The sequence below is a fragment of the Symsagittifera roscoffensis genome, chromosome 10 (assembly GCF_963678635.1).
Source record: "Symsagittifera roscoffensis chromosome 10, txSymRosc1.1, whole genome shotgun sequence".
NCBI lineage: Eukaryota > Metazoa > Xenacoelomorpha > Acoela > Convolutidae > Symsagittifera > Symsagittifera roscoffensis.
Genome location: NC_087071.1, coordinates 37950654 through 38066385, shown reverse-complemented (window position 1 = coordinate 38066385; position 115732 = coordinate 37950654). Strand labels below are relative to the sequence as shown.

At 41.6% G+C, this 115732-nt stretch overlaps 3 protein-coding genes across 3 annotated transcripts in view; 2 read left to right on the top strand and 1 right to left on the bottom strand.

Moving 5' to 3' along the window:
- The window catches only part of LOC134855596 (UDP-galactose translocator-like), a 433562-nt gene extending 393699 nt beyond the window's left edge, over positions 1-39863 (bottom strand). Inside the window, exon 1 of the mRNA XM_063872132.1 lies at positions 39843-39863. The gene's annotated coding sequence lies outside the window, so the exon portion shown is untranslated. The remainder of the gene's footprint in view (positions 1-39842) is intronic.
- Positions 39864-58910: 19047 nt separating this feature from the next.
- LOC134855595 (ATPase family AAA domain-containing protein 3-like) lies at positions 58911-113192 on the top strand. The gene is made up of 15 exons (XM_063872131.1): positions 58911-58920; positions 92048-92184; positions 92902-92989; positions 93732-93945; positions 97350-97444; positions 98592-98671; positions 99919-100074; positions 100495-100650; positions 107301-107357; positions 107930-108055; positions 108495-108619; positions 109424-109555; positions 110170-110284; positions 110820-111023; positions 111945-113192. The coding sequence occupies exons 2-15, from the start codon at positions 92056-92058 to the stop codon at positions 112131-112133; spliced, it is 1866 nt and encodes a 621-aa protein (XP_063728201.1). The 5' UTR covers positions 58911-58920; positions 92048-92055; the 3' UTR covers positions 112134-113192.
- LOC134855307 (uncharacterized) lies at positions 74945-75826 on the top strand. The gene has a single exon (XM_063871797.1). It carries the CDS (start codon positions 74972-74974, stop codon positions 75737-75739), a length of 768 nt encoding a protein of 255 aa, XP_063727867.1. The 5' UTR covers positions 74945-74971; the 3' UTR covers positions 75740-75826.
- Positions 113193-115732: the final 2540 nt, after the last annotated feature.

Below are 115732 nucleotides of genomic sequence, written 5' to 3'. Positions count from 1 at the left end.
CCGACATCCTGGCCAACCTCACACACTTGGGCACAGAGAAAAGTTGGTCGACCAATACCTGCTGTGTCCTAGCGTCCATCACCACCGTGTGCGTAGGGTACCTATTTTTGCAATATGGTGCAGAGCTCGAAACCACCAGATATTTCGAACCAGTAGGTCTATGATAGGCCTCACTGTCCTTCAAATTCATCTCGCTCTCCAGAGCATCTCGCCACCCTCCAATCTTTTGCTCAGTCTGCAACGCTCCAGGGAACACTTCCACATTAAGGGACGTAACGAGCCCATGGGCACGCTCTAGACTTTCCAGTGACTCTATAGAGCTTGTCATGCTGCAAAATCCCAAGGCAGTGATCAAGTTCACTTCCGTTACTCCATCACAGTCCGCAATCAACTCCATTCCACTCTTGTCCGACATGCTCAACCTCCCAATCAATTGAGCCAGTTGGCGATGCTGCTCACTCAGCGTATTAAGGCAATGCCCTGCGTCGCACACGTGTCCGTCCAGTCCATTACCGTGGGCTAGACAGGTGCCCGGTCTCAACCAATCACCGGAGGGATTTCCCTCGGACGGTTCCGTGGATGGGTTGCTCTTCTGTTTCGTTATTTTCAGGGCCAGCAGATGGTGTGTCATGGCCAAATCGTGTAGACTCGCATCATCATCGAAGTCCAATGTGACATCTGCCGTCATATCCTAGATTAAACCAGCGTTTGGATGTGGACACCAAGAAGGCTTCATGAGCTCCCACATGGTTACTAAGCTGGTCTTCAAGGGACGTCCCAAGAACCACAATCAAAGCTCACTTGCCCCTTGAGCTCGGGAACCGAGGGTTCGACCACTCGTTCCTCCAAAATGATTCCCAGCTTGGGTTGTTCCATCATCAACATGCCAGTTTCCTTGACTCGCTCGACCCAGAAATCAAGTACCACAACTTGCCCATAGTCAATGTATGCTTCCTTGGCTTCCTCGTTCACGAAGGGATTGTACGCCATCCCTGGTATGCCTGACACATATTGGAATGATAATTTCCCCAGTGTTGCATAGTCTTTTTGTACCCAGACTGCTTCAATTAACTCCCGGCTCACTTTCAACTCCTTGTTGTAACATCTTCTCACTTCTTCCAACCTGCGATAGCTTTCCATGTCGTTCAATTCCTTATTTGGTATGGGCAGCGGCATGTCCTGATATAGCTCCAGGAGTGCCCTCAGAAAGTTTCGTTCACGATCAACTCCCCCTTGCCGAATGGTTTCTATGTTTTCTTCCAACACGGGAGTGGGGATACGATCCACCACGAATCTCACAAAGCAAAAGGCATCATTCGTGTCACCTATCTTTCTATCGTGTATATCTCATCGTCGGGTTCTTTCTGATTTTTAAAATTCAATAAACAAAATTGGATCAATCAATATCTAAAAAGCAAGTCACGACTTAAAACCATCATTTCATGCCGTTCCATTTCCAGGATAAAACACCATTGTCATCTTTTAAAAATGATCCATTGAAGTTCTCTTTTATTCTTGATTTAAAAACTAGCACCAGGGTGGATCGTCCACCTGCAACCTTATCAAGATAACACAAATGAGCGCTGTCACTTTCAGTGCCTGGAGTGTTCCAGGTCTCTATGATACAGACATCGCATAAAACATACCCTAACAAAAACATAACACATAAACATCACATATTGACATTATTACATAAAAACATAATACCTAGTAGCTAACCTAAAACTTAATCCTAATGCCTATAAAGTGAACTTAATAAAAACCACTTATCGCCGAATGTAACTCCTAGCATATGCTCAGATAGTACTTTTTATGTAAATAAACATCTATGTCAGTTTCCGAAAATATCATATGTACAAGGGCATATAACTCTCTCGGATGTAGCTTTCCCCAATTGGGATCATAGAATGGTAACGAGAGGGAGGTCACTCCTCTCTCAACCAGAAAATCCCTAAGTCGAGTCGAGGACAATAACAAGCTCTCTGGATTCACGTGTTGCTTATCAGTGGCCTTAGTAGCCAGGAAACACAAATATTTCCCTGGTATCTGTGATGCAACAGGGGGCAGCGCTTTTCATCCCTCCCACACCAGGCCTCTGTTTCCATAAAAACTCGATATTCTTATACTCTGTTAAAGTCAGCCGCTAGTGCTGTTTTGAAGCTCACATCCGCGGTTATCGCTATAGCGCATGTACGTTCCGTGAGTATGAAATCGCTATCTGTTATGACGACTTTGTTTGAATAGTGGTTTGGTAGGTCAAAATAAGATTCAAAAATTCGTCCAAAAGTGGTTTCTTAGCGTTCTCGCCCTCCGTTTCCAGTTCTCCGGTTTCCCTTGCCGATTTTAATTTTTTAATGATCAGATTTTTGGTGTGGGTGAGTCCTACCCCCACTCTCCGGACAAAAATATCCAACGACGTCCCCAAAGTCGAGCAGATCGAGGTTGGATTGCGGAACGCGCAGAGAGCCATCTGGAGCGACCCATTTGGACTCGGTATTGTCATGGCTGACGCAATTGATACCGTCTTTATCGACATCCTGAATCGTCAAGATTGTCTCTTTAGGATCTGCCGGCAGATCATGGAGCCATTCGAGCACTCGCAAGTTTGTTAATTCTTGCTCATGAGTCTGCTCCACCGCTGGTTCGAACTCTACTTCTGGTTCGGAGCGATCTTTGATCCAATCCTGATCCATGTCATTGACCAAGTCGATCTCTTGTGGCACCGCTACCTCATCCAGTCCCACCAGCGATTCCATCATGTCGCTCAAAATTATCCTGTCTATGACGAAATCCTCGCCATACGGGTTGTGCTTTTCCTTGTTCCTTCCTTTCTTGCTATGGCGTGTTTCCATGGCGTAAGAAAAGTCAGGCTGCACTCGTTTGTCAATTTCAGTTTGTTCTGGGCAGTCGCAGTCTTCTTCTGCATATGGAAGAGTTTCGTCGTCAACTTCCACTCTCTCGGTTAACTCCAGATCTAGTGGCAGATCGCAATTATCTACCACCTCATTCCCGTCGTTTTTGACGCGCGTTCCTCTTTCATTCACTTCACAAGCAGGATACACTATCAAATAGTCTCCCTCCTGCATGTCCGCTGGGATGCACCAGTCCTCTGATGAGGCATTGTGCGGTTTGATATTTTTGTAGTGAGCTGCTCGCCCGGTACACAATCAATAAAAACGACCTCGTTGGTGCACTACTGTTATTTGAAATGGGCCGCGCCACTTTTTTTAGTAATTTTTTTAGTTCCTTTTGGTTGAACTACTTCCTGGAACACCCGGACGTAATCGTCAACTGAGTAGGCGTTTGCATCTGCGGTCCTTTTATCAAATCTCCTTTTCTGTCTAATTTGCGCCTGTTGCGTGTTCCTCCTGCATAAGTCATTGATTTCCTGCTGCCTTCTAATAACACCACGCACGTACGTTTGCGGTGCTGTTTTCTGCCCTTCATACTCAGGGTAGAAGAACATTAACGGAAGAGCTTTTTCGTGACCAGTTAGCATCAAATGCGGACTTATTCCCGTGGTGGAATGTTCTGTGCTGTTGTAAGCGCCCATCACTTGCGGCAAGTGTCTATCCTAGTCATCCATCTGTCGTGAGCAATAAACTCTCAACATGGAAACCAACGTGCGATTTTGCCTTTCAACTAGGCCATTATTTTGTGGGTGATAAGTGGTCGAGTGGGCCTCTTCATTAATTCCTTCGTGAGGTCACCCAAGAATGCTTTGCCATTGTCTGATTGAAATGTGATGGGGCAGCCGTGCCTCGCTATCCACACATTTATCAAGTGATTGCACGTCTCTTCCGCTGATGCTGCCATGCAGGGGGCTGCCTCTGCATATTTCGTGAAATGATCGATCATTACCAGCACTTAATTGTAGCCCGTGGCTGTCATGCATGTCTTCTGATGATCAGTTTGCACTACTTCGTTGAATATCGATGACTCTATTGACTGCAGGGGAAACCTTAGTCTCCTGGGGTTCTTCGCCTGTTGACACGACAAGCATGCAGAGATCCATTCCTCACAAGCTTTGTTCAAACCAGGCCATTCGAATCGTTTCTGTATCCTGTTGTACACTTTGTCCACGCCGTGATGGCCCATCTGATCATGTGAACGAAATAGCAACTCGGTCTGGTATAACTGTGGTAATAATATTGAATTATATTGACAAAGAACCTTGTCCTCTTCCTTGCGTTTACAGGCAACGATCCCGTCTTCGTTCAGGTACAACAGATTTTTTTCTCTTCATGTAAAATTGCTTCAAGATCTTATAGCTGTCTTCCTCTAAATCTCCTTTGTCAGGTGCGCCATTCTCGATCCATCTGATGCTGGTGCTCCATTGTCAGGTGCTCCCTTCAGATTGCTCGTCATTCTATCATTTCGTTAAGCCCTTAGGAGATCCGACAGCCGACATCTGGCTTTCACATACATCTTTACCACGTTCAATTGTCCGCTGATTACCTCCGGGGCATGGGCATCATCCATCAACTTGACACACTATATCTTCTTCAAAGATGTTGCTTCCTGCACAGATGGCTCCAGGTTGGTACGGACGACCGTACCATGTGGTAGTAATCTGGTTGGGCGTTTCGACACTTCTATCAAATCAAGCTTATCTGCGGCATTATCCACTACAGTGCCCTCCTCATCGGAGGTATATCTGTCTCTGTCCGGGTCCTGGTGCATTTCCCGGTCCAGCCCGCGCTTTTTCCAATCCACCAACAAGGAATGAATCGCAATTTCCGAAACATCAGAATTGGAAGTAGTCTCAGATGTGTTCTCCCAGGACTGGGGCTTCGAGCCATCACTCGAGCCGATGGATTCCACATCATCATAATCCAATCTGTCTGTGATATTTCTCGACTCCCCGGACAAAACTTTGTCCCTCGGTCGCTTTGAATCCGGCTCCCCGGACAACATTCTGTCCCTTGGTTGTCCTAGCATTGTCTCCCCGGTCAAGTCGTCCTGTACGGGATCGAAACTGCCTGACTCCCCGAACATTGTCTCGTTGCAGGATGAACAACCCGAGCTCGGCTCATACTCGTCCCTTGCTTCCGTAAAATGTAATTTTCTCGTAAAGCTGGATTTCGACCTGACCTTGACTTCCTCAGTGGCTTGGACATGGGTCGATGTCCGATGTTCTGTGAACGAAGTCTTCAACAAGACATCTTTCGGCATTGAGTTCACCAGCTGGTTCAGTATCGACCGGCAATCCCGTTCAACATCTCCATTGCGAATAGTCACTGGCCTCTATTCTGTTCCCTCAGTGACGGTCAACCGTTGCATGGTTTTATCCACTCACGATCATGCCTATCCACTTCTCTACCTAGCAAGTCTTCCCCAGTCGTCCGGCACCACGTTCCCTGTCCTATTTAGCAGGGCTATGCTGTTTATACCCAGCCTGGTAAGCTCTTGCTGCACCAGATTGGATCTGACTAGCAGATCCAGCGGGACAGGATCATCCCTGACCAATACCTTTAGTTCAGCGGCCGTCTCCACCGGAAGTTCAAGGTGTCCTGGCATGGGATGCCCTGAATTGTCCAGCCACCTGGTGAGTGGTAGTTTATCCATGTCGTTCAATTCCTTATTTGGTATGGGCAGCGGCATGTCCTGATATAGCTCCAGGAGTGCCCTCAGAAGGTTTCGTTCACGATCAACTCCCCCTTGCCGAATGGTTTTTATGTTTTCTTCCAACACAGGAGTGGGGATACGGTCCACCACGAATCTCACAAAGCAAAGGGCATCATTCGTGTCACCTATATTTCTATCGTGTATATCTCGTCGTCGTGTTCCTTCTGATTTTTTAAATTCAATAAACAAAATTGGATCAATCAATATCTAAAAAGCAAGTCACGACTTAAAACCATCATTTCATGCCGTTTCATTTCCAGGATAAAACATCATTGACATCTTTTAAAAACGATCCCTTGAAGTTCTCTTTTATTCTTGATTTAAAAACTAGCACCAGGTTGGATCGTCCACCTGCAACCTTGTCAAGATAAATCAAATGAGCGCTGTCACTTTCAGTGCCTGGAGTGTTCCAGGTCTCTATGATACAGACATCGCATAAAACATACCCTAACAATAACATAACACATAAACATCTCATATTCACATTATTACATAAAAACATAATGTCTAGTAGCTAACCTAAAACTTAATCCTAGTGCCTATAAATTGAACTTAATAAAAACCACTTATCGCCGAATGCAACTCTTAGCACATGCTCATTTAGTACTTTTTGTGTAAATAAACCTCTATGTCAGTTTCCGAAAATATCATATGTACAAGGGCATATAACTCTCTCGGATGTAGCTTTCCCCCATTGGGATCATAGACTGGTAACGAGAGGGAGGTCACTCCTCTCTCAACCAGAAAATCCCTAAGTCGAGTTGAGGCCAATAACAAGCTCTCTGGATTCACGTGTTGCTTATCAGTGGCCTTAGTAACCAGTAAACACAAATATTTCCCTGGTACCTGTGATGCAACAGGGGGCAGCGCTATCATCCCTCCCACACCAGGCCTCTGTTTCCATAAAATCTCGATATTCTTATACACTTTTTTAAAGTCAGCCGCTAGTGCTGTTTTGAAGATCACATCCGCGGTTATCGCTATAGCGCATGTACGTTCCGTGAGTATGAAATCGCTATCTGTTATGACGACATTGTTTGAATAGTGGTTTGGTAGGTCAAAAAAAAATTCAAAAAATTGTCCAAAAGGTGGTTTCTTAGCGTTCTCGCCCTCCATTTCCAGTTCTCCGGTTTCCCTTGCCGATTTTAATTTTTTTGATCAGATTTTTGGTGTGAGTGAGTCCTATCCCCACTCCCCGGACAAAAATATCCATCGACGTCCCCAAAGTCGAGCAGATCGAGATTGGATTGCGGAACGCGCAGAGAGCCATCGGGAGCGACCCAGTTGGACTCGGTATTGTCATGGCTGACACATTTGATACCGTCTTTATCTACATCCTGAATCGTCAAGATTGTCTCTTTAGGATCTGCCGGCAGATCATGGAGCCATTCGAGCACTCGCAAGTTTGTTAATTCTTGCTCATGAGTCTGCTCCACCTCTGGTTTGAACTCTACTTCTGGTTCGGAGCAATCTTCGATCCAATCCTGATCCATGTCATTGACCAAGTCGATCTCTTGTGGCACCGCTACCTCATCCAGTCCCATCAGCGATTCCATCATGTCGCTTAAAATTATCCTGTCTATGACGAAATCCTCGCCATACGGGTTGTGCTTTTCCTTGTTCCTTCCTTTCTTGCTCTGGCGTGTTTCCATGGCGTAAGGAAAGTCAGGCTGCACTCCTTTGTCAATTTCAGTTTGTTCTCGGCAGTCGCAGTCTTCTTCTGTATATGGAAGAGTTTCGTCGTCAACTTCCACTCTCTCGGTTAACTCCAGATCTAGTGGCAGATCGCAATTATCTACCACCTCATTTCCGTCGTTTTTGACGCGCGTACCTCTTTCATTCACTTCACAAGCAGGATCCACTATCAAATAGTCTCCCTCATGCATGTCCGCTGGGATGCACCAGTCCTACGATGAGGCATTGTGCGGTTTGATATTTCCGTAGTGAGCTGCTCGCCCGGGGCTCAATCAATTAAAACGACCTCGTTGGTGCACTACTGTTATTTGAAATGGGCCGCGCCATTTTTCTAGTAATTTTTCTAGTTCCTTTTGGTGGAACTACTTCCTGGAACACCCGGACGTAATCGTCAACTGAGTAGGCTTTTGCATCTGCGGTCCTTTTATCAAATCTCCTTTTCTGTCTAATTTGCGCCTGTTGCGTGTTCCTCCTGCATAAGTCATTGATTTCCTGCTGCCTTCTAATAACACCACGCACGTACGTTTGCGGTGCTGTTTTCTGCCCTTCATACTCAGGGTAGAAGAACATTAACGGAAGAGCTTTTTCGTGACCAGTTAGCATCAAATGCGGACTTATTCCCGTGGTGGAATGTTCTGTGCTGTTGTAAGCGCCCATCACTTGCGGCAAGTGTCTATCCTAGTCATCCATCTGTCGTGAGCAATAAACTCTCAACATGGAAACCAACGTGCGATTTTGCCTTTCAACTAGGCCATTATTTTGTGGGTGATAAGTGGTCGAGTGGGCCTCTTCATTAATTCCTTCGTGAGGTCACCCAAGAATGCTTTGCCATTGTCTGATTGGAATGTGATGGGGCAGCCGTGCCTCGCTATCCACACATTTATCAAGTGATTGCACGTCTCTTCCGCTGATGCTGCCATGCAGGGGGCTGCCTCTGCATATTTCGTGAAACGATCGATCATTACCAGCACTTAATTGTAGCCCGTGGCTGTCATGCATGTCTTCTGATGATCAGTTTGTACTACCTCGTTGAATATCGATGACTCTATTGACTGCAGGGGAAACCTTAGTCGCCTGGGGTCACCCAAGTTTTGTTCAAACCAGGCCATTCGAATCGTTTCTGTATCCTGTTGTACACTTTGTCCACGCCGTGATGGCCCATCTGATCATGTGAACGAAATAGCAACTCGGTCTGGTATAACTGTGGTAATAATATTGAATTATATTGACAAAGGACCTTGTCCTCTTCCTTGCGTTTACAGGCAACGATCCCGTCTTCGTTCAGGTACAACAGATTTTTTTCTCTTCATGTAAAATTGCTTCAAGATCTTATAGCTGTCTTCCTCTAAATCTCCTTTGTCAGGTGCGCCATTCTCGATCCATCTGATGCTGGTGCTCCATTGTCAGGTGCTCCCTTCAGATTGCTCGTCATTCTATCATTTCGTTAAGCCCTTAGGAGATCCGACAGCCGACATCTGGCTTTCAGATACATCTTTACCACGTTCAATTGTCCGCTTATTACCTCCGGGGCATGGGCATCATCCATCAACTTGACACACTATATCTTCTTCAAAGATGTTGCTTCCTGCACAGATGGCTCCAGGTTGGTACGGACAACCGTACCATGTGGTAGTAATCTGGTTGGGCGTTTCGACACTTCTATCAGTTCAAGCTCATCTGCGGCATTATCCACAACAGTGCCCTCCTCATCGGAGGTATATCTGTCTCTGTCCGGGTCCTGGTGCATTTCACGGTCCAGCCCGCGCTTTTTCCATTCCACCAACAAGGAATGAATCGCAATTTCCGAAACATCAGAATTGGAAGTAGTCTCAGATGTGTTCTCCCAGGACTGGGGCTTCCAGCCATCACTCGAGCCGATGGATTCCACATCATCATAATCCAATATGTCTGTGATGTTTCTCGACTCCCCGGACAAAACTTTGTCCCTCGGTCGCTTTGAATCCGGCTCCCCGGACAACATTCTGTCCCTTGGTTGTCCTAGCATTGTCTCCCCGGTCAAGTCGTCCTGTACGGGATTGAAAGTGCCCGACTCCCCGGACATTGTCTCGTTCCCGGATGAACAATCCGAACTCGGCTCTTACTTGTCCCTTGCTTCCTTAAAATGTACTTTTCTCGTAAAGCTGGATTTCGACCTGACCCTGACTTCCTCAGTGGCTTGGACATGGGTCGATGTCCGATGTTCTGTGAACGAAGTCTTCAACAAGACATCTTTCGGCATTAAGTTCGCCAGCTGGTTCACTATCGACCGGCAATCCCGTTCAACATCTCCACTGCGAATGGTCACTGGCCTCTTCTCTGTTCCCTCAGTGACGGTCAACCGTTGCATGGTTTTATCCACTCACGATCATGCATATCCACTTCTCTATCTAGCAAGTCACGGAGCTTCTACATAACGTCCGGCACCACGTTCACTGTCCTATTTAGCAGGGCTATTAGGTTTATACCCAGCCTGGTAAGCTCTTGCTGCACCAGATTGGATTGGACTAGCAGATCCAGTGGCCGTCTCTACCGGAAGTTCAGGGTGTCCTGGCATGGGATGCCCTGACTTGTTCAGCCACCTGGTGAGCGGTAGTTTATCCATGTCGTTCAATTCCTTATTTGGTATGGGAAGCGGCATGTCTTGATATAGCTCCAGGAGTGCCCTCAGAAAGTTTCGTTCACAATCAACTCCCCCTTGCCGAATGGTTTTTATGTTTTCTTCCAACACAGGAGTTGGGATACGGTCCACCACGAATCTCACAAAGCAAAGGGCATCATTCGTGTCACCTATATTTCTATCGTGTATATCTCGTCGTCGTGTTCCTTCTGATTTTTTAAAATCAATAAATAAAAATGGATCAATCAATATCAAAAAAGCAAGTCACGACTTAAAACCATCATTTCATGCCGCTTCATTTCCAGGATAAAACATCATTGACATCTTTTAAAAACAATCCCTTGAAGTTTTCTTTTATTCTTGATTCAAAAACTAGCACATAGAATTCTGTCTTTTTACTGAGGCTATCGAATAGGTTTTCAGCCAGGCAAGAGCACCATTATACACACGCAAGTTGAAGGGAGCACTCCCCAAGTAGGCTCTGTATTTTTCCACGAAAGTGATCACCGCGAACATTTCCGCGTTGGTGCGCCGTACTTCATCTCAGTATCGCTCAGGACTTTACTTCCATAGGCTATTGGACGGAGAACCGTTATCCCGTTCCACTCTTGCTCCTAATGAAGTATGCCCGATATCGCAACCACTGATGCATCCGTGTTTAAAACAAACATCCCCTTCTCGGTTGGCATGCCGAGGACCGGTGCCTCGCAAATTTAGCGTTCAATGTTTTCGAAAGAGACTTGTGCCTCATCAGTCCAAGTAAATTTTTTACCCTTGTTCCTCATGAACTGCTGCATGGGGTATATCTTATCGGCGTATCCCTTGATGAACTCTCGATATAAGTTAGCAAACCCCAAAAAGCTCATCAATTGCGTGTCTGTTTTAGATGCCTTCCAGGTCAAGACCGCTTCGACCGCTTCGGGATCCGGTCTTACTCCATCCTTGTCCACAAGGGGGCCCAGATACTTTATTGAGTCTCTGAGGATTTCACACTTGGAGGGTTTACACTTCAGGCCCGCCTGTTTCACGCCAGTAAACACCTCATTCAAAATCTCTAAATGATCCTCCAGCGTTGGTGTTGCTATCACGACATCATCGACATAACACATGATTAGGTTACCGTATTTCTTTGTTACATTCGTGAGTGCCTGGGCCATCAATCGCTGGAATGGGGCCGTCGCGATGCAAAATCCAAACGGCATCCTCTTCCACTGGAGAAATCCCAGCTCGCACGCGAAGCCCGTTTTTTCCCGATCTTGCTTTCTGAGTGGCACTTGCCAGAACGCAGAGCCCAAATCCAACGTCGTGAAGAACTTCGCTTCCCCCAACTTGGAGAGGCTCTCATTGATGCGGGGAATCGGGTATGCGTCCTTTATTGTCACTGCGTTCCAGTAACGGAAATCACAACAAAACCTGAGTTGCCCCCCTTTCTTTTAAGCCATGACCACGCCACAAGCCGACGGGGACTTCGAAGGCTCGATCATGTCGTACTCCATTAACATCTCGATCTCTTTCCTGCACGCCTCTGATTTGTGTGGGGTCATTCTCCTCGCCCCTTCCCTATGAAGTACCGAGCCCTCTTCTATCTCAATCTCGTGTTCTACAAAATTGCAGCAACACATGTCAGCCTTATGTTTTGAAAAAACGTCTGCATTCCGATTTAGCGCCGCCCTGAGCGATTCTAGTTCCTATCCGATATTTTACCCTTCAGATGTTCTATCTCGGGCGGGACATCTTTATTTGCTGATAACTCTGTTTCTGTTGGTCTCTCAGGAAAATTTGAACAGCTAGACAACCCATCATTTGTCTCCGACGTCATTGAAAACAATTTCTTAGAAGATTTCAATTCATTTATTCTCTTCAGTATACATTCTTGGTTCGCGTGCAAGGGAAATTTAGTTACATCATACTTTTTCAAGTTTTCCACACTCTGAAAGTCTGTGTTCAGAGGCAATGCGTAGCCAAGTTTCTTTCCCCTCTGTAATGTCACTGTGGTTGCTTCAGTGTTTAACAACACACTCACACACAGTCCGCTCTGAGTGAGTGAAAAAGTTCTTCCTAAAATAGCCGAGCTCTTACTGTTTGGATTTGGTACCAGACACACCTGTCTGTCATTACCGAGTTCATTCAAGTTTCTCGTCCTAACGTCACTACTACGGTTTAGCTTCAATCTAACATTTCGATCCAGAAAAATTGGCACCTTTGCCTGGTTAATTAAGATCTTATTAAGAAGTTTCTTTTCATACTTCCTCTCAGGATCTTTGATCCTGATCAACCCGTCGCTGAGGTCGATCGTGACATCAAAGTGGCGTACGAAGTCCCTCCCCAGGATGAATTGATCGGATTCGTCCAAATTTTCCACCACCAGGAAGCTCATCCAAAGTTGTCTTCCTCCAAGCTGCAGTGATATAATCGGGGTCCGTCCTGTCACATAGATTACTCCCTGATTGGCAGCTGCCAATCTGATGTCTGTCGGTATCAGATCTGACATGTCGAAGCCCATATCAGTCCAAGTGATGACTGGCATGACGCGGACCACTCCTCCCGTGTCTAACAGTCCCTTTACTGAAAGTTGTCTGATCTGCATATCCAGCACATGTGCTGCCAGATCGGCTTCGCAACCTATGTGAACAGCATCCTGTTCAAGCATGGCGTTATGTCCGATTCGTAGCACCTTAAGCTCTTCTCGACCAGTGTATATCCGGCCTACTTGGTCACTTGCATCAGTCACGTGAGACTTCGTGTAGATTTTAATGCCGTCCACATTCATCAGAATCGGATATGGGCCATGGACTTCAATGTAATGTCCATCTACTCTCAATAGTCTTGGACCTCCTGTCATGAGCAGCGCTCACACTGCCCTGGAGTCCAACTTGGGATCCTTCTCTCTCAGGTAGTCCGCATAAATGTCCAGGTGTACCAGCGTGATCTCGGACGGTTCACTCAAATTCTTGACCACCTGGTGTCCTGCGACCGAAATAATGAACATTATTTTTGTTCCTTCTTTCTTCATGCCAAAGTTTTAGTCCCTGTTTTCTGGGTACCTGCTTGTCCTCTTCTTTCGTTGTTTTCCCCAGAATGTCCATTTTTTCCCGAAGATCTATGCTTTCTAGTTCCGAACTTACCCAATGCTCAACTTCATTCGTAGCTAGCTCCTGCTGGACATTCTGCAATGCAGTCCGTGCCACTAAGCCATAATCCACCTTGAGCGGTCCGGCCGACTCTGCCTCCAGGCTCGAGGCTATCACCTCATCGGGCAAGGTCTTCACTTTCTTAGTCGTAAATGTGCTCGATGTCGTCTCTTTTCTCCGAGACTCAGCTTCGTTCATCAGACGTGCTCGACTGGCTTTGACGCCCAAAAGTACCTCTTCATGACGGGGATGTTTTGCGTCCGCCACTGCATCCCAAATTTGAGTGCAATCCGACTTGAAGTGTCCCTCCAAAATGCAGAAGAAGTACCTTGGTCCATACTTCATTATGAGTCCTCTCACATACTCTTCGTGGTCCTCGTCGGTTGCATCAACGTCATCGAAAAAAAAGCCTATCGCTTTCATGTTCTGCATGTAAGTAGAACAGGCGGAAACTTGGCGGTCCATCGAGCCACAATTCGCACATGACCTCCTCTTATCCATGTCGTCACGAGGTCTGTACCAACTGGAGTTCGCGCCAGTGTTTGTTCCGCTGTAGTTGCCATAATTGCTGTAACAGTTTTGCGCCCTCGGTTTTATGAGCAAGTACTCACGTTACTTCATACGCAAATCATCGGGCGTGGGTACCTGGTCAAGCGACAGGGTGAAGTGTGTGGCCAGCATCGTTTTCAGCGCATCACCTTTTACTCCATCCATGAACGAGGCCATCGCCAAGTTTCTCTCCGATATTCTCTCATCGGGATGGCTCCTCCTTCTGAGTAGTTCAAGGTCGTCCAAGAACTTGTCTATGGATTAGTCATCTCTTTGACACCTCTTTTCAAACTTCACTATGGTTTGATGCCCTTGTACACCAGAGCCAAAACGATTCAGCAAGATGTCGATTATCTTGCGAGCGCTGCCTCGTTCATTAGTCCTTTTCGCCATTACACAACTTAGGGCAGTACCCTCTAGGTTGCTCATCAATGCGCTGCGTTCTTGTTTCTTTGAGAGATTCTCGTCTTCAAAGTGCAACTTCATCACCTCTATCCAAGTATCGATGCAGCCATCTGACTCCTCCTTGTATGACTTTGGTTTTTTGAGTGTCATCCTTGACCTCTCTCCTCTCTCGGTTGACTTCGAGAGCTTGGTGATGAATGTCTCAAGAGATCTATTCAGAGGCTCAAACATCGAAGCATACATCGTTGTGTCTTGCGAGACTGTAGTCAGATCTGTAGAATGTAGACAAAGAGTAACCTCGTCTCCGGGGTGGCATCCGCCTCCGGCAGGACCGGGTTTGTCCAACCTGGCCTCGATGGGGCTGCCCTGGGCCGCTCCATGTGTACAGATTCGTAATTCGCTCTCGAACCTGGCTGGGCCCCGGCATAGCTGCGTGCTCCGTCTCTATCATTTGCCTGGCGTGAGCGCTCCCTTGGGAGGGAACGCTCCTCCCGATTACTCCCGTTTAAGATTTCGTCAACCTTCCGCATCATCAGGTCAGATTTCACATCCAACCTCTTCGCCATGCTAGTCATGGTGGTAATCGGGTCGGATCAGCAATTGCTCCCCTTCCTCGAAGGGGTCCGTAAGCGTCTCACTCGCCTGTCCGGTCTCACCACTTCGCCCTTGATCGTCATCTAGGTTTTTTCGCTTCTCAGTTTCATTCCGCTCACTGAAAGATCAGCGTGACCTTTAGTCTTTGCTTCATCAGCAAAGTCATCGGAAATGTTGCTAACCGTAGATTGGCTAGGCCGTGTTTTGAACTTTCGTGTAGTCCCCGTACTCAGCCTGGGAATCTTAGTTGTTGCCCCTAACAAGTCTCTGCGCTGCATGCTACGTGATAAAAAAAAATTTTGACGGCAATGCACAAGTTTCAAACTTAAATTCGAAAAAATTTTCTCAAGTCTACTCACTCAAGTCCTCTAGTATCAAAAATATACCTTCGATCGCGTAGAGATAATATAAGTGACTCAGCTCAAGCTACACAAAGGGCCTACTTAGTGTTTAGATATTACCGACCGACTCTACTCAACTGCCTAGTGTAACAATATCACAAAATTTTCAAAAGATATAGTAAATACACAAAACACAATTGATAATCAGATAGGTAGCAGCGATCTTTCGTTCAGTAATAATTTTACCGCTACACCCGTATCAAACCACTGCCTCGTTTAAGATCAAACAATATTTGATAAAAAAGCAGTGTTGTTTTCAGTAACAGATAACTAAAACTTAGTCTTAAAGAAAAAGACTTCCCTCAATTGGAACAGTCCAAAAGAACAAAGCCCAGGACACTGCCTTCTCAAGTGAGTGTGTATTTGCCTAGTACAAGCACCGAGGTCTTCTTTTAGGTGTCCTACGATTGCCCGAGCTGTCCTACTAAGTAGCTCAAGGCAACCTCTGATCGAAAATTTCTAAAGTCTATGAAAAAGCTCTCCCACACCTCTTCGGGTACTTCTGATAAACCCGATCCAGAATCCAAAGTTGATCACAAATTTCCGGGTCTTTTGGGCTCCTATAACCCTAATATGCACGCTCTTTGGTAGTTGTCCTTTTATTCTGACTCTAATTGGCTATTTTAGTTTTTCAAATTGCCCTGGAAGGTACCCCTAAGTTTTCAATAAGGAGGGTTGTTAAGGGGTTTCAGTCACCCCGGAGGGTTAATTCGGAGGGTTGTTAGGACACTTAACTTACTTCGGAGGGTTACTTCGGAGGGCACCTTGGTCACCCAATTGACTTCGGAGGGTCCCCTTAAACTCACTAAGGAGGGTCAATACGAGGCTTAATACGCTCGGAGGGTTAATTCGGAGGGTTCATTCAAAATTTTAAATTTTTCATTTCTCATTTATGAGGGTCTCCAACTATTCTCAGAAAGTGTCAAAACAAGTTAAATTCTCTGTGATGGCTTGTTTTAACTTCTTCGGAGGGTTTCGTGGAAAATTTTTATTATGGAGGGTTGCTAAGGGGCTTAGCTGACACCGAAGGGTTGCTTCGGAGGGTTCCTCAAAAATCAAGAAAACGGATTATTTTACCGCTGTAAAGACTCCGAATGCGGTCTAACTGACTTAAAACTAGGTTGGCTGACTCGGTCAACCTTTCCAGTTGGATAAAAAGGTGATCTTATAAAATTTTCTGACGCTCGGAAGGTTCCCTAAAATTTGGACCCTCCGAACCAACAAATTCTAAACAATTTTCTTTCCTGAGATTATCAACCTTTTATCGACCTTTTACAAAAGTTTTGATCGAAAAAAGTTTGTTTTCGCCAACTTCTACTAAGTTTTTTTCCGCGCGGTTTCTTTAGTTAGGGGGATCGAACTACGTAGTAGGTGATTTTACAAAAGGTTTTTGCTGTTGGGAAAAACTCGGATATTTAAAATTTTGGGGTTGCATAGTTTGGTCAAAATCAGTAATTTTTGACAAAATTGGGGTGTTTCTCGGGTATAAATAGGAGATAAGCAAAATAAAGTAAGGTTATTAATCTATGAGTAGTCGTTAATCAATATTAATATGCCCTCTTTTGCACCAAAATATCCGAATTAAGACCCTTAACGCGGAAATTCGCAATCGATGGAGGGTACAATCGGACCGCGCCAATCGTGCCCCCACCACTTAAGTTTCAATGATATAGTACCCGAACGATACTAAAATTGTGTCAAAGATACCCAACAGTCGTTGTGGATGTTGTCCCTGATGTCCCTGTTGAGTCTGGAACACGTCGGTCAGCTTGCCACTCTACCCTCCGGTCACCGCCAAAATCACCATTAACGTGCTTAAATACTCAAATAACACTCAAGGGAGGGTACCTAACCCGCCACCAAAACACTCAATCTTTCTATCAGAAAAGATATAAGTCAATCTGAAAAAACAACAAATTGGAAGGTCAGATCACATCTCGTCCGGAAATAACATATAAATTGTCACTTTATGTTTTTTATTGTTTTTGGTCTATTTGGATTTTTTTAAACTGTTTTTTGTACTCTTTTATTTTCAGATAATTTTTTTTGGCTTTTTCTTGGTTATACAGTATTTTTGTTCGGTTTTACGCTTTCTCTTTAATTGTTTTTGGCCCCGGGACCTTGGGATCAGCGGAGTCATGACTCACCACCTAACCCTCCGGCCCCCGGAATTTTTGGTGTTAACTAAGTTAAAAAGCTAAATAGGCAGAGGGTCGGCAAGCACCTTCCCCCTAGTACAACGAAGGTCATTAAGGCCTCTAACTCGGGCATACGCCCGGAGCGGAGGGTTCGTCGCTGAAACTTTTGCTGATCATGATGGTCTTATGCCTTTAGCAGGCCCACCCAGGAGCGCCATAAAAACGTCTATGTAACATTCGCCCAAAAACTACACAAAGACGGAGCGTAGCAAAAGTTCCTATATACGACTGGCTGGCGTCAGTTACCTAGAATCTACTCGTTTTTCACCGTCTCGACCTAGCCAGTTGATTTTCTGGATTTGACTGGATAATGTAATGAAAATTAGTTTTTTTCTAATGTCTTTTTCAACTTTTTTCACAATATTGTTATCTTCGCGTGCCTGATAACAGTGCTTTTTCGGATCAAGCCGTCCACAGCTTTGTAACATTCGCGCAAATACTACACAGTGACGGAGCGTTGCAAAAGTACCTATAAACGACTGGCTGGCGTCAGTTACCTAGATACTACTCGTTTTTCACCGTCTCGACCTAGCCAGTTGTTTTTCTGGATTTGACTGGATAATGTAATGAGAATTAGTTTTTTTCTAATGTCTTTTTCAACTTTTTTCACAATATTGTTATCTTCGCGTGCCTGATAACAGTGCTTTTTCGGATCAAGCCGTCCACAGCTTTGTAACATTCGCGCAAATACTACACAGTGACGGAGCATTGCAAAAGTACCTATAAACGACTGGCTGGCGTCAATTACCTAGATACTACTCGTTTTTCACCGTCTCGACCTAGCCAGTTGATTTTCTGGTCTGTTTAGGGCTAAGTAAAAAGTTACTATTTTCAGGCCATCAGTCAAACGACTTTTATTCATCTTTCGTTTACATGCGAACACAACCACATAGCTGGGTCTCGGATCCTGAGACAACGTGATTGCTATTAAAAATACGGCTCGAATATCCTATTTTACTATGTTTTTGGTGACAGTTCTATATTAAATCAATTGGAGATGGATTGACCCTTTCCTCTTTCTAGCCACTCATATTCTAAAATATCAATCAAAACCGGTGTTAATTCAACGTTTTATGGCACCAGAGTAGCTAAAAAGTCAGTTCTTTATAGTCCTTTACCATATACTGTCTCTGGGGGCCGAGCCTCCGCTTCCGTGATTTCACTGTGATAACGTCGTTAATACTCCCAATTCGTGGCACGCGAGGGTACTGCTCTTTACTCCTTCCCCACCGAAGCCTCCTTTCCGCCTGTCGTCTCTAATTAGCTGTCTTATCGTGCGTGATCGTCACGATAGGAGGCTTTGTTTTTTCGATCGTTCCCGTTTGACAGTTTTTCATTATTTCAGCTGTTGTTCGGTTTTTTTGCCACTTCTCAGCCAAAATGGCCGTTTTTCGTATTTCTCAGATATGTGACGTCACAATTCGAATTTTCGAAAATTAAAATTTCAGAATATTCCGACCCTCCTTTTCATTAATAATTGATCGTTAAAGCCTCTAATTCCATACTAGTGTTCAGCCGGAAGGTTACGCTGTGCCAATCTGGCAGAATGGCAAAAACTCCCCGGACAGTCCCCATCAATGTCCTCATTGATCGCATAACACCGGGTTATCGTCAAGTAGTGTTCCAGATCACTATAATCAACCTTACAAATCGCTTCAGAAAATGAAATTTATCTACTCCAACTCAACTCACTACGTGTCATAAATGGCATCATACTATATCTCACTGCCTTTCAACATTTTCACTCAATTAAGACTTTTGAGATCTGAAATAAGCCAGGCGAAAGCGGATAGTATTAAGGCATCGGGTAACCTGGCGAGGGCAAGGAAGGTAGTGAGAAGGAGTATAGATGAGAAGTGGTGGCCTTCGGTATTAGTCTATCTAAACCTGCAAGCAAGGTGTACTGTCAACAACTTTATTTGCCGACACAAAAAAGGCTTGAAAAACTTTCGGCAAGACAGGATAGACAATGAAAACACTTGGATGATAGGTCAGTCAGAATCTAATATGAAGCATTTTTGCCGCAGTGAATGCGTGAATTTTTTAGTTTTGCACCAAATTATCCAGTACGAGACAAATTCAATGAAAATCACTTCCTTGCGGATTTTGATAGTTTTTTGTCTGAACTGAAGTTAACTAGAATACCCGGAAAAAATTTATGTGAGATTTAAGCAGTTGCAAAGAGATATGCTAAGAATGTGAAACAGACCCCTCTGACAAAGTTTTTGAAGAAGCCAAAAAGGTTTTGAACACAGTCTTTTGGCAGTGCCGTTTGATGACGGGGTAGGTTTTTGTATAATGAAAAAAGAGATATATAAGAAAAAACTGAAAAATATTTTACAGACAGAATAGTTTACTGAAAGGAAGAATCTGACAGACAGCGTGATTATAAAAATTGAAAAAAACATAAGCAAAGAAATACTCGCCATGAAAAAGAAAACGAGATAAGCGACGCGCTATATACTAGGTTAAGATCAACGGGGGCGCAGCGGGTTAGGCGGTATGGATTAGCAAAATTGCACAAACAAGGCACATCACTTCATCCTGTCCTTTCTTTACCTGGTAGCTCATATGATCACCTAAATAAAACATTGACACAATACTTTGACAATTTTGAGGGGGGCAAAATGGAAACGAGCACTCATATGGCCAGGGAGATCTTGGAGAAAACAGAATTGGACTCTGATGAGAGTATAATTTCCCTTGATATAAAGAATTGTACACTACTGACCCACTCAAGGAATCTGTTGAATTAGCCCTCAGGAGATTATATAAGCAAATCAATCCTCCGAAAATAACTCGGAGGACTATGAAAAAATTATTAATTTTGGCACTGAGTAAGGTACACTTTATATGCAATGGTTTGTGGTATGTACGAAAAGACAATTCAGCAATGGGCGCCTCCCTTGCCCTAATACTGGCAAATTGGTGGCTAAAAGAAATCGAACGTGTATTAATGAAAGAAGTACCAAAACTGACTGTGTTAAATAAGGATAACACGGAAGTCTGCCCTGTATGACAGAAAAAGGTGACATATCGAACTAAACGGGTAGAATGCGAATCTTGTTTGAATTGGTACCACTAAGAGTGTGGTAGCATATCGGAATCCAAATTCGCAAACATCGCTGAAACAGTATGGTATATCATGACTTGCAAAAAACAACAAGAAGCAGATCGGACTGAGAATGGTTTTGAAGTTTTTCCAAGATATTTGGACGCCATAGTTATAACTGTCAAGGAAGTCCTGTGTTAGTCCTTGAGACTACCAATAGCTTGCGTCTGAACTTGCAGTTCATCAAAAAAAACTTGATATTAACGGTAGTTTGGCCTTTTTGGTTTTAATTGTTAACGTGGACTCCGGAAAAAAGGTCACTAATGGGTGGTACCAAAAACCCACTGATACGGGAACCATTCTGAGTTTTAGAGGCTGCGCTCCTTTGCAACACAAAAAAAATTTCTTTTGAAAGGACGGTTCAGAGTGTTTCCTGAAGTACCTCAACGTGGGATAAATTTGACCGCGCATTGGAGAAAAATCGGGAACAATGGATTGAAAGTCAAAATTGGAAAAATTGTTCAGACAGGGTATTGTTTGAAACTTTTAACAAGATCCTTGAGGGAAAAAAATTAGAGGTGACGGCATCAGAACCGAGAAATGAAAAATGGTTGAAAGTCTCACCCCCTTTTTAAAATGCAATATCGAGGCAATCCATCCCAACTGTTAGCAGCAAATGTTCGGCAAATATCAGGGGCAGAAATAATTTTTACAAGAAGAAAATTGAAAACATGCTTGCCAGTTGAAAACAGGACTGGGTAGGGCAACACTTGTTACAATGTAATAAGGATGTAGGCGGTATTGCCGAGCTGAAGTCAGTTTATAGACCAAACAGCCAACACTCAGAAGCTGCTCACACAAGAGGCTTTGCATTTTTGGCAGGAATGGCTGAAAATCAACACACGCGATGAAGTCAGGAGCCGGGAATTAACACTTTAAGTATGGTCCATGTATGACATGGTCACATTTCAAAAAAACTGATTCCTCATAGTCAAAAATATTCCCAAATCGAAATTTCATAACAATGAAAGAACAAAAAACCTAATAAAAAAAATTTGCAGGAAAATGTTATTAATGATTACTTGATTGATTAAGTAATACAGTTGTTAAAGTTTGATTGGTCAAAAAAGTTAAGAGCTTTTATTAGAAATGTTTGTCTATTTTTCAGATCTTAAATATTGTAAATATTGTAAATATTGTAAATATTATAAGTATTGTAAAAAAAATTTAATCTTGATGCACAAAATGTGCAAAAACCTTTGGATTAACATTTTAAAATTCTTATAGCAAAGCTGTTACAATTTTAAATATTTTATAACAAAGCTGTCACTCAGACGTTTTTGCTCCTTTAATGCCTGGGTTTGCTGTTTCTTAAATCTTGATTTTTTAATCAACATATTTTTTCTCTCGATATTAATTGATAAAATGTGTGTTCAATACAAAATAGTTGAAAAAAATGTGATAGTCGGTCATATTTGTATATTTGACCTTGAGTTGGAAGTTGACCTTGAGTTTGACCTTGAGTTGGAAGAGTCTATCATGCTCAAGTTTGTCGTGACATCTAAAAAAGACAAGAAAAACACGCAGAAGACTAGAGTTAGAACTGCGGGAGTCCTTTTTTCCTTGAGTCCTCATTTATTTTCAAATCCAGGATGGCCAAGTTCCCTAACTATCTGGTTTCTCAGGAGTAAACTCTAATTTTGGGTACCGTTTATTGCTGCCTTTAAAACATTTTCTAGGTCACTACACAGTTCTCAAAGTTTTATCTACAAATCTTAGGAAATCTTTGAAAGTCACTTCCTTTTGACGTTGTTCTATGCATGCCTTGCAATAGCAGACTCTGTCAGATATAATTGCATATTCGGATTCTGAGAAAACTTCCACAGTTTACTTGATACCAATTCAAGTAAGCTTCGCATTCAACTCCGTTTGCTCTATAGGTCACGCTTTTTTGAAATTGAGGGCGAACCCCTTTTTGTTCTTTTAATGGATTGCTTAAAAATGTTACCACCTTTTTAGCACTAGAGTGAACTCTTTTAGCCACAAATTGGCTAAAAAGACGGCATGGAAAGCACCCATAGCTATAACGTTTTTTGTAGATACCACAGATTAAATCACTTAAGTATACTTTACTTACTAAAATATTTAGGGTTTTTTCCTTGCCCTGCGTGTCAATTCTGGCAGCGTAGTTTGTTCGTACCCTTTTCATTGCTATTTCAGCCAAATAGCAATAATTGAGCTTTCTGGAAAACTTTTTAAAATAAAAATACAGTCCAATTGTAGCTAAGAAAACTATTTTGTCCTAGTTTCAATGTCAACGAAAGTATCACTCAATTTTTTGAATGTTTCTAAATTCCTACTAAGTATTAAAATCGAAAATTAAAATTGAAAAAATTTTAAACATCTTTTTGAAACATTTCGTTAGAATTAAATTGTATGAGAATATCTGATAAGAAAAATGTCAAATCACATAATTGAGCTTTAAAGAGTTAAATAAAATAAATATATTGGTCGTTTACAAAGTTTATATTTGAATTTACACAATCAAAAACAAGGTTACCGAAAAATATTGCGGTCATAAACAGAGAAGCTATATTAGGCAGTGGAAACGAAAGTCTAGAATGTGCAAACTTTAAATCGATTGTTGGCGAAAACCGTGGAATATTTATCTAATTCCCTGTACCAGAGTAAATAAAACAAAATAATTGAAGGGTGAAGTATAACAGACCGAAACCCTCCCTCCTGACACTATACTACATTCATTTGAAGGTAGCAGCAATGAAAAGAAAGTTTAAGCTCTTAATCGGTATCCTGAACAAAAATTAAAATGCGTTTTTGTTCAGAATGGGACCAACTTTGTTCTTAAAAACAAATTTCTAACCCTGATGATTTTTTTTTTAAAGTCAAGAAAATATTGGGGTGTAAAGTACCAAATTTAGCCCAGATGTGGTCGTTGTTTGTGAAATACCGCCAAAATTAGCTAAAAATGATGCCAATTGGTTTTGAGGAGCTTTAATTGAACTCACAGATGAAGGGTTGACAAGATTACAGGTTTTATTCTCGGACAAATTACAAAATGGTATTCGCCTCATCACGGGGTTACGCGAGTATGCCAACTGCTTTACAGTTCGTTTACGCCATGTTAATTCTGATTGCAGAGGTAAACGGAATGCGGATGCTGATGGTTGCCCCAAATCGTGAGCTAGAGCCGGTTAACCTGAGAATCTTGAAGTCGGAAATGGCGGCGGCGTGAACGAATGTGTCCCACGCTCTAAAAGACTTTTACGAGCTTGCGACATCCTGATCGTCTTGGACGAGGTCCTTTGTCTGGAGGTGTCGAACCTTGCCCGGCAACTCAAGTACAACCCGGAGGTGGGGATTGACCATCCTGTGATAACTTATCTGACAGCCAGCCTGTGGTTCCGGAGTATGGAGCCGACGATCACGAGTTCCACTAGCAGGACGAGTGGGCAATAGAAGCCGAAAAACAAGTGGAATTGATTGCAAAACGTCTAACACAAGAGAGAGGAAGATGGCCGTTCCTGACCCCGAGACCTGGAGGAACAGCTGGAAGTAACAGAAGAGAGAGAGGGAGATGAAGGTGGGGAGATTCGTCACGGCAGCAAACAAAGTGACTATTGGAGGCTTCTGGAGGGAGCATGCGAAGGGCGAACTGAGGACCCGGAGGTCACACGAGATCTTGAAGTTCTTGACTCCTTGTTGGGAAAAAGAATACATGGACAAGGTGTTCTACGCGGGAAACGCGATCTTCGAGGCGTTCGTGCTGGTACTCTTGAGTATGCCAATCAACATCCTACTGGCCTTGTACTTGGTATACCCCAGGTACCTGTTCAAAATGGGCCCAGCATATATGTTTAGCAGAGGCGTGGAAATGCTCCGAATTGACGGATACTTGACCCTAATACTCCTGACACATGGGGAACTGACTACATTTCATCAACTGATCAAATATGGGGAACCCCTGTCGGCGAGGAAGGCCCACACTAGTCCAGGGACTTATTCCTACAAGTGTGCTGCTGGACTGAAGACGCTGCTAGTAGAATAACTCCTGATGCAGAACAGGCATTTGACAGGCGAAGAGAGAAGCGCAAAGACAATACAAGAAGTGAGGGAGGCGAATGGAGGAATACCTCTCCTGTCCGACTTGCGCTTGGCCATGAGATCTGATCCCGTGGGGATGATCAGGGGACTGGGAGAGGTGGTGACCTGTAGTTATGGGCCAGCCGTGACGTACGCCTTCCCGGATCCGCTTGTGGCAGCGTACCGACACTCGGTGGTCCACGTGAGCCTGAACAGCGATCTGGATGGGACGGCACTAAACTGGTGCCGACAAGAAGACTCGAGAGCGCGAATGAGTGAGACAGTACTCTTCGGGAAGATAAAGGACCCAGAGCTATCAGTGCTCAATTTCAGGGGTCAAATGCAAGGCAGGATGGGGGGAAAGCGAGAAGTCTATCCGAAATTGTGGAACTTGAACCCAAAAGCAAAAGACACGAGGGAAGTTTTGAGGATCCCAGCCTGGACGAAGAGCTTCGAGATTACGAAGAGGGAGCTGGAGACAATACTTGAGCGGGACGTGTTGCCCGCCGCGATTCCTGAGTTCCCGACGGTGAGGCGGATGACGCTGAAGATGAATAGCCCCATAGTAGTCTCTTCCCTACACGCGAGAGCAACGGTAGAGCAGCAGCAAAAGATGTTCACGGAAAGGTAGGACCTCTTGTTCATCGGGTATTCGGCAGCGGTGTATCTCCATACCTGTGAAACCAAGATAAGTTCGTGGACCACGCAAGCAAAGAAGATGCGAGGTTCGATGCCTCCAAAGTATGATGTTCGGGAAGTGCTGAAAAATCTTGAGAAGGCAGGACTCGAGAGCAAGCTGCCCATCTATGATGACGGAAGGATGATCGTGGAGGAAGGTCACCTAGCCCTGAAGGATGAAATGAAATTTGGCACGAGACAATATCGGGCACCCTATGGATTGCAGGAAGTAGACCTGCAACAGAAGGGACGAAAGTTGGACGCGGCAGGAGTTCTATACGTGCCCCTCACTGAAAAAAAGGGCAGCATATCCGACGACACCTTCACCCCTATCAGTGGGAACCCTTCCACAGGAACAGAAGAAACCTTCCACTGGAAAACAGATTCACTGACGCGCTAGAGAGGATCAGACGGAGTCAAGGAGGGGGAGAACATGGACTAAACAACCCTCAGCGAAGCTGGAGAAAAAATGGAAGTGGGGAATAAGCCCGACGGAGGGGCAACGAACTGAGATTTCAGTCCCGGCACTACACGTGAGCTACTACAAGATCTGAGTGGGGACAACTGGGCAAACACGGCCACCCCAACTTTGGGGTCTCCCCGGAAGAATCTTGAGCTGCCACTAACGAGTGAACCATCCAACATGGGAATGGTGCTCCTGACCGATGAAGTAAGGGAGAAGAATACCTTTGAAGGCAACAAAGAAATGTTCTTGAGCACGCTGGATGAGGAGGCGTGGCAAAGTTTTTTGAGCGAGTTCAATCAGAGGGTGGAAGACAAAGCTAAAGTAGACGACTTCAAGGATGAACTGTGGAGCACGGTAGTGAAATTTGGAGAGCCAGTCCTGATAGGCACTGGACTGGACGAGAAAGTGGGAAAAAGGCTGCTCGAGAACATGATTAGCCTAAGGAAGCAGAAACAGGATATCGGGGCCAACCCATGTAAAGATAGCTCTACTCTAAACAACAAAACTGATGATAAAAGAATAAGTGTTGAAGTGGATGATAAAAATATGATTAAAGATATAAATTTTCTTAAGGCCAGAGAAGGGGGAGGCAAAAGTCGGAAAAGAGGGACATGGACAAAGAAGTCGAGTCCTTTGGCGGATGAAGTTTCAGAGAAGAATCTAAAGGGGGAAAACAGCGGCCTACAAGATCAGCTCAGCACTCAGTAGGTTGGCGGAGGTGCTGCGAGAAATGGCAGCTTCAACGACTCCGGGAACGGAGGATGACTTCAAACCCCAAAAGCCAAATGCGAAGAGGGGTTCGACTAGTGGACAAACGTGGGAAGTGGACATCCGGAAGGAGTGGCTTTCGACGCAACACCAGACCATTGGGAAGCAAGTGACGTGCGATCCTCTCGAGAAAAATGAGACGAGAAACACCGCTTGGCCTTGATGGATAGCTCTGGAGACCACGAAAGAACTGGAGAGTTGCCTGAAGAAGCTTGATTGCGGGGTGTCCCGCAAGCGGCGGCATTAGGCTACCCAGCAGAAGGCCGAAGTTAACAAGCTAGAGTTGGGAAACCAGCTGGGGCGGTCTTGGGAGAACCTGCATCTTGAGTACTTTGAAGATGTGATGAGGGCACCCTCGTCGGCATTGACATTGTTGGCGAATCCTTTTGTCAGAACGGCAGGACAGTTGATGTTCACATGGAGTTTTGCGGGAGTGGCGTTAGAGGCGTTGACCTCGCACGACAAACTTAAACTGGGTGACAAGGGTTTGCAGGTGTACCAACTGCTGGTGCAACTATTGCTCGAGACACCTCGGGATTGCGCCTAGCGAGAAGGAAAGATGCCACTTGCTTCTTGAGGTGGATCATGTCAGTGATAACCGACACTACTGTTCAAATGTGCCATCAAAAAGCGGTGGGAAGTAAAACTATGGAAAGGAGAGTCTCCTCTATTATCCTGAACGTATACCAGAGTACTGGAATCGAAAAAGCAGAGAGCTCAAAGCAGTCTCTAGAGAGCCATGGGAAGTGTCATCCGGTCTGGATTGACAAACTAACCTTATTTGTATGTTATTTATATTATTAAGAATCTTATGTTTAACGCCTAGATGGCTGGTCACTTGACCTTGGTAGACAGAGAGAACGAACTCTAACTGCAATAAGAAAAGAGAGTTGAATTAATGTTATCTGTCAACTAGTCGTTTCTTTCGCTCCGACTTAGAATTAAGGTTTATCGATCCATTCGGATTCAAGTATTAGAACATCATACCCTTCGGTATGACATGGCGCAGTCAGCAGGATATACCAAAAACCCACTGAATATCAACCCATTTTGGGAGAGAGCATCGGCCGAACCACCACTCGAATGGACAAAGTGGGCAGCTATAATGGAGATGGCCGTATTTGCAAAGGATGGGATGGAAATCCGGAATCTACTACGACCAAAACCACAACACGCAGACCCTGTTGAGCCTGTATACGAAATTGAAATACAGGGCGAAACTGATGCACAAAGGAAAAACCGCGAGGTGCGCAATCAAGAAAAACGAGTCGGACATGAAAATCACGTCATAAAAGCCCAGGAGAAAGGGGTCTTATGTAACTCATACAGATGGGACGAAGCAGACGCACGGGTCCGAAGCTACCTTTTTCTCTGTTTGGGGGCCGAAGGCCAAAGACAAATTCAGCAAAAACAACCTAACCTAGTATTACACAATGTAACCACGCAAGAATTTATGACAACATTGGAGGATATCTTCGTCACTAATAGAATTGTAGCGTTCTAGCGATACAATTTTTTTTGCCGTAAACAAAAGAAAACGGAAAGTCTGGAACAATTTCATGCAGATCTCGTCGAATTGGCATCACAGGCAGATTGCGGAGACAGAGAAGACGAATGGGTTAGAGACATGTTTTCAGCACACATGCACAATGAAAAAAATGCAGAAGAATTGTTAGCAAAAACAACGAACCCCACAAGACGCAATTCGTAGAGAAAAAGGAATTGAACATAGTCAAACTATGAAGATAAACCCATTCGGGGGACAAACTACACCAAAACAAGAACCCATACATTATATCAATAATCAGGGTGGTCGATATAATTCGACAAATAATCAGAAATCACAAAGAGGTAGAGGCGGTTTCCGCGGTCGACCATATTCACGCGAATCCCAAAACACAAGAGGACAAGACAGAAATACAATCAGAATCACCTGCAATCTTGCCCGGCGAAAGATAAAATTTGTTCAAAATGTGTCAAACGAAGTCATTTTGCAAAAGTTTGCAGATCTACAAACGTTAATTATTTGACCCGACATGATGAGCATCGGGAAGGAATAGAAACAGAAAGCCTCGAAACGGAAAACAATCCGGTAGCTTTTGCCGAGCTTACGTCAAGTAATGGATGGGATGAATATCAAATAGACAACTTTTCGGTTATGGCAATCGCTGAATCGTTTGAGATCAAAAATAAAAATCTCCTGTCAGAAAATGATCTGAATGGACATGTCGTAAAACTAAAAACAAAAACAGAACAACTATTTGCTATCGCCGAATCAGGAAATCCAATGTCGTTTTTGAATGAAAAACCGCACGACGCATTCAACAAAACGATAGATCAGCACTATTCAAGTGTATCCCACCAGACGACACAGCAAGAAATCTGGCCTGTTATAATGGCGAAACAATAATCCCAAAAGAACGATTACTCATAACAATTGAATCGGGAGGCTGGAAGATTCAATCAGCCCCATTCATCATTGCAGGCTATCAAAAAGCCAATATCATCGGACGCAATTTACTACCAAAAATCGGCGTCAAGCTAATTCAAGAAAAAAACAAACAAACGATTTTGAATATTCGCAAAAAAGACGAATCTGATCCGGGTATCAAACAATGGGTGAAAAATAATTTCCAACAACTATGCATACGTATCGGAAAATCAAAAAATCACATGATGAAAACCCAATTCAGTCAAGACTTCATACCAATACAACAGAAAGGCCGACGTATTCCTATACACTTACAGGAAAGAGTTGAAGGGGAGCTCAACAAGTTGAAGGATCAAAACCACATCATCAAGTTGGATAAAAGTTCGAACCAACAATTTATTAGTCCCATTGTGATCACAGTCAAAAAGGATCAAACAGTCAAACTCGCACTTGATTCTAAGAAAATCAACAATCTCATACACAAAAACAAATACCAAATGCCCAACATTGAACTCCTGTTGGATAACATCGCGCAGGTGATAAAATCAGACAAGTCTCAACAAACGCTATTTTCAACACTGGACCTTCGTTACGCATACTCACAAATCCCATTGGATAAAATGACCAAGGAACAATGCAACTTTAGTCTTATTGGAGGCCACGCTACTGGAACGTATCAATTTCAAACAGGATTCTATGGCCTCACGGATATGCCAGCCGAATTTCAAAAAGCGATTGATTCAACTCATACTAATTTCACGAACACTTACGCTCATTTGGACGATATTTTGATTGTCACAAAAGGATCGTTGGATACACATAAACAGAAGTTACAATCAGTTTTGAAAAAATTGGATGAAGAAAACTTAGCAATATCATTGGATAAATGTAAGTTTGCATGCAAACAAGTTGAGTGGTTAGGATTTACTTTTATTAGCGGGGGTACAAAACCACTGGTAAAAAAAACAAGCTATTGAGAAACTATCACCACCGAAAACTTTTAAACAACTAAAAAAGTTTTATGGGTTCCATACATCACCTCACACGCTACATTCCAAAATTGGCACAAACCGCTGCCGCTTTACGCCCATTACTAAAAAACACAGGAAAGAACAGACCACTCAAATGGTCCACAGAGCATAACACAGCATTTAACAACAAATTAAAACTGGTTTCAGAAATAACACAAAACAAACATTTTGATCAACATTTAGATACTCGCATAGCATGCGATGCGTCAACTACAGGACTAGGAGCTGCACTCGAACAAGATTTTCACCAGAAGGTTGGGTTGCCGTAGCATATGCATCACGATTCTTGAACTCACTAGAGGAAAAATACTCGGTCAACGAACTTGAATTGTTAGGGGTCGTGTGGGCAATCGAACATTTTAAATACTATCTGTATGGTAAACATTTTACCGTCATCACTGATCATCAAGCTTTGATCAGCTCGTTGAACGCGAGCGAGCGATCAAAAACCAGTCAAAGTCGGCTCACCCGTTGGATCGCCCGATTAATCCCCTTTCAATTCGATATCAAACATCTCGCGGGGAGCAAAATGGGACTAATTGACTACATATCCCGAAATCTGGTCGGATTGGCAATACCCCCTAGTGAATATCACGAGGAATTTGTTGTAGCATCAATTAGGGCATTCATTAATAACCTACCTGGAAATGATTGACAATGTCATTTTAAACAATCTAGCCAATCGGAGCGAAGCACCATATCAGCTGATCAAAAAGCGCGCGAAAAACAAAAGACTATTGAATGCTACTTCAAACATTCAATTAGCAATGAAACACTCCAAACATTCCGCAACCGGTCATTGCCAAAATAATAACACAAATCAGTTCCACTCAAAATCTGCTGAAAATCAGTCAACGCTCTTCCGATCAAACAATTTCAAGACCAAAAAATCTCTGTGCATAAAATTTCATTTGAACAACGTCACAACGCAGCTATGAGCCGTAAAGATACTAGGGGACTCAAAGGAGGTTTCATCCCAACAGAATTAAAATCATCAGAGGCAGGAGGACGAATCGCTTCACGGGAAAACTGGCACGGCTCATCCGATCGGGAAGAAAGCCTTTCGGACCCCAGATGGCATAAAAAAAAACCCCAACAAAGGAAAGAAAGGGCACCCGGAAGCACAAGAGTCACCACAACAAGCACATTTTCAACAAACATCAACGCCCGTACGGGACACCAGGGAGATACTATCGACTAAGAAACTCGACAATATCAAAAAATCAAACTTCCCGGAGATCATTTTCACGAATACAAATGCATCCGGAAACAGAACGGATCGGATCAGTTCAGGATGCAAAATGCAAACAATGACGACACAAACACAATCGACTAATACAGCAGCAACTACACAAAAAAGCTCATCGGAACCACAAACTACAACAACTTCTACTCAAACACCCGAAGAACCAAAAGGCATAGTATCGGATATTTATGTCAGCCGGGTAAATCCGGAAATTTGCGTACAAGAGGTACTGGCTCCCAACATCGAACCGCCAACAATGGGACACACGTTAGAAGCCAGTCACGAAATGATATCAGCCGGACTAGCGGCTACTGTGGAAAAAACGATCAATACAGTGGAGTCGGAGGAAGACACGCCTTTTTTAGACAAAAACTACAACGGGTCGTGGGTGTTCGTTTTATCGCCGCAGCCACCAAGAAAAATAGAAACCTTCGCCCTTTTATCAACTTCATCAAAAAGAGGGATTGGGAAGCAATCAAAACTTCGTACGGCCAGTAGTGGTATAACATCAGAAACAAACTCCATGTCCGAGAGGATTGTCTACTCATAGACGAAAGAATAGTCATCCCCACACAGCTGAGGCAAATAGTACTTGATAGTCTGCATCTGACGCACCCTGGATCGGCAGCAATGCTGGATCTTAGCAACCACGTATGGTTTCCGCATATGCATCGGGCAATTGTGCAGATGGCACAGAATTGCAAACACTGCACCGAAGAAGTTAAAAATTTAAAACCAATCATCGGGAAAAAACATTCGTTCCAAATGGAACCAGTAGTTGAACCAAATGAGGAAGTACAACTAGATTTTGCAGGACCCCTTCCGGATGAACTAAATAAAGAGGCATATATTTTAGTCGCAATAGACAAGTGGTCAAAATTCCCAACTGCAAAAGTTGTAACAAACACAACAGCAGATATTGCTATTAAATTTATGCAACGATACATTTCAAACAACGGGGTACCCCGCAGGATAAGGTGTGATCAAGCACAAACATTTAGAGCTAGAAATTTTCAGCTCTTCTGTCATACAAACAATATTAAGCTGCTATTTGCACCGGTGGATGATCATAGAGCAATAGGGGTCGTCGAGAGAATGATACAAACTTTAAAACGTAGATTAGCGGTTATGAGAATAGACAAAACAAATATAGCATACAAACTTGCTTCAGATGTAGCAGAAATTATCAAAACACTCAGAATTACACCACATAGCGTAACAAAAATTTCACCATTTGAGGCCCACATGGGACGTACACCAAACACAACTTTATCAAACTTAGGGACTAATAGTTCACCTGAAAATTTGAATATGAAAAATGCAAAACTTGCATGTTTAGACCGCAAGAATCTTACCAAGCCGCCCCTACCCGCTGAGGTATTGCATGACTTACAACGATGGTCGGAAGGCGAAGGATCCATCAACAAACGAGACCAAAAGCCACAAATGCCACTGGAATTGACAAACTCGGACGTAACAACACAACAGAAAGACACAGGTGTAAAATCTAAAGCTATAGAAAAAGTCAAAAATAAGTTGAACATAAGGTATAAGGGGTTACAAACAACTGTAGACAAAAACACGAAAAAACGGATAGATCAGGTAGCACGAAAAACAATAAGAATAGCGACCAAGGTAAAGGATCCGAGAACGTTCGAACAGAAATATAAAACCATAGACGGAAAAATACTTACATATACCACACACCATGCTTGGGTTCAAACATTCGGAAAATTACCAAGATTATTAAGAAATAGTGGTGTTGCTTTTGTAACGAACCCTTTAATATACGGACCATGCAGACAGTCTCGCCTCAGTGATTACGTTGCTTATAAGTCCGCACGGAGATCAGGACCTTGCCTACGTTTTTTAGACATCGAGAATCCTACCGCTCCCCAACACCCGATGTTCAGGGAAGACAAAAAAACTGGCCTCCCGAAGAAATTGACACAAAAGGAAAGAAAGCCCGTACAAGGAAAATCCGATAGTCCAGCAAAAAGAAAAACAAAAGCAACGGGGAAACGGACCGACGGGCGACCCACAAGGAAATTACAAACAAGTGGGATGAGTCTCCAAGTAGAAATTCCTGGTGGGAATTCGCAAGCCAACGAAACAGCAACACCAAGCTTTGACAAACACGAAGAGGACGATCAATCATCGGATTCCTCTGAAGACATTGACCCATCACCAAAGCGGCAAAACAAAAAACAAACTCATCCAACAAATGCACCGGAACCATTGAGGAAAGCAACACGAAACGGCAAGTCGGCGCTTTCGCATGCTTTTGGAAACCCGGTGCCTATTAACGCGATCGAAGACAAGAAAAACGAAGAAACAAAACAACCAAGTAGATTTCAAATCGATTCACCACCGGATAGACAAGAAAACGCTTATCCCAGCCTAAAATCTCTAATTCAGGAAATAGCTTTACTGAAAAAACTCCCCAATTCAAAGCATGCATCCAACTCATAGAAGCAATTAGTCCGAAAAGCAAGACCAATCAAACTGAAGTTGTTAATTTAATTTCGCCACAAATTGAAGATGAACCAACCGACACGAATAACGATATTTTTTTCATCAACAAAAAAATTTGCCAAGAAGGTGGAGCGGAAAACGATAAGAATGATGACGAGGAGGAACACGAAAGCCAGGGAGAAGAAACTGCCAAGAAAAATACACAAAAAATACACAAGAAAAAATAATGCCAAAAAGTCCTACCGGGACTATAAAACTCAAACTATCAGTCCTAAGGGGACTTTAAAACTCAATTTACAAAACAATAGTTTATAAATTTTTGTTGTCAAGGGCGAATGTCATCCGGTCTGGATCGACAAACTAACCTTATATGTATGTTATTTATATTATTAAGAATCTTATGTTTAACGACTAGATGGCTGGTCAATTGACCTTGGTAGACAGAGAGAACGAACTCTAACTGCAATAGGAAAAGAGAGTTGAATTAATGTTATCTGTCAACTAGTCGTTTCTTTCGCTCCGACTTAGAATTAAGGTTTATCGATCCATTCGGATTCAAGTATTAGAACATCATACCCTCCGGTATGACAGGAAGCTTGATAAAATACGAAGGTTCTACAACCAGAAATTTGAGGAGGGGCATGACTTACATCATAGTTTGGCTCGAGCAGAAGACTATGCGAAGCCCACAAAACGGGGAGAATATCAAAATGTGTCTGGAGTGATGGGAATAGCTTATAACCCTTTCTTGGTTCGGAGGCCGGAAACGCCTACATGAATTTTGAGGTGGCGGATTTGTTAAATTTCTGAACGGAGAAAATCATTGAGATTGACCTGACGGAAAGGGAAAGGCCAAGCCTAGGTCTGTTACTTGAGAAGATACCAGAGGTGATCAGCGTGCCGCGCTCGAATAAGAGGGTAGAACTAAAGATGGGAAATGGAAACGAAATGGTGATTACAAATTTGGGGACTGTTTGGAACTAGTTGAGACCCTATTGGTGCCCACATCCCCACACGAGTTTGATTGAAGAAGTCACAGAGCGAGTGAGACTGTCACCAGCAAAAGATGAGGACTTGGGGAATCTGAACGTGGTGCACAAACTAATCCTACCTCATCGAAAGGAATCGGAGGAAACAACGAGCAAGCTGGATAAGTTAGTGAAGAAGATGGGATCGGGTAATTGTCTGGACCTAGTGTGTGGAGGTGGAGAGCGTTCTTGTGACGGACGATCCTGCGTCAGAATGGAATCTTTTCAGAAGGAGGAACTATCACGTGGTTTGATGACATCACGGAGAAAGAACAAATTGAGGTGCAGATAGTGGCTGAATGCTATGCGAGCACCACTGTGAACATAGCGACGGCATTGGGATTCTTCTCCAGGAGATGCAGCTTGCAATTACTGGAGATGCTAGAATCCGAACATCAATTGGTGACGGCGTTGAGCGTGGAGTCATGGCCTGGAGTGTTACAAATGGTCCCGAAGCACATCAGAGGATGGAAGATTGGTCTTGAGGCGGAGATGGGGTTTCCCCTGAATGAAGCCTACAGTTTGCCAATGAATGCGAAATCTTTGGTGGGATCGGTAATGGCCAATCTGCGTGGAAGCCACTTCCCATTACACATGGCGATGGTGAAGGCATCCAGTCAGAGGGTAGTAATTGACAAAGCCTTCTCGATACCCAAAAGTGTACGACAGGCTCAAATGTCGCATCACTCACATAGACTGTTGAAAAAGATCCTGGGAGCTGTGCCAGGGAACTTGAGTGAGATCTGGGGGGAACTCTTGAGCTTAGAAAGCGAAAACACGAGTGATTTTGAGAGACAGAACACGATCGGGAAAGCGATGAATAGTGCCCCAGCCATGGAAGAAAATGACGTGACACATGAGAAAATGATGGAGTTTGAACCTCTGGTGGAAGCTTCGGGAGAACGCAATCTCCGGAGTATCAGCCTGACGCATGAAGAATGCCCATGCCACTGCCTGGCACAGACAGTATGGTATCCGGAGCATTCGAACCTCTGCTTGATGTAGGATGTGGAAGAAATTCGGTCAGTCGTGGTGAGCTCGATGCTGGCGTTGCTGTGGATCGAGGAAAACGTGACGAAATATCGAGAGCCGAGGGCACCAACAGCGAAATCATTACATGCCATTGACTACAACCGGAGGTTGAGTGGTTTGAGACTGCGTGCAAAGTATTCTCTATACCCATGGAGGTGAGGCACGTGAGGAGTCGCATAAGATTCTTCGCATGGTTTCGAGCGACGTTGACGCCTTGGTTGTATACGGGGACAAAGGACTACATGAAGAAGCACCAGAAAGGGTATCGACAGTTCCTGGCCGAGATAGGGCCGGAAGTTTTGAAGAGACCCTTGCTAACCCATCGCAATGCGATAACCAGGGGTTGGAAAAGAGTTGGTAGAAGGTCTCGAGATAACACCAAAGCGAGAGAATCGATATTGCAGGAGGACTTGGCAAAGAACGTGAGCCTGAGTTTGCACAATTCCTTTTGCATGAATCAGGAATCTAAAGCAAAGGGTCTGCTGAATCAGGCGAAAAGACTACAAGAGCAAAGGCAGTGGAAGCGGGCCTGCGAGCAGCTGAAGGCATGGGAAGAGATCGTAATCAGTTCCGATGACAAGAAGAACTGGCAAGGCAGATTACGATGTCGAGTGTGTCAGGACCAAGTACCTCGAAGACAAGGGGCACGAATTGAAGACGATGTTCAGAAATTGGTTCTTGAGTCGTGAGAGTGTGATTTCAGATGAAATATGAAGGCACGGAAAAAAAAATTTTATAAAAAATTATTGTTACTAGTTTTTTATAACTACTAGATGAATCAGAAAGCTGCACGACAATATTCTGAATGGGTAAAACAAAATAAATTTTAATCATTAGCTTACAAAGCGGAAATTCAGGGTGCAGGTGTATGTAGATTTTGAATGCTGTTTTGCGATAATGTGACAATTATCAGGTTTGTGAATTTTGGGGTGTAGATAAAGTTAAATCTGCTCCAAACTTCTGTAAATGACCATTGGTACTGTATCTTGAGACGCACTCAACATTCTGGGGGCTCACTGACAGACGACGACACGCGATGAGGACATCGACCTCCTTGAGTCCGGGGAGTATGTGCCAGTCGGTCATATTTGGAAATTTGACCTTGAGAAAACGTTTAGTCTTGATTTTGGCATGAAATGCAAATTTTCAAAAATTCGAGTTGAGCATGTCATTCTCAAGTTTCTCGCGACAACTGAAAATATCAGAAAAATAAGATCAGAAGATTCGAATTACAATCGCGGGAAAGTAGTCAAAAATAGCAGCTGGAAATTTCTATTCTTAATTTCCAATATATAATTCGAACGAGAGTAGAGCTGTCTTATTCTTGGCAGAAGACTGAAAGTGATCAAGAGTGGAGAGGAAATAAACTAGAGTGGACCAGAGTGAACTTTCGGTAGAAAGGTGGACAGCTGAAGCTGCCCAATGGTCCAGATCAAAAACTTGTTTCTTGAGTTAAAACTTACTTATTTAAAATTTCTCGAGTTAAAATTAATTACCCAATCAATTCTAGAGTTGCTTTTTAGTTTCTTTACTCATTTCCAGAGGTCGTGTCGGTATGTGAGTACCTAATTTAGTTTTATTGAGTGGGTTTTATTTTGTTATGTTGAGTTAGGGAGAGTTTTTGGTTTGATCCATCTGAAATAGATCAAAGGTCCACTATCTAATGAAAAATAACTATATATATAGATCCCACCCTGTTTTTAACGGCGTTCGTGTATTTTAGGTATTTTGAGACCTGAGTATGGGGGCGTTCTTATTTTCTAGAGGGGGAGTATTTTGGTAGTGGCCTCGAAGCTGTAACGCGGGTTTTAGTATCATGTCGCAAGTGAACCGAATTGGCTCCGTCCGCTTGAGGTAGAAAACACAAGAGATAGTGTCCCTGACTCTTGAGCCAATAATTATAGGGCCTATTTTTCTTTAACCTCATGTGTGACTTAAGTAGGCGACTGTTACATAGTGTTTTTATGGCGCTCCTGGGTGCTTTTACGGGTCTTTAATTTTCAATGTCACTTTTATCTTCTTTTTTATGAATTGGGTCGATTATAACTGCTTTCCAGTAGTCTGGAAAACGCCTAGTTTGAAAATTTTAGAAAATATTTGATAGATAGAATGAGATAGAGTTGCTTGTGTTTTAAAGAACAGTACTGTTGGTAAATCGTCGGGGCCTTTACTTTTATTCGTGTTCAACGATTGACAAATTTCACGTATCTTGAGCTCAGTAAAACTAATTGTATCAAGGACTGTAATCAGGTTCGGGTGGTTCTAAGAACGTACACGATTCAATGTACACAGACGCGGAAAATTTCGAAAATAATTCTGCCTTTAATGGATCGGTATTGGCGGTCTCATTTTTGTACTTCAGTGTACTTGGTAAGCTTGACTTAAGAAAAACTTTAAAGTATTTAGAAAGTTTTCCCGTTGATTGCTCTGACGCAAGAGACTGTTCATAAACGGCTATGCCCATTTCGATGTTCGTTTCTGTCTATTCAATTAAGTGCAAAATTTTTGGATGAAAGTAGGTATATTTCTTTCGAGCTGTATGTAAACGTTTAATAAGACTCGAAGTCGATTGACTTATCCATGGCGGCAAGGATGATCTATGTTTAGTGCGCTTTGGAATAAATTTTTCAATAAGCGTGGATAACCAGTTATAACAATGATTTAGTATCACATTTACTTTTGACCAACAGTAAGTGTCAAAAGAGTTTTCTAGTATTTGCTCCTTGAGCAAATCGTAATCACCTTTGCAATAGCTAAGTAGGACTCTTTAGTAAACTTACGACGCATAAGATCCGATTACTGTAAGTTGAAAGAGATTTCGACCGGATAATGGTTTGAAAATTTCCCAATTTCTCGTTACTGTCTAAAGTATGAACATCTGTTATATGGATTTTATTGCTGGTGAAGATCAAATCGAGAGTACCAGTTGTGACAGTTTTAAACTTAACATTTTGATGAATTTCAAGATTCTCTATTCCATCCAAAAATGATATTTCGGTTTCTTTAATTGATGAAATGTTGCACCAATTTTTTGAGGGTTAATTGAAGTCACCATAAATAAACAAATCATAGTTCTTCTGCAATTTACTTGTGTCTTTAAAAGTTATTTATTTCATTTGTTTTCAGAGCATATTTGCTATTTGCAGGCGGTAGATAACAAGAGACAACAAGCAATTTCCGTTTATCTAGCTTAATGTAGCATGCTACTGCCGCTCCGTTGATATTTAAACTAAAATTTGCAGGTTTTGACATTAGGCCTGACTTAACGCCAATTATTGTTCTACCGTGAGATGTTGATTGCAGAGAAGATCTTCTGTTTGATAGAAAACAGTTGTAATTCCAAGAAAGATCTCGGAGTCGCGGTTGTCATTTGTAAGCCATGTTTCAGACATGCAAGTAATGTCAAATTTCTTTAAAATTATACTCTTCGAAAAATTTGTCTTCTTTCTGGTTTGAATAAACTTCCTACATTGTAATATAATGCTATTAATTCTTCGGTTTTGTTTGGTAGACATTCAGTGCAATTTACTGCTTGGTTTTTCAGTTATATTATGTTATTTCTTATTATTATATCCTTTGCTTCGTTTCCGCTTTCGAGTAGTTTGCGTCTTTTCTTTAACAAGTTTTGTTCCCTTTCTTGGTCCTCTTTATTTAAGTATTTTGATAGAAAAACTGAATATTCGTTTCCCTTGATGTTTGGTTCGTAATTTTTCAACATTTTTGCACGCGCAAATGATCTATCTACCGTAATAACATTTCGAAACTTCACCAAAATTTGTCTGGGTCTTTTATTAGTTGCGTTGAAGCATTTGCACCAAGAAATTTCATCGTATCGCTTATCATTTTTTCATCATGCTCAAAAATATTCGATTTATCACTTTTGCTGTAAGTACCCATGCTAATTTCCGGCATACCACCAAATCGCAATTCTTGAGATATATCGGAACTAGATTTAACGAAACTAGAATACTTATATTCCAGTTGGGGAGGGGAAGGATTGCACGTAGGCCGAGATTTTATGATCTCCAGTGACTCTTTGATGTCCTCAATGCCTTTCGACAGCTCGCCCACAACCACAGTAGGTTTTAGACGAATATCATCACTAAGGCTCCCATTGCACAGAAACTACATTTGCGGTCCTCTCCAGAAGATATCATGAGAGTATTCCATACACGAGCTATGCGTCCACTTTTCGCAGCCCTCGCACATCAGCCAGTTCTCCCCCACTGACTTGGAACACATAGTGCAACAATCTGGACTTTTAGAGGCCAATCTTGACCTCATCGTAGCACCAGATATTTAATATGAAAAAGACTATTTAATAAGTTTATCACAACAACTCTTGAGCCAATGGTTATAGGGCCTATTTCTCTTAGCCTCATATGTGACTTAAGTAGGCGAATGTTACAAAAGGCAAACAGTCGGGTACAAAGATTGAAGTCAATAGCTAGTCAGCTGAGAGTTGATGGCTTCTAGATTTTTAATTAAATTGAGTATGTTCGAGAGAATGATACAAACTTTAAAACGTAGATTAGCGGTTATGAGAATAGACAAAACAATATAGCATACAAACTTGCTTCAGATGTAGCAGAAATTATCAAAACACTCAGAATTACACCGCATAGCGTAACAAAAATTTCACCATTTGAGGCCCACATGGGACGTACACCAAACACACCTTTATCAAACTTAGCAACTAATAGTTCACCTGAAAATTTGAATTGGAAAAATGCAAAACTTGCATGTTTAGACCGCAAGAATCTTACCAAGCCGCCCCTATCCGCTGAGGTATTGCATGACTTACAACGATGGTCGGAAGACGAAGGATCCATCAACAAACGAGACCAAAAGCCACAAATGCCACTGGAATTGACAAACTCGGACGTAACAACACAACAGAAAGACACAGGTGCAAAATCTAAAGCTATAGAAATAGTCAAAAATAAGTTGAACGTAAGGTATAAAGGGTTACAAACAACGGTAGACAAAAACACGAAAAAACGGATAGATCAGGTAGCACGAAAAACAATAAGAATAGCGACCAAGGTAAAGGATCCGAGAACGTTCGAACAGAAATATAAAACCATAGACGGAAAAATACTTACATATACCCCACACACTGCTTGGGTTCAAACATTCGGAAAACAACCAAGATTTTTAAGAAATAGTGGTTTTGCTTTTGTAACGAACCCTTTAATATACGGACCATGCAGACAGTCTCGCCTCAGTGATTACGTTGCTTATAAGTCCGCACGGAGATCAGGACCTTGCCTACGTTTTTTAGACATCGAGAATCCTACCGCTCGCCAACACCACAAAAGGAAAGAAAGCCCGTACAAGGAAAATCCGATAGTTCAGCAAAAAGAAAAACAAAAGCAACGGGGAAACGGACCGACGGGCGAGCCACAAGGAAATTACAAACAAGAAAGTGGGATGAGTCTCCAAGTAGAAATTCCTGGTTGGAATTCGCAAGCCAATGAAACAGCAACACCAAGCTCTGACAAACACGAAGAGGACGATCAATCATCGGATTCCTCTGAAGACATTGCCCCATCACCAAAGCGGCAAAACAAAAAACAAACTCATCCAACGAATGCACCGGAACCATTGAGGAAAGCAACACGAAACGGCAAATCGGTGCTTTCGCATGCTTTTGGAAACCCAGTGCCTATTAACGCGATCGAAGATAAGAAAAACGAAGAAACAAAACAACCAAGTAGATTTCAAATCGATTCACCACCGGATAGACAAGAAAACGCTTATCCCAGCCTAAAACCTCTAATTCAGGAAATGGCTCTACTGAAAAAACTCCCCAATTCAAAGCATGCATCCAACTCATAGAAGCAATTAGTCCGAAAAGCATGACCAATCAAACTGAAGTTGTTAATTTAATTTCGCCACAAATTGAAGATGAACCAACCGACACGAATAACGATATTTTATTGATCAACACAAAAATTTGCCAAGAAGGTGGAGCGGAAAACAATAAGAATGACGACGAGGAGGAACACGAAAGCCAGGGAGAAGAAACTGCCAAGAAAAATACACAAACTGAAAAAATAATGCCAAAAAGTCCTACCGGGACTATAAAACTCAAACTATCAGTCCTAAGAACAAGTTAGCCTAATTGTTGTGATAAACTTGTTAAATAGATTTTTCATATTGTGATGTCCGAAGTTGATGCTGCTCCCCAGCAGCGCGTGAGGTTGGTTTCGATCGATGGTTACTACCCAACTATTGATCAACTGATGGGGTCCCCAGACGATGAAATAAATAAATATCTCACGAAAACCAAGAAGGATTCTATCATTTGCTTGTTCAAAGAGTTGTTGTCCCAGCACCGTCAGACGTTATCAAGATTCGACGAAAGCACATCTCTCAAGACAGACTTGAAGGAGTTGAAAGAGTCACTTACCAACAACTCTGCACGTCGCCCCGAACTGGATTCTTCCGGCCAATCATCTTCAAATCCCCAAGCTAAGTCATATTCTGATGTTTTGCTAAACAAAAATGGTGTTGAATACGCAAAAGAACTCCGTTTTAGTGGTATCCCTGAATTCATCTCTGCAAGTGATAACAAAGCTCAAAGATCGGATATTTTGAACATGAAGTTACCAATGTAAATGGCGTCTTAACCCATCTAGGAATTGATACTAATGAACCTGTTGTTTCAATTAAGCTACTTGGACCATTCAAGCCTGAAAGCACTCGACCAAGGACAATTATCGTCAAATTTAAAAACGAGTTAATATCTGAAAGATTATTATCAAGAGCAACCCACTTAAAAGACTACTCCAATACTTACAACCAAAAAGTATACAAAGTTTACCTGTCAAAATCCCTGAAACCAGATGAAATCAAGATTAAGAAAAAGCTATTAGAAAAACGCAGATTTCTCATCGACAACGAAAATGTTAAACCCAAAGACCTGAAAATTAAAAATCGCGAGCTCTTCAAGAATGGAGTGAAAGTTCAGTTAGAAGACTGACTATCTGACACCACCTCCAACACCCACCCGTTATCCGCCTTATGCTTTAATACACGAAGCCTCATTAATAAAAATCGTAGAACTTCTTTCGCAAATTATATTCTCAAGAGCAATCATGACGTTATATGCCTAACCGAAACCTGGCTAACATCTGAGATAAGTGACTCTGAACTATTTCTTAATCAATACAATATTTACCGAATCGACCGTGAAATGAACGATCATGGTCACTCCAGTCATGGCGACACTCTCATTGGAATAAAAAATGAACATAGTTCGGAACCAGTTCGCCTTCCTGATGAAATAGTCCACCATTGCACAGCTTGTACAGTCTCGTCCACTTCTGAAACCTTGCTATTTGTTTGTTGTTACTTTCCTCCTAGGACAAGTCCCTTTGCTATAGACCACCAATTTCTTGAACACTTCTTTATTTATCTTGAAAGTGTCTTCCCTTTATATTCAAACGTGGTTATATGTGGGGACTTCAACTTTGATATTGACTGGCGTGATTATTCTTCTACATTTCCCGACGAACAAAGATTCATTACTGGCATTGAAAAACTAAATCTCACCCAATCTGTTCAGTTTCCTACAACACGTGAAAAAACGTTAGATTTGGTTTTGGTGTCGCCTAGCACAGATGTTCTTGACATCAAACCTGTAACAGACAACATTAGTAAATTGTCAGATCATATACCTGTCGCCTTTGTTATATCTTCAGTTCTTTACTCGCCTAAGCGTACAACACCCGGAAAAGTTTTCAGCTACACCAAAGCTAATTATGAAGCTATGAGGCTCCAGATATCGCGAAATCCCTTCACAGGTCACTGTTGGTCAAACCCTAATGTTTTACTCTCGGAATGGTATGACTGGTTACAGCATATAATCTCCAAAACTGTCCCCATTCGAACGAAGCACCGCAGTGAGCTGCCTCCATGGATCACATCCTCAACATCGAACGAGATAAAGCGTTTGCATACTTTTGAGAAAAAGTTTGGTCGATCGAATCCGAAAACTACTAAACAGAATGAAAAGGTTACAGTCTTGACAGGAAAAGACAAGGAAAACTATGAGAATGAACTAGCCAGCAACAGGAGTAAAAATCAGCTTTTCAAGTATTTTCGAACATTTAAGACAACGACCATACCGTCATACGTTTATCTAGATAAACTATGTGCTTACTCAGATCAGTCTAAGGCTGATCTATTTGCTTCCTTCTTCTCTAGCGTGTTCATCTTATCATCATCATTAGATGATGAGGACTCAATTCAAAGCAACCGATTTTTAGCGCACGAATATCAAATCATTGATACCTTTGATACTTCGGAAGAATCTATTCTTGATATTTGCCTTGACCTCAACGTAACTAAGTCACGTGGACCCGACAATCTACCCCCAGCGCTGTTCAAAAATGTCGCCAGTGCACTATGCCACTCCCTGAGTCAAATTTTCAATAATATCAAACAGACATGTGTCTTCCCACAGCAATGGAAAACCGCAATAGTAACACCAATTCACAAGAAAGGTGACAAGCGAAATGTAACCAACTATAGACCCATTTCTCTTCTTGATATATCTTGCAAGATCCTCGAACGATGCATGTTTCGAAGTCTATACAATCATTTCAAGCCCTTGATACACAATGCACAATTTGGTTTTCGGAAAGGAAGATCTGTCGAAATTCAACTTTTGATATATCTCGATCACCTTTACAAAAAAATTGAGTATGAAAATTCCATTGATGTTATTTACACCGATTTTGAGAAAGCGTTCGATAAAGTGGACCACGGGATATTGTTATTCAAACTTTTTCAATATGGTGTACGTGGAAAGTTTCTCAAATTGATCAAATCATATTTGAACAACCGCTCTCAGAGAATTAAAGTAGGAGACAAAATATCTGGCTAAATTGAAGTAACTAGCGGGGTTCCGCAAGGATCAGTACTTGGAGCTTTACTATTCCTGTTTTTCATTAATGACTTGCCATCAACGTGCGCTGACTCGAAGCCTCTTTTACTAGCTGACGACTCCAAGTTTATTCGGACTAACAGTTCGACTTCTTTCCAGTCTGAACTTTCTCTAATTTATAATTGGAGTGTTGCTAATAAAATGCCCTTCAACGTCGCAAAATGTACTCACATCCATTTTGGTAAAAACAACGATACTGCATATAACTTCAACGGCGAAGTGATTCCTCGAACAGATGTTCAAAAAGATCTTGGTATTCTTGTTCGTAGCGATCTTAAATGGAACAATCATTTCAAAGCAGTTGCCGCAAAATCCATCAAAGTTTTCCACATGCTCAAAAGAAACACGTCGAGTCTGCCATTTTACAGCAAACTCAACCTCTACAAAAGCATGGTTGTTCCATCCTTGCTGTTTGGATCAAATTGTTGCGCCTTATCTAAGACAAACATATCAGTTCTAGAGAACGTACAGAAAAAATTCTGTAAGTGGTGTCTCCCTCACATGAGCTACACCAGTGCTCTAACCTTCCTAAACATTCTTCCAGTTGCTTATTACATCCAACTGAACACCTTTTTTTTTCTGCGGAAAATTGTGACTGATTACTTCGATTACAACTTCAGCGAGCATATTCAATTCTTCCATTCACCTCAGGACTCACGGGAAGGGCCTTCGCAAGGGTTTTCTCTGCAAGAACCTACCCAAACGAGACCTCGAGTATTGCGACATGGTCCTATAGTCAGTTTTACCAGCATTAGGCCCTTGAAAAGTTTATGTGAGCAAAATTTTTGTTTCCAAGCTACTAGAACAGCAAATCGCTTGCCTGAGGACATTGATATTTTCTCCTCCACCCTGAAATCGGACTTGTTGAAATGGTTCTGGGAATACTTGCATGCGTTTTACAATGAAAGCAATTCTTGCTCCTAGGTTACCTTTTGTGACTGCAATCGAAACAACTGTAGACTCGTTTTTAACAGAAATACCTTTGGGGGAAACCCCTTGTGATTTATCACTAAATCCATTAAAATAATAATAATAATAATAATAATAAGGGGACTTTAAAACTCAATTTACAAAACAATAGTTTATAAATTTTTGTTGTCAAGGGCGAATGTCATCCGGTCTGGATCGACAAACTAACCTTATATGTATGTTATTTATATTATTTAGAATCTTATGTTTAACGACTAGATGGCTGGTCACTTGACCTTGGTAGACAGAGAGAACGAACTCTAGCTGCAATAGGAAAAGAGAGTTGAATTAATGTTGTCTGTCAACTAGTCGTTTCTTTCGCTCCGACTTAGAATTAAGGTTTATCGATCCATTCGGATTCAAGTATTAGAACATCATACCCTCCAGTATGACAGGAAGCTTGATAAAATACGAAGGTTCTACAACCAGAAATTTGAGGAGGGGCATGACTTACATCATAGTTTGGCTCGAGCAGAAGACTATGCGAAGCCCACAAAACGGGGAGAATATCAAAATGTGTCTTGAGTGATGGGAATAGCTTATAACCCTTTCTTGGTTCGGAGGCCGGAAACGCCAACATGAATTTTGAGGTGGCGGAATTGTTAAATTTCTGAACGGAGAAAATCATTGAGATTGACCTGACGGAAAGGGAAAGGCCAAGCCTAGGTCTGTTACTTGAGAAGATACCAGAGGTGATCAGCGTGCCGCGCTCGAATAAGAGGGTAGAACTAAAGATGGGAAATGGAAACGACATGTTGATTACAAATTTGGGGACTGTTTGGAACTAGTTGAGACCCTATTGGTGCCCACATCCCCACGCGAGTTTGATTGAAGAAGTCGCAGAGCAAGTGAGACTGTCACCAGCAAAAGATGAGGACTTGGGGAATCTGAACGTGGTGCACAAACTAATCCTACCTCATCGAAAGGAATCGGAGGAAACAACGAGCAAGCTGGATAAGTTAGTGAAGAAGATGGGACCGGGTAATTGTCTGGACCTAGTGTGTGGAGGTGGAGAGCGTTCTTGTGACGGACGATCCAGCGTCAGAATGGAATCTTTTCAGAAGGAGGAACTATCACGTGGTTTGATGACATCACGGAGAAAGAACAAATTGAGGTGCAGATAGTGGCTGAATGCTATGCGAGCACCACTGTGAACATAGCGACGGCATTGGGATTCTTCTCCAGGAGATGCAGCTTGCAATTACTGGAGATGCTAGAATCCGAACACCAATTGGTGACGGCGTTGAGCGTGGAGTCATGGCCTGGAGTGTTACAAATGGTCCCGAAGCACATCAGAGGATGGAAGATTGGTCTTGAGGCGGAGATGGGGTTTCCCCTGAATGAAGCCTACAGTTTGCCAATGAGTGCGAAATCTTTGGTGGGATCGGTAATGGCCAATCTGCGTGGAAGCCACTTCCCATTACACATGGCGATGGTGAAGGCATCCAGTCAGAGGGTAGTAATTGACAAAGCCTTCTCGATACCCAAAAGTGTACGACAGGCTCGAATGTCGCATCACTCACATAGACTGTTGAAAAAGATCCTGGGAGCTGTGCCAGGGAATCAAAGAGAGAACTTGAGTGAGATCTGGGGGGAACTCTTGAGCTTAGAAAGCGAAAACACGAGTGATTTCGAGAGACAGAACACGATCGGGAAAGCGATGAATAGTGCCCCAGCCATGGAAGAAAATGACGTGACACATGAGAAAATGATGGAGTTTGAACCTCTGGTGGAAGCTTCGGGAGAACGCAATCTCCGGAGTATCAGTCTGACGCATGAAGAATGCCCATGCCACTGCCTGGCACAGACAGTATGGTATCCGGAGCATTCGAACCTCTGCTTGATATGGGATGTGGAAGAAATTCGGTCAGTCGGGTTACCTGACCATCAGCAGAAGGTCACCCTTTTCGTGGTGAGCTCGATGCTGGCGTTGCTGTGGATCGAGGAAAACGTGACGAAATATCGAGAGTCGTGGGCACCAACAGCGAAATCATTACATGCCATTGACTACAACCGGAGGTTGAGTGGTTTGAGACTGCGTGCAAAGTATTCTCTATACCCATGGAGGTGAGGCACGTGAGGAGTCGCATAAGATTCTTCCCATGGTTTCGAGCGACGTTGACGCCTTGGTTGTACACGGGGACAAAGGACTACATGAAGAAGCACCAGAAAGAGTATTGACAGTTCCTGGCCGAGATAGGGCCGGAAGTTTTGAAGAGACCCTTGCTAACCCATCGCAATGCGATAACCAGGGGTTGGAAAAGAGTTAGTAGAAGGTCTCGAGATAACACCAAAGCGAGAGAATCGATATTGCAGGAGGACTTGGCAAAGAACGTGAGCCTGAGTTTGCACAATTCTTTTTGCATGAATCAGGAATCTAAAGCAAAGGGTCTGCTGAATCAGGCGAAAAGACTATAAGAGCAAAGGGAGTGGAAGCGGGCCTACGAGCAGCTGAAGGCATGGGAAGAGATCGTAATCAGTTCCGATGACGAAGAAGAACTGGCAAGGCAGATTACGATGTCGAGTGTGTCAGGACCAAGTACCTCGAAGACAAGGGGCACGATTTGAAGACGATGTTCGGAAATTGGTTCTTGAGTCGTGAGAGTGTGATTTCAGATGAAATCTGAAGGCACGGAAAAAAAAATTTTATAAAAAATTATTGTTACTAGTATTTTATAACTACTAGATGAATCAGAAAGCTGCACGACAATATTCTGAATGGGTAAAACAAAATAAATTTTAATCATTAGCTTGCAAAGCGGAAATTCAGGGTGCAGGTGTATGTAGATTTTGAATGCTGTTTTGCGATAATGTGACAATTATCATGTTTGTGAATTTTGGGGTGTAGATAAAGTTAAATCTGCTCCAAACTTCTGTAAATGACCATTGGTACTGTATCTTGAGACGCACTTAACATTCTGGGGGCTCACTGACAGACGACGACACGCGATGAGGACATCGACCTCCTTGAGTCCGGGGAGTATGTGCCAGTCGGTCATATTTGGAAATTTGACCTTGAGAAAACGTTTAGTCTTGATTTTGGCGTGAAATGCAAATTTTCAAAAGTTCGAGTTGAGCATGTCATGCTCAAGTTTCTCGCGACAACTGAAAATATCAGAAAAATAAGATCAGAAGATTCGAATTACAATCGCGGGAAAGTAGTCAAAAATAGTAGCTGGAAATTTCTATTCTTAATTTCCAATATATGATTCGAACGAGAGTAGAGCTGTCTTATTCTTGGCAGAAGACTGAAAGTGATCAAGAGTGGAGAGGAAATAAACTAGAGTGGACCAGAGTGAACTTTCGGTGGAAAGGTGGACAGCTGAAGCTGCCCAATGGTCCAGATCAAAAACTTGTTTCTTGAGTTAAAACTTACTTATTTAAAATTTCTCGAGTTAAACTTAATTACCCAATCAATTCTAGAGTTGCTTTATAGTTTTTTTACTCATTTCCAGAGGTCGTGTCGGTATGTGAGTACCTAATTTAGTTTTATTGAGTGGGTTTTATTTTGTTATGTTGAGTTAGGGAGAGTTTTTGGTTTGATCCATCTGAAATGGATCAAAGGTCCACTATCTAATGAAAAATAACTATATATATAGATCCCACCCTGTTTTTAACGGCGTTCGTGTATTTTAGGTATTTTGAGACCTGAGTATGGGGGCGTTCTTATTTTCTAGAGTGGGAGTATTTTGGTAGTGGCCTCGAAGCTGTAACGCGGGTTTTGGTATCATGTCGCAAGTGAACCGAATTGGCTCCGTCCGCTTGAGGTAGAAAACACAAGAGATAGTGTCCCTGACTCTTGAGCCAATAATTATAGGGCCTATTTTTCTTTAACCTCATGTGTGACTTAAGTAGGCGACTGTTACATAGTGTTTTTATGGCGCTCCTGGGTGCTTTTACGGGTCGTTAATTTTCAATGTCACTTTTATCTTCTTTTTTATGAATTGGGTCGATTATAGCTGCTTTCCAGTAGTCTGGAAAACGCCTAGTTTGAATAATTTTAGAAAACATTTGATAGATAGAATGAGATAGAGTTGCTTGTCTTTTAAAGAACAGTACTGTTGGTAAATCGTCGGGGCCTTTACTTTTATTCGTGTTCAACGATTGACAAATTTCACGTATCTTGAGCTGAGTAAAACTAATTGTATCAAGGACTGTAATCAGGTTCGGGTGGTTCTAAGAACGTACACGATTCAATGTACACAGACGCGGAAAATTTCGAAAATAATTCTGCCTTTAATGGATCGGTATTGGCGGTCTCATTTTTGTACTTCAGTGTACTTGGTAAGCTTGACTTAAGAAAAACTTTAAAGTATTTAAAAAATTTTCCCGTTGATTGCTCTGACGCAAGAGACTGTTCATAAACGGCTATGCCCATTTCGGCGTTCGTTTCTGTCTATTCAATTAAGTGCAAAATTTTTGGATGAGAGTAGGTATTTTTCTTTCGAGCTGTATTTAAACGTTTAATAAGACTCGAAGTCGATTGACTTATCCATGGCGGCAAGGATGATCTATGTTTAGTGCGCTTTGGAATAAATTTTTCAATAAGCGTCGATAACCAGTTATAACAATGATTTAGTATCACATTTACTTTTGACCAACAGTAAGTGTCAAAAGAGTTTTCTAGTATTTGCTCCTTGAGCAAATCGTAATCACCTTTGCAATAGCTAAGTATGGACTCTTTAGTAAACTTACGACGCGTAAGATCCGATTACTGTAAGTTGAAAGAGATTTCGACCGGATAATGGTTTGAAAATTTCCCAATTTCTCGTTACTGTCTAAAGTATGAACATCTGTTACATGGATTTTATTGCTGGTGAAGATCAAATCGAGAGTACCAGTTGTGACAGTTTTAAACTTAACATTTTGATGAATTTCAAGATTCTCTATTCCATCCAAAAATGATATTTCGGTTTCTTTAATTGATGAAATGTTGCACCAATTTTTTGAGGGTTAATTGAAGTCACCATGAATAAACAAATCATAGTTCTTCTGCAATTTACTTGTGTCTTTAAAAGTTATTTATTTCATTTGTTTTCAGAGCATATTTGCTATTTGCAGGCGGTAGATAACAAGAGACAACAAGCAATTTCCGTTTATCTAGCTTAATAAAGCATGCTACTGCCGCTCCGTTGATATTTAAACTAAAATTTGCAGGTTCTGACATTAGGCCTGACTTAACGCCAATTATTGTTCTACCGTGAGATGTTGATTGCAGAGAAGATCTTCTGTTTGATAGAAAACAGTTGTAATTTCCAAGAAAGATCTCGGAGTCGCGGTTGTCATTTGTAAGCCATGTTTCAGACATGCAAATAATGTCAAATTTCTTTAAAATTATACTCTTCGAAAAATTTGTCTTCTTTCTGGTTTGAATAAACTTCCTACATTGTAACATAATGCTATTAATTCTTCGGTTTTGTTTGGTAGACATTCAGTGCAATTTACTGCTTGGTTTTTCAGTTATATTATGTTATTTCTTATTATTATATCCTTTGCTTCGTTTCCGCTTTCGAGTTGTTCGCGTCTTTTCTTTAACAAGTTTTGTTCCCTTTCTTGGTCCTCTTTATTTAAGTATTTTGATAGAAAAACTGAATATTCGTTTCGCTTGATGTTTGTTTCGTAATTTGTCAACATTTTTGCACGCGCAAATGATCTATCTACCGTAATAACATTTCGAATTTTCACCAAAATTTGTCTGGGTCTTTTATTAGTTGCGTTGAAGCATTTGCACCAAGAAATTTCATCGTATCGCTTATCATTTTTTCATCATGCTCAAAAATATTCGATTTATCACTTTTGCTGTTAGTACCCATGCTAATTTCCGGCAGACCACCAAATCGCAATTCTTGAGATATATCGGAACTAGATTTAACGAAACTAGAATACTTATATTCCAGTTGGGGAGGGGAAGGATTGCACGTAGGCCGAGATTTTATGATCTCCAGTGACTCTTTGATGTCCTCAATGCCTTTCGACAGCTCGCCCACAACCACAGTAGGTTTTAGACGAATATCATCACTAAGGCTCCCATTGCACAGAAACTACATTTGCGGTCCTCTCCAGAAGATATCATGAGAGTATCCCATACACGAGCTATGCGTCCACTTTTCGCAGCCCTCGCACATCAGCCAGTTCTCCCCCACTGACTTGGAACACATAGTGCAACACTCTGGACTTTTAGAGGCCAATCTTGACCTCATCGTAGCACCAGATATTTAATATGAAAAAGACTATTTAATAAGTTTATCACAACAACTCTTGAGCCAATGGTTATAGGGCCTATTTCTCTAGGCCTCATATGTGACTTAAGTAGGCGACTGTTGCAAAAGGCAAACAGTCGGGTATGTGCCAGTCGGTCATATTTGGAAGTTTGACCTTGAGAGAAGCAAGAAACACTTAATTTTGGAGTGAAATTTAATTTTTCAAAATTTCGAATGGAACCTGTCATGCACGATTTTCTCGCGATAACTGAAAATCAGAAAAGAGAAGTCAGAACGATTGAGTGACAATCGCGGGAAAGTTGCTAGAAAAATCAGTGGGAAATTGCTATTCGCAATTTCAGTAGCAATAATAATCGAGAGTAGAGCTGTCCCATCTAAAACAGAGACGAGCGCATTCCCACGAACTGGATTGTTGTGATTGGAGTACTATTATTAACTGGACCAGAGTGAACCTTAGGTGGAAAGGTGGACAGCTAGAGTGTCCCAATGGTTCACGAGAACTCACAGTCTAGAGTAAAAAACTTGTTTTGTTATTGAAACTGACTAACATTAAACTCATCTTAGTTACTTTATTGATTCTTGAGTTGCTTACCGACTTATTTACTTCCTGGTTCTTGAGAGTGCTACAATGTGAGTACTAATTTAAATTTCTAGAGTGTGTTTTATAATTGTTATGTTGAGGTAAGGCGAGTTTTAGGTTGATCCAACTGAAATGGATCAAAGTTCCACTGTCTAATAAAAAGTAATTAACGGATTGTTCCAACCCGGCTTTTAACGGCGTTCATGTATTTTGGGTATCTAGAGACCTAAGTATGGGGACGTTTCTAATTCTAGAGTGGGGGGATATTTTAGTAGTAGCCTTTAAGCTGTAACGGGTCGTAGTCTCATGTCACAAACGAACCGAACTGGCTCCGACCGTTCTTGAGGTAGAAAAACACAAGAGATGGTGTCCCTGACCCTTGAGCCAGTGGTTATAGGGCCTATTTTTCTTAAGCCTCATGTGTGACTGCAGTAGACGAATGTTACATAGTGTTTTTATGGCGCTCCTGGGTGTTTACGACATCAAGACTACGGAGTCGAATCCACTTGAGACAGCTTCGGGCTGAATGCCCATTCTAGAGTACCGGCGGTACGGTTCGACGGGAACGTGCAAACCTTCCGGTTGTACCGTGATAGCTTTTTAAGAAAACTCGAGAAAACTTCCTGGTACGCTCTCCGAACGAGGCTTAGCTAACCGAGTAAAGGAGGGCAACTAGGGGGACAAAAACACGAGCAAAAAGACAAAAAGCAAAACAAAAACCAAAAAAGAATAGAAAAAGGAACAAAAACCATAAAACGAAAAAAGACAGTGACTTTGACACCAGATTAGTTGGATCAAACCTTTATATTAATTAAATAGTATACCCATACTGTTTTACAAGTTCGATCGTTTCGATCAACCTAGCAATTTAAACCAGTAAACTGAATAAAGTGCCCGAGTGTGGGGCATTGTCAAGGGTTTTCAGATAGCTTGGAACTTAGCTGGACCAATAGGAGACTTCACTGGAAGAGGTGACCAGCCGAGTGGGAAAGTGGTTCAGGGACACTTGAGCTGAACCAATAGGAGACTTGACTGGAAGAGGTGACCAGCCGAGTGGGAAAGTGGTTCAGGGACACTTGAGCTGAACCAATAGGAGACTGGACTGGAACAGGTGACCAGTCGAGTGGGAAAGCAGCCAAGAAGGATTTGGCAATTCTCGAGTTCTCAAGGTGGGCAGAACGGGTATCGTTAAAATCCACATTACATTATAGGAGATAAGTGTAAAATAGGATAAGCGACATCCCCCGGTTTTGAGGAACGTTTTTACTTGAGCAGGCCTGGAGACAGGTCTACGGTTTTCTCTTGAGAGGTTTAGCACCCGGCGCTTAAGGTAATTTTAGGCTTAAGAAGGGGGGCTAAAAAGGGGGGAGGTTAGAAGGGGGGCTGGTTAAGTTAGAGGTTGGCGGTTGTAAATTGTAAAAAGGAGGGAAATTAGAGTAACTAATTTGTCGACATCGTTGACTTAGTTACATTAGACATTAACACGCGTTGGTAATATTAGGTGGAAATCGAAATTTGAACTCGAGTTAAGGAAGGTACCCTGGTCGGATTGGTAGGGGGGAAGTGACATAGACAGTTTTTGTAATACCCAATAAGATCGCTAGCAGGGGGGAAGGAAACGCGTGGCAATTAGGTACCAGACATTTTTTTCGATAGAAGGTAGACATTTGTCACCTTTGAATTTTAGGTGGGCTCATCTTTCTGATTTTATTACTTTTTCTTGCTTAGATTTTTGTTGCATTTTGGTGAGGATTTGTGTTAAAATTTTGTACGAACAGGTGATCACAAGATACCTGCGCACAGGTTTTGGTCTCAAGTTACTTGGAACATTGAAATAGAGGTAGCCAAAAAGAGAAATAAGAAAAAGGGGGGTCAGCATTTGGCTTTTAAGAGAGGATTTTGGGAAAATTTTACTAGAGCTTGAGTGGTGGTACAAGGTACGGCGAATCAATAAGTCCCCATAACGAAGAGGAAAGAAGTCCCACCACCCAGACACTTGTCAACAGTCTTGGGACAGTGCCGAAGAAGTCTTAGGACAGAGCAGTCTGGGGACAGTCTTGGGACAGTACAGTCTTGGGACAGTGGTCTTGGGACAGGGTCTTGGGACAGGGTCTTGGGACAAGGGTCTTGGGACAGGGTCTTGGGACAAGGTCTTGGGACAGGGTCTTGGGACAAGGTCTTGGGACGGGGTCTTGGGACAAGGTCTTGGGACAAGGGTCTTGGGACAGGGTCTTGGGACAGGGTCTTGGGACAAGGTCTTGGGACAGGGTCTTGGGACAAGGTCTTGGGACAGGGTCTTGGGACAAGGTCTTGGGACAAGGTCTTGGGACGAGGGTCTTGGGACAGGGTCTTGGGACAGGGTCTTGGGACAGGGTCTTGGGACAAGGGTCTTGGGACAAGGGTCTTGAGACAGGGTCTTGGGACGGGAGTCTTGGGACAGTAGTCTTGGGACACTAGTCTTGGGACAGTAGTCTTGGGACACTAGTCTTGGGACACTAGTCTTGGGACAGTAGTCTTGGGACACTAGTCTTGGGACACTAGTCTTGGGACACTAGTCTTGGGACAGTAGTCTTGGGACACTGGCCTTGGGACAGTAGTCTTGGACAAGAGTCTTGGGACACTGCCGGAAAGTACTGGGACGGTACCGAACAGTCTTGGGACAGGAGAAAGAAGCCTGGGACGGTACAAAGAAGAGTAGGGACGGCAATTGGAAGTCTTGGGACAGTATAAAAATTGAAGTAAAATTACAAGAAGTGTTTTAAGACAGAATTAAGATAGAACAAGACTAATTGGAACCAGGTACGGTTGAGACCACAAATAAGGAAAGTTTCTCGAAAAGTTAATAAAGAGAACTGAAACAAGGTTTTCACCACGTTGTATACATTTTTTTTTTTAAGAAATTTTTTTTTCTCGAAAGATTTTATTCTTAGAATAGGATTGTGTATATAGTAAAATTGTAAATAAGAACAATTGTAAATAGAAATAATGAGGCGGAGCAGGGTACCGGTAGCTGAAAAAAGACCTACCGAAGCAAAGTATAATTCGTCGCTACGCAAAACAACATCAATGGGCCCAAAGATAACAAGGAAGAACTTTTCAGTTAACATGGTCAGCACAAGGAGTACAACGGAGAGAGCAAGAGAGGGCATGGAAGGGGAACGAGTAGAACCCACCATCGAGATTGATCTAGAGACACCTGATCAAAGTGTTGATGAAACAAGGAAAATAGCGACGGAGTCAACTCCAATGCGCAATGCAGAAGAACCAAACTCGAAACCCATAGAATTCTCACCAATAGACAACGTGGAAGATGCAATAGGCAACACCGAAGAAACGGTGAAAGAAGACTCTCAAGTAAAAAAGACATCTTTTACAGAAAGGTTGGCGATGATGGTCGGAATAAAAACGAAAGAGAACGTGACTGAAGAACCAAAAGCTGAAAGAGCACGAACATTTGGAACAGTAAGCACGAAGACGACAGAAGCCAATCCGAGAGAGGAACAAACTAGAGCAGAAGCGACGGCCGAAGAAAGACCGACGGCTGACCATGAAGAGGCTACTCTTGAGCTAGGCGACTTGATGGCGAAACTGAATCAGATCGACAAAAAGCTGAAGCACAGCGAAGAGGACAGAGAAGTGATAAGAAAAGAATTAAGATACAACAAAAACGAGTATCTGGATAGTTATTTTAACCTGGCCAAGGCAACAGAAGAGAGACTCACGGAGATGTCAGATAATGTAGAAACCACCAATGAAGAACGAGATAAGAACATCAAAAAAGATTTGCAACAGTTAAAAAACCGATATGATGATGTCAACAGCCAATTAGGTAGCCTGGAAAAGAGAATGGACACAATGAGCAAAAATCAGGCCGAGAGTTCGTGTGCAATACAGGCGAAATTGGATGCAATCTTGAGTAATTCTACCTCACAAGAAAGACCGGCAGCAGATCGCACGCAAGGCACCAGAGTTGACTTTGTGGAACCACAAAGGAACAAACGGCAATCGACACCGTTGCCCTTAACCCGGGATACGGTGAGCATAGCACCAACAGCTGCTAAAACAATCATGAAGAATGGAATGTCAAGTACAACGACTGGTCCGGGGGACTCAACAGCTAACAGCAATGCAGGTCCGGATGCTATGACATGGGCAAACACTTGGGAGATGATGAACAGGACTCTAGAGGCCTTCGCCACGAGGAACACTAACTCGAGCGGTAGGAGAGATGGGAAATCAAGAAAAACATTCAAGAAGCCAAAAGAATTCAAAGACGACTCAGATGGATGCATTGACACGTGGGTGGAAGTGATGAGATTACATCTAGAGCAAGACAACTTGAACGATGAAAGACAAGCATGCACAGTCATACTCAGCAATTTAGAAGGCACAGCATTAAAATGCGTGGTTGCGAAGAAAGAAGAAGAACGCGATACCGCGGACAAGATCTTCGAGATATTGCTGAATCGATTCGGGTCAGGCATGAAGGGTCACCAAGCGATGATGCGATTTGAAAAGAGAAGGCAGAGGGACGACGAGTCAATAGATCGGTTCCTAGATGATCTCGAGAGCTTGAGAAGAAGGAGTGACCCAGAGGAGTCGACAAACAGAAAAAACTTTAGCATTGCCTCGAAGTTCATTGATGGGGTAAAAAGTGACGACTTAAGGACAATGTTAGCAACACACTACACATTGTCGAAAGACAGCGCACCAACCCCAGAAGAAATGAGACAGAAATCAAGGGAATACATGCTGATGAAACCCAAGAAATACTCGTATTCAGAAAACAGGAACACGCAAGGGGGAAGTCAACCGCAGAGGTCGTCATGGTACAAACCTAGAGATGACATGGACAAGCGCAGATCATGCGCGAACTGCGGGTCGGCGAATCACCACGTGGCTGACTGCACAACATACAAACAAGGCATGAAGAGTCTAGGATATGCACCAGATGAGGAGGACATGAGCCAGATGGAGGAACACGAGTACTATAGTGGCTTAATCATCAAGATAGGCGCAAGATGCTTCTTCTGTAACCAGGAGGGGCACTTCCGAATGGATTGTCCCTTGTTCTGGGAAGCGGTCAAGGACCAGAGTCACCCTAAACATAAGTTGGCATTAGCGGCGGTGCAGAATCAGCGGAACAGGCAAAACGAATTTGAATCGAGGAACTTAGGAGCACCAAGCACGGAATTGCCGACGAAGACAGTGAAAGCTGTATCACATGTTAATGATGCCATAGAATCCGCGGCAGGGAACTCTCTAGAGATAAATTATGAGAAAGCGGCGACGGAAGCAATTGCCAAAGTGAAACAGGATCTGGCTGCGAAAGAAATAGAGCAACGACTAAAGCTGGAGATAGAAAGACAGAATTTTAACGAAGCATTAACCGGATCGAAACAAATACCAGAGGCTGTAGACCGGGAATTGCAATACTGTGAAAATGGTGACAGGTAAACCTTTTGGCATATCGAAAATCGGGGCAAGGATAATGTCGATAATCACAGTGGGCGGCCACGAGGTAACCAGAAACTTGAGCGAGCCGAGCGACCAGACGATAATGCACATTGACGTGTATGCAGACTATTTGAGTGGTATAAGCCCACAAACGACTTCTAGAGCACTGAGAGCACTACTCATGAGAGGGGGCAGCAAGTCGGTACGTGTTGATAGCAGATATACTGAAGCTTACGGTCCACACGAGGTGATGCTAAATATAGATGGGATTAACATCTATACCAAGACGATGATAACATGTGACGAAGACCTAATTGGACAAATCTACATAGGGAAAGAAGAATTGAAAGTGAGATCGATTGGACACTGCGCCATGCTTGAGGAAGATGCAATGCACATCGGGACGGAGGCGGATGTGACAGGGCACGTGCTGGATATAAGTGGCAAAAAGACTCAGTTGCGTGGGTTGCTTGACACGGGAGCAGTCTTGAGCGTTATACCAATCGAAACTTGGGAGAAGATGGGCTTTGACAAAGGTGACTTGATAGACTCGAGAATACGGCTGTCAGCTGCAAACAAAGGGGCCCTACGGGTGCTGGGCAGGACGCCGATAATAGCCCTCAATTTGGGGGAACGTAACCTGTGGATGAGCTTTATCGTGGTAGAAAACCTAGATGAATCTGACCAATTCATTTTGGGCAGAGACTTCATCAGGAATTTCGACGTAACGATTGATTTAAATAACGCAATGTTCAGGATACGGAACCCGGATAGGAGGTACGCAATCAAACCGGTAAATTTAATAATGGCAAATGAAAACAAAGCACCGGTATTCTTGAGTAGGAGGGTGAGGCTAAAAGCTAATGAAGCGGCAATCGTAAGTTTGAGGATGAAAAAATACAATGAACTAAGTGACAACAAGCAAGTGTGCATAGTTCCGAATCCTAATAGTCAAAGTGCTGCTGTTTTAGGAAGATCATTTTCGATAACGAAGAGCGGCCTCTGCGTCAGTGTCTTGTTGAATACCCTTGATATACCGATCACGATACAAAGAGGGAGGAAACTGGGATATGCTTTACCGGTTAAAACTCGATATGAAACAATTGAGAATTCAAAACAAAATGAAGTTGTTGATTGCCCCAATCACAGGGACAAAATTTGTATCTTGAGACGATTGCAGAAAATAAAAGATTCTTCAGGTCTTATTAAATCACTTAAGTCAGAAACGGATGATGGTCTTTCGAGCTGTTCGAACTTTCCAGAGCGACCCACACTAGATGAAATGCAAAATGAAAAACCGGTCCTGCCGGAGATTGAACATTTGAGGGGCAAACTGAAAGATGAACAGCTCGAAGCCATCAAGGACGTTTTTTCGAGGCATAAGGCGGATATCGGGTGTTGTAATTTCGTTGAGCATGAAATAGAACTTGAGGAAAACGCGGTACCACACAGGGAGGGGGCGAGGCGCATGACCCCACACAAATCGGACGCGTGTAGAAAAGAGATCGAGACGTTACTAGAGTATGACATGATAGAACCATCCAAGTCACCGTGGGCGTGTGGAGTAGTGATGGCCAAAAAGAAAGGCGACCAGTTGAGGTTTTGTTGTGACTTTCGATACCTGAACTCCGTCACGGTGAAGGATGCCTATCCCATACCTAGGATTGATGAGAGCCTCTCGAAGTTAGGTGATGCAAAATTTTTTACGACTCTTGATTTAGGCTCGGCCTTTTGGCAAGTACCACTAAGGAAGCAGGACAGGGACAAGACAGGGTTTGCCTGCGAGTTGGGTCTGTTTCAATGGAAACGGATGCCGTTTGGACTTTGCAATGCCACAGCCACGTTTCAGCGGTTGATGGCACACGCGCTGATAGGCGTAACGAAGAAGTATGGCAATCTGGTAATGTGCTACGTGGATGACGTGGTAATAGCGACGCCAACACTGGAAGACCACATTGAGAGACTAGACGAAGTGTTTGCATGCATGAAGAGGTCGGGGCTAAAGTGTAAACCATCAAAGTGCGAGATACTCAAGGACTCAATAAAATACTTGGGCTGGATGGTAGACAAGCACGGCATCAGACCTGATACGGACGCCGTGGAAGCAGTCCTGACCTGGAAATCACCGAAGACAGAGCACCAGTTGATGAGCTTCCTGGGTTTCGCTAACTATTATAGAGAGTTCATCAAAGGCTATGCAGACAAGGTATACCCGATGCAACAATTAATGAGACACAAGGGCAAGAAGTTCACGTGGAACAACGCAGCAGAAGAGTCATTCCAGAGGATAAAGAAAGAGCTATGTGAGGCACCAGTACTGGGTATGCCGACTGAGAAAGGGATGTACGTGCTAGACACGGATGCGTCGGTAGTCGCGATTTCTGGGATTCTCCACCAAGAACAAGAATGGAATGGGAAGACAGTCTTGAGACCAATAGCGTACGGGAGCAAAGTCCTGAGTGACACGGAAATGAAGTACGGAGCACCGAAAGCTGAGATGTTCGCGGTGGTTACCTTTGTCGAGAAATACAGGGCGTACCTGGGCAGTGAGCCATTCAAGTTGCGAGTCGACAACAGAGCACTGAGCTGGCTGAAAACGTACTCAATGGACCAAAGTTACATTGGGAGGTGGATAGTTCGCCTGGACGGATACAACATGATAATTGAGCATAGAACGCGAGATAAACATCAGAATGCCGACAGCTTGAGTAAGAAGACGGAGTTCTATGAGATACAAGAGCAAAGAGAAGCAGACAGACCTGAAATCAAAGATGGCTTCTCATTCATGAACAAGGAAACGTACGACAGTCTTCCACTTACGAGATGGCTGGACAAGTCAGGCAAACCGATAGAAGATCATCCTGAATTGCCTAAAGAGCCTCCAGAGAAGACCATCTTGAGGAAGAGCAAGAGGATTCCGATTGATATTATACTCAAGTCGAAGATCGTGAAGGAGACGCTCAAGGCAAAAGGCTATGATCTTAGCCAGGTGGAAGCAGGAACTGCACAGATAGATGATGACTTAATGAGGTTGCTCGAGAAACTATCAGATGATAAGCCAGTGATCCAGGAGAAGGGTTAAGAGAAACCGGAGTTCACTATACTTCGGAGAAAAGAGACAGTGAACGATACTGACTCATCAAGAGGAAGCGTCACTGACAGCAAAGATGTCGTGCGGTCACTAGTTGACAAAATCCCCGAAGACATTCTGGAGCAGACCAAGGTTAGGAAAAAGAAAGTGACGTTCAAGGAAGATACTGAACACCTGGGACTAGGTCAAGAGTCCGGGGAGTGTTCCAGGTTCACGGAAGAAGGAACCGGAGAAGGAAAATTGTCCGGGGAGCGTGAAGGATGGGATGAAGACTCGGATGAGAGCAGCGAAAACCAGGACAGTCTGTACATGATACTGGCGGAAGAGAAGACAAGGCACCACGACAGGGAGTTACAGACGGATCCATCTTCAGGAACATACAACATGGACATACAGGAGATGCGAGGTGGTGAGGAACTTGAGAAAATTGCGGTCGCAAGGAAACCATTCAGGGAACTATCATGCAACTCAAACATCAAAACGAATCTGGTGCCAGAAGATGATATGAAAATCGTGAAAAGGATGATATGCGTGAAACTGAGTGATGACATCCACAACCCTGGTGAGATGAATGGACAGATCATGGCGCTAAAGGAGCATGTCAAGGCAAGATATAGGCTGTCAGACCTAATAAGAGCCCAGAAGAATGACAAAATGACAAGTAACCTCTCCAAATGGATCCAGTCGGGGGTCAAGGAGAAGGGGGAACTTGAGGAAGACAGCTACAAGATCTTGAGCCAGTTCTACAAAGAAAAGAAAGACTTACTTTATCACACAGCTGATGGAGTGGTAGCGTGCAAGAGGAGAGATGAGGAAAAGATATTACACAAACACAACCTCATCATACTACCACAATTGTACCAGACAGAGGTGCTTTTCAGATCACACGACCAGATGGGTCACCAGGGGATAGACAAAGTACAACAAAGGATACTTCACAGATTTGATTGGCCAGGAATGAGAAAAGCTTGCGAGAGATGGGTGAATGCCTGCCTGGCATGTCTCCAGGTAAAAGACCCAAGGAAGATGAAGTTTCCCCTCAAGTCCGTTGAGAGCTCGGAGTTCAATGAAGTGGTGCAGATAGACCATCGAAAAATCTGCATGACAGAGTCGGGATACAACCAGATACTGGTTATAATAGATCACTTCACAAAGTTGGCGGAAGCGGTTCCGTGCCAGACAGCCTCGGCCGAAGAGACATGTGATCATCTGATAACGCATTGGATATCGCGGTATGGTTGTCCAATGACTTTCCAGTCGGACAACGGCAAAGCTTTTGTGGGGGACTTGACAAAAGAATTGATGAAGAGATCGCACATTGCTCAAGCACACTCGATGACCTATCACCCGCAGACCAATGGTTTGGTAGAGAGACAAAACAGGACACTGGTCAACATGTTAAGGGTGTACTGCTCAAGATACATGACGGACTGGGACAAATACCTGCCACAGGTAGTAGGAGCCTACAACAGTACACAGCACTCAACTACGGGCATCAGTCCTTTCATGATGTTGACGGGCAGGGAGAGAGCAATGCCTCTGACATTCTTTTACCCGGAATACGAGGGGAAAAGGACGTCGCCTCAGGCATACGTGAAAGAAGCGATCAAAAGACAACAGGAGTTGAACGAGCTATGCAGGAGGAACACGGCGCAAGCGCAAATGAGGCAACGCAGGAAATACGACGAAAAAATATTAAGAGCAAAGCCATATGAAGTGGGCCAATACGTGTGGGTCTTCCAAAATGTAATACCGCCCAAGGGAACAAAGAAACTACTCAAGAAGTGGAGGGGACCATTCATGATAACGGAGGTTCATCAACAAGGACGGTTCTATCGCTTGAGTACTGGGCGAGCGGCACATTATGAGAATCTGAAGCCTCACGTCCCGTCCCCAGAGGATTGGTGCATACCGAAGGACATGGAGGGTCTTGAGTACCTGGTGGTAGAGCCAGCGTGTGAAGTGAATGAGAAAGGTACTCGAGAGAAAAATGATGGTAATGAGAACTTGAGTTTGGACGACAATGAAAAGATAGGAGTGGGGTCTGATGCAGGATCATTTGTAGAAGAAGACTGGAACGACCCGGAGCAAGACGAGGTGCCGAAGTGGATGGAGCCGGATCGACAAACACCACCGGAAACCAGGACTGGCAATCGTAAACGCACCGGCATGAGGTACAACAGGTACGGGGATGACTTCTTGATCGATAAGATACAGCCAGACAATTTGGGCGAGGAATTACTGAAGGCAGGCGAACTGGAAGCCGGAGAGGAATGGCAGGTCATTGACGATGGTGGTCATTATCCGCAGGATGATTACTCGACGCCAGAAGTAGAAACGGATCTCGAACAGAGTGAGATAGAGAGGAGGGAGAACACGAACTTGAGGATTCTAGAGTGGATGCGTGATGTCAAAGACGAGAGCCGCGAAGGACAAAGCATTCAGCAAGTCGATGTATCAGCAGCAAATTACATGAAGACAGAGGACCCTCTTTTCGGATGGACGGCAACAGACAGGCCACTGGACATTCCTCAGGACAATTCAGACCCGACAACATCGACGGGGACGTCGATAAATATTTTTGTCCGGGGAGTGGGGGTAGGACTTACCCACACCGAAAATTTGATGATAAAGAAGCTCAAGGAAGTGAGAGAAACGAGCGAATTGGAACTGGAGGAAGAAGAGCCAGAGCCTACTATAGGTCGGAATTTCAAAACGAAATTCGAAATACCCAATGAATACTCGGAGAACATCATGATAACAGATAGCGACTTCATCCTGTCAAACAGGGCCAGCGCGATCTGCATCACGGCGGACATGAGTTTCAAATCAAGAATGGAAGCTGACTTCAAAAGAGAGTACCAGAATGTAGAGTTTCTGTTCAGACAGAGACCAGGACTGGGAGGGATGGCAGCGCTTCCACCGTCAGTGGCACAAGTCCCGGGCAAATATCTGTGCTTCCTAGTAACGAGGGTCAATGACAGGAACACAATCGATCCCGAACACGTGATATTGGTACTAACAAGATTACGAGACTTCATGATTGAAAGAGGGATAACAGAAGTCTCAATGCCGGTGTATGACCCGAACAGGGGCAAACTATGCCCGAGGGAATTGTACGCTATCCTACATGTGGTCTTTGCAGAAACTGAGATAATGGTGTATCTTCATAAGAAGTACTACTTGAGCATCGCCTGAGTCGGGTACATGGGGGTATCGAGTCGGGTGTGAGGGAGGAGTCTTGAGTTAGGTACTGGGGTGCGGCGCAGGTAAAGGGATCTTAAGATATGATTGGCATGACAATTAAATTTTAAAACGAGTTAACGGTGCTAAAACATAAAATGAATCTGCATGCTTTTAAGGGAATTCCAATTGAATTGTTTTAAGTGATACGAAAATGATAAGATTTTAACCATACTGGTAAAAGGGGGGTCTCTAGGTTAGGAACATGACATGTCAAGTTTCAATATGCTTTCTGTTTTCAGATCAAGTTTGAAAAACAAAGTTGAAAATCCAACTATACTCAAGCGAGAAACAGAGAGAGAAACCTTGATTGAACTCGCGATAATTGGCACTTACGGCAAGTATTTGCAAGGGAACATTTCGAGAGAATTCTTGAGTTGGGTAATACTTGAGTCGGTAAGGTAATTCTTGAGCTGGTAAGGTAATTCTTGAGCTGGTTAACACATACCTGTATACATCCTGAAGTCACGAAGAATGGCAGACCGATTATGGAAATCCGTGCCCGCGGCCCTGAAGAAGCCAACTCTTGATGAGCTGTACAGACGCCTGAGGGACTCGGACTACACCCAAATAGACGAGAGAATGGCGGTGATGCTGAATGCCATCCTCCAGTTGGAGGACCAGGGTGAGTGCAGGGAGTCTGCAACGGAGGCTGTCTTGATGATCGGCTACACCACCGAGGGAATATCGAACCAAGAACAGACCAGATGGTTGTCTTGGAATGTGGATGGAGGAGTAAGGGGTTTTGACTTGGCAAGGAATCCTGGCCTGAATAACAATACCGAATATGGCGCAGGGGAATTCCCACTACCGACTAGGCCAACAGTAAGATCCACAAGCCAGAGCTCGAGTAGGGTGCCATCGATGTCACGAACGCAACAGACGACCGAGGCATATCCGGATCTAGGTGTTCTAAAGAAAGAGCTCGAGAAGACGCAGAAGGAAAGGAATAAGGCGAACCTCGATCGGGATCAGGCAAAGCTGGATCGGGAGAAGGTTCAGCTGGAAAGGGACCAGGCGGTCAACGAGCGAGACCAGGCTCTGAGGTTGCTTGAGATACAAAAAGCTGAACATCAACAGGAGTTAAGGGTGCGGGAGAACGCCGCAAATCGTGATCAACTGAGGTCGGAATTGGACAGAATAGAACAACGACAACGCGAGCTTGATGCACAGAAGGGAGCCAGGCCGAAGGAGCGAGTGGTCACCAGCTCGAGGCCAGAGTCACGTATGGAGGTGGATGAAGCCCCCAGAGCAAGAGCACGGTTCAACCTTGACCGCGAGGCCCGAGAACACATGAGTGAAGGGTTGGAAGTCTGGATACCGAATGACGCAACGTCTTCCTTGCGTAGCCTAGAGACGCAACCCATACGCCCACTGATGGATGTGGAGCTGCCGGGATATACCCCAATCTCGACCTCGAGTGACAGTCAGGTGAGCGGCGGCTCATCGCGTCTGAAAGAACTGGGCGAGAGATTGCGACAAAAGAGTCGTGAGAGTTCGGCAAGACCGGAGCTTCCCCCGACGTGGAGGGAACAGCTGGTTAGGAGTGTCGTGATCTCGAGTTATAAGAAGAATACAGAGGGGAGGTACCACAGGCACAATCGGCTGGACTGGAGTGCGGAGCAGAAAGCTAGGAGAGACTGCTTTCATGATGCGGCCTGGGTGCAGTACTTGGCGCCACCCCGGGTACCAGAAGGTGCGGTTCACCTAATCGTAGGGGACAGCCTGGTGCGGGTGTTGACCCGGATCCGATCGCACTGGCAGACGGGAATCTTGAGTTTCGCTGGAGCTGCCACGCCACAGATGTTGGCAACGCTTGACATGCTGGGGATGACCAAAGTATACACGGTGACCCTGATGGTCGGGACCAACGATGTATCAAGGGGTGAAGCGAGGAAAATAACAAGGCTGCACGATAAGGTGAGCTGCCTTCTTGAGGAACTGAGGATTCAGATGGACCCCATCCTGTTGACGATATGTACTGTCCCCTACAACATGATGTTTGATCAGCACGCCTTGGAGATGAACGAGAAGGTGCGGAACCTAAACAAGGTGATAAGAGACATCCACCGGAAGAGTGTGCTCCCTGTCAGACTGTTGGACGTGGCAGAGCGCATGGAGAAAGAGGGATTCCCTGAAGACACCTCCAATGATGGAATCCATTTTGATAGACCAAGGGGAGCAGAGTGGCTAAACGACGTCTTCCAAGAACACATAAACGCGCTAGAGGCGGATCTGCTAGAGACAGCCCAATTCACATTAGGACCACCTCCGAACCCACCATTCCTTGCCTCAAGGGCCTTGTCTGGTCGCTTGGGACCGAGAGTTGACACTAGAGACAGTTCAAGGAGCAGCCAGACCAGATTGCAGAGTGCCATGCCAATGGAGTCTGAGGAGGTGACGTCATCAACACCTCCAAGCTCGGCGATATCCTCAGTGGTAGTGGCAGAGAGCAAACGGGAAAAGAAGTCTATGGAGACCGCTCGCTTGAGATATCCTGAGAAGGTGAAAGAACTGGATCTAGAGAGTTTGGAATGCAGGCGAGAATTGGCGGAAACCCTGGGGATCGAACGAGTGTCACACGAGGATTTGAATAGGCATCATTGCGTGGACTGGTTGAAAGCTCATGAGGCGCACTTCTCGAGAGCGAAGTTGATGGAGACCACAGACCTGACTGGAATTCCCACAAAAGCGATCATGGGACCCATTAACTACAGACCTCTCAAGCTGCTGGGGAGTCCTGGACTTATAGCAGAACCTCCCAAGCACCGAACTAGCATCGCCAGGATCAGGTTGGCAACCCCGGCACAGTTAAAGGTGGTAGACAAGCTACTCAATCCGGGAGGAACGGGATTGCCAGATGCCGCTTACGAAGGCTCGAAATTGGCGGAAGATCCCAGGTACGGGAAGCCCTGTGGGAGTACCCAGCTGGCCAAAACCCTGGCAGTTTACGATAGAGCAGATCCAGCTGCTGCGAGAGTAGTCATTGTGGCGGGATCAGACTTCGAAGGAACGTCTCCCAAGTTGTTCTGGCCGGAGACTTTGATATACTCTTTGCCAGGAGCTGAATTAAATCAGATGTTAACTCTGGTGGTGGCAATAAAGTCGGAGATGCCCTGTGAACCTGAGCTGCTGTTGTTTGCAGGAATGAATGATCACCTGCACGCGATGGGACTTCTTGAGCAACTAAAGGGCGATGAAATTCCGACATCGAGGAAGATATGGGAAGCCATTCAAGCGTTGTTTGCGGCGATGAATGAAGTGCAAGAGAATGTTGTCTCGAGATTCGGGTCCAAGACGAAGGTGGTGTTTACCACATCCCCTGGATACGCGAATATGCCACCCGCCCTACAGTTCGTGTACGCGGTCTTGATCCTGATAGCAGAAGGGAATGAATGGCGGATTCTAATGGCAGCTCCCAATCGGGAGTTGGAGCCATCGAACCTGAGGCTTCGCAAGTCAGAATTGGCGGCGGCATGGGCGGACATATCTCATGCACTGAGGGGCTTTTATGGACTAGCCGATATCCTGATCGTATTAGACGAGGTGCTCTTGCTAGAGATATCGAACTTTGCCAGGCAACTCAAGTTCAGCCCAGTCATCGGGGACGATCACCCGGCGATAAGCAAATTAACGGCCAGCTTGTGGTTTCGGAGTATGGATGTGAAGATCACAAACTCCACCAGCAGGTCTAGAGGTCCCAGTAACGAGAGAAGAAATGTGGCCGAGACGGAAAAGCAATTAGAATCGATGAAATATCGTTTGACTCAAGAGAATGGCTGGTGGCCATTTTTGACACCAAGGCTGGAGAACGCCACGAATAAGACAAGGGAGGAAGCACCACCCCTCGTGAAACAAGTCTGGAGTTTTCTGGAGAAACAACTGGAGCTGGCCGAAACAAGAGACATGACGGTGGCTAGATTTGTCTCGGCCGCCAATGAGGTGACGATTGGAGGGTTCTGGAGAGAGCACGCCAAAGGCGAATTAAAGACTAGGAGGGATTACGAGATTCTCAAGTTCTTGAGTCCTTGCTGGGAGAAGGAATTCTTGGCAGGAATATTCGGTACCACGGCGACTATCTTTGGAGCCTTCGTGCAGGAGATACTGGGCATGCCCATCAGCCTGCTCTTGGCCCTGTATTTGGTCTACCCCAGATACTTGTTCAACATGGGCCCAGCATACATGTTTAGTCGAGGAGTGGAGACACTTCGAGTTGATGGGTACCTGGCACTAGTACTCTTGACCCATGGGGAATTGGTGTCGTTTCATCGATTAATGGAATATGGAGAGCCTCTGTCAATGGGGAGAGTCCACACGAGCATTGAAACCAGCTCCTACAAGTGTGCCGCAGGGTTGAAGACGTTGCTAGTACAATACCTCATGATGCAAAATCGGCACATGACGGGTGAAGATGAGAATCCAACTTCGAGAGAAGAATGGAAGAAGACGAACAGAGGGATGCCTCTGCTGACGGACCTATGCCTGGCAATGAGGTCGGACCCAATGGGGATAATCCGGGGCCTAGAGGAGGTGGTGACCTGCATTTATGGTCCAGCAGTGACGTACGCGTTCCCAGACCCCCTGGTGACAACGTATCGTCACTCTGTAACGCACTTGAGTCTTATCAGTATACTGGATGGGACGGCGTTAAATTGGTGTCAGCAGGAGGTGCTCAGAGGGCGAATGAGCAACACGGTACTCTTTGGAAAGGTGAAAGATGCCGAGCTAATAGTGTACAACTTCAGGGGGCAAATGCAATGTAGAATGGGAGGCAAGCGAGAGGGTCCCATCGAAATGTATCCCAAATTCTGGAACTTGAACCCATTGACGGCGGACGGACGAGAAATCTTGAGAATTCCTGCCTGGAAGGAGTGCTTCGCACTGGTGAAGAGGGAGCTGGAGACCATAATCGAGAAAGAAATCCTCCCAGCCACCATGCCTGAGTTCCCAATAGTCAGGAGGATGACCTTAGGAATGAACAGTCCCTTGGTAGTTCCCTCCATAATGGCGAGGATGACGACGGAGGAAACGCAGAAGGATTTCACTGATGGCTGGGACCCCCTGTTCATCGGCTACACGGCGGCGGTCTACTTCCATACCAGCGAGATGAAGGTAAATTCGTGGACGACGCAAGCGAAAAAGAGTAGAGGTTCACAGCCCCCCGGATATGAGGTGCGGAAGGTCTTGAGAACTCTAGAGAAGGAGGGACTTGACAACATGCTACCCATATGGGATGATGGCAGGATGATCGTGATGGAGGGGCACGTCGCATTGGTGGACGACATGAAATTTGCCACGAGAAAATATAAGGCACCCTATGGCTTGGAACAGGTGGAAATAAGACAGGAGGGAACAGAACTAGATGCAGCAGGTCAACTGCATGTAGCACTGACGGAATACAAAAAGCTGGATCCTACGACACCATGACCACTGTCCGTGGACACGCCTGGAGACAAGAGGAGTGGACCCGTCGAGGACCGATTTAAGAAAATTCTCGAGAGAAGGAGACATGAGTCAGAAGAAGAGAGTATGGATGAAACTCTCAGTGAAGCCAGTGAAGACATGGAAGTGGGGAATACGCCTGAACCAGGGCCATCAGGGGAGGAGCTCACCACTCAAGAGCTGTTGAAAGACTTGAGCGAGGAGAATTGGGCAGATACTGCCACACCACCACTGATTCCGTCCCCCGGAAGAATCTGGAATTGCCATTGACAAGTGAGACCTTCAATATGGGGATGATACTCTTGAGCTCGGAGGAAAGGGAAAAGAACACTTTCGAAGGGAACAGGGACATATTCCTGGGATCACTGAAGGACGATGCTTGGCAGGAGTTCTTGGAAGAATTCAATCAAGAAGTGGGCAGCGAGACGACGCTGGACAAATTCAAGGAGGAACTGTGGGACACAGTCGTAAGATTTGGAGAACCGCTTCTGATAGGAACGGGCCTGGATGAGAAGGCGAGAAAAGAGCTACTGAGCAAGCTGGTAGAGCTGAGGAATTCACGATCGAAGACTAGAGAAGAAAAATATGAGGACAGCTCTACTCGGAGACAAAAAACTGTGGATAAAATGGTTGATGATATAAAAAGGGATAAGGTTGGGACTAGTAATATGATTAAAAGTACTAATATCCTTAAGGCTCGAGCAGGGGGGAGGCAAGAGTTGGAAGGAGTGGATGGAGAGGTCGAATCAGTGATGGTAGCCACAACACCCTCAAGTAGAGATGTGAAGACTCGCAAGAGGAAGAGAGAAGTGGAAGGATTGGGTAGTCCTTCAGTGGATGCTGTTTCGGAAGGAAACTTGAGAGAGACGGCGCCCATGGTTTTGGCTCGATGCAAGACGGCGGCATACAAGAGCAGCTCGGAGCTCAGAAGACCACTTGAAGTAGAGAGGGAAATAGAGGTTTCCACCAGTTCGACATCGGAGGAAGACTTCAAGCCTCAGAAGATAAACGTGAAGAGAGGTTCAACGAACGGACAGACATGGGAAGTAGATGTCGGCAAAGAATGGATCTCGAAGGCACACCAGGCCACGGGCAAGCGAGTGACAAGTGATCCATTGGAGAGGAACAAGACGAGGAACACCTCCCGGACGTGGTGGGTGGCCCTTGAAACATTGAAAGAAATGGAGGACTGCTGGAAGAAGTTGGACAGTGGAGTAGCTCGCAAGCGACGCAATTGGGCCACCCAGCAAAAGGCCGAGGTTAATAAAATAGAAATGGCAACTCATCTGAAGAGGTCCTGGCAGAGTTTGTTGAAGGATCATTTTGAAGAAGCAATGAGGACACCCTCATCAGCACCACCATTAATGGCGAATCCCTTCGTTAGAACTGCAGGACAATTAATGTTCACCTGGAGTCTGGTGGGGATAGAGTTGGAAACACTGACCTCGTATGACAGGCTGAAGTTGGGAAGCAAGAAGCTAGATGTGTATCAGGCACTGATGCAACACGTAGCCAGGGACAACTCAGGCTTGAGCCTGGCCAGAAGAAAGGATGCCACGTGTTTCTTGAGATGGATAATGTCGATGATGTCTGATAGCACCATCCTGGCATGCCAACAGAGAGCAAGCGTAAGCAAAACCATGGAAAAAAGAGTCTCAACGGTCATCTTGAACGTGTATCAGAGCACAGGAATAGAAAAGGAAGAGGGTTCCAGACTATCCCTAGAGAACCATAGGAAGCTAGACGAGGTACGGAGGTTTTATAATAAGAAGTTCGAAGAAGAACGTGATGTTCACCGTAACCTGGCCTGGTCAGAGCAGTACTCGAGAATCAGCGAGAAGGGGGAATACCAATATGTGTCTGGAGTGATGGGAATGGCCTACAACCCCTTCTTAGACTCGGAAGCTGGAGGCGCCCACAGGAACCATGAGGTAGCGGAGCTACTGAAGTTTTGGACAGAAAGAATAATGGAAATAGACGCGGTGGAAAAAGAGGGGCCGAGCCTGGGCCTGATTCTTGAGAAAACACCAGAGGTGGTGAGCATACCGCGTTCAAACAAGAGAGTTGAAGTGAACATGGGCGATGGAAATGGCTTGTTAACCACGAACTTGGGAGTGGTATGGAAGCTATTAAGACCCTCCTGGTGTCCACATCCCCACGCGAGTCTGATCGAGGAAACCACCGAGCGAGTGAGGTAAGCACCAACGGAAGATGAAGATCTGGCAAAGTTGAGTGTGCTGCATAAGCTAATTTCACCTCAGATGCAAGAGCCAAGCGAAAAAACTAGTAATCCCGGGTCAGCAAAGAAATTGGAGCCGGGTAGCTGTCTGGATTCGACGTGTGGAAACGGAGAGCACACCTGCGATGGACGGTCATGCGTTAGAATACTGTCATTTCAAAAAGAAGACCTGGTCACTTGGTTCGAAGACATAACAGAAAGGGAGAAAAGTGAAGTGCAAATAGTAGCGGAGTGTTACGCGAGAACCACGGTGAATATAGCGACAGCTCTCGGATTCTTCTCGAGAATGTGTAGTCTGCAGTCACTGGAAAGACTAGAATCTGAACATCATTTAGTGACGGCGTTGAGCGTAGAATCATGGCCCGGGGTGTTGCAGGTGACTCAAAAACACATCCGGAGCTGGAAGGTTGGTCTCGAGGCGGAAATGGGATTTCCCATGAGCGAAGCTTATGGCTTGCCATTGAACGCGAAATCGCTGATAGGGTCAATGATGGCCAACTTGTGCGGAAGTCACTACCCACTGCACATGGTGATGGTGGAAGCATCCAGCCAGAGAGTACTGGTGGACAAGGCCTTCTCAGTGCCCAAGTGCGTGAGGTTGGCTCGGATATCGCATCACTCGCACAAGTTGTTGAGAAAAATCAGAGGGACAGTACCAAAAGAATTGAGAGATGACTTGAGTGAAATCTGGGGAGAAGAACTTTTGAAGTTGGAGAGAGAGAACACAAGCGATCACGAGAGACAAAACGTGATCGGAAAACCTGTGGGAAGTGCTCCAAACCTGGAAGATAACGACACGATGCATGAGAAAATGATGGAGCTTGAGCCTCTCTTGGAAGCCTCGGGGGAGCGTAACCTCAGGAGCATTAAAATCACCCATGGAGAATGCCCATGCCACTGTTTAGCGCAAACGGTGTGGTATCCAGATCACAAGAACCTTTGCCTGGTGTGGGATATGGAAGAAATCCGGTCGATCGGACTACCGGATCACCGACAAAAGGTGACGATCTTGGTAGTGAGTACGATGTTGGCTCTGAGATGGATAGAAGAGAATATAACGAAGTATCGGGAAGCGGGGACGCCAACGGCTGAGTCAATATACGCGATAGACTACAGTAGGAGACTCGAGTTGTTTGAGACTGCGTGCAAGGTATTCGCCATACCAACGGAAGTCAGACATGTCTGGAGCCGTTTGAGGTACTTCCCATGGTTTCGGGCGACGCTGACGTCCTGGTTGTACATGACAACGAAAGATCACATGAGAAAACATCAAAAGGAGTATCGACAGTTCCAGGCCGAGATTGGGCCGGAAGCTTTCAAGAGACCCCTGTTAACCCATCGTAATGCAATCACGACAGGATGGAAGAGAGTGGGTAAAATGTCTAGAGACAATACCAAGGCGAGGGAATCGATACTAGAGGAGGACCTGGCGAAGAACGTGAGCTTGAGCCTGCACAACTCCTTTTGTTTGAACCGGGAATCTAGGGTGAAGGCACTACCCAACCAAGCAAAGAGGTTGCAAGAGCAAAGAGAATGGATGCAATCCTACGAACAGCTGAAGGCTTGGGAGGAGATTGTGATTAGCTCCGATGATGAAGAGGAACTGTTGAGACAGTTTGCCGTATCTAGTACTTCAGGGTGTAGTACCTCCAAGGCGAAGAGTGCGAGATGAGTAGGTGGCTCGTATGGATCTTGAGTCTTGAGAGGGGAAAGGGGGCTTGAGCGTGGATCCGGGTGAAACTTGGATTCACGAAAAAGAAGTTTTAACAAAGCAAATATTGTTATTAATATACTATATTTATTATATAAATCAAAATGCTGCATGACAATTTCCTGATTGAATAGGACAAAAGAAATTTTAAATGATTGGCTTGGAAAGCAAGAATTCAAGGGTGCAGGTGTGTGCAGATTTTGATTGCTGTTTAGCGATAGTGTGAAAATTTTACATGGCTGTGAATTTTGGGGTGTAGATAAGCTTAAGTCTGCTGCAAACTTCTGTAAATGACCACTGGCACTGTATCTTGAGTAACACTCGGTTTTCTGGGACTCACTGGCAGAAGACAGCACGCGATGAGGACATCGATCTCGAGTCCGGGGAGTATGTGCCAGTCGGTCATATTTGGAAGTTTGACCTTGAGAGAAGCAAGAAACACTTAATTTTGGAGTGAAATTTAATTTTTCAAAATTTCGAATGGAACCTGTCATGCACGATTTTCTCGCGATAACTGAAAATCAGAAAAGAGAAGTCAGAACGATCGAGTGACAATCGCGGGAAAGTTGCTAGAAAAATCAGTGGGAAATTGCTATTCGCAATTTCAGTAGCAATAATAATCGAGAGTAGAGCTGTCCCATCTAAAACAGAGACGAGCGCATTCCCACGAACTGGATTGTTGTGATTGGAGTACTATTATTAACTGGACCAGAGTGAACCTTAGGTGGAAAGGTGGACAGCTAGAGTGTCCCAATGGTTCACGAGAACTCACAGTCTAGAGTAAAAAACTTGTTTTGTTATTGAAACTGACTAACATTAAACTCATCTTAGTTACTTTATTGATTCTTGAGTTGCTTACCGACTTATTTACTTCCTGGTTCTTGAGAGTGCTACAATGTGAGTACTAATTTAAATTTCTAGAGTGTGTTTTATAATTGTTATGTTGAGGTAAGGCGAGTTTTAGGTTGATCCATCTGAAATGGATCAAAGTTCCACTGTCTAATAAAAAGTAACTTAACGGATTGTTCCAACCCGGTTTTTAACGGCGTTCATGTATTTTGGGTATCTAGAGACCTAAGTATGGGGACGTTTCTAATTCTAGAGTGGGGGGATATTTTAGTAGTAGCCTTTAAGCTGTAACGGGTCGTAGTCTCATGTCACAAACGAACCGAACTGGCTCCGACCGTTCTTGAGGTAGAAAAACACAAGAGATGGTGTCCCTGACCCTTGAGCCAGTGGTTATAGGGCCTATTTTTCTTAAGCCTCATGTGTGACTGCAGTAGACGAATGTTACAGTACAAAGATTGAAGTCAATAGCTAGTCAGCTGAGAGTTGATGGCTTCTAGATTTTTAATTAAATTGAGTATGTTTTTAGCTGCTTGGAATAGTAATATAGCGTTGGCGTGGCCCTAGAAAACGTGTGCACTGACCTCGTAATAGATGGACCCCATTTAATTGACACTGTTTTTACTGAAGAAAAACTATAAATGTTCATTTCTTACTGTCTTTTCAGATCTGCAGTTGATATAAGTTGACATGCCTTATAAGAAAGTGAAAGTTGTCCCCAAGTCCGTCGCGACTAAATCAGGTAAAGGCATTGGAGTCACGAAACCTAAAAAGAAGACGCCATGGGCTGGGCTGACTGTTCGCAAACCTAAGAACTTCGGAATCGGAAATGATATTCAGCCTAAACGAAACTTGAGACGTTTCATGAAATGGCCAAAATACGTTGTCCTGCAGAGGAAACAACGAATTCTGTCGAAGAGAATCAAGATCCCTGCTCCAATTGCTCAGTTCTCGCGAACCGCTGATAAGTCACTCTCCAACGCAGTGTTCAAACTCCTCGAGAAACATAAGTTGCCCACTGACAAGGAGAAGAAGGAAGAACTGGAGAAATTGGCAACCGATAAGACAGCTACGAAAAAGCCAAGGTCAATGAGAGCTGGAGTCAGGGAAGTTGTGAAATGCGTCGAGAAGAAAAAGGCAAAGCTTGTCGTGATCGCTCATGACGTACAGCCTATCGAAATTGTTTTGACGCTCCCGGGACTTTGCAGAAAAATGGACATTCCTTACGTGATAGTAAAAGGAAAGGCCAAGCTTGGAACTTACATTCACAGGAAAAATGCAGCTTGTCTTGCGTTGACTGGAGCAACAACGAACGAGTTGAAACCAATTTTGGAAGGAATCAAGGCACGATCTGAGGACTGGCATGTGCAGGGTGGGGGTATTCTTAGTAGGAAGACCCAAGTGATGCTCGCGAAAAGAGAGAAGGCATTGCGGGCTCTGAAAGGAGAGAGACTTTAGATCTTTGAGAGACTCAAATCCTCGAGAGTGAAGCTTGTTTGTTCATTTTCTGACGTTGATCAAAGAATTAAGTTTCTGCAACAATAATATCTTTTCTGAAGCCTTTATTAGAGCCTTTATAACTTCAAGGACACCTGCAATTTTTAAATTAAAAATGGAGCATTGAAAGATGCCAAAAACACAACAAGAAAAAAATACGTAGACAGTTTATCAATCAATACTTATTGACAAGATATGTTCTGAATTTAAGGGTAATGAAGTGATAGAAAAAGTCAAAAAGTGTACATTGAAATCCGAAAGTTTGTTCTACATTGAAAGTCAAAAAGTTTGTTCTACATTGAAAGTCAAAAAGTGTGCATTGAAATCCTCCAATTTTGATGAAAGGAATTGGTTGTCGGGGAAAAGCGAAAACTGTAAGTTGGGCCGAGTTGAGTGGGATCTTCAATTAGAGTCCTTTTAGTAGGGCTGCTTATTTTGTTGATTATCAAGGGTTATGGCAATGGAGCAAATTTTTTTTTCCTATAAAAATTGTTGAACTGAATCTACCTCTAAGAGCTCATCGTCCAACCATTTGAAAAATGAGGAGAAACTTTGTAATCGGGTGTGTTTTAGTTTTGTTACTTTTTTGTTTTCCGCGCAAAATCAGGTAGCTTGAATAATCAGCAGAATGGGTCGAGTGATGTATCGTTAAAGTAGACCTAAGAGTTTTTCTGGCGTTTAGCCTGTGTATGCATGTCGAGCAAAAAAATACCCGATTGATTTTTCAGGTCTTGGTTTTGGGCTGAACTTCTGTAATCAAATTTCCTCTTATCGTTTTTTCTGCACAAGCAACGCTCCTGATCTAATATCAGATCTATTTTTACTTTCAAAAGTGACAACTTTGTAAATCCCCATTGCTTTATCCGCTTGATTAAAACTCATTCATTGCTGCTTGGCAGTTACTGCAAGAGTTGCTCAAAGACATTTGTCTCCCAGACTTCTGTGTTTTTGACTAAACTGTCTGACCAAGTTATAAAACTATACCAGACATATGTGTCCAAAACAAATTGTCCGAAATTAATTTCTTTGGTTTGGTCTTTTGATCTTAAATGCTTTGATGTTCAGAGTTTGTTTGATTGTTCTAAAACTAAGTTTTATGCGTACCAAATAACCAGAGAACAGTCAAAGCAAGACAAAATTTACAAGAAAAATATAATTGAATTTTTAAATCGCGTTTGGCGGAGCGGTGAAATCAGTAGTTTATTGAATTTGTTGAAACATTGCTTTGCAATAAAAACTTTTTAAATGTCGACTGGATAGAGAAAATGAGTATGATCATTCGTAATAGTGACTTTGTCTTGCGAAGCGCGCTTACGGGCATTGCGTTCAGATAAAACACCTCGTCGCGGAATAGAGGAATCTGCCGAAACTCGACGTTTGATATACGTGTATGAATCATAAACTAGCATTTCATTTGTTTTTATTTCTGCCAAGGATGTCCATCGATAAGACTATTCAGGATCTAAAATAAAGACGCTAGAATTTGGATTTTCGACAGTTTTTTCCAGGACAAGTGTCTGGGTCACAATTTTCGAGACACAAGGGTATTTGTGGAAGTAGTATTTTCCGACCAGCAGCGGATTACTCCTTTGGGCAACTACCTTTTGGCTGGGAGCGCTCAAGTTAATTATCATGGCGTCCAAATCTGTTCTATTGTAGTTGGTTGAATTATTTCAAAATATTTTTGCATAATTGTTTGTGTAGATTCTAATCGTTTCATGAAGCTTCTGTTTTCGAAGCGCACCTTTGGTTCAAGTTAAGTGGTTGAAACCTTTTTTGTTGACAAGGTGTTAATGGTGTTACTGCTCTTATATTTAGCTTTCATTTGATCAGTTTGTACAAGCATATATTTTGAAAAAATTTTCAACCCGTTCATTAATGAAATTGCACTGGAGTTTTGAAAAAATAGAGCATTGCAATCATTTTGAGTGATTTTTTAAAAAAAAATTTTGGTCATGAACTCCTTTTTGCTCCGACCACTGAACTGTCGGTGGAACTCTGTCGCTCTTTGTCTTTTAGTTTTTTCCTTTTTCACGTAAAGTCAGCTGTCATAGGTAATCATAAGAATAGGTCCTGTGATATATCATATTAAATCCATTGAAACAGTAATTTGAACTTTTTGAACGAAAAAAATGCTAGATAATGTGCCTCTAGAAAAACTTAGTTTGGAAGTTTTTAAGTTTTTGAAGACAACTGTAGTAGATTATGACGAAGCTACTAAATTTCTTAGTTTTTGCTTTTCCTCTCATCACAAAACGAACTAAATTGTCACAGATTTGAATAATTTTTTTTATATAGGTTTATGAATGTGGTCGGATCTTTGTGCTACTGCACAGTAGCCGGCTACGCAATTATTTTTTCATATTTTTAATTGCGACTACCCATCTCCCCATGTTTAAATTATACCATATATCTCATGCTTAAGCTTTCTGAAACGAACGAAATTTTCCACGTTTAAGTTGTATCGTATATTGCAGTGCTTAGGAAACATTTCAGCGCAAGGTCGGGCAGCGCAAGGCAGGGCTGAGCAGGAAGAGGAATGGCAAGGTAGGTAGGGTAGGGCACCGCAGGGCGAAGAGGGGTAAATCCAGTTAGGGTAACGCAAGGCAGTGCAGAGCAAAGTGAGGAGGGGGCAAAGCCTGGGTAGAGCAGGACGAGAAGGACAAAGCAGGGTAGGAAGTGCAGGGCAGGGCGAGAAAGGCGAGGCAGGTCAAGGAGCGGCAAGGAAGGGTAGGGCAGCGCAAGGCAAGTGTGCACACGGCAAGGAGGGGCAAATCAGGGTAATTAAGCACAAGGCGGTGCAAGACAGGGCGAGGAGCAAGGCCTGGGTTGAGCAAAGTGAGTCAAGGTCTGGTGGGTAGAGCGAGGAAGGGCAGGGCAGTGCGAGGGGCAAGGCAGGATCGGGTAGCGCAAAACAGGAAAACAGGGTAAGGCGAGGGGGGCAGGGAGAAGCAAGACGGGGCAGGGAGAGAACGTGCAAGGCAGGGTAGGGTAGTGCAAGGCAAAGCATCCATCTATCTAGCCATCTACCATTCGTTCTTGTATCGAACCAGCAAAATATCAAGCCCTCAATCCAACCATCGATCCCTCAAACACTCGCTCCGATTGTGCAACCATTCATCCGTTCAGCCATTCATCTACCGATCAAGCCATCCATCTATCTAGGCATCCATCTTTCTTGCCACCAATCCATCAAGCCAACCATCATCTATCACTCATCCATCTAGCCATGTATCTATCTAGCAACCATCGTCCATCCCTCCATTATGTATTAAGCCATCTATCTCTTCAGGTACCCAGACACCCATTCATGCAAGCATCTACCCATCTAGCCATAAATCAAACCATCAAACCAGCTGTTCAACCAGACGACTATCCAACCATCCATCCATTAAATTATCCCTCCTGACATCAATCTAGCCAGCCAGCCATCAAACCATCCCTTCGGCAGTTAATCCAACCATCAATTGATCCGTCAACCCATCCAACCATCCAGTCTTATACCCAGCCATTTATCCAGCCATCTGTTCATCCATCAAACCATCTATATGTCTAGCCATATATCATTCGTCCATCCATTCAACCAACAAAACATCCAGCCATTCCTCTCCCATCGATCCAACCAGCCTGCTTTCCATCCCTCCATCTAACCACAGCCTTCCGTCATTGCAGCCAGCCATGCATACTTTCATCCTCGTATCCATCGTTCATCAATCCAACCATCCTTACATCAAGTCATTATCTCCGATCCATCCAACCAGAATTCCATCCGCCGTTTTCCCCACCTCCAGCATACCGTCGGTACAATTATCTAGCTTCTAACGATCCACCCATCAATTCAGTCAAAATTTGTTCCACTTTTCTCTCCATCCATCTATCATTCTATCCAGACCTTAATACAGTCATCCCTCTATCTAGCCCTCGATCCATCCTTTTTATCCACCCAGCCATCCATCTTTCCTTGCATCAATCTAGCCAGCCCTCCCTCTATCGGTCCATCCCTCAGCTATCAATAAAGCGATCATTCGATACATTAGCCTTCCATCCATCAACCTTTTCAGTAATTTTATCCATTCGAGATAAATACTGTTATTTTTCAGGAGCAGCTTTAGCTACAGAGAGTCGCTTTTAATATAATTATAATGCTGGAAAGTAAGGTTTATTGACCACGTTTCAAAAAAGAGTAGGAAAGGACATTTTTGACACACAGAATCATCGGGCAGTCCGTGATTTTTTACAAAAAACTTTCCATCTGTCATCATTCCAACTGCCTAACAGCTTCGACAAGTTCCACTATAACCGAATAAGTTAAACTGAAGTTCTTAACTTCAAGATTAATGTTTGTGTTCATAAAAGCAATCATTTTGTTGTAAATCAAATCTACCTTTTTAAATCTAACTCACAAATCAAAGTGTTCTGTTTTCCGCTTTCTAAGTAGCTAGAGTATTGGTAATGTAAGCGTCAGTGACAAAGTTGTATAGGGTTGGAAATGCAAGGGCTTTGGTTCGATTCCCATAGGGGACATGTCAAAGGTGATACTTTATGCTAACATTATAACCTCTAAGTTATATTAAGCTCTGACCTATGACTATGTTAATTTAAAAAACCTGCCAAAAGCGCAACGGCTTTTGGTAGATCTAGAGAGATTGTTCATTGTCTAATTTTGATATGCAACCAATCTAACGAAACTTAATCTTAATTCAACCTTTTTATTATCTCTTAACCTTAGCGTTGTTACCTTAGTCTTTTTAGTTAGTCTTAAATAAAAGCCTACAACTAATTGTAGGAATCTTAACCCGATCTGTCTTAAATTAGTCATCGCGAAAGTTTCTGTGGACATTGAAGATGTAATCAACCCACCGGTAGGAACCGAATTAGCATACCCAATGGCAGAACCAGCGGAATCATCCGATGATCAAGCCCGTCGGGAGGAAACAGAAGAACAACACCGAATAGCTATCCAAAATTACAACGAAGAAATGAAAAGGAGGAAGGCAGAAGACAATGCAAAATTCAACGGACTTCAAATCAGAGATATTGACAAGAAATTAAAGTCACAATTATACCTGGCTCTCGGAAGAGAAGGACAGAAATGTTTCTCACATAAAAATCCTGGGAAAAGAATACTGGATATTAACTTTGCTGAATTCTGGGAATTACTCAAAACTACTTTCATGGTCACTACAAATCTCACATACGAAAGATTTAAATTCTTTGGTCGGAGACAGAAAGAGAACGAGTCTTTAGAGAAATTCCATGAAATATTATCCGAGCTAGCAAAAATTTGTAAGCTGGGGGAGCTCGAGTCTGAGTTAGTCAGAGACATCTTCATTACAAATATGCGAAACGTTGAAATACAAAAGAAATTATGCATCGAATACTTAACTCCAGAAAACGTACTATCTTATGTACTAGTCCATGAGAAAGGTACCAAAATTCATCAACAGTACCTAAAATTTCCTACCTATAATGCGGTACAGAGACCACAATACATCAAAAACGAACCGACTCTAAACATCGTCGAAATTAATAAGTGCCGCAACTGTGGTCAGCAGTTCAAGAAAGGACACCTAACTACATACCCAGCTAGAGAAAGAAACTGCAATACGTGCGGACGTAAAGGCCACTTTGCAAAACACTGCAGGAGTTCAGCACGAAAACAAACAAATATAGTAGAAAAAAACCAAACACCCCAGGAAAATGAAAACATCAGGGCTAACCCGCAGGAAAATCCCGAATTCGAAGTTAACTTAGATGATTTTCTAGTTTTAGCAGTGGATACGGATACCCAAATAAGTGCAGTCGAAGACAAGATCGAACGCGGAGTGAGAACCGTATTTAACCACGAAGGTTTAGAACTAAAAAAGACGTTGATGGTATCTCTGGGAAATTTTAATCCTTACTGCACAGAAATACAGATTGACTCAGCAAGTCCAGTCTCATTCATGAAAAAAGACTTACTTCACGAACTGAAGATACGAGATAGATTTTTAAAACTAGAACCCGTGGACGAACTAACAAAGAAAGCGTACCAAGGCTTTGGGAGCACAATAAACATAATCGGAAGAGTTCGGGTCAGAATTCGATCAAAGGGTTGGGACGCTAGCGATCAGAAACTATTCATTACCGATGGTGCAGAAAGAAATCTCCTCGGAAACGACATATTACCAAACCTGGGAATAGTAGTACTCCAAAAACAACCTCCACCCAACGGGCCAGAGCTACGGAGAACTCAGAAAGGATCACCCAACGGGATAGACGTTAATCAAATAAGATTTGCATCGGACAAGAAACCTGAGCAAAACCAAGATACACCATCACAAAGTGAGTTTAAAGCATACATATCAAGACAATTTTCAGACCTCGTAAAAAGATCCAGTAGATCAAAGAATTTTTTAGTTAACACTTATTTTAACGAACCAATAAAGCCAATACAGGTAAAGGGGAAGCGCGTTCCAATTCATCTTCTCCCTAAAGTTAAACTATGTATTGACCAACTACTAAGAGATGGTCACATCGAAAAACTGTCTAGATGCTCTGAAGATTGTTTCATCTCCCCTATCGTTATAACAGCCAAAAGAGACGGATCAATTAAACTAGCATTAAACTCGAAATTGCTGAACAAACAGATATTTCGCAATAGATATCAAATGCCGAATCTATTTGAATTAATTGATAAAGTAGCTGTTACGATTAGCGGCCACGACGAAAAAAACATTTGGTTCTCATCGATCGATCTAAAGTACGCATATAGCCAAATACCACTTTCAAAAAAGGCAAGTAACCAATGTTATTTTAACATCGTGGGGGGAGAAGTAACAGGCTCTTACCGTTTTAAAACCGGATTCTATGGACTAGGCGGTTTGCCTAATGAATTTCAACGCATAATGGACCGTCTGACGGAAAAACTACCAAACACTCGTTACCTTGACGACATCTTAATGGCTACCGTGGGTAGCGAGGATGAACACAAAAAACTAGTTATCAACGTTTTAAAAACGCTAGGCGAAGAAGGATTAGCCATAAAATGAGAAAAATGCACATTCCTGACTCACAACATAGAATGGTTGGGATTTAAAATCGATGCAAAAGGGACGACACCTCTAATACACAAATCTGACGCTATTAGAAACCTGAAAGAACCAAGCTGTATCAAAGATATAAGATCACTAATGGGATCTATTATCCAATTCAATAAATTTATACCAAATTTGGCGTCTTTATCAGCACCGTTTAGAGAACTAATGCAGAAAAACAAACCATTCAAGTGGTCCACAGTGCACGTCGAGGCGTTTGAAAAAAATTAAGAATGAAATTTGTAACACGGTAACGAATCATCACTTTGATGTAAAACTGAATACCCGAGTGAAATGCGACGCATCTCATTTGGGATTGGGCGCGTCCATCGAACAAGACCATCGGGGGAATTGGAAAACCGTAGCGTTTGCTAGCAGATTTTTAAATGTTGCTGAATTAAAATACAGCACCAATGAACTTGAATTGCTGGGTCTAGTGTGGGCATTGGATCATTTTAAAAACTATTTACTGGGCAAACAATTCTCAATTCTAACAGACCATACAGCCTTAATAGGAGCACTGAGAGACGACGAATACACTAAAACGGCACAATCACGTCTCACCCGTTGGGCAGACAAGTTACTACCGTTCGACTTTACCGTCGAACATTCACCGGGTAAAGACATGGGATTTGTTGATTACCTATCCCGACACCCATCGGGCAAACCCGTACCGGTCTCACTCGACGACGAAAAGTTTCTTATCGCCTCGGTAAATCAAATTAGTACACTCCTAGGTTTTGATCATCTGATGCCGAGAAATTCGTGGTCGCAAATAAGAAATAAATTCTCCCAACATTTCTAAGCACATGACATCACACACTGCAATACGATTGGCCAGTCGACAGATCATATGACCTGCCAAGAAATAGAACGTGAGAAACGAATTGCGAACGCCGTTGAAACTTTCCAATTTATAGTTAACTACTCTAACATTTCAGTGTGCCAAAATTCTCACTCGCGAACGGAAGATTGTGACTCATCCTGCAAAATCAACGACTTTTTTACCAACTACAAAATACTGAAAGATATGGCTGAACAACTAGAACTTACTGAACAGACAGAACATTCTAAAACTGAAAACATGGATACTTTAACACCAAGTACTAGCAACCCGTCGGATAATCCCTTAGAAAGATCACCTAGTAAGAAGAAAACAGTCAAAATTAACATATTTCCATTCTCTTGGCCAGAAATATTCGATTCGAAATTTATGTCTTTATTATCAAAACAAGATCTAGTACTGAAAAAAAATAATTAAAGCAATTGAGGAAGATCGTAAACAAGATATTTTACAATTGGGAAATTACTATAAATCGTACATGAATAACTTACACGTCAGCGGAGGATGTCTTTATTTGGAAAATCGACTAGTTATCCCGGCATGCTTGAGATCGACAATGCTCCACCGATTACACGAAGCCCACCCAAGCCAGTTTGCAATGAAAAGTCAGGCAACCCAATACATCTGGTGGCCAAAAATTTATCGTGAGATCCAAGTCCACGGTGAAAACTGTATCGAGTGTGTTAAAGCAGGTAAAAACTTGAAACCTCTTTCAAACCATAATACCCTCGGGAAACTCCAACGGTCGAAGAACCAAACCAAGAAATGGAATTAGATATCGCCGGTCCATTACCACTAGTATGGGGAACAAAAAAATACATTTTGGTATGCGTGGATAGATTTTCAAAATTCCCTTCTGCTCAAATAACATCCAGCACATCGGCAAAATCTATCATAAACTTTCTTAGCAAATACATAGCTCTACATGGGATACCTAGAACTATCAGAACAGATCAGGGATCTGGTTTTATCTCCAAAGAAGTTAGAGAGTTTTGCCACGAACATAACATAAAGGTTATATTTAGCCCAGTGGGTGACCATAGAGCCACTGGATTCGTCGAACGCTTAATTAGAACCATTAAGGAAAGGCTTTTGGTTATGGCACAAGAACGCCCAAAACCATCACTAGAATCTGCATTACTGAAGATAATAAAATGCCTAAGAACGGTAACCCAACAGTCGCTTAACTGCTCTCCCTTCGAAGCACACTTTGGTAGATCCCCAAATACTATCTGGCATAATTTAGTCAAGTCACCATCCTCAGATAACCTTGATTGGAACAAAACCTTGTTATGCATAGATAAGGGCCGAAAACTCATGAGTCGAGAAAGAAGACACGACTGGGACGCCCCCGACGATATTGAGGACGGAGATCTGGACGAGAACTCATCATCTTCGGATGATGTTGCTAATGCCGTGAGATATGTCCCAACCAGTGCTGGGTCTCCAGTGAAAGTGCTCTCCCGCGCGGAAAAAAGAGATGCCTTGGGCATAAAAAACTCAGTGCTGAACAACCCGCCGGGTAAGACCACTATATATAGAAAAGTTCAGGATAGATCGAAGAGTGAACCATTTTATAAAGAACTCAAGGATGAAATAGTAAGGGAGTCAGACCCCACAATTACTCTAAAAAATGGGAAAATAATACGTAAATCTGATTAAGCCATCAAAAAACAACCAGCCCTGAAGAAACCGAGCCCGAGAAAGAAAACCAATTAGTCAAATTCTATGCAACAAAGGGCCTGAGGAAGACCACGAGTCCACAAAGAAACGTGGGTTTCAAAAGTTCAAGAGCGACTCAAAAGAAAAGAAACCTCCAGGCTAAATTTGAAGATCTCGATATTGCGAGGCGGAACGCGGCAATGAATAATTCTCGAGAGACACTCCTTAGAGAGGAGGAAGAGCAACGAAAAAGATTGAGATTCCCGATTGGCCTGGAAACTGACCACGAGTCAAGCCCGCTGGGCACACCCGACCATCTAAGAATTTGCGAAAACGAATACCGAGCGACGAACAATTCAACAGAAATCTCATCAGATGACAACGCTAGCGACCTAATTTCACTTAAGGAATTAAAGACCAAAACTGTAAAAGATCCAGAAAAGTCACTAGAATACCCATCACCAGATCAAGCAGATCTTAAAGCCGAAATTATGGATCAGACCGAACCGAAAATAGAAAGGACCGAATTTCCGCTGATCGATCTTGACTCCGAAGACAATAACACATCTCATCCAAATCCACCGCTAATTTTCCTGGACAGCCACGAAGAAGCAGACAAAGGTAACAAAGATCTGCCAATTCCTCTTGAAAATCCCAGTACAGAGCAAACTGAAAAGATTGCCCACCCGATCACAATCGCTGAAACAGAGAAACAACAACCAGAGGTTAATTCTACCAAGACAACAGCGAAATTGTCCGGCACTGCGAAGAGAAAAGCTTCGTCTCCGGTGAAATCACCGCCCTCCAAAAAATTGCCCGGTATTTACAAAAGATATAACACCAGACCCATGCGAGTTAGACAGCCCCCAACAATGCTGGGTGAGAGTGTTTACTAGTCGAGTAGACATATCGGATGAGAATTTAGACGTCCCAACACTTCATCGATTTCACACCACACCATGCTACCCAACGATTGAGGCAACCTCTATCGAAATGGAGAGCCATCAAATTGACGTGGTGGACCTAACAACCCCGACATCACCGTCGACACCGGATCCGACGACAGTGGATTTGCTAGAAGAAAGCTTTGGAAATTCGAGCGGTACATCTAACTCAAGTGCTAACCCACGCAAGAAGGTTAAATTCAGCCCCGAGATTCACACTACTCGATTTCACCCATCGGGCCTACCCTCCGAAACAACTGAGTCAGTATCTAACCCAATTGTTCTTGATCCAGACTGACTAAACTCTCCTTCTATCATTTCGACGATAGAACTCTTAGGACGGCCAATGACGCTTGATGAACTGAGAAAATGGACGATTAATCGAGCCGCCAACCGGGACGCAGTTTAGATCTGAGGTATAGCAACCTTGTCATTAAAACTCAAACTTTCAGAAATCTCTCAGTCAGTAACTCTTTAAACGTAGTATTTTTTTTGCTTCTGATCTAAGTTGATTAACATTATGACGTAGTTATAGTTATAAATTCACCCCACTACCGGCCTAATACGCCATAATCGGATTATCTCGAGCTACCTTAAATTGTAACATGAGTCATAAAACAGTACATTTATTCAATTATCAACCGTATCTCACCCATGGGGTGCTACCGTGGTATAATCTTACGTTCATTTGGGTGCTATCATCTCGCCTACGGAGTCCTATTGTGGGGCTTTTTCCCGACCAGCGTACCCACTTATCCATTCCCTAGTCCGAACAATTTCGTGTGTAACAAAAAGCATATATTTTAGTTAGTTTATCTCAACCATCAGGTGCTAACGTGGAATAATCTCATGATTGAACTACTCTAGTATCATGCTATTATCTTGCTATTATCTCGCCCTTCGGGCTTTCGTGCGGGGTTTTCCCGACCAGCGTACCCACCTATTTATCCCGTGTCCGAACATTCCTTTTGCGTGGTGAAAGTACAGTATAACCAATTTTTCGCGGGGAATGTCAAAGGTGATACTTTATGCTAACATTATAACCTCTAAGTTATAGTAAGCTCTGACCTATGACTATGTTAATTTAAAAATACCTGCCAAAAGCGCAACGGCTTTTGGTAGATCTAGAGAGATTGTTCATTGTCTAATTTTGATATGCAACCAATCTAACGAAACTAAATCTTAATTCAACCTTTTTCTTATCTCTTAACCTTAGCGTTGTTACCTTAGTCTTTTTAGTTAGTCTTAAATAAAAGCCTACAACTAATTGTAGGAATCTTAACCCGATCTGTCTTAAATTAGTCTTAGTTCAAGTCCAACCATTAACAACCTATAGACGGTTTATCTTAAGTTTTTAACAGGACATGTCTTTTCCATTATCATATGTTTAACTTCGGGTTTCATTATCTCGCCGTGTGTAAGTTTCTCAACATATTGTTTAACGAAAGAACTTTTGCACGTTTAAGCCATATCGTATTTTGCAATAATTACGTTTTTTTCGACTTTCCAGCGTGAATGCAGTGTTTTTATTCGTGAATTTTAATGTTAGCAACCCAAAAGAGGGATGCTGCCAAGGCTTTCCTAGGAATTGCAAATTGGGCCTCCAATTTTGAATATTCAAATCTTTTAGTTCACGAGCTACAAAGATTCTGTGATTTTTTTTGAAAGTTTCTGAAAACTTAAATTGGAAAAATTCCACAAAATTTAAAATTCGCAAGCCTGTAATTGGGTGCTGTCAGGGTACTCCCAAAGAAGGCTAATCTTGCCTCAAATTATTACTGTTCTTATCCTTTTTGTTTGCGAGATAGATTCATAGAACTTATTTAAAGAAAAATATTTAATTTCTCAGCTCTAGGGTGTGAGTTGCTGTCTGGGTACTTTCGACGTTGCAAATTGTGACTCCAAATATGACTGCTGAAACCGTTTAGTTCTGAGATATGACGTTTTTTAATTTAGCAAAAAGTCAAAGAAATTATACTTAACTTTAACAACAATTGAAACTATTAACCATGTAATTGGATGCTTTCATGGTACTCTCAAGGGTTCCAAAACTTGCTTCAAAATATGACTGCTTAAGTGCTTTTAGTTTCCTGGGTAGACGTTTTTTGATATATATTTTTTTAAATTTTCAAGTAGTTCGGATCTAAAAAGTCTAAGAAGTTGCAATTCTCAACTCTGTAGTGTGATTTGCTCTCAGGGTACTCTCAGGGATTGCAAATCTTGCCTCCAAAGGTGTCAGCTCAAGGTCTTTTTAACATATGATGTTTTTTTAGTTTGTTTTCAAACTTTTGGGCTGCACATCATGCCTCCAAGTTTGATTGCTCAAACTATCTTAGTTTTTGATATATGTCATTTTTTATGTTTTTTTTTTCATTTTTCTAAAAACCTAAGATCTAAAATTGTTTCGAAATAATCAACACTATGGCAAGTGCTTTCAAGGTACTGGCGAATGCTTTCAGGATGTTTATCTGTTCTCCAATTATGACTGCACAACGCTTTTTGCTTTCTTACTCATGACGGTTTTATCTTCTTTATTGAGAGTTTTCTAAAGTGTTTTTCTTATCAAATAAATACTTTTCAAATTTTGAAGTTGTCGACCCCAGGTTACTACCAGCAGATGTATATGTGAACTCTCATCCTAATATCATCGCTCATTTTTTTTCGTTGAGTTTGAGTTAAGTTTAGAAAAAATAGTCTGATATTTTAAAATTAATTACGCTGGTTTATGAATCTTATTAATGAATTTGATGATTTTGCAATTGAAATAGTTTCATTTTTTTAAATATCGAATTTGCCATTTTATGGAGTCGGCCATTTTGGGGTTTTATTTACGAAAATCTGAAACCCAGTAGTTTTGGAGTTTTGACCTTTTTCTTTTGGAAAACCTTCAAGTCGAAAATATTTTTCGTTCAAATTTTGAAATCAAAAGCGTTGTTGGTCTTTTTGTTATGGTTGCTGTCATTTTGCTATTTTTCCCATACATTCTAGGTATAAGCAGCTTTCATGTTCACTAATCTGTTTGAAACACCTGAGGTGCGTTACACGATAAATTTTCTGAAAACAAAACTCATAAAAATCTACTTTTTATTTCCTTGCTTTAATTTTTTTGTTTCTTTTTTACGCTTGCGATTAGGAAGTGTTATCAAATCGGAATATAGGCTTTTTTGGTTGACAACTAGCTTAACAAAATCAAGAATCACTTGCTCAGCTTACTGTATTGTTATATCAAGCTCGTAGTATCAGTTTCGCCCATTTAGCGTGGAGGTAACGTTCATGCTTGGGAAACTCAGGTCATGGGCTGAATCCGATCTGGACCTGTTTTTTGGAAGTCTAAAAATTTCCGCGTGACAAAATATTTGTCTGTCTATTGTTTGTCTGCTTAATTTCCACAAGCGCGGAATTTGCCTATGGTTTAAGCGTCTTTCACTATCATTCAAAACTCTTTCAATCCGGCTATGTTGCTAGTAATTTTGTTCCCAGAAATTTTGCTGAAGTTTTTTTGGAATATATGATTTCGTAAAAACGTATGTTTTTTTCATTATATGATTTTTTTTGAAGTTTTTTCGAATTAATACAAGCATTTCTTTGGGCTTCGACAAACTTAATGATTGGCACCATGTAGTAAATTGCCTTAACTGAATTTTTAATTTTTTTCTGGTTATAAGCATTTAGAAATTTTACGAATGCCAGTATTACAGCGTAAAAAAATCGGATGTCCTCTTTTTTCACATGTGTCATCCGCCTGTTCTGATTTTGTCAAGTGGGCTTTTATGAATCATATGTAAGAGAATGACTATCGTACTCGCTTTTGTTAATAGGTTAAGTTTTAGAAAAATATGAAATATGTCGCTGATTTTTTGTCATTGTGACAAATATTCTTGACGTTTTGTCGCTCGCGTTTGCGAAGTGAGGCTTTGCCTCTGCCGCAATATATTGAAAATTAGCAACTTAAATTCGTTTTTGAATAAGTTTAGTTTTTGTGATAAGACGAATACTGATAATCATTTCTCTGAACATAGTTCTATTCCTACCAGCTAGCCGTAAACTTTTGTTAAAGCAGCTTACTGTCTCCAATGCTTCTCTGCTTTCCGGGCAGCATGTTGAATCCTTAAAGATAACTGTAAAGACTTCTTCATCACGGCAGCTACTTGAAATTTGTAATTTGAATTGCCGCGGCGGCTGCTACAATCTTAATTAGCGATTCCATAATCTTAATGTACTTATAATTCGCTATTTATTTTTACAAGAAATTCTGTCTAACGTCTAAGAGGGGAAGGAATTACATTTGAGGAGTCCCATAAACATTTAAGTTAGATTGGGTGTGATATCATATGAACAAACATTAATGTAGTGACTGAAAGTGCATGCGTTACCGGAAAGTATCATATAAACATGAAAATTTTCTTGAAATTCAAAGAAAGTTATTTGATTTTTCTCCGAAATTCGAAAGTTTTAATTGTTCTGACCATTGAAAATGAAGAGGAAATTTCAGTTTTTTCCACGCAAATCAAGTGTCTCAAATATTCATCAGAATAGATTAAGTGAGAATTAGTTTGGAAACCCTCTCAGTCGTGATTCGAACATGTGAAAAATTCCAAAAAGTTTTCAGAATGTCGCGAAAAATTGTTTGGAAGTTACTAATTGATAATCTAAGTTAGAGCGAATACAGCGAGCGAGTCGACCTATAATGGGCCTCTTCTTATACTTTAAGGTAAAACGTATAATTTTATTTCACTCTAGCAAAATTAATTTTTGAAGTTTTTTCTAGCGCCTTCTTAGGAATAATATATTTCGCACATTTTTGAGTTAGTCGAAATGCGTCGGGAAAAAAAATTTCGCACTTGTTACAAATCACTTCTTCTCAGGTGTGAGCGGAACAATAATTGCGTAATTAACGTTTGAAGCAGTACTAAAAAAACTTTAAACTGATAACAGTGTTGTTGTGATGGTCAGTCTGTTTAATTTAACCCATAAATTGAGTACATCAGGTTTTTAAAAAGTTAAACGAGAGTCAAAATAAGTCTGTAGACTATATTTTTTCTTTAACTTTGCAGCCTTTTGTGTCAATTTACCTACGTGTTTGCTATCAGGACTCATTATAAAGTATCGAAAATTCTTTCCGCCTTTTAGATTTTTTAATTTTAGTTTCGCACACAGAGAAATCAACAACTCTTCACATTGAACACATTTTGATAAAAACTTTCAAAAAGACCCAATTTTTGTATCAAAAACTTGCATTTGATATGATTTCTTACAACTCAAATACGTAGTATTGATTGCAATGACTTAAATTTTGATTGACATCAGTATCCTGTTTGATCATCGTGTTTCTCCTCTGGATTTGCATGATTAAAGGTCGGTCAGCGCAAAAGCCGAGCATGAAACGGAAAAGCAAGCAGCAGGATCATAGTTTTTTCTAAATGAACTTTTCCCAAGTTCAGTGCCAGTTAGATCTGGAAGTCAATTCTTACAAGTCATTGCTACTGAAAAAAGGCGACTGAAAACGTAGCAGAAACGAGGAATAGATATTGCGATGGAAAAGTTCCGCATATTTCCCAGTCCCCCCTGTAGGTGGGTTGGAAAAATGGAAAAGAGCCAAAATTCTGTAAGGCCATTTCCCTTTTTTCTTAATGCACACAATCAACAACATGACTTCCTTACTATCATTCATTCCTCTGAATCAGAAAAATATCTGTAAAAGTGAGCGTAAACAACTGCAACTTGACGATTACCCTACTATTCCAGGTATTTATGTCATGGCTACCGAACCTCACAGGGAGCAAACGAACTCCCCCTCCCAAGGACCCCTCCTCCTCCAGCCCATCCACAGAAGAAGAGAAGGCCAAGATGATGAGGGAAGCTGCTGATGCACTGCAACAGGTACATATGGACATGAAAATTTCTGAAAGGTGTTGAAACTATATTGCTAAAAGCATGTATGTAGTGAAGTAAACAAGAGTTTTGGGTTTTTCTCATTTAGCCCCCCTTCCCTTTCTCCCCCTAGCGCCCTAGTCTACCCTTGGAAAAAAAAATACAGACCCCAAGAAGTAATTATTCGCGTTGAACGGTGTATAGTTTACTTAAGAACTATTTGTACTTGAATGAACCGAATGGGGATTGAAACTGTTGTAAAACTTTTAATTTGAACGATAACTTCATGGCGAATTTGTACTGCGTTTTACTGGGAGATATATCCGACAGCCAGCAAAAATTTTGCAAATGTGTTTCCTGAAAAACGAATCAACAGGTGAAACATGCCGCTCTTCAGTTATTCTGCGAAGTAATTACGAATCGTACTTAATTATTACCGTCTGCTAAGCTTTTTGATTGGCTTTTTTAAATGTCAGTGAATAGACTTTTCTTAATCAATAAAATTTGAGACGTTGTGGTGTATCCCGTAGTGATATTGCCTAGCAATTACAAGGTTATGAGTTCAAATCGCACGTGCGCTGAACTTTGCAAGGTTCAAAGGTCATCATAAAAACTAGAAATGTTCTCCAATAATTAAAATTTTTTCACTGATGACGAGAAATGTTGATTTTTTTTCTATAAAGAACAGATTTTTCTCCATAAGTTCACTTTGGTTATTTGATGTAGGCTAAGGATGCGAAGAAAAGTTACCAGGCATTCGACCCTACTGGGCTGGAGAGGGCGTCCAAGGCAATCAAAGAGCTAAACCAGTCGCGTAAGTTGTGCAAGTTATTTGGCTCATTTGCAATATCGAACCAAGGCAGTTTGAGTGTTGAAGTGAAGGTAATGGACTATGACATAGGGTGTCTTTTTTCAGCCCGATTTTGACTGCCTCAAAGAAAGCCCCTAGGAGTGAAGTGTGGCATTAAATTCAATCCTTCTCAACCGTCATCAGATCCCAAAAAATACTCAAAGTTGTCTCCGTGTCGAGAAAAATTGGGCTGAAGTTTTTCGTTTTTCAGACTAATTTCCTGGCTGTATTCGCTATCTAATTCTGGAATTTTTTAAAAGCTATTTTGACAATGATTGTGGTTGGTTTTCGAATTCAGTCCCTATCACTAGGTGAAAAATTAAACAAAGAAATTAAAAAAAAACCAAAAACAAAATTTGAAAACTTTCAATTTTTTCTTTTTAAATTTTCGTCATAAAAATATACATGATCAGAAAATTCTATGCAAAACTATTAGTAGCCTGCAATCCTTGTTTTTCCACCATTTAATTTTTTCTGCAATTGTGTATCGAGGATTTTTTCAAGATTGGGAGGTTTTTCGAAACGTTTTGTCGACGTATTGTTTTGGATAGACCTAATTTCTTTCTGGGCTCTCCAAAAACCTTAAAAAGACCCTATTCTGCAAACAGTTTTTGCGCCATTATATTGAGTGGACCTTAAAAAGACCCTTTTCTGCAAAAAGTTTTTGCGCCTATATTTTGATCGGAGTGATAACTGTGATTTTCAGCCAATGCGAACAAAGCACTTGACCTGGCACGTGACCAAGAGAGGACTGAGCAGCTGAAGATAGAGGAGTGCATCGGAAGGGCGAAGGCGATGGAGGAGGAGTGGAGGGCGAACACTGCCAGAGTGCAGGGGGAGGAGAGGAGGCTCAATATTCAGGAGGAGGCCAAGTACCACAGGGAGAAGTCCAATTATGAAGACCAACTTGCGAGGAAGAGGTACTGCTTCTGAACTTAATTTTGAACATAGAGAAGTTGGTGATAATTGTTAGGCCAATTTCGAAGACTAACTTCATTGGAGGCGCTAGGCTTGCTGTCTTTATTCCTTTCCTCTCTCTCTCTCTCTCTCACTCTCACGAAGGCCAACTTCGTGGTTACTAACGTGTTAAGAAAGGGTAGTTTTTTATGGTCGATCGAGTTTTTTAAGTTGAGTAAATTACAATTCTTAATTTTAGTCTAGTTTAAAAGTTGTTTTGGACAATCTTGATTGGTTTTGCTATTTTTCCAAGCGAGCTTTCTTGAGTAATGTTAAACAATCAGCTTACTTCTTTTTTTCAAAATAAATAGAAGTTAAAACTTTTAATTATAGTTAGCGAGAAGCAAGCGATATCAAATCGAAAAGTAGTTTAGCAGAATCACTGATTTATTCGATGGCTTGATAATATATAATTATTTTAAAGTGATCTTAGAATGAACAGGTCAATTTTATGTGATCTTTTTTCCCTTGTTCACAATTCGCCAGAAAGCAATGAATGGACCCTTGATTTAATTGTTGACACTTGCCATAACTAAATCGTTTGAAATCTTGTTTTCATACGACAACATTTTCAAAAATAACACTATTTTCCCCATTTTTATCGAATGATTTTTTCGACTGGTTTGAGTTTCCTATCTTTCTTTTTGTGCATCATTGGCATACAAGAGTTTCACCGTTATTTAGAGCTTTTTGCTGTTGCTCATAAACCATTTGCATATCCACTTTTTTTACATATACTTGTGGAATTACTACAATGCTGAAAGATGCCTTTAATTTGGGGCTTGGTCTTTAATCAGGCAGGTTTTTAGCAGACCGCTATTTTAGCAGACTCAATACAATTAAACAGTCAGACTTCAAACGCGGCATTGGCAAGTAGAATACGCTTGCTCCGCTTCGCTTACATCCAGTACGAGAGGAATACTGCCCGTTAAACTAGTTTGCTTTGCTTAGAACTTGTTGACAAACCGTGATATAATTGTCTTAATTAGGGAAGCTCAATTTCACTCAATCAATTCTGCGTTAATTTTTGCTGCCTTCACCAAGTTGTTGCTCAAAATCTGCAGAAAAGACCTAAATTTCACTTTTTATGCTAAGAAACCGGTCTGTCAAAAAACCGGTCGCCCTTCAGCTTGTACTTATCCTTATAATACCCCTAATTACAAAACGAGCGTTGTGTTATATTACAGATCCATTTTTTGCACTACAAGTCGCATAAAATAGTGTCCTTGTCCTTTTTGGGAAACACCTTTGCTGCCTAGTATTGGCAGTTTAATAGCATGTAATCTGCGCTTCAGGAGTGACTACTGTTTTAGTTCATCTCAGATGCTCGAGGCTTCTGGTTCGAGTCCCGTACATGGCATTCATTTTTCAAAAATCTTTGAAATTTTTATTTCCTTGCCCTTATTAAAAAGTCAATAAAGCTACTGCCGTACTAATTGTGGCCTGAGTAACAGTGGTACGCAATGTGTCTAATTGTTTTTTCATCTTTCTGATTCGGCTTTCGTCAGTTTGGTTTTCGTTTTGAGCGAAATCGCAATAATTGTCTCAAGTGTCTGTCTTATCTACAAGTTCGTTACCTAGAAGTACCTCAAATTAGAAAATTAAGTATAATTTTGGACCATGAACTTAGAGGTAACACACCTGAGACTACTATATAATTTCATTACTTTTTTTCTCACTTTGAGTCGCATATTTGTTTGCCTATTATATTCAGACTCCAAAACAAATTGAACTTTTGCACATAGCGGATGGCGGAGTTTCCCATTTCGACACTTTTAAAAGCATACGCTCTTTTAAGTACTTAAATTCCAGCTTGTTTTTTTTTGTCAACGCAAATTTAATGATTGACGCTTGAAAGGTCTAGTGGTTACGTCTATTTATTTTGTAATGAGTCCGAGTATTTGGGGAGATAGAGCATTTCTTTGATGCGTTCAAAAGCATGCATTGAAAGGAGCAATAATGATCCTCCTAAAGTTAAGCGTCGTTTCTAAGTGTCAAATAACGCAATGAAGACGTTTATACAGGTTGTGATGATTTTCATTTACAAAACTCTTAATACCAACTAGCACTAATTTTAGATAACTGATTATTACGCATGCGATTAGCAAGCGTTATCAAATCGGAGTATAATTTTTTTTCGGGTTCACAACTTGTTCCAAAAATAAACAATTGAATCATTGTCATTTGTGCAGCTGTGCTGATGACGTGCTCAATTTCTTGAAAATTTAAGTTTAATCACTGGAACTAGTTGCTACTGGTAAATGATAAATAAAAACTTAACAATGGCATAAATATTTATAGCATTGCCGTTCTATTTTTCTGCTGATGATTTTCGGCTTCATGGTTGTTGACTTAAGTTCTTTCAGTTTAGTTTCCGAATTGTGTATACCACATTAAACAAATTACTAATTTAGCATTTATGGATTCTATGTGGGAGTTAGGTGCACTTTTTTCAATAAGATTTTTGCCGAAAGATTTTGGTCGATTTTCGGCTTATTGGGCGTCGGCTTTAGTTCTGTCGGCTTATTTGCCTATTTTTTCTCGAAAGTTTCTTTGAAATTGACTATTTAATAATTTTTTATGCTTAAAGTCAACCCAACAAGAATCTTTTTTAAAAATTTCAAACTAAATTAAAACAAGAAAAAATCTTTTGATTTCAATTTTTTCGTCCTTCTAGTTCCTTCTTTAATTGTAAATTATTTTGAAATCCTCTTTGCTACTTCTTGGACGCCAGGTCGTTTTCATATTTTTTGTTGCAGAAAATCGAAATAATGAGATTTAACGCCATTTTTTAAATATTTGTCGACATTTTTTTTTAAATTTTTGCTTTTTAGCCTATAGTGTAGAACAATAAGTAAAAATTCAAATTCAAAGATCGTTTTGCTCATTTACTGCAGTGGTAGTAACCTAGCATAAGAAGACAAAGGTTAAGTGCTCGATTCCAGTCGGGACCTGGTTTTTTCGCAAACTGAAAATGTTGGACCATCGTCCGTCGGTTTTTTTTGTCGGCTTAGTTTCCAGAACAGAGTTTTTAGAATTTCGGCTTTTTTTAATAATCCGAATACTCTATGTAAAGTTTCTAACGGTGCTTGAAATTTAGTTTCAATTTTTTCGGATTTATTCAGCAATTTTATAATATATTAGGTTATTTTTTAGTATTTGATTTAAGGTTGTCCGTGATTATGGTTATTCCATTTTGTATCTTAGCCTCTTTGTTATTTGTATGATATGATTCCTAAGGGTATAGCTTAATGCATTTTTGTATGTCCACTGAAAATATATCCTGAAAAACAGCTTAAAAACAACTTCGGTTTTCAGTTTCAAACTGTTGTTTATAATATTTTGTGTTTATTATTGTTCCGTCCAGATATGAGGACCAGTTGGCGGCTCAGAGACAGAGTCAAGATGAGATCCTGAGGCGACAGGAGGAATCTGCTAAACGACAAGAGGAACTCAGAAGATGTGAGTCACCTTCAGATTCAAACAGATCTGATTCATTCCTATAAATGCCCCGGCTGCCCCCCCCCCCCCCCCAATTTGTGTTGTTTTTTGCTATAAAATTAGTGAAGAGCTAATATTAATTCCTAATTTTGAGGGGCGGGGCAGGATTTTGTTGTTGTTGGTATTTTGCTTCATCATAATTGGAAATATACACCGAGTTTGTGTGGCGAAAGCTATATTTTTTTGGGTACCATTAAACATCCGATATGTCAAACATCCGAAAAACCAAAAAGTGCTGGAAACATCCGAAAAACAGCTTTACTGGGTCAAACAGCCGACATTTTTCAAAAATTAGGGCAAAGGTCCGATTTTCGTTAAACAAATGCTATACTGGTCGATTGAAGGCGGATCGCCGCGGTCGTGCCAACGTGTTGCGAGCTTGCCAACAGAGGGTAACTCTCTACATGAAAATTAAAGCCGGTTATCGCCGCAAAGCGGCGACGCGCGCCCACTAGTGACCTTAAACCGAGAGTCGGTTAAGTTGAAATCAGATAATTGAACAGTGTCTTGTCTTTGAAAATCTAACGTCATATTATTACATAATTATTATATAAGTTCGGATGTTTGACATAGCGGATGTTTGCAGCAGATCCATCTTATTTTTAAAATAAAAGAAAATTAGAACCGTTTTGTGAAGTGGTCTAATGCAATTGGATTGGCCTAATGCATTGAGGTCGTATTGAGAGAGATTGTAGTTTTTAGGTTGTCCAACAAAATGAAAAAGCACCTTCGGACCCAGTTTTCTCAAATTTGTTTACAGGTGGCTAAAACGTTTCTATCGTATAAGGGGCTTGAAATTTTTTCCGTCGAAAGTTTTTTTGTTTCGATGTGTTTATCGACGTTTGCCAACTGTCTGTTGGCTATGTTTGATTATTTTTGTACGAGAGAAAGATCAGCACTTGTGAGCTCTTCAACTGTCCTGTTGTCCTGTTTTTTTTTCTGAACTTTGACTTTTTGTATCAAATCAACGCGCGTATCAGCAGCGCGTATCACTATGGGCCATGGATTGATGTTTTCATTAATTAAATATATTTTTTATCGTCTGCTTAATTTGATAGATTGTTTTTGGATAGATAGATTTGAGTTTTACTGTGTTGTGTGTGTTTAGCTACTATCAACTACGAGGCGGATAAGAAACACGAGAATGACATGAAAAGAGTGAAGGCAGAACTGGCCGGACAGGCACAGGTGAGTGCCAAACAACCAGAAATAATCATGTGTAGATTTAACATGTTTTTAAGTGATGAGAAAAAAAGTTATCGCTCAATTTTGCTTGCATGTTGTCGCTAGATTTCGTTTTTCAATTGATGATGAAAAGGCAATCGTGATGATGAACAGGGGCGGATTTAGGGGGGGGGGGGTTCGGACGCCCTTCTCTTACGGATTCGACCCCCTACCGACCCAAAGGGTCCCCCCTTTGGTACTTTTTAAGAAATCCATTTTTGGCCGACCGACCCTAAAATTTTTCTAAAGGCGCCTTTGGCGCCAATATATACCAATTTTGATGGGGGAGCGCGCGCCGAAAAAATGCAAGTTTTTGGTCAAAGTTTTCGAAAAAGTGCCTAAAAACGCCTTTTTTGGACTGTTTTTTCAAAATTTTGCCTGCGGCGCTGAAAATTTGGCCGAAACAGGGACTAAACCGTGCTTAGGGAGAGCTCAAAAAATCAATTCGGTCGACCTAAAAAAAAGGTCGACAAAATTTTCGAATTTTTTTAAAAATTCGCCCTCCCTCGAGAAAATCCTAGATCCGCCCCCAGGCTGCTCAAACTGGTCACTTTAACTGACCTGGTCACTTTTTGGTCACTTATTTTTACTAGGTCACTTTTTGTTGAAACTGTTGTGTATATCAAGGGAATCCTAACAATTGTCGAGAGTTTTTCCAGATAAGATCATGGGACGTTGCACGTTCAATCAGAAACTTCAATAAGAGTTCACCTGGGCGCTTGAAAATTGAAAATTTGTCAACTTTTTTTTAGGTCGACCGAATTGATTTTTCGAGCTCTCCCTAAGCACGGTTTGGTCACTGTTTTGGCCAAATTTTCTGCGCCGCAAGCAAACTTTGAAAAAACAGTCCAAAAATGGTAGGTCATTTTTTCTCTGACCGATTTGAGCAGCCTGTACGCCCCTGATGATGAATAAGGAATTTTAGTCACAATATAAAGCAAAGAAACTTAGTCTTGGAAATTACAATATTTAGTCAATGTGAAACACAAATTAAAATATACAGCAAAAGATATAGTTTTTCAAGGCTAGTGTTTTAAAATGTTTTTTTTTCCTCGTGTTTTTTGAGTTTTTGTGCTCAATTTTCAAAATTCGGTTTGTGAATTTTAGCTGACTTTCTTTGTTTAAACTGGAGTGAATAATCGAAAAAATACAAGAAAAAAAAACGAACAAACAGGCTTTCTTTTGCATTAATTGCGTTGCTCTTTTGTTAGGTTGAGAGGGAGAATCACGACCTGAGAATGGAGAAGACGAGGGAGGAGGCGAAACAGTTTAGGGAGACGGTGCTGGAGGCAGTCAGCCAGGCGGGCTCAATGCTGGGACAGGGGGCTCAGGCACTCCTCACAGACTGGCACAAACTATCCAGAACTGTAAGGACACTTGTCGTTAATGAGTTAAAAGGGTCAATAAGTTTTGGTTAAGGTGTGGTTTTAGAAATAGGGTGTATGTACTTCCATCGCATGTATGGGCAGATAGATTTTTTTACCAGGGATTTATGGATTTGTGGCGTTCAATTAGAACATCTGGCTTCAAACTAAATTAAACTAAACATTGAATTCATTTTTTGACATGTGTCTGATATTATGTTGGCCTGATTACGAGGATGCTTTAGTTGGCGAGACGGTAACCTCTAATGCTTTATTCCTATAACTTAACTTGCTTTATTTCGATTACATTTTCTAAGTGCAGTATTTAAGTAAAATGTTTGATTCTGATTGGCAGAATTTTCCAATTTTTAAACAAAATAACAATCATCCCGTACAATCAAATAAGTTTCTCTATTTTTCTAGGTGGGAGCACTGTCAGTGTTAGCAGTGGGAGTCTACTCTGCCAAGAGAGGCACATCAGTGCTAGCCAGAGTGGTGGAAGCCAGAGTGGGCAAACCCAGTCTGGTCAGGGAGACATCCAGACTCACTCCAGCACAGTTCATTCAACACCCCATCAAGGTCAGAAAGCTCTTTTCTTCTCCCCCACCCATCTGCAAGTTGGAACTGTAAACTATTTAATCACTATTTCCTATTGTAACATTACATTGGCATCCGGTTTAAAATTTTACATTGGCATCCAAGCTAATAAGGCTATTCGAAAAACATTTGGTCTTCATCCCTAAAAGAGCCAGTCAGATATATCAATAGCCTTTTGTGCTTGAAAATTTTCTGTTTAAATGTTTGTATGAACGATACAGATCTAAAAAAAAGAGAGAATTTTTAACCTATAGTATAGTTGTCCTGTAATGTGGGAACTGGACTTCTCGCAAATGTTTAAGAATTGCATCGTCTGAATTACCGGTGAATTCAGAAATTTTGAGCATGTTTGCATTTACAATACCCGTTTTTTTTTCGCAATTGGTTTTTTGTGCTGGGTGTAATTTTACCAACGCCATTGTTGTATAATTTCCATTTTTTTCTTACTAGGAAGTTACTTTAAAGGTGGGGAGGAACTTTGTATTCGACTTTTTCGACTTCTTCTTTTTCACACAAAATCAAGTACCAAAAGTGAATGTCAGATGGGTTCGAGTGATATATCATATTGAAGCCCTTTCAACCGTGATTGGAGCAATAACGAATAGTTTCGATAAATTTTTCTCAGTGTCTTGAAAAACCGGCCTGAAAGATAAGATGTGTCCATTTTTACAAACACTAAAACAAGCGAGTAGACGGAGAAAATCATTTTATTAAATAAATATCAACTCTATAGCCTAAACAATGATCAATACAATATCGAACTTTAGCGAGCGTTAGTGTAATAGAAGGGCTATTTTTTCTATCCTAAGTTAAAAATATTGGTGCCACTTTTGTTTTTTTTTTGTTTCAAAAGTTTTTTTTGTTTCAACCAACATAAAAATAACAAGAACTCGATTTCAGAAATTTTCTAACTTAGTATATCTCGCAATTTTTTGAAATGCATAATTTATACATAATGTGGCTTCATGGTTTTCAATTTATCACATGTAAAGTTAGTGTGGATTCATTCAGTTTGTTATATTGCAAATTAATATTTGCAAAATTGCGTCTATTTGTATTTGATTCCACTTTTGCTGCATAGGATTGGCTATTTATTACCATTTGTAGCTGCTTCATTTGTAGCTAGTGTTTGCCGGTTGTTAAGTGTTCGTGGCCGAGAGGGCAGGGCGGGAGACTCCTATTCTCGAGGTCGAATGTCCGAAGCCAATTGGTATTAAAGTTTTACTAAATCGAGGGCTTTTTCTTTTGTTTTTGTTATTTCACTTTATAGCTGTTTTTGTGTCGTGTTCTCGCTAGTGTTTACTAAGCGAAACTTCGAATCTGTTTTAAAGATAATTCTCGAAAATGAAAAAGAATTTGACAAAAATTTTAAAAAAATAGCTAGTTTTGGTTTTTGTTATGAACTCTGTAACTATAACGTTAGTGAACTGGAGCCATTAGTTATTTATTTGAGCTTTAAATTCAAAAATTTCTTTTCCAACAAAATCTTAAATGTAAGTTTTGAGATAAATTGAGACAAGCTTACGAAAATTTAGGTAGAACTAGTATTTAGACATTTTTGCTGTATGTTTTTCGATCTGTTGGATAGCGCACCATACTTTGTTTGCGATGTATCACAAGTGGTGCGAAGCTCTACTTCGCTGTTGTGTTCACTGAGAAATCAGTAATTTATCGTTTAAAGAGGCTTCGAGTGGTCAGGCGACCGAATCGCTGATCTTCATGAAACTGACAGCCGCATTAAGTAAAATTTTGAATCCATTGAAAATAATCTGATTAAGAGTAATGAACGTAGTGAGTACTCTTATATAGGTCTTGCTGATTTTTTTTTTTAGGAAAAAGCCTGGAAATTTGTTCACGCTCAATTTCGCTGTTTGACTTGTATTTTCTTTTTAAGTTCAGTGCATTTCTTTTGTTAAATTTTTCTTTAATTTCAATTGAGCAAAATCCCGTAGACAGTTCTCAGGACGAAAAAATCGAGGAAATACACGCTGACGTGGAAATTTAAGCGGCAGGAACAATGACGCAGTTAATCCAAGACGCTTCTTCTGCTGTGGATCAGTTTTTCAAATGTTAAGAGACTGTCCAGACAAAGACAATACCCCACAAGGAACGGATAAGTCACAGGGTTTAGGGATAAGTTAAGTTTTGAAAGCCGAAGATTTGGAAGGTGCATAAATTGTTTAAATGACAAGCTCTAGCTTGGCAGGTATTTCTGAACCGGAAGCTGTAGAACCGCATGAAGTCTTCGTTTGCTCTGAAAATCTCAATGACTTAAGCCCTCTTTTAAGTGAGACCCTGAATTTTGCAATATTAGACAGCGCGCGCTCCTCACTAGTGTGTGTAGAAGCTTGTTTCTATTGCTTCTCAGAGTCTATGCACAGTGACGAGCTAATTAGAGTCAAAGACTTCAATGGAGATCGAATTCTTAAGTTCGGATCTGTGCTCAATTCGATAAAACGAGTTGAAATTCCGTGTTTCATCTTGAACAAACAATATACTGTTTCAACAGATGTCGTTAAGTCAGAAACTCCACTTCTACTTGGTAAACCAACGACGAGAAGTGAAAGTGAAGTTGCGCCGAACGTTTTCCTAGTCGACAATAATGGGGAATTGTCGAATATGGAGTTGCAGGACATGTGTGAATTTTTGGACATAACAGACCTTAAAACAGCGGTACAAAGTCCGTGGAGTAATGGAGTATGTGAGCGTAATCATGCTGTGGTTGATGAGGTAGTACGTAAAATTTTGGATTCAGTACCTGTACCCTAGTAAGAGCGTTAGCTTGGACCTGCTATGCTAAAAACTCGATGGCAATAACAGGCGGATTAAATGCGTTCCAACTGGTTTTTGGACCTAACCCATGCATTCCGGGTGTCTTACTTCACGAGTTAACTGCTCTCGAACCAGTTACAACGAGCAAAGTTTTAGCGAACCACATAAACTCCTTGAGCAACATTAGCGCCTTACAACCACATAACTCCCTGTTTTTCTGTAGAATGAAACATCAGAAAATATTCGGAGACACTGCGGAGTCAGGTAAGAAAATAGGTTTTGCCATTGAAAACGAAGACCTCGTATTTTTCAAACGAAAGGAGAAAGACTGCTGGAAAGGACCTGGCAAAGTTGTTGCTAAAGATGGCAAGGTTGTATTAATCAAAGAAGGAAATAGTGTTTTTAGAGTGCACGAAACCAGAGTGGTTTCTCAAACCAGAGTGGTTTCTCCAAAACCAGAAGGTTACACGTTTTCAGAGTCTGTCAGTTGTTGAAATTCAGTGCATGTTAATAAGAACACAAAAGACTCGCGGACAAGTGACTTCGACGAGCCCCAACAGTTAGCTGTTTTCGACGCTGACCTTCTAGAATCGTGCGAGAACGCGTCTACAGAACAGAGTTTGGAAGAACTTCCACTTGAGACTAAAGCAGAAGTTGATTCGGGAACCATTGGATTTGAAGTTGAAAATATACGGAAAAGTTTTGGTTTACCCAAGAAAAATCAAATTGTTCAATACAATGAAAAAGAAAAAACAAACGAACGATTTTGGATGACAGCAAAAGTTAAAATAGAGGTGGAAAAAAGCCCGGAAAACACAAAAGTTGGTTAAATGTCGAAGATTCTGCAGGAAAAACAACGTGTATTGATTGGAGCCAGTAAGAAGATTGGAGACCTAAGCATGAAACCACTGACGTGTCGTTGAACCAGGTGATAAGTGAATTTAACTTCTCAGAAATGAACAACACAGTAAATTTAGACCAAATAAAAAGTCAAGACTGAAAGAGCTGAAAAGTTAGGATAGCTTTAATGTTCATAATAAAGCACCGTTTGTGGCCAAACATACATAACCGCTAGATGGATAAATACCGTGAAAACAGTTCACGTTGGTCCTCTTCTCATGTCTAGGCTAGTGTTTTGTGGCTTTAAAAAGAAATTGAAAAGCCACAATCCGATTCTCCAACTGCTAGTAAGGACTCTTTCTGGTCGTTACTGACATTATCTGCCACGACAAAATGGGACTCACAGTCGTTGGATGTCAAAGCAGCTTTTTTTGCAAGGAAGTGATATTGCACGAGACATTTATATTTTGCCGTTTAAAGTTGCAGAAAAAGAAAGTTATCGTTAAAAGCTGAGAAAGGGGGTGTACGGTTTGTCAGACGGGTCTAGAAACTGGTTTTTACCCTGAAAGATGAGTTGCAGGCGAGCGGTTGTGAATTGTCTACGATTGGTCCGGCTGTTTTCAGATGCGTACAAAACGGTTTCCTCACAGGACTTCTTTCGGTTCTTGTTGACGATACTTTTTGAAGCAGTACCCAAAATTTTGAAAGAAACGTTGTTCAGACAATACGGAACAAGTTTTTGATTAGCACGGAAGACTCTCAAGTTTTCAAGTACCTCGGAGTTTACGTTGAAGTGCAAGAAAATGGTATTAAACACCACCAAGAAAATTATATCCAAAAACTTAAGGCAGTTAATCTACCGTATGAACGATGTAAATAGGCCGGCAGTGATCTCACGTCGAAGAAAAATTACCTTGTTGAGGCATCACGTTGGTAGACTAAACTTTCTCGCTCAACAATCAGGCTGGATATAGCGTTCGACGCGTTAGAGTTTACGATTTCCGTCAACAACGCCAGAGTCGACATTTTCAAGAAAGTAGACAAACTTATTGCCAAAGCTAAACAATATTCTTATTTCGTTTTCTATCCTGATCTCGGTGGTATCGACAAATTTTCATTAGCTGTGTCTAGTGATGCTTCGCACGCCAATTTATCGGATGGGTTTTCGAGCGCTTTCAAGTTTTCTATCTTGATAATAGGGCAGAATCGAAAAAGCTGCCTCCTAGCCTGGAAATCGGGCAAAATACAACGAGTCGTGAAAAGTACCCTAGAAGCCGAAGCGTTGGCTTTGGGAGATGCCTTGGATGTGCTTTCTTTTTGAAGAGTTTTATTGAAGAACTTAAGGAATCGATAATAGAAATTACAGCGTTCGTGGACAACAAATCGCTACATGACAACCTAATTTCAACAAAAAGTGTGAGTGAAAAATAGCTTAATCGACCTGGCTGCAATAAAAACAATGTTGAAAAATAAAGAGTTGAAATCCATACGGTGGGTTAGTCACAAGCTGCAACTCGGTGACTTTTTCATTAAAGAGTTTTATAGAAGAACTTACGGAATCGTTGATAGAAGTTACAGCATTCGTGGACAACAAATTGCTGCATGACAACCTAATTTCAACAAAAAGTGTGAGTGAGAAATGCCTGAGAATCGACCTCGCTGCAATGAACACAATGTTGAAAAATAAAGAGTTGAAATCCATACGGTGGGTTATCCACAAGCTGCAATTCGCTGATTTTTTCTTTGAAAATGGCGTTAACTTATGTATGTTTCGACGAATAGTTGAATCAGGATGATTACCTGACTTAATCAACGTTTTTACACCTAATCATTTTGTTCATTAAACAAATCACACGTCTCACTGAAAATTTGTTCAACTTAACTGTCTGTTGGTTTGTGTACTTTGACATATTCATTTTGCATGAGCTGAACGCGTTGTTAACACCCTGCTAATATTTACAATTGCGTGCAGTTTATTTTACTCACTTTACTATAATTTCTAGCTATAGATTTCTATCTATATAGCTTTGATTTCTATCTATCAGTTTGGTGCCGCTTTATCTTATTTGCAATTGATATTTTAATCGGTAACTTCCCAAACGGCATAATTCCCAAATGGCATAAAAGTGAATTTTTTTCCCAAATGGCATAAATTTTAAGTTTTCATTGTAATTTAAGCGTTTTCTATCAATTTCTAATACTAACATTTTGGCAGGAACGAAAGCATGTGGACAAGACTTGGAACTAATTGCTTCCAAACAAATGCTACGCAACAAATTTGTGAAAAAATTGACCACAAGCAGCTCATTAATAACCGCAAGCATATGCTTCTTGCTTTTGATAAAAAAATTACTCTACAACTTTTTCAAGATAGAATTTCAACCAACATTTAAATTGACAACTTGACTTATTTTCTCACATTGTTCACGAAAAAATTGTTCTCGATGTTTTCAAGGCAACTGTTGCATGAAGTTTATGCCATTTGAGAATTTTTTTACTTTTAGGCTATTTGGGAATTATGTCTTTTGAGAGGTAATCTTTTAATCATTCCCTTGTTTTCCAAACTCCACTATCGAACAGCAAAATTTGTGAAAACGTGATCGACTTCTAATTTCGAAAATGGAAATTAGTTATCAGATTTCCTAGCGAAATATAAGTTTTACCTATTGATCCAGTTTTCTCAAATTAGATTAATTTCAAAAAAGTGTCCATCATAATTTTTTCTGCAAATTCAAAGATCTTAACGGCCATCTTTTTTTTCTTCGAAATTCAAAAGTTGAAAATTTATGAAAAAAGTTGTTTTTTTTTGCAGTTTCCTTGCGTGCATTACTCTTTTCCAGCTGTCAGTTGGCTATGTTTAAACAATTAAAAATAGCTAGCTTTTTAAGACAACATTTTGGCAATGAAGTGGATGATTATTTTAGTTAAACTGAAAACCCTTCAGGTTTTAGTGACCGATATGTTTTCGCAGCTAAGGTCTTTGCCTTTGTGGAGTTCAAATAGTGTGTTGTATATTTCAGAGTCTGCAAGTGGTGGCTAGACCTAAACACGACGTCCTCAAGGGAATCATTCTAGATGTGAGTTTCTATTTGGCTTAAATAATTTTAAGCAATAAAACTATTATTGTTGTTAGTGAGTGGAAACTATCTTGTATAGCTTGAGCAAGTTTAAAATCTGCAAATAGATCAAAACCAAACTGGGCGAAAAAAATTCTTACATTGTGTTTCAAACCCGAGAATAATTATTGAAGTAATTTTCGCGGTTGTTTTGCAGAACTGGTATTGTTCTATAGTTTACGCTATTGGGAAGCGGTTTTGAACTGGCAGTCTCAGTTTCTCAATCGAAAGGTCGTCGGGTCGAGGCCCACCATGATCCGTGTTCATTGCTTGACTGTTACGAGGCGAAATTCCTCAGCCCAGAAAACAAACCAAAAAATGCATGTAATTCACTATCAGGGGCACAACAGCAATGGTTTGCTGTAAAGAGCTAACCAGCTCGTATGTTTTTTTGCTTTCATTGGTAATTTGTCTTTGCTTAAATGTTTTTGCGATTCGGAGTGGATCTATGAAAGGCTATTCAGCCTGTGTAATCACTTTTTTCCCCACATTCCAGGCTGACATTCCTAAACTGTTTTTTTTTTCCTATTTAGCCTAAATTGGAGAGTCGTTTGCGTGACATTGCAATTGCGACTAAGAACACTAAGTTGAACGATGGTTACTACAGGAACATCCTTCTACATGGCCCGCCTGGATCAGGAAAGACCATGTTCGCAAAGGTACACAGAACTTCATTTATATTGCTCATTTGCAATATGCCAATAGATAAAACAACCTATGAGAATTGTTTCTCACAAACACCGGGACGATTGGTATGAAGTAATTGCTTAGTAAATTTGAAGTAATGAAAGTAATAAGTAAATTTAACTTAGAATGCAAAAATTGCATAATAACAATACTTTGGGCCTTTTTATATGCAGATTAACTTCTCATTTATATTATAGAAGATGACATGGGTTTTTGTTTTAATTTTCGTCACCACGATATCATATTAATAATAAAAACAACAAATTGTTTTCAGGCTTATAATCAGGAAAATACAAAGTTTGGTACAATTAATAACCCAGTCTTAAGCAAGAGAGAACTTCATTAGACCAACTGGTCCGTTTTTAAAGTTCGTTTTGAATATTTTTGAATACTGTCGTTTTTGGCGTGCAGAGTCTGGCATATCACTCTGGTCTGCACTATGCCATCCTGACAGGGGGAGACATATCCCCAATGGGGGCTCAGGGGGTCACTGCAGTTCACAAGGTGTTCGACTGGGCCAACACATCGCCCAAAGGGTTAACAACTGTTTAATTTTATAGCGCACAAAAGAAAGGATGTCTTGGAAATGCACAATTAAAACTATATTTTACAAATTCCACTTTTCTACATTTGCAATTTCACTACCCCCATCACACCCACAGTGCAACTTTTCTTTACTAATTTTGCATGCTAATATGACTAATTGAGAGATATAAGATTTTAAGATGCGAAAAAAAATACATTCGTAATAGTTGGTTTTTTCATCATGCAAACAGTTTCACTACCTTACGACAACGATAAGTAATTTTCATAAATTCGATTTTCAAATAGGTGAGAGTGAGTAGAAAAGAAGCCAAAAAGTGTTGTTATGCATTAAAATATTTATTTGAGTTTCATTGCCAAAGAGTGAAAATTGTAATAAAATCAATTCGGCATCAAGACTTAATTTCAACTCTTTTCACTAAATTTAATGTGTTTAATGATATTTAACAGAAAAAATATCGTTTTTCAAATCGTTTTTATTAAGAATGGGTACGGATGAGAATTGAAAATGCGGATTATGAAATATTGAGTATAATTGTAAGCGAAGTCCATTGTTGCGCGAATTTTAAAGTTCAAGTTTATAAATTCAACATAATATAGCATGTCTACGCATTGTCCGTTTCTCTTATTTCCCCACATTCCAGACTGAGTAATTATGCTCAGCGAAGCTTTTTTCTACGACTCAAGGTTCTTTTTTGGGTCTAGAACTTTCACGTGGTAAAATAAAAGACAATGCCAAAACATCCCATTTGTAAATTTCAATAGCAAAGACTAATTTGTACTGTATGTGATTGCAGAGTGCTGTTGTTTGTGGACGAAGCAGATGCCTTCCTGAGGAAGAGGAGTGTTGGGGGAGGGGAAGCTATCTCGGAGGACCTCAGGAGCACACTCAATGCATTCCTATTCAGAACAGGCGAACAGAGTAAGAGGTTAGTCGAATAAACGGTGAAACTTGGTTAAAAGATGTGAAGATATGGCTTTTTTCCGGGGAATCCCTCATGCGCGCAGGACTGTATGCGCAAAAGTTTTGTCAATCAGAGCTCAGTACTCAAAAATTATTTTTTTTAAAAATAAGCGATAATTTCAGTCAGTTTTGCACAGTTTAAAAGGCCTTTTTCATTTTTAATTTTTCTTTTTGTCTATCGCAAGTTTTGCGAAGCTGTGCTTCGCTTGTGTTGAAAAAAAGTGAACAATAAGATTTAATAAAAGCTTGAAGAGGTTGAATTTGAGTCACTAGTTTGAGTTAACTAATGAAAATAACATTGCTAGTTCTCATTGCTAGAGCGTATGGCGCCATTAGTCAGCCCAGAAAATAACCAAAAAAGATGCATGCATCTCTTATACTGGGATGTAACAGCGGTTTTCGGTAAAGTTGATCAGCTCGTTTGTTGGTCCTTCTTTTTGGGAATAAATGGTCTTTATCTTAATCGAAAGTAGAGTTGTATTTACATGACTGTCAATTTTTTTTTTCAAAATCAGTCCTCAACCGGGATAATCAGAAAGTTCTGAATATCAATGTGTATCTTGAGTGTTCTGTTATTAGGATGATGCTGGTGTTGGCCAGTAACCAGCCGGAACAGCTGGATTGGGCCATGAATGACAGATTAGACGAAATGGTCCACTTCGACCTTCCAGGGCTAGAGGAGAGAGAACGATTGGTAAGACAGTTTGAAATTCTTAAAAGCATTTAATAGTGCATAATTTAAGTGTTTACCTGTGATAGAATTCAATACATTGTCAATCAAAAGCAAAAAAAAAAATTTTGATCTGTATCTAAAAAAGGCAAACTTCTCTGTGTTTAATTTTTGTGTTTAATGTGTTTGATCCGCATAATTAATGCACAGCGTAGTTTTTATAATAAGTGGTTTTTGTTTATTATTTATTGTTGCTATTCGAGACCACAAGGCAAATGGATGGTGTGGATGTTGATTTGGTTCTAGCCTATTAGTTGGAACTCTCGCAGTACGCTACAAACTCAGCCAATCAAAATCGAGTATTTTACTCGCAGCACTCTACAAACTCAGCCAATCAAAATCGAGTATTTTACTCGCATTACTCTACAAACTCAGCTAATCAAAATTGAGTATTTTACTCGCAGTACTCTACTATTTCAATCGAAATTTTACTGTTCGACTTGAAGGGGGTCCGGGAAGGGGGTGTAGCGACTTGCTCTAAAAGTGACAATATGTTTAGGTGCGGAACTACTTCGACTTGTTCGTCCTCCGAGCCAGTGAACGTGGCTGGCGACAGTACTTCTGGGATCTAATTAGACTAAAGAGACCAAGGACTCTCTCTATCTCTCCCAGTCTAGACTTCAATGCCAAGTGCAAAGAGGTGGCTGAGAAGACAGAAGGTCTGTCGGCCAGAGAGATATCCAAGTTAGCTGTATCGTGGCAGGTAAAAATTTATGTTACTATACATTATGTCTTAGTTACTTTCTATTACTTATGACAGTTGTTACTTATAATCACTGAATAAATTATTCACTTTCGGAGTTACAATTATACTCAAAATGGTTGATCACTGCTTATTTTATCTACACGAAACAAAACAATGCTATCTGGGTGAACCAGCCTTTAACTGAAAGCGGATGCCCAAAACCCCGTTTCTTACAAGTTTCCTGCGATGTCGCAAAGTCAATTGGGTTCGATTATGATTTTTTTAAATATCTGTCCCGATAAAGACATAGAGCCGTGCCTGTCTAAAGTATTTTTTAATGCATGTTCTATTTAAGCAAGAAAGCTCAATGAGTCTCTTAATTTGTTTGGGTGCTTTTAGCTGTTAAAGAGCTCGGACATTCGATTTGGCCAATCTAAAACACGTTCCCGCAGAAAATTTTCCCACCTACCTCGCTCACAGAAGTTGATTATGATTCATCAGCGTGATAGATCAGCTGAACTCGTTATCTAACCTTTCCAAGAGTTTTGAAGAAAGAAAGAAAGAAAGAATTTATTTCTTCAGACATACAAATACATTTATAAAAAAAATCAAACAAATTAAGCAATTAAATTTTGGTAAACGTACGTATTATCTGAAGAGAATAGACTAAAGGCAAATTAGATGCCCACACTAAATGTATACCCAGTATATACTGACTGAGACATAGAACGTTAATGTGTAAGTATAGATAGTTATTTAAGCAGCAAGTATTCTTGTAAAGTATTTGGAAAATTTTATGTTTTTACAAAAATGGCGTTTTCTCGAAAACCAGCAATTTCTGGAAGGTCTTATTTTTTTGGGTAGAATCAGAGTTTTTAGCTGCCTTGATTTAATATGTCGTTTATACTCGTGGATAAATAAATGTTTCTTCTTCTACAGGCTAGTGCATACGCCAGTGAAGATGGAGTGCTGACTGAGTCGATAGTAGACGAGAGAGTGAGAGATGCAGTTAACCAGAGGAGGAAGAAGAACCAGTGGGAGACAGAGGCTGACAGGGCCAAGATGAGACACGTACACCAGCATCACGAGGAACAGCAACATCACGGAGATGCCACGATATTGAACTGAAACTTGAGAGATGGAGTTCCTTCGAAATACCCGACATCGGGAACTTTATCAACGGGATCCTTAACATCATCAGGAACCACAACGTCGGCAGGAAAACAACATCACGAAGATGCCACGATTTTACAACCGAAGCCACTAAACATCGTACACTCATCATTCGAACATCATGAGAAACAACAAATGAATGCGCCTGTTTTGAACTAACACTAAAAAGAACGAACGGCAATATGATACAAGCAGACATAATGAAGAAGCTAGGCATAATCATCATGGAGATAAAAACGACATAGAACTGAAACTGAAAGAATCGGTATATCATTGAATACCAGCATTACGAGAAACAATTGTAAACGCTCGGGATAGTTGGATAACGAAGGTTAGGTGCTCTAAATTAACCTACAACGATCAGCCATCGAGACTTAAAAATACCAAAAAGATGGATTTGTATGTATGATATTGAATTGATCAAGTTATTCACAATGACAGAAAAATTACGATTTTGAGGACATGCTAATACTACCGGGAACATGGACGAAAAAAAACAAAGCTTCCGAAATGAAAACATCAAACAAAAAAGGATGCGCAACAAACGAGAGCAATACTAAATGAAAATGATTTAAGATGAAATAATCGGATTGTATTCTGGAATTTATTGCTAATTTATTGTTTCAACTGGACTGAAAGTTACTGCAAATTATATATTTGAAACTGAAATGGAAAAGCTGCCTTTTCTTTTTTCTCAGCTGGCTAAATGCATATATGTTACTGCATTACGTTGAATTCAAAAGAAAAGCTTAATATTTATCATGCAATTAATGATGTGTAGTCCAAAGAAAAAACAGCAGTGCTCTATTTTTCTGTGACCGGTGATTTTTGAACAACCGGTTTGATTTGATTTCGATTGAATGATCTTGAATGTTGAAAACGTTGAATTTGATGCTTTTGTAGTTGGCTACAAATTTATTGGAGAGCGTCTGAAAGCTACAAATTGAGTCACCAACTTGAAATTCTTAAACACTGTCATTTTTTATGCATTCGATAATTTGATTCAATTTTTTTCAGGAGAAATAAATTCTTTCTTTCTTTCGTTCGCATTTTCTTTCCTTTCTAGAGCTTTATTTTTTTTTGCTCTGAAAAAAATTGTGGCAAATTTGTCGAATAAAGTGACCCTGAAGTTAATCAAACATGCTTGTCTGAAAAAAAATTTAAATCGTCTGCTTTGCTCCCTTTTCTGTTCTTAATGCAAAATCTCTAAGCTTCAAAGCTTCGTTCTAATTTCATTTCGAATTAGTTTAAGTTTCAAAGTTAGAATTAATTCGAAGTATTCAGACGTTGTCCTTCAATTTTGTTATCAACTATAGGTAACTGCAAACTCTAACTCACTTCGCTCAGTTTTTGATAATATGTTCATAAGTAATTACCTATTTCGCCTATTTTTTGGCTAGATTTTATAAACAAGCGCTTTTCAAAATCTGGACTGTAGGTTTGCAGTTAACAGAATAAATGCGAAATTTGTATTCTATGATGATCTGTTACTTCAAGTAATTTGATGGCGTTTTAACCTTTAAAATAATTGAGTTTTGAACGCCGCGTTTTTATAAACCACAAAAAATAAGTCTTGAGCTAAAGTATGGTAGTTCTATTAGCGCAAAACTATTGAAACCTGAAATTTTATAAGTTTTTTTTGAATATGTGCACTAAACCGGGAAAAGTTCAGACAAAATTTGCAAAGAGTTTTACCAGAGTTGATATATATATATTTTTAAGTACCAATGAACGTAGTGAAGACGCGTATATAGAATATTATTATTTTTTCTATTTCTTCAGTAAAAAATTAAGAACGCTCATTTTTTTTCAAAACTTAATTTGAGTTTCATTTGCTTAATGGAAGACAAATGACGCTCTCAAACTACTAAGTGTAAATGCCGCGAGAAAACAAGAATGACATTGTTGTCGGAAGTGGATGCCAAGATGAATGTAGTTCCGACTCTTAATAGGTCGTGATGAATTTTTTTGGGAAATCTTTAAATTAGTGCACGTTAAACTTCGTTTTTTTTCGAGATTTGCCCTTGATTTTGAGTTTTTCAAGTTCAGTTCATCTTTTTGATAAGAAGTAATTTTCTCCACTATCGAATAGCGAAAGTGTAAGGGCCACAAAAAACGTGATCAACTTCTAATTTCGAAAGTGGAATTTAATCAGTTTTTCAAATGTATCAATCATAATGTAGTCTAGAAATTCAAAGAGATTTAAGGCCACATAAGTTTTGTTTGGATTTTCTAAATTTGATGTTTTTTCAGAAAAACAAGTCAGTGATTTTTCTGTTTTTTCATTGACTCTTTTGCAACTGTCTGCTGGCTATGTTTATATGTTCGGGCCGAAACTTTTTTTCGTTACCAGCTTTCCGTTCCAGGTACATATTGTTTTCAGCTTTCTATGAAAATTGAAAAACTAAAGATATCAGTTTTTTCTAGTTTAATATATTTTTTGTCTATAGCGAGTATTGCGAAGCTGTGCATCGGCTGTTGAAAAGGGTGAGTCTTTTTTAATTAATAAAAATTTTTTGTGTCTCTCGCGAGTTTCGCGAAGCTGTGCTGCGCCTCTGTCTTGAAAAGTATGAACAAGAAGATATTCGGGAATTTCGAAGAATTAATGAGACAAAATTCGAATTATCTTGGTATTAAATTTATTCGTCTGTTTGGCCTTGTTCTTGGGAATTTTTTTTTAATCAGAAACTTGATCGAAGTTAAAGTTGTTTCTATTACAAGTCTTTTGTTTCTGTTTCTTTGAGTCCATTGCCTCTTTTCTTAGTGGTTATTTTTTCCTCTAAGATTTCTTACTTGTAAAAATATCCTATCGTTCCAGCTTAGCTTACTCTAATTGAGCTAGTTTTGGGCAGTAAAGGTTAATGCTAGGATTGTTTTGAAATTTAGAGAGCTTCAACTTGACATTTTTTTCAAATGAAAAAAATGCGAGTAATGTCTATAAAGTTGTTTGAAACTTCAGATAGCCAAAAACAACGTTTTTACTGAAATGTAGCTAAGTTAGGCGCTCGTTTTGAGTTAGCTTGGTCTAAGTTTGATCAGTTAAACTTTTTTATTTTTTGATTTCAAAGACGTAAAAGACTGATTATTTGGAGAGTCGTTGTTTTAGACACTTAATTAAACAAGATATTGAGCCCAATATGTCTTAGGTAAAAAAATTGTTACCGGTTTCTGCCAAATACTCTTTGATAAACACAGGTATTATGAAAATATATGGAATCGGGTTTTTTTTTGTTTTTCTGCGACCTTTTGGAAAACTTTAGTTTTTCTCATAAACCACTCTACCGATTTTGAAATGAGTGGTACCAATGGGAATTCTGGCCACAAAAAGCTATGACCCTCGGAAAAGTCAAATATTCGAACTTTTGACTGTTTTTTGAAACTTTTTGATTTTTCTCAAAAAAATATCCTCCCGAAGCTGAGATATTGGTTTCATTGTTAACAACGGGTCGTGATAAACTCCCCTGCATGAGCGGTTTGCCCAAAAAAGTTTTTCTAATGAAAAGCAAGTCCCATTTAATATAATTCTACGAAGCTTGACCAATTTTTAAAAATCA

What these genes read in the sequence shown, in the direction of transcription:
- LOC134855307 (XM_063871797.1), top strand. Translation starts at nt 74,972, where the DNA reads ATGCCTTATAAGAAAGTGAAAGTTGTCCCCAAGTCCGTCGCGACTAAA.
- LOC134855595 (XM_063872131.1), top strand. Translation starts at nt 92,056, where the DNA reads ATGTCATGGCTACCGAACCTCACAGGGAGCAAACGAACTCCCCCTCCC. An exon ending in CTGCTGATGCACTGCAACAG is followed by an intron (nt 92,185 to 92,901) that starts GTACATATGGAC and finishes TATTTGATGTAG; the next exon opens with GCTAAGGATGCGAAGAAAAG. An exon ending in AACTGGCCGGACAGGCACAG is followed by an intron (nt 98,672 to 99,918) that starts GTGAGTGCCAAA and finishes CTCTTTTGTTAG; the next exon opens with GTTGAGAGGGAGAATCACGA.